Source organism: Ziziphus jujuba, chromosome 5, assembly GCF_031755915.1.
Source record: "Ziziphus jujuba cultivar Dongzao chromosome 5, ASM3175591v1".
NCBI classification, from domain to species: Eukaryota; Viridiplantae; Streptophyta; class Magnoliopsida; order Rosales; family Rhamnaceae; genus Ziziphus; species Ziziphus jujuba.
This window is the reverse complement of record NC_083383.1, coordinates 5,852,825-5,990,859: the sequence shown is the minus strand read 5'-3', so window position 1 is coordinate 5,990,859 and position 138,035 is coordinate 5,852,825. Positions and strand designations below refer to the sequence as shown.

Sequence of the window (138,035 nt, the reverse complement as noted above, 5' to 3'; positions counted from 1 at the left end):
CTCGGAAACAGAGTGCCCTGTTCCGGTGGAGCAGCAACCCATAAACGAGTACCAGAACCTCGCGACTTCCTTCCCCTTCTCATGGGCCTCTGGTGACTTCGTTGAGTACTGCTCTCGCTTGGTTGCCACCGGTGCTTCTTTTGCCCTGTTTATTGGCCTCCCCGTTGCCTGGTTCGGTGCTGTTGGGCCGGATTCTGAACCGCTGAAGCGATCCCTGTGCGCTGTTTCAAGTGGGATTCTTGTGGTTACAGTTGCCGTTCTTAGGATGTATCTGGGTTGGGCTTATGTCGGCAATCGGTTGCTTAGTGCCACCGTCGAATGTAAATTGTTTTCCTCTTTATTTTCTCTGTTATCTTTGTGTTTCTTTTCACTTTGCTTGCTTGCTGAGAAAGCTGATGAGCTGAATTAGGGAAAACAACTATTGGTTATTATGTTTTAAAATGACTGAAAATAGGATTTAATTTATTTTTCTCTGTTCTTTTCTTACAGTTTTCTCTCTCAGCAAGTAAACAGAGCTTAACTACTCAATATTGAGCGAGTAATGATAAGCGTGTTTTCCATTTTCTTTCTTGTTACAGATGAAGAGACAGGGTGGTATGATGGTCAGGTAAAGTACATTTTAAAGAAAGTTGATGGAATCCAAAACACAGAAAACATGAAACTCCAAAATTCCCAAGTGCCATGCTTTAGTCACTTATCAATTTGGGACTTCGTCTGACAATTGCTTTGTGCAGTTTTAATATTTTCAAGTGTTGTCTTCTTTTTGTTGTCCAAGTCGGTCAAATAAGTGACTTTTGGTGTCTGGATGGAAATTTTAAAAAGTTTCCTTCCAGCATATAATATGTGAAAGCAATATCTAAGGAACTATAGTGATACTTTATGTTTGAAATTGTTATCCCTTTTACTCTCCCTATGCAAGGCTAACATTGCTACAGTGATTATGGATTTAATTGCTGTGTTGGTTTTACAGTTGTAGAAATATGTATAATTATCAAATGCACTAGTTTCTTTTTTATGTTTTCAAATCAGTATCCACTGAGATATCGGTGGATGAGTTTGTTTCACCAACAGTGATTTTCAGTAGTATTCCTCACAATTTTAAGAGGTTTTTCTCAATGGACATGGAAGATCGGATCAAGCTTTTCTTCATGAGGTGCAAATTTAATGCATATTCATCATTTGGTCATCATTTTAACATCTTCTGACTTCTGCTATCTTGACATAGTTACAAGTTGAAAGTTACTTTTTCATTTTTGAGCTTTTAGTTTTGCGCTTTGTTGGTGTCCTAAGTTGAATTTTCTCGGCAGATGTGGGTTAAGACTGCTGAAGTTTTGGCACGTGATCGCCTCCTCGGATCCTTCTCCGTAAGAATTCTGTTCAACATACTCAATTTAATTTTGATTAATTGACTTTCTTGATGCCGAAGTTTTGTGATCCATAAATTCTGAATATGTAAATGTATTTAGCATGTGTCTCTGGTAACTTTTGACTTGTAGCGAACACAAATCATTGTAATTGGCCTAATCCTAGTCTATTCTTTGAAATTGTATAATCTTCAATATCATAGAATGAATTATGCACTATTAAACTTCTTGATTGTTAACCATGCTTAATTGAATTTGCTACCAAGAAACTTGCAACAGGAGGAAAACTGATAATTTTCTGCACTTTTTTATCATATGAGAAATTTATCATCTTGGGCCGTGTATAAATTTCATTTTTGATTAACTTTGGTGTTTTCTGTTTCTTCATCAGGTGAAGCCCGTGCTGAGCAGATTAAAATATACCCTCGTTAGTCTGGCAGTATCATTGTTAGTGTGCATTGTTTTTCTCGTTAATGTTGATGAAACCCAAAAGGGGTCTATTGGAAAAGATGGGGTGAGAGTTATACCTGGAGTTTACAATGATGATTCTGCCAGGTCATTTGAACCCGACGCATTTTGTGGTGAACCTGGTGCACCTTTATGAAATAAGCAAAGCTCTTCGTACAAATGCTGTCCACTCTCTATGTATAGCATACCATATTCTGTCTCTAGTTTCTGTGTATATATATATTTTTTCATATTGAAATATCTCTAGTCAGTTACTTGTCACTGTATATTGTGACCATCAAAATGGTGGTGAAGGATGATAGAATTGTTTTAGGGCTCGATTGACGCGGTGTTTAAAGTTTTATATTGTATTATTTTATCCAATACATTGTCTGCTGATGCAAATGGCTGGATATCTAATACCCTCCTCCACTCTTAATGCAGCCTATGGTGTATTAACTAATACACCCCAGATGGGTTGTATTAACTAATACAAAACTCATACACACAAGAGAAAAGCCAGAGCCATATGGATTTGGTGTGCGCAATTCCACCATCCTTGTCTCCATCTCAGGTGTTGCGACCAGCGATGGTCTATGTTGTACAAACGTTATTGTTGGATTCTGCCATCCGATCTGCTTGCATCAGTTCCGTCTCCCCCCTATCAACCCACATCACCAAACTGCCATTTTCTTTCTTCTTGAGGCCCCTAGTTCACGTGCTCTTCTTAAAGCAAGACTTGAACTCTCAGATCAAAGTGGCACTGTGCTTGGTGTTGGAGATTGATGCCTCTCCCAATCCTAAATGGCCAAACCTGCGGAGTCGTTTCCTTTACCTTTCCCTTGAATTTCTGGGTTGTTATTTATTTATTTTTTTTTTATAACAGTACACGTTATCCCAAATTCTTATATTATGTAGAAGTGCTTAACCATTTAGAACTATCTTCTTTGTCAAAATATGATTTACTAATGCTGGTTGCGTAAAATTTGGATTAGCGAAAAGAATAGATTTTTTTATTTATTTTTAATCTAGATTAGATGATCAGAAGAATGATAGATTGGGATTGTTGAGAAGAGATGGGCTTTTTTTTTAAAGCATAGGATATATAATAATAATGAGGATAAAAAATACGAATATTTTTATTTTAATAAAAATAAATATATATTTATTTCAAAAAATAAAAATATATAATATAATATATTATATATAGTATTATATTATATAATTTATTTGAATACGATCCACTTGGATCTATTCTAATATAATATGTATACCAAACGAGCCTAAGTGGTTTCACAAAAAAAAGAAAACGAAAAAAAAAAAAAATTTGTTTAGATTTGCATAAAATAAAATATAATATCAAAAATATCAAAAAAAAAAAAAAAAAAAAAGATTTGCATAAAATATGAAGCCGTGTGTTAACATTCAGCGCCTCTCTATATTTAAAATTACCAGTTTTTTCTTGGTTAAATATAAAAAATCGACAGAATGGACATAAAGAAATGATAAGCATGAGCACCTTTACAAAGTTACAGTGACGCATACATTAGAAGTAGCAGGACGTCCGCTCCACTTGGAGAAGAGACATTCATGGAGGGACCAAGAATCTCTCCCAAAATCACCCACTTCAATGAACGCCCAACCGTCAACTTTGCAGTTTAAAGCCCAAAATGAATCGGCGAACTCTGACTCGTGTAGATGATGTAGGATGTTTTCAACTCGTTTTTTGGTAGCCTCAAATGCCACCACATTCCCACACCACCCACACAGTTCCTTTCTACAGTTTAAAACATAAAAAACACTTTGGGGACTTCTAGAAACTAGAACAACGCCTGCTTTTTGGCGGGACTTACAGTTCTGCAATCTTATTTGATATAGAGTTTCTATTGCTTAGTCCTAGAAACTTCGCTGTCGCGCACAAATTTTAGCAAAATTCTGAAGTGTATTAAAAATGCGTGGACAATATTAACGAGTTCTTCTGAGAACACATTTTACATGCAAGAGCATATTCTCAGAACCTTTGTATATTGCAGTGTTTTAGTAGGAGTGAGATACGGAGGGACCTTTTATTTTTGACTACATAGATACATTTAAAATGCGTGTATCGTGCAAAGTCAATGTTAGCATTCATTATCATTTAATGGTCATAACTCGCAAAATCTACCTGTCCTTCTATATATAAAAATATATATATTAGATATAATTTATTGTAAAGAATAATTAGAGATTGATTAAATTTCTAAAAATAACTTTTTAAAAATAAAAAAAAAATTCTTATTGATGCATATTGACACCCGTGAAATTGAAAGAAAAGTCACTATCTTAAGATTTTGGAAACCATCAAAATTGAGATAATAGGAATAGTTTATCCAAATGAAGTTATTTTACATTTTGATTTAACTACCACATTACATTAGCATATTATTTTTTTTTTTCTACGAAATAAATAAATAGAGTGAAAAAATAAAAAAATAAAAAAAGAAACACCGCCAGAAAAAGATAGATATAGTTAGAGCCTGGCAGCGTGAGAAAAAGCTCTTTTGCGTTTAACTTTAACAGTCAAAAGCAACGTTTTCTTCAAGAATTGTTCCTCCTTTTTTTGTTTTCTCATGGGGTTTTGTATAAGAAACAGAAAACAGAGTTTTTTGTTTTCTAATAAATAAAAGAATAGTAGTTACTAGCACACTGAGCCAATTGACACGAGAATTAACAAAAGAAAAATAAATAAAGAAGGTTGGGAGGGCCCCACTATGGTATTAAAAATCAGAGAGGGTTCATGAACCTTGCCCACTTCTCGTCTTCTCCTTCGGTTCCTAAGCAAGAAAGTTCATAAATTTTTATTGAAAAAAAAAGTTGTTTTCTTTTTTTTCAATTTTATAAAGATTTTTTTTTCCCATTCTTTTTTCAGTCATAATAAATCAAACCGTTTTTGGTTGATTCTGCATCCAGCAATGAACAGCTACAACAATAACTCTTCTTTTTCTCTTCACGAGCCTCATTATCTTCTTCCCTGTTTTTCTCATCCTCACCAGCTTTTCTTTCAGGGGCGATTTGACACCCTACCAAATATCGATCGCTTTGAACAGGTTAGTATGTGGCTAGCTAACTAAAAAATCAATTTACTCAAAATTAATGGTTTTTAACTTGTTTTATCTGTTAATCCAATGCATTATGTGTGTGTTTAGATCTTTGCTTCAATTTCAATGTGTTGTGAAATTTCATGGAAATCCCCATCTGGGTCTTTTTTGTTTGGTTGTCGAGAAAATTATTGATCGGTAATGGATACTTTGAAATTTGAAGCACTTGCTTCTTGTCTCTATGTGTATTCAAGTCAGTTTCTCACAATGACCCAATCATTGTCTTTTTTTTTTTTTAATTTCTTTTTTTTAGCTTACTTTCTCCGGCTTTTCATCAACCAGACCAAATCATTATATTATTTTTCAGATTTCAGTTTACTTTTACTTCGTAGTATATTTTTCAGCGACCATTGTTCCTTCTCCAGGAAATAAAAAAGTTCATGTGCAAAATTTTTTCCCTTGAAGTGGAGCTGGTCATAAATTATTTTCCATTCACTATTTTCTTCGAAACAAATATGACTCAATCCTAACTTTTGTCTAAGAATGACTTATCAAATTAAAGTGATTCATTTATTTATGCACCGATTATTTTAATCTGTTGTGAATGAGAGCTACGGTTAAACTGATTTTGCTTCTTTCATAACATAGGGAATAGGTGAAGTGAAGCCATTTCATATTGTTCTCAATCTTTTTCCATTGTCTGACACACTAGGATAGTAGGTTTGATTGTCATTGGCACAACCTCAAATATTAGGGGCGTCCAATCTGAGTTCAAGTTGGCTCTAGGATGGGAACCTAGAATTTGAAGTTGTTTCAAAAAGAAATGACATGAAAAAAATGATCAATGTTGATGCTTTGATTAATGAGATGGCTAAAATATTTAGAAGAAGGCATGACCTGAAGTGAATCTATATTTGAAAAGGAATTCTTTTGATAGACCGAGGCTGTTACGATAAATTTCTCATTGCCTGTTTTAAGTGAAAATTTTAAACGGTTGACAGTGGATTCAAACAGTACTACATTGTTTATGAACACAGGACTTTTATTTCAGCTGTTGAATTTGTGCTAACTAAAAAGAAGCTATAGACTTTTGATTTTGGTGTACATGACCAATGACACACCCTTTGTGAAAGTTCCTAGATATTTATCCTAGTGACAGATACTTTTTGGTGTAGTAAATGCCATCACGCATGACACCCGTTTTCTTGTTTGATGTTATTTTGTCAATGGTTTATAAGGCTTTTATCAATGTTGTGATTCTGTCTATATCAGGAAGTATTCTTCTGTTGGATGTTCTGAAATTGCTATCTTTAATTTGTTTTTATTTATTTCTTTGATTTATTTTTGTTTTGAAATTTTCAATTAAATTGTTTCTTATTTGGACAGATTTGGTCATTATACGTCATTTGTACAGTTACTTGTAGGACTTGGTCGGCAATAACTTGACATACTAATCTCTTCAAATAGTCGACTTGGTTTTTCCTAGTGTTTTTATCCTGAAAAATGAAATTAATAGGAAAGACTCACTCCTACTCTCCTCATTTCTTCCTACCTCCCCAGTAGTATAGAATGTCAACTGTTGACTGAAGAGAGAGTCAAATTCTTATTATTATGATATGCTTAAACAATAAACGTAATTTATGAATGTTAATGTAATAGAGAAATAGTTGATATCTACTCTAAAAGGGTCAATAATAACATCATAATTTCCTGTTATCGAAGCATCGTGTTGAGATCATCTTCAGGGTGGTTTTTGTTTTAGGCTACCCACATACAGGTATTAGATTTAGACTTTTTTTCTTTTTTCCTAATTATTTGTTGGTTTATGCTAGATCTTGATGTACTATATTGAATAACTTGAATTTCAATCATATTTTAAAACAGAGGCTTAATATACTTAATAAATAATGCTATTCATTTTCACAATTCGGTGGTTTTTTTTTTATTTTTTTTTTATATGTTTTGTGCTTTTTAGCTATCATATAACAAGAAATGGTTAAACTTATTACAGATTACCATAATTTGTAGTCCATTGACCACCACATCTGATGTGGATACTTCGTTCATGAAGATACGATACAACTTAGGGTAAAGTCATGTGTCTTGGTATTGTTATCGTATACCTCCTCTTACCACTGCCCACTTCCCAGAAAAAAGCCAAAAAAAAAAAAAAAAAAAAAAAAAAAAAGGATGAAGAAGAAGAAGAAAGAGAGAAGAAAAAACTAAACTACTTTTTTCCTTCAAATACTTAACCTGGAATGTTTTTTATGTAGGAATAACAACAACATCATACCGGTCAGTTAATAACTGATTCCTTATTGTATTTGGAACAAAAATTGAATGCTTTAAGGTGTTGTTTGACACTGATTTTCTCCATTGAAAATTGAATAAAGCTGCATGCACGGAGAACTTTACAAAATGGAGCTAAAAGCAACTTATGATATTGAACGAACAAGTTCTAACCAAATAGTTCAGCATGAGTTTTGGCCCTTAGATGCAATTGATCCAAAGAAGGCGAGGTTTCCCTGTTGTTTAGTTTGGACTCCTCTGCCAGTGGTCTCTTGGTTGGCGCCTTTCATTGGACATGTTGGCATTTGCAGAGAGGATGGAACAATTTTAGATTTTTCAGGTTCTTATTTGGTGAACATTGATGATTTTGCATTTGGTGATGTTGCCAGATATCTTCAACTTGATAGAAAACAGGTATAGTGTCATGTTGTTACTGAATTGGTACATTTTACAATCTTTTTGTGTTCTATCCTCTCAGTCCACTCCCCATAAAGAAAAAATATATACATATATAGATAAATAGGATGCAAACTAGCAGGCACACCCAGAGAACATTTTCTATTTTTATGAATGCGCTTCATGGTTCTTGCTCCTCTCAAAATTTCTAGTTGCCTATTATTTTGATTTGTTTTCTTTCGAAGTCACACAACTATGCTGGAAATGAATGTTACTAATCACAATTGAAAAGAGCAGATAATAATTGATTCATTTTTAGCAGTTCTCTGGTTAATTCGGTGCCTCCTTTTTGTTAAAGAAAAACCAACGGTCTATTAGAATGATAAGTTTTTCACAATTACAGTTATATTAATTACTAGGATGAAAGAATTTATGTTAATTATTTAATAATGAATCGGTTTATTGACGTTTTTCTTTTTTCCTTTGGTGAAATTTGAAATCCTAAAACAGTGTTGCTTTCCTCCAAACCCAGCCGCACACACTTGCAAATATGGCTACAAGCACATGGAGTTTGGGACTGCAATCACATGGGATGATGCCTTGCTGTCAAGCATGCGTCACTTTGAGCACAAAACTTACAACCTTTTCACTTGCAATTGTCACTCATTTGTAGCAAACTGTCTCAACAGGCTTTGTTATGGTGGATCAATGAGTTGGAACATGATAAATGTAGCAGCGCTGATACTGGTCAAGGGGCACTGGGTTGATGGCTTATCAATCATAAGGTCATTTCTTCCCTTCGTTGTGGTACTTGCCCTTGGCATCTTTGTAGTTGGGTGGCCGTTCCTTATTGGTCTTCTATCCTTCTCTTTCCTCCTCCTGGCTTGGTTTCTAGTAGGCACTTACTCTGTCAAAAACTTGTTCGAGTGCTAGTTCTTCTTGTCAACAATGTTGAACAGCTTGACGGAGGAACCTAGAAAATGTAAAACGGTGTTCCTCTATATATGTAACTTTGTTTATATTACCTGGTAATACTTTTTCTTTTTTCCTGAAATTTTTTGATGAATATATTACCTGGTAATGCTTGTTTGTTGGTTTTCCTTGCCAGAAGCAATACTGATGTCGAAGTAATACAAGTTGTCGATCAATGATAGGAGGAACGTTTAAAATCTATCTAAATGTTGCCCCTCATTTTTAGTAAAAGTACCCGGTGGCATTGGCTTCGGAAATTGCTATCGCTCTGATTGAAAATTTTGTACTAAGTAATGATCACCAGATAGACTTAACAACCCTATAGCCAATAGCGATAGACATTCTATTTTCGTCGTTTCATTTCATTTATTTCTTGAACTTTTGGTTGTCAGTTTGGTTGGCTGGGAGTTTTTTCAAAGAAAAAAATTAGTCTTCGTGGATTTGAGAATCGAAGAATAATGAAGTCGCTATGTTTGGTAAAATATCAAGTAAAGAATATACATTTTATTTTACTTTTGTAGTCTTTTTTATGTTGTTTTCATTCATGGAACTTTTGACGACTGAAGAAACATAATGAAACATCGGATGATATTACGAATTAAGCCGACAAGATGTCTTTTCCGACAAGGAGATCAATTGACTCCATTGAACTCAGAATGGTAAAGGAATATTAGATAAAACAGAAACTGTAAACATCACCATAATTGGCATTAGCATTGGCAACCTGATTGGGTGTGTATGTGCCAAGGCGAAGGTCAGATACACACTAATCTTATTGAATCTAATGTCCGAAGTTTGCATAAAAACTATGAATCTGTCTTTATATATATATATATATATATCTTCATGCTCCGTACTTAGGGGCCTTCCAAAGCTTGAAGGCAATCTCGTGCAGAAACCTATCTGCTGGTATTACAAGATTCCCTCCATGCTGCCCAGTGAAGTGGACAAATCTCTATCAGTTTGTTAAAAAAGTATGAAATGATTTCAAATCCCACAAACTCAAATACTACCTGCATGAAATCTTCAAAAGAAAATGCCTCTGCCATATCCTTGCGGGTCACAGCATGTTGCCACTGAGCAATCAACATAGGGAAATGGTGCCTGTTTGTCACCAATTAGCTTCAGCAATAAGGATTTTTGGACTAGTAAAAGAAAAAGAAACCAAATAAGTATATACTCACCTAACATCTTTTCGTTGATTCTCGCCTTTCATTGTATAACTTTGACGAGGAAATAGTGGTGCAAGTTTGGAGCTTTTCCCATTCTTGTTAATTAAAACTGACAAGTTGGAATTATTATCATCTTCCAAGACACTTCCATAGCTCATCACAACAGATAAGTGCAGACGAGAACTTATTTCAGATCCAGGTTGAGCTTCATGCAATACACCTCCAACCAAAGAATTGAAATACTCCATGTCATTGGAAATAGTCTCTCCTTTCTCATCATTTACCTTTTCACCAGCCCCAACATGCACAAACACTAAATCAAACTGGCTCATATCCAGTGCCTTCCCTTCATGAAATCCAAGCAACTTCAGCAACTCGGATGCCACAAAAGTTTCTAGTGGTTCAGCGCGGGGCTGATTGATTCTGTTCAACTCATTGTACTGTAACACGGAGAAACCGAATTTTACACCAAAAGATTTCAAAGTCGAATTATTTGTGATTATGGCGGCTTTCATTCCCATGAACCTGAAGTTCATTAAAGAAGAATGTTAGCTGAAATTGTAGAAACACAGAATAACATGTACAGCTCATAATGACGAAAAAATCCAAACGAACACCAAATGAATAATACCTTTCTGATATGGTTGGAATCATGGACTTGTTCTGAAATTCATCTTTAGTGGAATTGGCATCCTGACAAACCAGCAACAAAAACTATTTTATCATATGAATCTACGCAGCTTACTTGGGAAATCAATGAGGAAGTGGAACTCACCGAATTTAGATAAGCTTCACATACATCTAGCAGTATTGCAAACTCCCTCACAAGTCTCTCATCCTCCCTTTCTGCAATCTAAGTTCAAGTAAATCCCAAAACTGTATCCACCAACTGAAATTGAAATTAATTGAAACTTCTCACACTGACCAAAACCCAAAATCAATTGAAACTAATAAAAATAAGACCCATAAACCTGTTCCACGAGACACGAGAAATGTAAATGATGCACAAAGTCAGAATTCATAAACATAATACCTCAAACCCAATAGATCTATGAATGCCTAAGAAGGAAAAAAAAAAAAAAAAAAAAAAAAAAAAAAAACCACCTTCCTCCTATATTTAGAAGCATTGAAGAAAGCGCCCAATTGTCAAAACAAAAAGATGGATTAAAAAATGAATTTTTGGTTATTTATTTGCTGTATAATTGAAAAGGATTTGATGGGATTCCAGAATGAAAAACGAGAGATTGCAGGATAATTACCAATTCAGATAAAGAGCGCAGAATATAAAAATTACAGCTTAAGCTTCAAAGTAGAATTACACAAAAATGGCTTTTATGTAACAATTATTGTATACAAGAGAGAGAGAGAGAGAGAGAGAGAGAGAGAGAGAGATGAAAACCTGAGGCAGGAGAATTTGGGAGGCTCAAGAAGCCACACGAAGCTTTGGATGCGAGAGAATGGAGATGGGTGTGTGAGGGATCGATGAAACGGGCCAACCCATCTCCGTACAACACCAAAGCTCGGCTTGGTTTGTCTGCCATGGCTGTATCTGTTATATGGATTTCCTTTGAAATTGAGCGAGAGAGAGAGAGAGAGAGAGAGTTGAGAGTGAGCTAAAGCGTCTGGGTTAAATGTGCGAACAGCGTCCGCGTACCTACGCGTCAAGGTGGACAGATGCCTTCCCAAAAGTGAAATTCGGGAATAAAAACATAATCTATGTAAAAATTAAAAAATTAGAAAAATGCGAAAAAACTGAAAAAGATGTTTTAACCACAACTTAGAAAATAAAATCCGCCATTTTTTTTGTTGCTTTTAAAATCTTTGCCCGTCGCATTTCATGTTGTATCATTTTAACTGTGTTTAAACTTTAATAATGACTAGAATATGGATGATGCATTAAGCTTTCAATTTACTAAAATATATATATATATATATATATATTTTTTTTTTTTTTGAAACAGAGACCATCACTTTTAAGAAAGGGAAATGGGAAAAACAAGGATCATATTCCAAAAGGTATAGGTGATAATGACTTTCATATTAATAATTTTTTTTGGTATTTACTTTCATATTAATAAAAAAAAAATAAAAAAATAAAAAAAAAAGAACTAAAAAGCTAGATGAAAATAAATAGATAAATTGGAAGACTCCCAATCAAGGCGCTTTGAGGTGAGAGTGGGTTTTATGAGGCCGTTAAATATCATTTGGGCGAAGCCAAAACACATAAACAAAATTATAAGACAAGAAGAGTGGTTAAACAACGGAATTTTTTTTTTTTCTTTTCTTTTGTTTTTTTTTTTTTTTTTTTCAGCTTAGTGTCGAAAATTAAAACAAAATATGCGTAATAGGTAAAAGTAAAATAAACTTACGAGAAAACGAAAATGCATTGGTATCTATCGTAATCTCAAGCTAAATTGTACATACTTTCTAGCAAGGGTCCAAATTACATCAAAAACAAACTTGGCTCTAAGCGACCATGATGCAGCCATCCCGGCAACAGGTTTCCAGCCACTTAAATCTGTAACAAGTCAAAATCATACGGAAAGTAAAATTCCAACAAACTGTGCTGAATTAAAACTTTAAAAGCAGCTCTGTACATAACTGAATGTGAACAAAATGCTTTCAAATTCTCTTCTCAGTCTTCAACCTCATTGTTAAAATCGAAACTTGGGAAGATAGTGGAGACGTCCCTAGAGAAACATTGAAAATGTTAATAATGCATTTGGAAACCCTGAACAACAAATAGGAACATAAAAAGACTACGATGCAGAGCTCCAAAAACAAAGGAACAAGTAACCTACTTCAAATAAGGAAGAGTCATGTTCTTCAAGAGGCTTGGATGCCGAATGGCAAAAGCCTTCCATTCTTCTTTACTGATTCTACCATCCTCGTCCAAATCAGCATCAGCAAATGTCTGCAAAACATGCGCAGATCCTATGAGTTGATAAATTCTGAGGACACCGAATATATAAAATTATAATTTTAGGCACATACTTACCTTATCAATGATAGCCTGAAGAAGTTCGTCTGATAATTTGATGTCTAATTCCGTCATTATGGCAATTACCATTTGTTTGACCTGAAATCAAACAGCAGTCACTTGGCCAAAAGACTACCAAAGCAGCCAATTTTATTGACTGTAAGTCTAAGGAGAGCATTCACTTGGTATATTTGCAAAACAATTTACTCACTTCTTCTTGTTCGATATATCCTGTTTGTTTCATATCGTACAGCCTAAATGCAACTGCAAGAAATAACAAAAATAAAAACCCAAATGGGATTAATATCCATTCGCTGCGTTCAATAATATGAAACAAATTACTGCCTCTTGAACACTTACAATCAATTTTTTCTTCTAATGGGGCATAGGGATGGAAGACACTGAGTGCATGTACAAATTCGTCAAACTCAATAACACCATTTCTTCTTTCATCAAAAAGATCAAAAACCTACAGGTTCAAATACAATAGTTAGTACACATAAGGTAATTCAAAGATCCTACATACTGCTAGGTATGTAACATTCTGGATAGATATGAAAAGCTCAGATAACACAACCATCGTAAGGATCTCTAAAACTTGTCTACAAGTCTGGATATTCTATTTGCCTCTGTAATTATGCAAGTACATAGGTATTACATATCAAATTCGACCAACCGACCACAAGATAGAATGATCTAGTGACAGAATTCTCCAAACCTATTCAGCAATTTAAAGTCCAAATTACGAGATAAGATCGGTTCAATTTGCATGATGGAGTTGTTTTGATGCATTTACCCGATCCAGAAAAATATTCTCGGCATATGGAGTTTGGAACAGTGCTAACCGAAGCTCTTCCTACAAGATGGCAAACATTAAAACGATTATAACCAAACAACGGTCAAACAAAATAAAGCATTCTTCTTTTTTTTTTTTTTTAATTAACAACTGATTATTATACACCGCTCTATTGTTTCAAATATAAAAACGATGATAAGACATTTACAAGCTCAGAGAACATGTTTTGACTCACCAATCATAGTTTAGCATGCACACCATTTAACATTACAAATTTATCATTTAATGAAACATCATATAATATGAACCAAACAAAAGTCAATTATTTCATTGATTTATATCCACTCGGTTGCAAGCACAGGGAAATTACTGTCAGTATTTACGAACAGCAACAGCTTATAAATGAATTCATTTTCTGTTCTCTGGGTTATTGCACGTGAACAAACATAAACACCAAAAGTATAGCATACTAAAAAAGCAACAAGAGTAACCCAAAGCTGTTATCAAAAGTTATTTTGACATACCTTGTGAATTGAACCATCGTCAGTAATTAAGCTACTCAACTTCTTAAACAGGTCAAACAATGCCTCCACTTCATTAACACTAACTGCATCATTATTATCAACATAAACTCGCAATTAGATCCCGTTTGTGCACTTAGAACACATAATTATATTAGCAAAACAGTACGCCAAAAAATTTAAGATTGCTCTTATTCCAGAGAAGGCAGCAAATTTCCAAATACGTTTTTTTTTTATTTATGATTGGTCTTTCTCAGGAGCCGAATTTTCTCGTCGGCTAATAATTAAGATAAAATTATTACCGAAAAGGAAAAAACAAATTAAAAAGAAGATACATCTTGACTCATCGGCGAGGCGAGAGAGATCCGCGTAGTTGAGTCGGCGTTCCGCTTTCCTTGGGCGGGGACGGTGGCTGAAGCAATCGGTCACTGCCAATATCAATGCCTCGATTATGGCTATAAATGGTACAAACGCCGCGCAGATTCTTTCTCCCACCGTCCAAGAGTTTGATCTCTGCTAGGCCCAAATTCACAATATCATTAATATAACATAACAAAACTTACATACATAAACATACAAAAAAGAATAGCTATAAGAGTAAAAAATACAAATGGACAGAGAGATTTTCATGGTTGCATTGAATTACCAGAAAGTCCATTGTTGTGCCAGAGAACTCATCCGAGCGAAATTTATTTTGTATATAGTCTGTCCAATTACACTGTACTCCCTTGAAAACATCTTTGCAGTCGCATCCGCAAACAGTTAGTAAACGAGAAATTTCTTCGCCGTCCTCTCTTGCCTGTTCTATTGATGATTTACAGAAGAATCTACGTAGTGACTGGGCAAGGAAAAGTTAGAGACATGAAAAGCTCACTTACCTGTCAGTGCTCATACACAAACACAACCTTGTACACCCAGATGGTGAATGCCATTAGCAGATGTAGATAGCCATGACGTACGTAGATAGCCATTCCTTCATTCTTTTTTACTTTTTTTGTTTTTGTTTTTGTTTTTTTTTTTTTTTTTGAACCGTTCTTTCTTTTTTCCTGCATAGTATTTTTTTGTATTTACATGAAAATTCTTTCCAACAAATTTGAACGAAACAAATAATTATTAAAATTTTAAAATTTTTTTTCCAATTAGAATATTTTTAAATCATAGAAAGATGTATTTATTTTATAAAAAAAATTTACTTAATTTATTCTAACCCTTGTATTCAAACTTTGTTAATTTATTCAAATCCCTGGAATTCAAACATTTATTTTTATGAGCACAAATAAAAATGATCAATTATTAAAAAATTATAAAAATATTTAAAAATATTATATTTTTAAATATATTTAAAATATTTATATTTAAAAATATTTGATTAAATATTTATAAATATATTTAATATGTTTTGTTATCTATTTTTAAATATATATAAAATATTCATATTTAAAAATATTTAATCAATAAAATATATTTACATTTAATTATATATTTAAAGTATTTAATGTTGTATTTTTTAATATAAATATATTAAATTAATAAACCTTTTTAATAATAATTTATAATAAAATTGTATAAATTCTTTTATACCGAAGTTAAAACTGACCCAAAAAAAAATATAAAAAAAATAGCTGACTTGATTTGGACGGCTGCTGAAATGGTAGTGCATTGACACGTGATGATGCAAAATTTATGATGTTTCTCTGCCGTCTAAATATGGCATGCGCGACGGATAAGGTTTGCGATTATGTGTTGATCTTGTACCATAATAAGGTTGCGTGTAAAGCTCATCGACCTCGATTAAAAGTCGCCACTGATAATGCCACTGGTCCCACCCTTATTTTATAAATGCTATATTACAAATAATCCATACTTCTTTATTTTCTATGTTGGAATTGTTGCTTTTATGAACATAAGTAAGGATGTTAAAACTACCTGCTTAGTCTAGTCTATGAATGCTATGTTTGTAATTATTGATTTTGAAGTGACTGGCTAACTGTGCGACTGGTTTACCAATCAAAAGCTTATGTACAAAAAATACAAAAAATACCGGTCAAAAGCTTATGTACTGTACGTTTGCCGATCAATACCTTAATCAGTTAATGTATGTTTCCTTTTATATTCTAAAAGAAAGATTACAAATTTTGAGCAAATGACATGACGGGAAGAATTATCCAATAACAAATCAAATGTCTTTACATCTTACAACGAGGGCGTAATGTTGATTTAACCATTCAATATCCAAATTTTCAACTGCAACCATCAACTCCCCGCATTTTTCATTTGATCAATTTATTTTTATCAAAACAAATATTTATACGGTTTTTATATAAACGATTATCAAATATATTTTCGTGCCCGCTTATTTATTTTACCAATTTAAAACTTAAAAAAGGTGCGTTACCAAATAACGTGCACAGACCAGGGCCGCGAAGGGCAGAGTCATTTCTTTGGTTCGGAAATGGATAAAGATCGCCCAGCTAATAGCCCACCATTTTTGGTGGATGTCCATATTCCAATGCTTTTATTTCATTTCCAGTACCATCTAAACGGCCAGAACATTAAAATCTACCCAAATTAAAATTTGATAAAGAAAATGTGCCAATATACATACATCACCAACATATTTGATAAATATTTATTTTCATGGAAATGATATATGAAAGATTTATAAAGAAAACTTATAAAATCATTCGTAATTGTTAAATTTTAAAAATTATACCGATGTAATAATAATGATAATGTCATTATTATCCTTTAAAATTCTTCTAAATTGCTTATCATATGAAAACAATTCATATTCTTTTTGTTTATTTTTATCTTTCATTCGAGAATCAATATTCATGCTCATGAGTCACGAGCAACAATGTCTCCTTAGTGATGCCTCGTCAATACTTTTTCTTTCCTTTATGATATTACCTATCAATAGTTCACCGAGTGTATACTCCAAAATGGTGGAGCTTTGGAACGTTCTATTGGCTTCTTTTGAATTCTTTTTACACCGTCAGTTTTGATAACCGCATTTGAATCATGAAGCCAAAACACATAAACAAAACTGAAGGTGAACAAAATGCTTTCAAATTCTCTTCTCAGTCTTCAACCTCAGTGTTAAAAACGAAACTTGGGAAGATTGTGGAGACATCCCTAGAGAAACATTGAAAATGTTAATAATGCATTAAGAAACCCCGAGCAACAAATGGGAACAAAAAAAGACTACGATGCAGAGCTCCAAAAACAAAGGAACAAGTAACCTACTTCAAATAAGGAAGAGTCATGTTCTTCAAGAGGCTTGGATGCCGAATGGCAAAAGCCTTCCATTCTTCTTTACTGATTCTACCATCCTTGTCCGAATCAGCATCAGCAAATGTCTGCAAAACACGCTCAGATCCTATGAGTTGATAGATTCTGAGGACAATGAATAAATAAAATTATAATTTTAGGCAGACACTTACCTTATCAATGATAGCCTCAAGAAGTTCGTCTGACAATTTCATGTCTGATTCCATCATTATGGCAATTACCATTTGTTTGACCTGAAATCAAACAGCAGTCACTTAGCCAAAAGACTACCAAGCGGCCAATTTTTTTTACTGTAATTCTAAGCAGAGCATTCACTTGATATAATTGCAAAACAATTTTCTCACTTCTTCTCGTTCGATATATCCAGTTTGTCTCAGATCATACAGCCTAAATGCAACTGCAAGAAATAACAAAAATAAAAACCCAAATGGGATTAATATCCATTTGCTGCATTTAATAATATGCAATAAAATACTGCCTCTTGAACACTTACAATCAATTTTTTCTTCTAATGGGGCATAGGGATGGAAGACACTGAGTGCATGTACAAATTCATCAAACTCAATAACACCATTTCTTCTTTCATCAAAAAGATCAAAAACCTGCAGGTTCAAATACAATAGTTGGTACACATAAGGTAATTCGAAGATCCTACATACTGCTAGGTGTGTAAGATTACGGATAGAAAGGAAAAGCTCACATAACACAACCATTATAAGGATCTCTGAAAACTGGAAATTCTATTTGCCTCTGTAACTATGCAAGTACATAGGTATTCCACATCAAATTCGTCCAACCGACCACAAAATAAAAATGTTCTAGTGACAGAATTCACCAAACTTATTCAGCAATTCAAAGTCCAAATTACGAGATAAGATCGGCTCAATTTGCATGATGCAGTCACTGGTCAAAGTAGCACAGCATGCAAACAATTACATCTCATGAACTTTAAAAGACTATCACAAGATTGAAGTAGTTTCGGTGCATTTACCCGATCAAGAAAAAGATTCTCGCCATATGGAGTTTGGAACAGTGCTAATTGAAGCTCTTCCTACAAGATGGCAAACATAAAACGATTACAACCAAACAACGGTCAAACAAAATAAAACATTCTTCATTTTTTTATGAACAACTGATTATTATACAATGTTCTATTGTTTCAAATATAAAAACGATGATAAGACATTTACAAGCTCAGAGAACATGTTTTGATTCACCAATCATAGTTTAGCATGCACGCCATTTAACATTACAAATTTGTCATTTAACGAAACACCATATAATATGAATCAAACAAAAGTCAATTATTTCATTGATTGATATCCACTAGCTTGCAAGCACAGGGAAATTACTGTCAGTATTCAAGAAAAACAGGAACAGCTTATAGATGAATTCATTTTCTGTTCTCTGGGTTATTGCAAGTGAACAAACATAAACATCAAACGTATACGAAACTAACAAAGCAACAATAGTAACCCAAGCTACTATAAAAAATTATTTGACATACCTTGTGAATTGAACCATCGTCAATAATTGAGCTACTCAACTTCTTAAACAGTTCAAACAATGCCTCCACTTCATTGACAGTAACTGCATCATCATTATCGACATAAACTCGTAATTAAATCCCGTTTGTGCACTTAGAACACATAATTAAAATAGCAAAACCGTACGCCAAAAAATTTAAAGATTGCTCTTATTCCTGAGAAGGCAGCAAATTTCCAAATACTTTTTTTTTTTTTAAATTAAATTTTTGGTTGGTCTTTCTCAGCAGCCCAATTTTCTCATTAGCTAATAATTAAGATAAAATTACCGAAAAGGAAAAAACAAATTTATTAAAAAAATATATATATTACATCTTGACTCATCGGCGAGGCGCGAGAGATCCGCGTAGTCGAATCGGCGTTGTGCTTTCCAGGGTCGCGGCCGGTGGCTGAAGCAATCGGTCACTGCGAATATCAATGCCTCGATTATGGCTATAAATGGTACAAACGCCGCGCAGATTCGCTCTCCCACCGTCCAAGAGCTCGATCTCTGTTAGGCCCAAATTCAGCCCCCAAATCACATTATTCAGTTAGATTTATCATTAAAATACTATAACAAACTTACATACATAAACTTAAACATTACAAAAATAAATAAATAAAATAAAACTATAATAGAATTGTAAAAAATACAAATGGACAGAGAGATTTTCATGGTTGCATTGAATTACCGAAAAATCCATTGTTGTATCAGAGAACTCATCCGAGCAAAATTTATTTTTATACATAATCAGTAGTCTTAAACCTTATCCAGTTACATTGTACTCCCTTAAAAACATCTTCGCAGTCGCATCCGCAAAGCTTAGTAAACGCGAAATTTCTTCGCCGTCCTTCCTTTCCTGTTCTATGAATGATTTAGGCAACAGAAAAACTTAGGTAATGATTGCGCATGGACAAGTTAGGGCCATGAAAAGCACCTCTTGCCTGTCAGTGCTCATACACAAACACAACCTTGTAGACCCAAATGGCGAATCTCATTGGCAGACGTAGATAGCCATTCCTTTCTTTCTTTCTTTCTTTCTTTCTGATGAGTACTCTCTTGTGTTTCTATGAGGCCAAATGTAAATTTTATTATTTCGCCAAATAATTTCAAGAATTTCAATCAAAAAATAGCTGACCTGGATTGTGGATGGATGCTGACAATGGCGGTACATTGACACGTGATGATGAACATTTACAGTGTTTCTCTCCCGTCAAAATATGACATGTGGCGACAGAAGCGTTTGGTGGTTGCGTTTATCTGTTGATTTGCACCATAAATAAGGTTCCGTGTAAAGCTTATATACTTTGGATTAATAATCCCTACTGACAAAGGTACTGGACCCACCCCTATTTTATAAATGCTATAATTGTAAATATAGAATTTGAAATGATTGGCTAACGTCTTTTGGGTCGTTAGGGGTTGTTTGGTAAAATGAAAAAGGTAAATTGATTTTTAGAATTCAAATTTCTGAAAATGAAATTTTTTTAAATTTTTTTATAATATTTGATTAATTATAAATAAAAATATTATTTATAAATAATTAAATAAATTTATATATTAAAATTAAATAACAAAATTATAGGATCTATTTTTTTTATTAGTGTTTTAAATTATGAAATTTATTTTTTATTAAAATCTACAAATTTATTCTTTTAAAAATTATTCAAATAGAAAAAAATTTTATTTTTCTAAAAAATTTTAAATTTATATTAATTTTATTACTATCCAAATAATCCATTAGTGTTTCTTTAGTAATTTTATATATTTATTTTGAGTAATCCCATGTATGTTTGTTAGATTTTCTTTTTTTTTTTTTTTTTGGGGGGGGGGGACAAAAACGTTTGATTTAAAATTGAGAATCGCTAATCGCCATTTCCATGAATGGCACGATTGATGTTTAAAATAATATTTTTTACATAATCAAAAAAATACAAAATACATTATTTGACGTAAGAAATGTGCCTCTGCTTCCGTCAATGATTCCCATTCCTTTAATAATAAACAAATAAATTATTGAAGCAATTATAGGAATATAAAACTATAAAGCTCATGATTATAATAATACAAATGCAATTGTTTTAAAGAATATATAAATATACAATTAGAGAATTTAAAATTTTCTATTATCCTCTTATGACTTTGCTTAATCCTACTTTGTACGGGATAATTTAGACCACAAAAAACTATAAAATGTGGGTTTGCCAATAGCTTAGTCTAGGGATAATTTAAACCACAAAAAGCTTATTTAATGTGGGTTTGCCAATGGCTTTGTGTAACAATAATTTAGACCACTACTGGCCTATATACTGTGGGTTTGCCAACAGCTTAATCAGTAAATGTAGGTTTCCTTTTATATTCTAAAAGAAAGGTCACAATCTTTGAGCAAATGATACGACGAACTGAACAATGCAATGACAAATTAAATGTAAAGAATTGTTAATTACATCTTACAATGAGGGCGTAATGTTGATTTAACATTCAATATTCAAATTTTCAACTGCACCCATGAACTCCCTAACATTTTTTCATTTGATGAATTTATCTTTATCAAAACAAATATTTATATGATTTATATATATATATATATATTGACAGATTATATGAGGTGTCAAATGCCGTGCAAAGACCAGGGCCGCAAAGGGCGGCGTCCTATATTTGGTTCAGAAATGGATAAAGATGGCCAGCGCACCATTTCTCCATTTTTTGGGGCATCCGTATTTCAATGCCTTTATTTTTTAGTGATAATTCCTTATTTCCAATACCATTCAAACGGCAAGAGAATTAAAAACTATTAAATTTAAAATGTGATAACGAAAATGTGCCAATATACATACATCACCAACATATTTGATCAATATTTATATTTGTAAAAATAATATACAACAAATTTATGAAAAGCGGTAATTAAAAAATTATAAATAGTGATTATGAAACCATTCATAATTATTAAATTATAAAAATTATATATATTTTTCTAAGTTGTTTATCATATGAAAACAATTTTAAAAATCAAAACAGTCCATTCTCTTTTTGTTTATTCTCATCTTTCAGTCGAGAATCAATATGCCTGCGCATGAGTCGTGAGCAACAATGTCTCCTTGGTGACACCTCGTCAATACTTTTTCTTTCCTTTTTGATATTAGCTATCGATACTCGACGGAGTATATACTCCAAAATGGCAAAGCCTTGTAACGTTCTATTTGCTATAAATTTATAATGAATAAAACTTATTTTAAAAATATTATATTTTTGACAGAAAGTTGTAATTTACATTGTTTTATCTGTATCAATATGTTTTTTTTTTTTTTTGAAACAATGTACTTTCTTAAAATAATGTATCTTGTTTTGAAATATTATATCCTATTTTGAAACAATATATCTTTTTTTAAAATAATATATTTGTCTGAATTATTATGTTCTTTTTTAATATTATTTTGAAATCTATAAATATCATATGAGACCTTGTGAAGTCTATAAATACCATATGAGACTATTGTTGAAGATATAGAAAAATTATTAACAAATATATGAGTAGAGAGAATTGAAATTTTGTCTTGTTCGTGGTTTTTTAAATTTGAAATACTACTATTTAGAAAAGAGTTCATTGTATTCTGAAAGACAATTGCTGTAAACTATAAGCACAGTAATAGAGCGAATATTGCCTTAAAAAAAGAGAGTTCAACTCTTGTCCTAATCGTTATATAAAGATCAATTTTATTTAGAATTATAATACAAATATAATACCGTTAATTTTTTTTCTTTATCTCACTATAATTATTTATATATTATTTTATATATTTAATATACATATAGATATTTATATATATACACACTTTGTTTTTAGTTTTCTTAATTTACTAACACTATATACTTGTTTTGAATTCTTTTTACAACGTCAGTTATGATAACCACATTTGAATCATGATGCCGTTTCCAACCGTTTCCGATTTCAAGTTCCATTCGTTGATTACCGCGTCCCAAAACTCTAAGACGGTTAGCGCCAAAAATCATTCTTTTTTTTGAGAGCCGTCCGATTATTTTCACCCAAAAAAAAGAAAAAGAAAAAAAAAAGAGACGTTCGATTAATAAAATTCCCCACCTCAACGTCCCTAGGACGCTTAGTACCGTTTGGTATAATTCATCCACTCGTCTGTTCCATACTGAGTTGACTCACTTCGAGTTTAAAGCACCAGAAAACTTTGTGCCGAGCTAGAGAGCACCGACTAATCTAAATAATAATATTAAAAGCCACTGACCAACAGTTCCACGGCCCATGAGCTGCCGAGTCATACCGAGTTCGACCGATTTCACTCGGAATCTCTATACAGCGACCCTTGTCTGTGTCATCAGCTTTGCCACTTTCCAAGTCTCTCAGTCTCTGTACCGCCATATTCTCCGCAATTCAAGAAATCGCCATCGAATCATGTCCTCCTCTTCCGCTTCTTCTTCATCCAAAAACGACGCCGAATCGCTTCGTTGCAACCGTATTCTCTCTAGCAAGCTCTACCTGGACGTTCCCACCTCCAAGGTAAAACCTATGTATAAACTTGGTATTTTACAAATTTTCATGATGCTGATAAATTTGTATCAATCAGGTGCCGTTGATTTACTCGCCCACTTATGATATCTCTTTCCTTGGGGTAGAGAAGCTGTAAGAATTCAGTAATTCACAAATTTACAGTGTTCCCTTTTTTCCTTTGTCGTTCTTCGACATTAGCACTTTATTAGATTAGTGTTCCTTTTTAGTTCTTTTGCTTTCTCGATTTCGCACTGATGATACAAAATGTTTAGGCACCCATTTGATTCTTCAAAATGGGGTCGGATATGTGGGTTCCTAATCGCGGCTCGGGTTTTGGACAAAAAATGTATCGTAGAGCCTTTGGAAGCTTCAAAGAATGATCTCCTTGTGGTAAAAACTATAATCCGTCTTTTTTAAGAATGTCAGATAAGGAGTGTGTGCATATACTTATTTGTAACTTTGAACAGGTTCATACTGAACAATACTTGAATAGTTTAAAGAACAGTACAAAAGTTGCTGAAATTATTGAGGTAAAGTTTTCATTTTCTTCTTGCAAATACAGCCTGGAGATTTTGGTGATTTGTATTTTCCGCTTTTCCGCAAGACAGCTCTTTTATCTCTGTGTATCTTAGAATTTTATTATTGATCTTCCTAGTTACGGCCATTATGTCAGCTTCACTTGCTTCCATTGTTCAACTCTGCGTTCTTATGCTTGTGAATCATTTGAGTTAATTATAGGCTGAAAAGGGGAAAAGGGATAGTTGACTGGTTTTATGGTGGTAGATCAGATAGTAAATTTGGTTTTGTGGGACAGGAGGTTATGTGCTTTACATGGTTGACCAATTTGAACTTGTACTACATAGGTACCTCCTGTGGCACTATTTCCAAATTGTCTTCTTCAGCAAAAAGTTCTTTACCCATTCCGTAACCAGGTGAAGTCGTCATTCATATTTCAATCTTATATTTCTTTAGTTTGTAGCTATTTTTCTCCACCCTCCTTGAAAGGGTAAAAGGAACCTTTATTGTCACATTTAATGCAGGTGGGAGGAACTATTTTGGCTGCAAAGCTTGCAAAAGAGCGAGGATGGGCCATCAATGTTGGTGGAGGATTTCATCATTGTTCTGGGGGAAAAGGAGGTGGATTTTGTGCCTATGCAGACATTTCTCTTTGCATACATTTTGCCTTTGTTCGACTAAATATATCGAGGTACTAAATCTTTAAACGTAGAAGAGTACATGCAGCCTTGCAGTTTTCAGTTAGTTTTTTCAAATTTCAATGATAATATAGATTACCTTTTAACATACGAGTTTATGGTACTTTTCCCTGCCAATTTTGCAGGGTCATGATTATTGATCTGGATGCACATCAAGGAAATGGCCATGAGATGGATTTTGCCCGTGACAGTATGGTTACTTTACCTCCTTTGGGTGGCTTAATTGTCTTTCTGTTGGAATTAAAATTTTTTTGTCTCATTCTCTGTTCCGACAGGTCGAGTCTATATTCTGGATATGTTCAACCCTGAAATATATCCATTTGTAAGTTGCCTACTCTATAAATCTTGCCAAAGGGTTTTAAAAAATGTTTATATTACTGCAGTGAAGCTGCTTAAGATCCAATGTTCCTTTTACTATTGGCTCCCATTAAACTGATGATCTAGTCTCTCAGGCTTGGATTGTGTCATAGACTTGAGAACAATGTTTGTTTTCATCCCCTTTTTAGTCAAATTAATCTTTCCTGTGGTAGGAAGTGGTTGAGGGAGACGTTATGCCTTATGAAAAAGGGTTCCTTATAAGTTATCTGTCCTTGCTTTCTGTGATTTATTTGTAGGTGTCATCATATGTTCTTTCTTTCTTTCCCCTCATGGGCCTATATATGTATATATAAATTCCTTGTTCAAGAAGTTATATTGTGGTAAAAATCTAATCATTTCTTCTGATCACACTTTTCTTCTCCCTTCCTAATTTTTAATAGGATTATGAGGCAAGAAGATATATTGATCAGAAGGTTGAAGTAGTGGTGAGCTATCATTATCTCACTCCCAGGTCAGATTGTAATTTTTTGTACTCATGCACAATACTGATATTTGCTTCTCCTGAATTTGTACAGAGTGGCACTACCACGAATGTGTACTTAAAGAAATTAGAGGAAGCACTTGAGGTACACTTTTCCTAATTTTGTCTTTGACAAGCTTTATGATTTTATCCATATTAATTTATCTTCATGATAAAACTGTTGGTCAATTTTGTATGAACCATATATGCTCTTTCCTTGTGTATTTGCTTTCAAAGTTTATTAACTAGGTCAAGTTATAACTGTTCATTATCAACTAAGCAATAAATTACATAAGAAGTACACCCGGCTCAGTTAATAACTTTTTGGACATCTATATGGTTAGGTCGCCATAGGTACATTTGATCCTGAGTTGATAGTCTACAATGCTGGAACTGATATTCTAGATGGAGATTCACTTGGAAGATTGAAGGTATCTTGTCCTAGGATCTATTATATTATTTTAAGCTCGTTATTTGTATCTAAATGAAAGGTGTAATTACCATGAAAACATATATATATATATATATAGATATATCCAGTTTTCTTCATCAATTCTTTTGTATATTGCATTTGTAACATAATTCTGCAGATTAGTCCTGATGGGATAACAACTAGAGATGAGAAAGTTTTCAGTTTTGCTCGTGAGAGGAACATTCCCATCGTTATGCTTACATCAGGTGCGCAATCTCTATTTCACTAGAGTACAACACAGTATAAACTAGCTTTTCTTCAAATGAGGGTTTGTCTTTCCACGTTTTAGGATAATTTATTACTTGTACTAGACTAGTAGAACACGGGATAGTGTGAATGACCATGTTTTTGGCCTCAACCTCCTGGAGGCATTCTGATAAACATGTTTTACTTGCTGATTTCATCTAATTTGAAGAATAATAATAATGTCATTATTCTCTTATACTTCATGTATTTTAATACTGGTGTTTTTCTCAGGTGGCTATATGAAGTCGAGTGCGAGAGTTATAGCCGATTCGATAGTCAATCTCTCTAAGAAACGCCTTATAGATACGACAAAACCATGAATGTGGCATGAAGTTCTATGTGTGGAATACCGTCAGGTGGTCTGCAACTTGATGACGTGGGATTTTGGATTAGTTTGTGTGTGGTTGTAATTAAAATGAGATGTGTATGAGTTCATGATCGTTTTCCTTTTTTGGTCACGGAATGCAGTATATATGCTCATCACACGCTGTGTAGTACATAAGCAAAGCAGTAGTGATGAATGAGATAAGTCGGATCCCCACGTTTTTATGTAAATAGTCAATTAAACTGTGATTATAATTGTACAATTTTTTTGCATTTAATTTACACGTTAAATTAAAAATATATATTAAAAGGATAAAAAAGGTGCAAATAAATTAAAACGTGAGGTGGAGAATCTACATTTGTTTGAAAAAAAGGGAAGTACAGTGGGTGTAGAAGTAGCTTTCCAAATATTTTTTGACCATCTCACGTATGTTTGTATGCAAAAAAGCATGGAACCAAACTTTTTTTTACACATTTAAATCAAGAATGGTGCTTTGTTGGTTTGTCATGAACCAATTGCATCAATGAAATGTAGTTTCACTATTAGTTATCAGTATTGCTGTTTCCGCAAACTTTTAATGCTCTCAGCTTAATGGAGATTTTTTACCTATTATAATATCGACATTTCCTTTTATCTACGTTGCAGGCAGGAAAGCAAAAATCGACGAGACGGTGGAAATGTCAGTGACAGTTTCCATTGTCGACACCGTCCGACACCGACAGGGGGGGGGGGGAGAAGTTTCTTGCACGTGTGTCGTCGATCTATCACCGAAATCGATGGAAGTCGACGGAATCGTCCATTGTTGGTGAAGATTTCGGATTTTGGGTGGATAAGGTGGAAAGATCGGCCGATTATCGACGGAAAAAGGTGGAAATTTATGGGATATATCAGCTGGACTAGTCCATACCTTTACTAATCGAAGATAATTATATTTACATATGAAATGAGATGAGAATAATGATTGGGAATGAAGAATTCATTCGGTTCGGGGGGAATAAAGGGAAATTGATGCAGCAAACAAAGAATCAATCCAATTAACCAAACAGCAGAAGAAAAATACAGAAAAAATAAAGAAAACTAAAAAGTTAGAAGAGCAGAGCAGAGAGAGAGAAATACGTACGGGGTAAATCCCAGGGCTCCCATTTGCAGACGTCGACTTCGGGGATAACCTAGACGTTGGAATGACGAGCCTTAGGTAGTGGTTGATGAGCTCTTCGTCGGTGGGCCTGAATCTAAAACCTAGAGGCAGCGATTCCAGCGACGCTACTCCCATATCTCCCCTTCACGCACGTAGTCAATCGACTGATTTTCACTCGCTCGATTCCTTTTCCTCCATTTGTAAAACTGTAATTTGTGTATAGTTCTCGAATTGGAGAGGGTAGCCGAGAGAAGGTAAAGGCACATAGACTCGTCAAAGTCAAATTGTTGGGGACAGAAATCCACGTGTATGAATTGAATTGACCTTTATGAAGCCTGGTGCTACTTCTTCAATTCCACCACCCTTTAGCTAATTTTTTCTCTTTTTGTTTATGATCTTTCCTTTTTGAATACCATTAACCATCTGTCAATTTGCTAGCAAGGCAAATAAATTTTTTTTTTTTTTAACTCCATGTGTTATGAGTCTTGGGTATGTGTGTTTGTGTTGATTTGTGTGTGTGTTTGGTTGGTGGTAACCGGCCGAGAGAAGAATTGAAGGGGGAAGAGATGGGGGATACACAGGGAGAAGAGAAGAGAAGAGAAGAGAAAGAGGAGAGAAGAGATCGGCCGAGAATGGAGAAGTTTGAAGAGATGGCCAGCCGAGAAGAGAGAAGAGGGGAAAGAGAGGGCCGGCCCGAGGGGGGGAAGAGATTGGGGGTTTCACAAAGAGAAGAGAGGAGAAGAGAAGAGAAGAGAGAGGCCGAAATTGGGAAATTGGGTTTTTTTTTTTTTTGGTTGTTATTGGCTTAAAAAAAAAAATTGAATGAGAGGGTGAGAGCCAAAATTGAAGAAATAAAACATGAATGAATGTGCTGAAATGATTGATTGTTTGATTTTTTTTTTTTTCAAAATATTAATCAAGTAGGATACTGAAAGTATAGGAAAAAAATTTGAAATGCAAAAAATAATAAGTTTACAGGCTACAACTGTGAATTCACATGCTTTGAGCCTCTGACTGAAAAAGTAAAAGTGACGGAAAGAAAAAATCATCAAAAAATTGCAGAAACAAATAATACAATGAGAGAATTGCAGAAAGAAATAATAAAATAAAGTTATTATAGGCAAGTTGGTGCTGTCGTTTTTGTTTTTTTTTAAAAGTACATTCACGAGACAACTATAATTTTGAAGAGGTAAGGAAATGAATGTAGTATAAAAATGCATGTATAGTACTTTAGCCATATTCTGATATTTTGAATCCGTCTGTTTTAGCATAAATCATAAAGAGAATAAACATAAAGCTTTAGAAAAATGAAATTGAGTGCATGCGAAGTTTTCACTGAAGTAATTAGTTTTTAATCTTCTTTTATTTCTTTATTAAACATTTATATTCATAAAAGAAAGAACTTTTGGAAGATTCATGTTAGAAAAAAAATCTCAATTCACAATTTCTAGATCCTCAAAAATAAGCATTTCAATAATAAATATTGTTAAAATTGTGTTTATTATTTAACAATTTCTAATTATTATTGTTATTATTCTTATTATTTATATTATTATTAATATTGTTATTATTATTATAATTAATATTATTATTATTGTTATTTTTTTCTAATTATTATTGTTATTATATTTATTATCGTTATTAGTATTAATGTTGTTATTATTATTATTATTAATATTGTTATTATGGTTATTATTTTTCTTCTTATTATTGTTATTATTATTATTATCATGTTGTCATTATTTATATTATTATTAATATTGTGATTATTTATATTATTTTTAATATTGTTATTATTGTTATTATTATCATGATTGTTATTAATATTGTTATTATTGTTGATGTTATTATTTTTATTAATGTAGTCATTATTATTTCTATTATTAATATTGTAATTATTGTTGTTTATTATTATTGTTAATATTATTATTATTGTTATTTTTCTTCTAATTATTATTGTTATTATATTTATTATCGTTATTAGTATTAATGTTGTTATTAATATTGTTATTATGGTTATTATTCTTCCTCTTACTATTGTTATTATTATTATTATCATGTTGTCATTATTTATATTATTATTAATATTGCTATTATTATCATGATTATTATTAATGTTGTTATTATTGTTGATGTTATTATTTTTATTAATGTAGTTATTATTATTTATATTATTATTAATGTTGTTATTATTGTTGTTTATTATTATTATTGTTATTTTTCTTCTAATTATTAATCTTATTATATTTATTATCGTTATTAGTATTAATGTTGTTATTATTGTTATTATGGTTATTATTTTTCTTCTTACTACTGTTATTATTATTATTATCATGTTGTCATTATTTATATTATTATTAATATTGTTATTATTATCATGATTATTATTAATGTTGTTATTATTGTTGTTTATTATTATTATTATTGTTATTTTTCTTCTAATAATTATTATTATTATATTTATTATCGTTATTAGTATTAATGTTGTTATTATTGTTATTAATATTGTTATTATGATTATTATTCTTCTTCTTCTTATTGTTGTTATTATTATTATTATTATCAAGTTGTTATTATTTATATTATTATTAATATTGTTATTATTATCAAGATTATTATTAATGTTGTTATTATTGTTGATGTTATTATTTTTATTAATGTAGTTATTATTATTTCTATTATTAATATTATTATTAATGTTGTTATTATTGTTGTTTATTGTTATTATTAATATTATTATTATTGTTATTTTTCTTCTAATTATTATTATTATTATATTTATTATCGTTATTAGTATTAATGTTGTTATTATTGTTATTAATATTGTTATTATGATTATTATTATTCTTCTTCTTATTGTTATTATTATTATTATTATCAAGTTGTTATTATTTATATTATTATTAATATTGTTGTTATTATCATGATTATTATTAATGTTGTTATTATTGTTGATGTTATTATTTTTATTAATGTAGTTATTATTATTTCTATTATTAATATTATTATTATTGTTGTTGTTCATTATTATTAATATTATTATTATTGTTATTTTTCTTCTAATTATTATTATTATTATATTTATTATCGTTATTAGTATTAATGTTGTTATTATTGTTATTAATATTGTTATTATGGTTATTATTATTATTCTTATTATTGTTATTATTATTATTTTTATCAAGTTGTTATTATTTATATTATTATTAATATTGTTATTATTATCATGATTGTTATTAATGCTGTTATTATTGTTGATGTTATTATTTTTATTAATGTAGTTATTATTATTTCTATTATTAATATTATTATTAATGTTGTTATTATTGTTGTTTATTATTATTATTATTAATATTATTATTATTGTAATTCTTCTTCTAATTATTATTGTTATTATACTTGTTATCGTTATTATTATTAATGTTGTTATTATTATTGTTTATTAATATTGTTATTATTGTTATTCTTATTATTATTGAAATTATTATTACTTTTATTATTTTTTTACTTGTTATTATTATTATTATTTTTCTTATTCTTATTGTTGTTCTTAATATTATTATTAACTTAATAATTATGTATGATTATTAAAAGGAAAAATGGAAAGTAGTAGCGGAAAAGCAGATCCAGCTTGGTCACATTGTATTCCAATTGAAGGTAACAAGTATGGTACAATTTGCAAATATTGTAACCATAAAATGCAAAGTGGTGGAATAATAAGATTAAAGTATCATTTAGCACATTTTGATCCAGTAATTTCAAAAAGTGTCCCAATGTACTTCCAGAAGTAAAGAAAGAGATTTACCATTATTTGAGGAAGAAAGAACATGCAAAATTGAAAAAAAAGACAATGGAGGAAGACATTCGTAATGAATTACGGGGTGACTTAGCTCCATCTTGGAGTAATTATGATGATGGTGACGATGATGATGATGATAATGATGATATATGTATATATCCAACAGACATGCATCCTGATGGAAAGACTCATATAAAGCTGCAATCCGTGCATCTAAACAAGATAGATGGGAAGAAGAACAAGGAAGGAACTTTGTTAACCCTAGATGTCAGGACCCGTCCAGAGTTCCTTCCCCGGAACCCTAGACAGCCCTGATCCCAGGGAAACCCTACCGGACCCTCCAACGGAAAATCCGACAGAGCCTCCCCTAAGGGATTTAATTACCACAAACTACCTGCACTGAAAACACACTTCTAAAAACATCCCCTTATTCCTCCCACACACTACAAGTTGATTCCACAAATTGCAGCACTTCAAAAGAAAACAACAGCAGCAACCCAGTGCATAAATAACAACCACACGTCCAATACAGTATACAGAGCATTATACAGAAATATGTGAAATTTATAAAATGACAGATAAGAAGCAATACAAGACAGAGAGGAAAAAGGGAAGAAAAACTTCTTGAACCTTCGGCAAACGAACTGAGACGTTGGGCTCGCCCCGGACAATCAACGTCTCCAACCTGGACCTAGGGGAACGGAATTTAAGAGTGTGAGATGCTAATCATCTCAGTGAGTGACCCTATCTACTAAACAATATAATACCACAGTAATACAGTAGATAGATAATAATTAATTGGAAAATAATAATTTCTCTCAAAACCCTTACTAGTCACTCCGTTGGAAAAGTTCCCCTTTTAAAACATTTTCACAAAACCCTTGTACGTACTTCCCAAAAACCAAGAAACCAAACAAATTAATAAACAACAAATAAACAAATAAATAAATAAATAAATAAATACCCCAAATATAAATATTCTGTAATAAATTATAATAAATAATTTTTTGAACACCTTTGGGGTTTTAAACTTTATTTGTAATTTACACCGACAATTACACCTGACGCACCACACCATATACCGGTGATGCCCTCCGATACTCAGCGTCCGGAGCACCGACTGGCGGGGGGTTAAAGAGAGAAACCTGCAGCGGTCACTTCGGCGTCCCGACAGTATCAACTGCTAAAAACCATCACCCGGCCAAGGAGGGGGGCGGCTGACGGCTGTGTGCAACAATAACCTTGCCTGCCCACGGTCCAATGGCAACTCACGGGTGAAGTAAAAACCGCACGCTAAACCATATAATAACCGCGTGCTAAACCACGTGTCCATACACCATACACCAGAACACCAATACTGTATGAGTGCGTCTAAAAATAAACAATAATAACCAACCGTACTGTTTTTCCAAAAACCACCGTGGGAAGTATACCAAATTTTCACAAAACACCATCCCACATATTTTTATTTAAACAATCCGGTACGAAACAGCGATAACAACAAACCACAATTTTCTCAAAGTACGAGATGCAACCATAAAAATACCGCGGCATAATTTTATAAAATTTAACCAAATATTTTCATAAAATATTAACCCAATTATGCCGGGAAAATTAATACTAAAACCACGTACAATTAATACCGGAACATACTTTGCTCATGCATAATAAATAAATTAAACCACAATAAAATCACAATTAAATCACACCACATGAGCATAATTTAAATACCAATTTAAACATAATTAATTGCCCAAAAATGATATAAAATCCAGACACAATCAATTACTGAAAATACTTGCTCATGTGTAATAAATACCATTTAATCACGATAAAATAATAATCGGGAATTTCTAATGACCCCAAAATTTCATTTAGCACCAATGGATAAATATATATATATAAAATAATATTTTTCCCGATTGTATTTAAAATACACCACATGAGCACAAATTACAGATATCAATTTAATACCACATCAATACAATTAATTACCCCAAAAATATTTTTAAAGGTGGGTCACTCACCTGGAGCACGCAATTAAACCATGATCCACTACAGGATCAATTCTACGACTCACCGGTGCTCCTAGAACAAAATTCACAGACAGTCAAATAAATTAATATTTTAATCGGATAAATAATACCCGGTACCCGGGGGTCAAAACACAAACTTTAACCAAAATAGGCGAATGATATACCGAATCGAAGCTCGTGGAACGAGGATCACAAATCCGGTCTCCATCAACCCCAATTCCGCCGGAGGTGGCCGGAATTTGGTCGGGAAGCTTCGGCCGGTTTTGATCTTGAGGGATCTTTCAAACGGTGGGGATTTTGGGCAATCTAACCCCGGAAATGGACTCAGAGGGGTCGAAAATAGTGGGATAGAGGTATGGGACGGGCTGGGTTGGTCGGAAACGGCGAGAATCGCCGGAAAAATTTCACCTCGCCGCCGTGACTTCGCCGGCCCGATCTGGGCGCGTCCGGCGGAGGCTGGCCGGGAAATTTGGTGGCCGAGGTCGCGAGGTGGCGGGCTTCCTTGGTGGCCGGGGCGTGTAGCATTCTGGGGATTGAAATCCGGTGAAACGTCGGTCAAACAGGGATAGGCAGAGAGTCAAAGGAGAGAGAAAGGGAGAAAAAGCTTGCTGCGTGTTTTTGGTCTCTCGGGCTCGGGGAAGAAGAAAGGAAAGGGAAAGGAAAAAAAAAGAAAAGAAAAAGAAAAAAGAAAGAAATGGTGTTTTCCCACGTGGGGAAAAAGAAAAGAAAAAGAAAAAGAAAAAGGAAAAGAAAAAGAAAAAGGAAAAGGAAAAATAAAAATAATTAAATAAAAAATATTATTATTTAAAATAATAATAAAAATAATTTGATTTTTCACATGGTTGACATGTGGCATTTCACCATGGTGACACATGGCCACTTTCATCGAGTCACACGTGGCACATCGTTATACGTGTAAAAATAATATTAAAATAATACAATATTTGAAAAACTTTACAGGTCCCTAACTTTCAAACCACATGTCCAAATCGGACGTGCCGCTAGTCTACGGACTCGTATCGACGAGCACTACACAACCATGCATGAGTCAAAGCTCAACCTTGCATGAATAAAAAGTCAACTCCGGCACCCCTTTGACAGTTTGGACCTCAACTTGTTTTGCTCAAAACTTTCAAACCGTAGCTCCGTTTTCAACGTGCTACCAGTCTACGAACTCGTGCCAACGTGTACTTCGTAACGGTACCTCAGTCAACCTAGAATTTCAACCGGATCAAAAAGTCAACTTTTGACCTCTTGGGTCAACGGTCAACAGTCAACCTCGGTCAACGTGCAAAAATTCCGACATGGTTCGGGACAGGGTGTTACACTAGAGGTCAAGGATCAGGATCTTCTCGAGAGGGTGGTAGTCAACCATATGCTCAATTTCGTCGTGCAACAAGTGTGAGGGAGCCCATTCGTAGACAACAATCTCAACAATTTTCTCCAGTTGCACTTGCACCTTCGTTGTATAAGTCATCCGGTGCAAAACAAAAAAATATAAAAGATATGTTGACAAAAGGTGGTATGAAAAACACATTGGGAAAACTAGTAGCAAAGTTCTTTATTTATGATAATGTCTCACCTGCAAAGGCAAAATCGCACCATTTCAAAAACATGATTGTTGGTGCTCAACAATCAGGTATGGGAGTTCAAATTCCATCTCCATATGAAATTAAGGAAAAATATCTAGACATGGAATATAAAGAAATGCAACAACATATTGAAAAGTTTAAAGAAAGCTGGAAGATATATGGTTGTACAATTATGTGCGATGGATGGACAGGACCAACTAAGCTGTCCATATTGAATTTTATGGTCTATTGCAAAGGGTCATCAATGTTTCTTAAGTCAGTTGATGCCTCAGATAAAATAAAAAATTATAAGTATATATACAAACTTTTGGAGAATGTTATCAATGAAGTGGGCAAGAACAATGTTGTGCAGGTAGTCACGGATAACGGTTCTGCATTCGTAAAGGCTGGTAAGAAATTGATGATACAGTACAACTTGTATTGGACACCATGTGCTGCGCATTGTATTGATCTTATATTTGAGGATATTGGAAAGCATGAAAGTATTGCAAGGATCATTCAGCGTGAAAGAATGATAACCAATTATATTTATAATCATAATTGGTTACTTTCTTTAATGCGAGATATATGCAAAGGAGACATCGTTCGACCAGGAGCAAAAAGGTTTGCAACAAACTATATTGCTTTAAATAGTCTCCTTAAAAAGAAAGCTTCTTTAAAACAAGTCTTTACAAGCGATGCATGGGCTGAGCATCAATTGAGTCGAACAAAAGCAGGTAAAGAAGTGGAGAAACTTATCCTTGATAATCATTTTTAAGATTCTGTTACTCACGTTGTTAATTTGTATGGGCCATTATATAATATTTTGCGAATTGTTGATGCTGAGTTCATATCTACGATGCCAATATTGTATGATTGTTTTCAAAAAATGAGATATGCAATCAATAACCAAAGAGAAATTCAGTGGGTGATGGGCATCATAAATGCTCGATGGGACATTACACTTTCTCATCCTCTCCGTATGGCTGGTAATTTTATATCAATTACTTATTATTAATTAATATTTTGTCTTATAATTTATATATTAGATTTAATTATTATTATTATTTTGTAGCATACTTTCTGAATCCACGGTTCTAGTATAAAGAAGAAATTGACACTGATTCAGATCTTGTACAAGCTGTTCATGATGTCTTTGCAGCATTATATCCAAATTCGAATCGTATATCTCAATTTGGAAATGAAGTAAGATTTGGTTTATTATTATTTTTTAACTAACATAGTAATAACATTTTTTTATAATTTTTTTCATTTTTAAATATAGATAATATGCTTTAGAGATGCACAAAAAGGGTTTGGTGATCGTGCAGCAATTACCGCCCGGGCAGAAATGATACCTGGTATGTGCATTTCAATTACTTGTTATAAGAAAATGTGCTTAATATAAAATTTTTTATTAATAATTAAAATTTTTTTAAAATTTAATATATTTTGATTTATAATGTTGAAATATACAGCTGAATGGTGGACAATGTATGGTAATAGCATTCCAACACTCAGAAAATTGGCAATGCGTATTTTGTCACAAACTGTATCATCATCCGCATGCGAGCGTAATTGAAGCACCTTAGCTTTAATACACACAAAACAACTAAATAGACTCTCATATGAAAAACTTCAGAAATTGGTTTTTTGCTACTATAATATGAAATTGCGGATACGTGATATGGAATTAACAAATCAACCGTAATTAGATTCTGATTATTTAGATCTTCTTGAAATTGGAGCTGACCCTGGTGAAGATGAAGATAATTCTATTATTCAATGGGTTAAGAATTCACACTTAGATGATGATGAAGGCAATCCAGATCCTCGATTCGCAATGCATGCTTCATAATTAGGGATACATGTTGAGAATGTTATTGCTGAAAAAGTTATGAGCAGTGATAGTGGAGGAAATTATTCGTTTGAAGTAGTGACAAGGCTTCAACTAGACGATTTAGTCCTCGTGTATAAACATTTTGTGGTGGTTATTCTCAACGAAATGAATATGAGGATGAAGATGATGATGATGTTGTTGATCTTGATGATGATGATGATGATGATGATGACGACGACGACGATGACGGTGTCACGGTGGCGGTGGTGGTGGTGGTGGCAATAGAGGAGGAAGATATAATATAGGTGGAGGTGAGAGTGGAACATACTATCGAGAACCAAGCCAACAACCATTAAGCCCATTTACTGGTGAAGATCAATATACACATGCAACACAGGATTTTGATCATGGAGCTCGAATGGCAGGCACTGGTTCAAGAAGGCATTATAGCACTTCGATGATGAATCAACATGATGAAGATTATCTTTCTAACTCTTTGGATGCAATGAGTTTAAATACACAAGTTAATTCTCAATTTGGAAATTCTGAGATTCCAATTGTGTATCCAATTGGTCAAATGAGCTCACATAATCCTCACAGAGATTACAATGTTGATATCTTCAATCATTCCACGTTTCAAAATGAATGTTACACTCCTCATTGGATAAATCCACACTATCCTCCACTTGGACAATTGGTTGGGATTGCTAGAGAAAGATATACTTGGCACATCTACAATTACATGGAAAATTTCTCTAATATGATGAGTTGGAATGCCTATTGTTATACACGTGAAACAGCAAGATATGATCATCAATTTGAAAAACTAAGGAATTCTTTTTGGTATTAATAATGTATTAGGGATTATATTTGAGAATTTCTTATATCTTACTATTATCTGTTAAATTTTTTATATTTTGGTGTGAATTAACTTTATATTTTATTCACTTATAAATAATTTGTTATATTTATAGAATATTTTATGATTATTGTATTCTAATTATTGTATTCTTATATAATTTTATTATATTAATTATCTTATATATAAAAAATTGTATTTTAAATTAAAAATTTACAGTTTCCGTAACTTTACCGATATTTCCATCGATATTGACATTTCTATCGATGTTTCCGTAAAATCATACCCTCGACATTTCCATCGACATCGATATTTTCTTCACTGGTTGCAGGTTATTTTCTTTTATCTAACCTTTTTTTAATGTTAATTATTTTTAAAACTGCAAATAAATAAATAATATTTGCTGTTCATTATTCCAGCATTATGGGCATCACAGTGAGATGCTGGTGAATGTTGGTATTGCAAATTTTAATGTAGCCTAATCTTCCATAGAAAACAAAGAAAATGTTACCATCAAAACAAAAAGAAAAAAAAAAAAAAAAAGGGAAAAGAAAGAAAATGTCAGAACCAATTACATCAACCAAATGGAATTTCAAGTTATCAAGGTTGCTGTAACCGCACACTTTTGATGCTCTCTCAGTTTGATAGAGATTTTTTACCTATTAAAATTTAAACATTTCCTTTTATTTATGTTGATGGTATGAGTCTGATTTTTTTTTTTTTAACATTATAAATTATCCTAAATTTCTGCATTTCTATAATTCAAATTCATTGATAAAAATATTCAATCACCGTAACTATCATCTCCTTATGATTTTTTCTTTTATCTAACTTCTTTTAATGGGTGGGGGAACCCTTTTTTTAATGGTAATTTTCTATGAAACTGCAAATAAATAAATAATATTCGCTGGTCCTTTTCCCAGAGCTTTATGGGCATGGCAATGAGATTTTGGAAGTGTCGTTTAGCTTTTTTTTTTTTAATTTTATTATTATTTTTTAATGAAAGTGTCGTTTACCATATTTTTGCCATCGTTTTTTTTTTTGGTGATTATATTTTTGTCATCGTTTTCTATTGGAAAATGAGGGAATGAATATTTTAGAAAAGGAACAATAGCAATTTGCAAATGCAATGGCATCACTAGCGAGGGACCCGCCATTCTTATTAAACACAAAAAAATATATACAATTAATTCCAACCAATTAATCCCTGTCTGCCTCACCACATCACATGACACGGGTGCCTCCTTAACTAACCCAACTTCCTTATTTTGCCCTTTGCCAGAAAAAAAGTCATAGTAATCCATTATGAATCATTCTTCCCAAAAAAAGAAAAAAAAAATTCCATCATGAATCATATAAATCACCTACTCCATTACTTCAATTAATTACCTTATATATATATATATATATTTACCCTCTTTTTTTTTCTCTTGTATTTCTTCTATGGAATACTAAAATAACCTCTTATAATATATGACCAAGTTGGCCAGCTAAAATAAAACCAAGCTCCCATTGTACATGGGCAAAGTGAAAGGTTTTCTATTTTTATTTTTAATTTTTTAATTTTTGGGTGAGGATAATAATAATTTTAATCATCGTATGACGCTTCCAGTAGAATTCTCAGCAAAAAGAAATTGGCAAGGAAATAGAAGGAATCACCAACCGACATCTAACACAAGTCAAACGGAAAGAAGTCTACGACTCCCACTGCAATTCAACAGCGTGCCACTAGCCTTTAGCCGCTATATACATACATATATATGTATGAATTAAATCCAGGTGAACATCTAACGTAAAATTCTTCATCTGTTTTACACCGGCAGCTAACGTTCACCGCCAGTCTATAACATCAACCATCAATATTTGACAAAATTTCCCGTATTTGTTTATTAATCTCAATGACCTCAACTTAACCCCCCTCTTCAACACTGGTTATTCCCTTTCTTTTCTCTGTCAGTACAACACGCGGCTTTCTCACCCTCTCATTTCATTCTCTTTCCCTCTCTCTCTCTCTTTCTCCCTCTCTACCAATCGTGAACCTCCGCCAACCGACGCTTTCTTTCTCTGTGTTTCCAAGTTGCGTCCCAGCGCGATTCCTGCTAAGTGCTCTCTCCCTCTCTCTCTCTCTCTCTGCAATGTTGAGAAGATTGTCTTCCTCGGAGCTCAGCCTCTTGTTCATCTTGGCTCCAACTCTGTTTCTGTTTTGCTTGGATTGGCTTCCTTCGCTCTCACTTGCTCAACCGCTCAACGACTCAGATCGGCTCCTTCTGTCCAACGCCTCCGAATCGAATGTGTCCACCTATAAGCCCAAAGAAGGCAGCTTCGCCGACATGATTGATAAAGCTTTAGAGAATGAGTTCAAGGACAATGAACAGAACGAAGGTTCGTAGATCCGAGCTCTTATTTTTTTCCTTTTACCTTGCTTCGCGGTTTAATTAGGGTTTTAGGTTGCCGATGCGTTTTCTTGCCGAGAAATTAGAGTTACCAGGATAATCGTAAAAGATCTCATATTGTTGGCAAATTGGCAATTAACGCTTTCTTTGCTTCCCATGCCTATGAAGCAATCAAGAAGCAATTCATTTTATCCTGTTTTCTCAGTAATTCTTACATGAATGAGAATTTTCCGGAGAGTTTTCTTTTGCATGATTTTAGCCCAGGCCTCACTCTGCTTCTGATCGGTCAAATTTGTGATATTGTTTACTTTTTTTAATTAATGCATTTTGCTTCTTTTTCTTTTCCCAGATTTCTAGGAAGCGTTTTACTTTTTTTTTTTTTTTTTTCTGTTTTAAATAATCACTAAAAATATATTCAATAATTATCGAGCAGTGCGATTTTTCTAACTTATAATCTGTAATCTGTCATTATTTGTTTTATCATGCTTCAGCTGCTGATGCCGGAAGTTTTAACAACAGCGTTGCTGGACAGCAGGTTAGTGATACAAATATTCTCTAAGTAGTCTTCAATGAAGTTTTGGATGGCACTTTTTAACCCTAAAATATATAAACTAAATTGGCCGCCAGAAGTTGAACTTCAGATATTTTGCTCTGTTTAGTTTTGTTCATGTTTACTAAAAGGATTTTGATTTAACAAACCTATTATGATTATTCCTTTCTTCAATTTCAGTTTGTTGTAGTTACAATCTGATCTTGTAATGCTAGATTAATAGCGGATCCTTCATTTTTAATTCATTAAGAACCTGTTTTTTAGTTTTGGAACCTATGCTAAATGTAGCTGTTTTACTTTTTGATGCTGATCAGGCAGTTTTGGAAACCGTTGCCAGAGTTAAGTCAAAGAAAAATGAGACAAAAGAGGAAAAGTATATGCTTCTATCCTCAAACCAATATATTCATCATGTAGCTTCTGATTACTCTTATTTGGCTGTTGGCCGTTAGAATAACGATGAGTATTTTGCTTTATCATGAGACTTTTAATAATCATCTAAAAAATTTGCTTATCCATCTATCCTTTGTGGATTAACTAGGTCGTTTCAACTGCATAACGTTTTCAATCTGGATAATGATAATGGAGCAGAAGATACTCCCACATTGATAGACAGAAAGGTAAGATTAATTCTTTGAAAATGTTTTCCTGTGGGGTTTAATTTGTCATGTTTATAATTTATAAAGCATAATCCTTTTTATCTTTTTATATTCTCTCCAGGACAATGTCTTTATTATATCAAATTTTAAATCAAAATATCCAGTGTTGCAGCTAGACTTAAGGTAAACTTAATAGTTTTCAAAGCATCAGCAATTTATTATTTCCCACTTAACTAGGAAGCTTATCTGGACTCTTTTACATGTTTCTTTATAGATTGATATCAGATTTGGTAGTTGTCATTGTATCTGCAACCTGTGGTGGAATAGCCTTCGCTTGTGCTGGACAGCCGGTCTGGTTATCTTCTAGCTAAGATTCGTTGACGAAACAATGCAGCTTTGGTCATGTCTTTCTGATTATTTGACATTGTTGTTGCACATGATAAAATGTTGCAGGTTATTACTGGATATTTGCTGGCAGGCTCAGTAATTGGACCTGGAGGATTCAGCTTTGTCAGTGAAATGGTGCAAGTATGTTTGTTCCTGCAATTTTTATTTTTTATCAAGGATTCTCCTATTATTTCCTCATAAAAGTAACATTTTCTAGTGTGTTTAGTGATGGTCTGTGTTTGTTTTTTCCTGCTATTGTTGCAAGTTTATACTCTATTTTAGTGTTAGGTTGTACTCTGTTTTAGTGTGAGGGTTGTGTGTCAAAAGTTAAGGTTTCATTGCTATTACCATCTTCTTTCTCCAGGTAATCTCACATGCCATTTTTATTTCCACACTGATTTATTTGTAGGTTGAAACAGTGGCTCAGTTCGGTGTAATTTTTCTTCTTTTTGCTTTGGGCTTGGAGTTCTCCACAACTAAGGTTGGCTTATGTTCTCACCCCCACATCATCTTTTCTCTATCTGTTTTGCAGTTTTGAAGTGCTTATAACTATATTTAAATTCGTGAGTCAAACTTCATCCCTCTATGATTCTAGCTTCGAGTTGTTCGAGCAGTTGCTGTTCTAGGAGGCTTGCTCCAAATTTTCCTGTTTATGTGCCTCAGTGGTATTACAGCATCGGTATGTATACTTTACTTTTACTGAATTTCCATGTGCCTTTGCTAGTCCACTTTTTCATGTCAAAGTGAGCTTCCTAAAGTTGTTTCTATTTAGTACTGCATTTGGAGATGAACAATTATAGTGATATGGTTAGATACAAGTAAAACAGGGTATGAGAACGTGATTAAAGCCAGCAAATGTATGCATTTACATTTTCTTTCTGTGTTTTGACAATGTTGACCATGTAATAGCAGCATATTGTTGCCATTCTACTTCAGTTGCAGGTAATAAGAGCAACAATAATTATTTCATGTACTTTGTTTTAGCATTTTAGTTCTTTATGGCTCTAGTATTTGGCCCGTAAGATTAAGCTGGATGTCTCTTTTCTACTTAGCATTCTGAATATACAAATGTCCTTCCTAGAAATTTTCTTCAGGCAATGATTCCTTTATTTAAGCAGTCTATATTGTACGGTGTTTCTTATTCTCAATGTTCTGCAGTTCTGATTGGATGCTGTTTGCAGTTATGTGGTGGTAAAGCTTCCGAGGGGGTATTTGTTGGCACATTCCTTTCGATGTCTTCAACAGCAGTGGTAAAACTTTACGCAATCTTGTTGCATGCATGTGTATTAACAAATGTAGACAATCTTCCATTAACATGGATATATAGTTTTCTTGTTGATAAGTTGCATTCTTGTGGTTTTAAGGTATTGAAGTTTTTGATGGAAAAAAACTCTACCAATGCCCTTCACGGTCAAGTCACTATAGGCACCCTTATTTTGCAGGTCTGTAACATTTATTCTTATTCTGGACGTCAATTTATTTGATTGGTTTATTTATGGTATCTTCTTGAAATAATCATTATTATTTTGACATGTTATCTGTATCACTGGAATTATAAATTTGAATAAATAGTTTCATTGATACTTTCATAAAAACTATCTTAAGAGGTTGTTAGCATTCCAGGATTGTGCTGTGGGTCTGCTGTTTGCTTTGCTTCCAGTTCTTGGTGGGACTTCCGGTGTTCTTCAAGGGTTGATGTCTATGACCAAATTGTAAGATTTTGATGCATAAATTGTAATCTTATGGTAGTGTTGATTACATATTTGGCTATTTTTCAGTATTATGTTGTACTTGTGTTCTTTCTTGAGTAATGAGAAGCTATTCACCCACTTAACAGGACCATGGTATTGATCGCGTTTCTGGCTGTTTTGTCAATTTTATCTCGGACCTGTGTTCCCTGGTTACTGAAATTGATGATAAGCTTATCATCACAGGTATAATGTTTCTCTACTCTGATACATATGCAAAAACAGAATCAACTGAAAATTGCTGAATGTGTTGAAGATATATTGTTTACCTTCACCTCACATATAACATATTCTCGTGTGTGCAGACCAATGAACTCTATCAATTGGCGTCAGTTGCTTTCTGCTTGCTTGTAGCCTGGGTTCGTTTATCTTGCTATTTTATCTTTCTGGAGTTCATTCTTCATGTTGACAAGTTTCTAGTTATTTATCATCTTTTAATATGCAAAGTAACTATATTGTGCGCCATTCCTAAATCTGATAAATTACCTTCCTCTTTTGCTTAGGACTGTTCAACAGCAATAGAGAAATGAAGTCTTTTTTTCCCCTCATGAATCCTGATATAATAATAAAAAAAAATATATATATATTTATGTTCCTCGTAGCTGATAACCTGATATAGCAATAAGTTGGAATGCTTTTCTTTAGCAATATTTGAATTGTGAATTTGTGCTTCAATCTGTGTTCTTTGGGGTAGTCATTTTGATGGTGAGATTGGAATTAGGAGATAAATAAATAAAGGGAACTACGAACATGATCGAGTTGCATTGCATGGCTAGAGACATTCATGTTTCGTGTGGTCATGTAAATTGTAACTCCTAAGAATGAAAGTTCTTTTAGAATTATGGAAATGTGCCAGTGGGATGTATGACATGACATTTACATTGTGAATTCCCTGTTATATCTATTAATGTCTGGCGAAAGATTCTTTTAATTTTCCCATCTTTTTCATCTAGAAGTCTTCATAAGTGATATTAATTAATCATCATATAATATAATGCTATGAATGGATCCTTATAATATGATGGTATGGGTTTCATATTATAATTTGAGCTTGTGACTTGTTTTTCCTTGGATTGTATGTCTCATATGCTATTATTGTGTAATTGTTTGTATAATTGCAGTGTAGTGATAAGCTGGGACTAAGTCTAGAACTGGGTTCTTTTGCTGCTGGGGTGATGATAGCTACAACTGATCTTGCTCAACATACACTAGAACAAGTAAGGCTATAGACTCATATGCGATTATGTCTTATAGAAGTGGTTAGCCAATAATTTTGTTATTCAACCGAGGTATTTTATTTTTATGCATGGAGCTTTCCATGTTTGTGTTTATTCTAATACCTACAATTATGAAGTACAATTGCATAAATGGCTGGTTCATTTATTCATGTATATATGAGATATCTTCTGCAATATATTTATTTTTCGTGCTTTTCCTTTTGAGAGTTGGAGGGTGAGGGTGCAGGGTAGGATGCTATTGGCACTTGGCAGGGCAAGTATTGTTATGTTCTTTTACTTGCCAAAACTTAATTGGCTGGCTTACTAGAAGTTTCTATTCTTAGTAGGAAGTGAATGTAAAACTGAATTTGGACTAGGAAGACTTGTAAATAGTTATGATATTAAGTATGGTTTGTGGTAAATAGCTGCTGATTGTTTTGAAGCTCCAGAAGTTTGCATTTGAGTGCCACACTGAAGTTTTTATTTCCTGCAGATTGAACCAATTCGCAATTTTTTTGCGGCTCTTTTCCTTGCCAGCATTGGGATGCTGATCCATGTCCAATTTCTGTGGAACCATGTTGATGTATTACTTGCATCTGTTATATTAGTTATAACCATTAAAACAATCATCGTCACTGCTGTTGTTAAGGGATTTGGTTACAACAACAAAACTTCACTTCTCGTAAGATTTGAAATGACATCTTCTTAAATTGCTTTCTTTCAAGGGATTCAGTTATTGATATTTCTTGGATTGATGTGCATATGTAGGTGGGCTTGTCGCTCGCACAGATAGGGGAATTTGCTTTTGTTCTTCTCAGTCGAGCTTCCAATCTTAAATTGGTTGAGGTTAGTTCAAAATTTGAAGGTTTAAACTGGTCCTCATTCTCAAAAAGTAAAACTCCCTTTCTAAAAAACTTCTGGTATCATACTTGACTGATACCTCATGATTCTGATCGTAGCAATCTTTCTAGATTTTTTTTTTTTTTTAAATAATTTTAAATTTCTAGCAAGGAAAGTTGGAATTATAAGCATCTCCTTAAGGGTATAACTTTGACCATTTTCAGGGGAAATTATATCTTCTACTTCTGGGGACCACAGCACTAAGTCTGGTATGAAATTATTTTCCTCAAGTGACATCACGTCCAGTTCAAGTCAGTACTTCTTATGGGAAGTACCTAGTTTTCTTTTTGTGAGTGTAATTTAATGAGTGGCGGTGAAAACATAAAGGACAAACACAACATTGACATGGCAATTATCTTTTTCTTTTCGCTTTTATTGCTTTTACCCTTTGGGGATATCCAATCAGGTGCTCCATGAGTCCAATGCTAGGGCTTAAAGAAGATGCTTTAGTATTTTTCTGTACGGTTATTATTACATTTCAAGTTGGAGGTGGCCATGTGCCACCGTGTGTCCAAAGTTTGTGCCCTGCATGCTGTGCTGATGTCGAAAACATGGATAGAAAAAATGTATAATGAGTTTCTTGCCTTGTCTGGGCATTGCCAGACATGTCAAGGTTAGCTAGATTAAACTTTGAGTTCATCGCCATGTCCACATGTCCATGGCTGTTAAATCTTGTTTCATGGTCGTATTCTCTGGGTTAAGAAAAGTAATAATAAATGAGTACTAGAGAAGTGGGCGGTTGTGTATCGTTAATAGTCTATTGTAAATATCTGATGGTGTCAGCTAAGGTGATTTTGATATTTTAATAATTTTGTGACGCATCTTTGTGCAGGTAACAACACCACTAGTTTTTAAGCTAATTCCTGCTGTAGTGCATCTGGGTGTGCTACTACGGTGGTTCCCTATTGACAGTTCTATTGAGGTAATTACACACTTTGTTAAATGTTAATCTAATTCTTTACCTGGTTTCCCTGTTTGATTGTCGCAAAGATTAATCCATTTTGAAGTTTGGTTTCTGATTTTGTTTGTCAAACTTCAGGTTGGATTTAAAGGTGATAAGGATAACCTCCGAACTGAAAGTGGAAAGCAGCAGCGTGTTATTGTGATGGTCCAAGGACCGCATGATTCGTGAGAGAAAACATCTATTTTAACCTGATATTTTTATATACCACAACTAGCTATCAGAAAGTTGCAAGTTGTGCGGAGTGCCTCTATTTCCCAGGGGCTATTCTGTTTCCTGTCAACAAATCAAGCCAGTTTCTGCAATGCAAGAATTCTGCGAGGATTATCTAACTGCTGAAAGAACTAACAGATAGGCTCTTACCATAAAATATTCATTTTTGCCACTTTACAATTCTAAATTCTTTTAAATGTAATATAGTTACAATCATGTAATTTACCAGAACATTTGATGTGATACTTATTATATGACTTATTATATGGCTCCTCATTTTTCCTCTTTTCTTTTCTTTTTTTTTTTTTTTTTTTTCCTATTTTGGGAAAAGATATTATATGGCTTCGTACAGAATTTTAAATGTATTAAGTCATGTCCGTTTTCATCATAAAACTTCATGTTCTGTTCTACTGTCACGTCATGTCCGTTTTCATCATAAAACTTCATGTTCTGTTCTACTGTCACGTTTAATCGTATAAAATGGTTTTCTATCTGGAATTAGACTGTAATTATTATGGTGTTTAGCTGTCTACTGTCTTTCCCTGTAGTCTTGCCTTGATGTTCGACTTTTATCAACTCCCAATATAATTTGTTTTCTACCGGTTGCTGGTGGACACAATATTGAACCAATTTACCACAAATTGTTAAAATTATACTTGGATGATTCGACAATGTGGTCAATAATTAATATAAGCAATCCAAAAAATTAAAAAAAAATCAATGTACAAGCAACAGAAATTGAATATCTTGTCACATAGAAGGCATGCATTTTCGCCCAGTTGCTAAGCATCTTGATCTAAATATCAGAAGTTTCAAAATTTATTGATCTGTATGACCACTTCGCAAAATTCCAAAGAGTTATTCTTCTGGAATGTCAACTTAGAATTATAGATAAGAATGTTTCCAGTTATTGAAATACATATAATTATAAACACCCTCACGATCATTTGAGGCGTGGACCCCGCATTGGATCCTACATTCTACTTTTTTAATTTTTATTTTTTGGTAATATGGATCCACATTTTAGGTAAAGAAGGGTGTATGTACCACCTGATGTACAAACGTTTCTTATTAGTTTTTAGTCAAACATCAAATCATCGTCATTGTAACAATGTAATTTACAATTTTGTTCATCTAAATTTCTTTTGTATTGGTCGATGTGATATCTAAAGATTTAGAATTATTAATCAAATGAAATTTTGTTTCCAAAAAAAAAAAAAAAATTAAATGAAAATTTTTAACTGATCAAAAAAAAAAAAAAAAAAAGATAATGAAAAGGTAATTAGACTTTTCAACTACTGAAAATTGAGGGCCTAAATCCACTTTACTTTCCAGAACACAAAGTGTATTGACATTTCTCCTTCGGTAAATTGTCGGGTTATGTTATTTCTGTAATTTGAGCCCAATATTTTACTATTTAAGGGAAAGGATGTAAAATGCGTGGTTTGATAAATATTGTTATGGAGTACAAATTTTCCAAATTTTAATGTAACAACTGCCAAAATAATTGCACGGCGTCGCCAGAGAGGGTCGATGGGATTTGACAATTCATGAGGAGTTTGAATGCGCAAATAATTTGACAGCCGGCCAACGAGTGGGAGGTAGGCCATTTATATTTAATTTGAAATGAAAAAAATGTGGATAATGACTTATGAGACACATTAATGGATACTGTGGGAGAGATTCGCGGATAAAATTTATCGTCCGACTCCGACATCATATTAATGGTCACAGACCTCATACAGACTTACAGCTATTTTGGAAGTAAATTTTAAACAAGACATTCGTTGGTAGTTCAAATGTCACTGTTTCTTAAAAGTGTTTTTACAAACGGACAAATTTTTTGGAATGTGGCGCAGAGTTTTCTCGGACAGGTATAATCCACTTCTTTTTCATGCTCATATATATAATATTAATAATAATAATATTTCTCATCCTCTCATGATATAGTATATATCAATGAAAATAAATTCATCATTTAATAATTATTATTATTATAATAAATGAAAGATGTGGATTCACATTATAAATTGTAGATAGATTATCCTATTTAAGAAAAAATATATATACATATATACTTTATTGTTATTATATATTATCTTTTAGTGGAAAATTTTTGTTACATTTTGTTTAGAATGTGACATTATCCCTCGTCGTTTCTGAATTTTGATAAAGCTTTAGATAATGCTATTGAAATACTCATCCGTGCCCTTAAAATTGAATATGTTTCTTGTCTTTCAAATGTAAAATGATGAAAATGAGTCTTAAAAATACAAAAGATAAAGCCGACATTGAAATCAAAATGGAAAGATGTAGAGAGAGAGAGAGAGAGAGAGAGAGAGATGAGGTCCCCGCTTGAATGTGATATAATAACAGCATATTTAAAGGGTAGCAGTAAATAATGGGCTTAATTTGTGTACTACTCTTCAGAAAAATTCAAGAAAAGGGTTTCCAGATCTGGATGGTTTTTTGTGGGAATTGGTATCTAACTTAGCTCGGCGTGACTCTTTCGAATTTCGATCACACATTTCTCTATTTCCCTGACACGCTATTCTGGAATCTTCAACTTAATTTTTTATTCGACCTCGTTTTACACCTTAATTAGTAGTTGGCATTTAGGTCTTAACCAATCCATCATTAAAACGATGAGTCGTACAAGAAACGTCACTTGCTCAAACAGTAAACACCTCATGATGGATGATGTGGATATATTATATGACACATTAAGTACTCCATATGAGTCCCAGATAATTAATATTATATTATTACTATTATTATTGTTTGTTTGGCTGCATTAATTTTTAATTATCTTCTTTGAGTGGAATGTTGAAAGCCAGTGGCCATTTTGGCCCTCTGATACTTTTAACTTTTTTTCTTTTTTTCTTTATTTTACTAGCTAGGATAATATTATTTTATGTGATAATCAACCATTCCTTCTGAAATGATGAAACTAGAAACTAATTAAGGGGGCATATAGATTTAATATATGGGTTTAGAGTTATAGGCTTTTAAGTGACCAGCTTCGAATATTTTAGCTTAGATTATATATTATTGAATAAGAAAATAAAGTGGATATATGTATATAAATGTTGGGTCAAAATGATCCCATCTCAACCAAACGTAACCTTGGGGAGTCAAAGTTTGAGAAGCTACCAAGTTTCTGATATTCTGGACATCAAAGTAATTGAACAAACTTTTTGTGGATTAATTAATTAATGAGATAAGTTTATCAGGAAAAAAATTAATTAGATAGTTATTTAGAATAAACAAAGTTTAGAAAAAGCAAGTCTTAGGCTGCTAGCATGTAGACTTTAATATTGTGGGCTTCAATGGTAATTGACAAAGTATCAGGTTTTGATGCATATATGATCCATATTTGAACGCCTTCTTTCTTTTCCTCTTTTAGCTAAATATTTTAAGTACGTACGAACAAGTCAATAGCTAATACAAGTATATCAAGAAGCGTAAAATCCTTCAACATATCATTAGATTAGTACTCTATTTTGTCATCCACTGAATCTTCCTGATTCTATTATTAACATTCAAAATCCATTTTGTGCCTAAATATGCATTAAAAAAAAACTTATGAAAATATATATACGTCATGATTCCATTAATGTACCAGCAGTTTAAATTTCAAACGCTTATAGGTCGAATCAGAAGCCCCTTAGAACATGGTTTACTTGGTTCATCCAGCGCCATTGGAGCTGCAAGTTTGAGTTCTAAATCAGGAGCTGCTGCATTTGGAAGAGAAGGTTGTGTAGTTGAAGAGGCAGCCATACAATCAAACGGATCATCAAACTGATGAGCTGCCATTGGAATATTGGGACGACTAATTAATGGCCACACAGCATTATTATTTCCAAATATTTTGTCTGCAGTGTCCATTTTAGTGGCGCTGGAATCAAGCAGTAGACCAGAAATTGTGGACTTCGCTGATGAAAACCCAAATGGATCAGCTGATTCAGTAGTAGCCGTCGAGATCTGATGATTCATATTATTCGTTTGAAGAGAAAGTCGGTCTCTTCCAACCTGTCCATTAGAAAATTTAAACAAGTTATGCACTAAAAGAAATTCAAAGTAATGGAAGAACACATATAGATATACACAACATTTCTATCCATGGCCTGTATATCGGCAAGTTTTTAATTTGATGTTGTACACCTATCTTTTAAGAATAGATAAATATTTACAAGCTATATAAATCTATAGATGTATGCATTACATAAAAAGTATATTAAATTTTGATACGGTAAACACCTATATATAGACATTTAAAAAATTTAGACGCTTATTATTAAAAAGACATATAAATTTTTAAACATTTATATTATAATAGATAGGAAATAGACATACACTATAACAAATCTATCTGTATAATATAAGATATTAAAAGTCCAGATCCTCCTTTAAATATTTAAAAGGAGCATTGTTGCACCTATGCACTATGTATGACTTTCATGAGCTTACATGTTCATTAAGGGATTGAAGGAGAATCTGAACTCTAAGGATTTTGGATAAGAGAATTTTTGTGTGTATATATAAACATGGTATATTTATATATATATATATATATATATTACATCAAAAAGGCTGGGGCGGCGTTTTCTTTTGTTGATGGAGTTGTGTCGCAGAAAGTATTTTTGTGCATGGCTGGCAACTTGAGTAGGAGTTCTGGTAGTGACGAAGTTCCTAGAGATGCCCCTCCAGTCACCTTTACCAAGCTTCTCCAGCCCAACCAGAAAGATCCGGTGCTCCTCCTCAGTCCACGGCACACCTGACCCCATTTTTAATTAATTATTACCCCACCCACCCAAACGTACGCACATATATCAAAGCATCATCAACAACAAAGAAAAAGAAAATTAATAACCAAGACAAATCCACATAAATAACTTCTTGACATTTTCTTTTGCCAGAGACTAAATTAATTGCTACTTTATTCAACAATTAGTTTCTGCAAGTAAATAGATTCCTCGAGTACTACTATTGAAACGCCCTGTAATTTGCATAGATATAAAGATTTGTAATGTCCTCATCATTGATGGATTCGCCTCCCTCCCCACTCCAAGGATTATTTTGAATGGGGATGAGATTTTTATAACAAAATATTAATCTTAACTGCAAAATAAATTAAAAGCATACCTGCATATATACGTACAATAGTACTTTTACGGTGGGAAGTGTGCGTATATATATATATAAGATGAATTTATTGGGAAGATAAAATGTTACTAAAATAAAAAAGATTACTACTTCCAGGATTTAACTCTAATTAGGTCAGCGTACTATCTATTAATTCAAAGAGATCTATCTATCTTATTCATAATCATAAATATAGATCTATCTTCAATCTTATTCATAAGATATAGATCTGTCTTCTATATATCTTTAGGTAATTTTCAAAGGAAATTGACATAGGAAACCAAAAATAAATAAATAAATACAAGAATGCAAAATTGAGACTCACCCTTTTTTCTTTCTTGAGCTCTTGCTATGAGTCCATCGGAGAGATATCCATTAGACAATTTATCAGAATTCTCATCCCTTGTAATATTGCGCGAATTAGATGAAGAAGAAGAGGGTGTTTGTGATGAAGAGGAAGAAGATGATAAGTGGTCCATGCTAAAGCTTTTCTTCATAGCAAGAGAAGTAGATGATGATGACGATGATGAAGAAGAAGAAGAAAATAGGTCAAGTTGAACACCGAAAAGCCTAAGCCCACCACTAATAACACCTCTTCTGTGGGAGGTGCAAGTCCTTGAATTGTGACCCATTTTCCCACAATGCGAGCATTTCCTGCCCATTTCGCTCAAAAAAACAAAAAAATCAAACAAATCTTTGGCATAAAAAGAGAAAGAAATTAAAAGGATGAGAAAGAGAGAAATAAAATTAAAAAAAAAAAAAAAAACTTTAAGGCTAAAAACAGAAAGGAGGATGAGAGAGTGAGAAAGAGAAATCACTAATGACTGATGTGCTTTGTGGTATATATAATATATAATCAGATAAAATTATAAAAATCTCTCTCTCTCTCTCTCTCTCTCTCTCTTACTTATAAAGAGGATGAAAAATAAAAGGTCATCCTACAAATGGCATCTTTGTACTTATGCATGTGGGGGACCTCTCTGGTAATTTATTCTTTCTTCATGCATACACACACATATATATGTATATATAAATACGTACAAATATTAATATACACACACATATATATATATATTTATATATTATATGGTACGTACAAGTTGTAAGAGAGATTTATAATTTCGGCCACGTACGTACTCTACAAATTTTAACCGATCGACACATAAATTAACAATTATGGTAGTATTTGAAATTGAACAGTAGTAGTTATGTCTTTATAATTAATTAGAAGCCCCTTTAGTGGTTATAATAGGAAATGCCATAATTAAACTGCACCTGTTAGTATGTAATTGAAAGTAATGTAGAGACGAGAGATGGAAAGCCAAAGTCAGTATAACTATAAAAAATAGAAGGTATAAGCACGTTTAGTTTATGGTGCTTATTATTAAAGAAATAAATATGAAAGAGACGAGTTGTTGAGCGAGAGGCTGCTAAAATTTCCCCAATGTTTTCTATGTGTGGGTATAGCTGTATTAAATAACTAATGCTGGTTTGTAGGCCATTTTTTATTTTAATTCTATTTATAAATAGATAACAATGTACTTTAAACTTAAATCTGTAAAATTTGAAATTTTAATATCATATTAGATTATTATTAATTTCAAAAATTTTAATTGTTAGAAAGTAAATTTAATATGTATATCTATGAGCTAACAAATTGAAAAATATATAATAAAATTATTTACATACACATCAAACAAAAGAGCAAAATTTTTTACTAAATAGCTTAAGTGGTATTTTTATTTTTAATTATTGATATGTATAAAAAAAGGCCATTTTTCCATATAGAATTTTAATATTAAATATACTGTATGTCAAATGCTAAAAAAAATGAGTTGATATATTTAATTATATATCTGCTATATAAAAAGATGATGATGTTGATCAACCAACATCATTTTAGGTGGAAAAACTTTGCAAAAGCATAGCATTGCTTGTAAGATTAGAGCTTAGAGACAATGCTTCCATATTTCGTGTAATTTAGCAATCAATGCTTTTTGTTTGTCTGATATCTAAAGGAGGTTGGGGAGTAGGACCCAGTGGTCCTCCATACATGGGAAAAGGGCCACCAATTTTCATCATAATTCATAAAGCGGAGCCTGGTGTGCTAAAATCAAAATTTAACTTCACGAATTCCATTAGCGTATATAAAACCATGTATTATGTATTATGTAGGTCGATGTGGCTCATCTAAATTAGTGACTACGTTGTCTCCAACTTCCAAGACCGCACAGTCCCACGACCTCTATATATCCTCCTGTTTCTTCTTCATAATTATTTATTCGGTTCAGTAAATAAAAATTAAAATGTAAAAAAAAGAAAAAAAAAGAAAAAAAAAAAAAAGAGAACAAAACAAAACAAAAATAAACTCTTAATTAACAAAATGTTCGACTGAATCAATAATATTACATCTTCCCAAATCAAAGCATTGAATTTGCAGCGACCGACACAATAACTTCTTTTTGGTTTTTGTTTTTCTCGCTGTTGTCTTTCAAAAACTAAGATCTTGTTGTATCTCCTTCTACTTTATTTTGTCTTACTAACTGGCACCACATTGGTACCACTCTCTGAATATTTGGCCAAAATTTCGTATTTTTTGCATACTCCATTTTCCAATGACCATATATTATTCAGGTTGGGGTTCTCTTTCATTTTTTCTTTTTTTTTCTTTACCTTTTTGATAGAATTACCCAAAAAAAAAAAATCGTTAATTTCCATTTGGCAGGATCCTTATTGGAAGTCTGTTTTTCAAAGAAACATACACAAATTAGATCACTTGGGAGTTGGGTACATTATATATTTGTTTAACTTCCTTTTGTAAAAGCCTAAAGCTAAATACTTTACATTTAGCAAAAACAAAGCCAAATGCTTTGCTCTATTTACAATTTTTTTAATCGATTAACATGCAATATTTATAATATTACAGCATTTCTGAGTGGTATTCTGAGTTTTATTAGAGTGACCTGACCTCTCAAACCCACTTAAAAAGTCAAATTAAGTAAACACGAGTTTTTATCTTGGCTAATAGGCTATCTATATAAAGGATATAATATTCATTAATATTCCATAATAAATTATGTATAGATTAATTAACAGTTTAGAAATGCATGCTTTCTTTTAGGCATTCACCAAAAGGAGCTGCATATGATGCCGTAAAATATTTTAGCATACCTAAATGCATGTAGAACACAACTGGCTGAAAATTAAATGATTAAATAATTAAGAAGCCCAATAAACTTATCTTCTTAATTTATAACTCAATCAACAATTGAAGGTAGGTTTTAAATATTTATATATATATATATATATATATATGAGTGCTATGGTGATACCCATAAACATCTTTATCTCCATATTTAATTTATATCCTTTCACTGATAAAATAAGATCCATTATTTTCTTATGTATAGTTAAAGCTCAGAATTCGAATATATATAAAATTCCAGACATATCCAATCATAGGTATGCTTAGTGAGAAGCATCAATCATGAAAAATAATAATAATAAAAGAAGATTGTCTTAAAATATATATGAAGAGAATTTTTATTATTATAATGATGATTGGATGAACTACAACTACGTTTCTAACTAGGAGGTAGCTAATTCCACACGCTACATTATGGTCAAGCTTGCCCATGCATTATGTACATGTGTTTTTTTTTTTTTTTTTGGTCTATTTTTGAAGCTTTATTGTCGACTTTTATTAATGAGAAGCCCTCAATAACCTCCCTCTCTCTATCTATTTTTTTTTTTAACTTCTTTTTTTTTTAAAAAAAATACCTTTTTCATAGAAAAAATATATATTCTTAAAAAAATATTCTATATGTAAATATGGCATGTTGTCTATTACAATATCCAATCATAAATTGCAAAATTATCGCTCAATAAATATATGCACCACATCGGTCACCTAATAGAATATTCGTGTGTATACTTGTTCACTTCCATAAATGCTTTGATAATTCCGTGGGTGAATTCTATAAACATTGTGTTCTTGTAAAAGATGGAGAGGTTGATTTGATGTTCGTACGTCAAGCTTCCCATCACATCTAAGAAACAACAGGAAAGAGAAGACTAATTATAATATTATATTTCTATCTTCTTATGTGTGCAATCATTTTATGTTTCTTTTGTCTTGATCATTTTTTTTGGGTAAATTCGTTTGTCTTAATCATTATTATAGATAAAAACGAAGACTCGCACAATTAGATCCAAAGAAAAACATGCTGTGAAATTAATTTTCCTATAATTAAATATATACAGAGAGAGAGAGAGAGAGATCTTTTGGAAAATCTTAAAAACGCTAATTATGATGTTGCAATTTAGGTATTTAATTTTAAAATTCATGTATTGAATCTTTTTTTTTTTTTTATGTGATGCACATTGAACATTTTATAAATTTAATATTTATAGTTTTTAACTCCTAATATAGCTATAGAGTATGAATTGTAATTTCTATATAAACTGAATTAGATGTTTATATTATACCGAGTTATATAGAACATTTTAAATATAATTTTTTATTGATTAATATTGAAGAATTTAGTGATAATTGAATTGTACACCAATTCAAAAATAGACAGTTTAGTGTAGTAGATTTTAAAATCCAAATATCTAAATTGTAATATACTAAAACTAAAAATACTAAAATATAATTAATTCTTTTTCAAACACGAATCAAGACGCTGGAAGGATAATAAAACAAGAATTTTATTTCTCGTCTCTCAATGAAATAACATGTTAAAATATTGGAAAAGTGGTATCAATGGTAGTGGATCACAAATTTAGTAAATATTTAACCACTTTTTCTAATAAATAGCTGATAAAAGTAATTTATTCACCAGCACCCACACGTAGATGGATATGAATACTATCGTTTTTAGTCCTCTTTGGATAGAGTTGGTAAAATAATATAAAGATGGAATTGAAAACCCTCTCTCCCACTAGTTTTCCTGGTCGTAGGGTTATTCCTATGGTTGGGTGGTCCACTTGCTCTCAAAATCCTATATAATCATGACCTATAAATTATATGTAAAGTCATTTTCCAACCTAAAACAAAGAAATAAATGTAAAGCAAAACCAAAGCCACTTCAAAATCAATCACTTTGGAATTTACAATTTAATGAAATATTCAATAGTCTTGCAGAGCTTTGAATTTAGCAAGTATACATGGTTAATTTTGTGTAGAAGTTGAGTTTGACACAAATAGAAACTTTGCTTTTTACCTGTTCATATAAAGCGAAGTCATTGAATCTTTATATTAATTATTTTGGGTTTGATACATCGATCATGCGAAAGGCCTTCTTTCGAGTAGTTAAAAAATAACAAAAAATAAAAGTATGGAAAATTGCATCCTCCAAGTTGCCCACAATTAACAGCGTTCAACTACCAGGATTGATTGCTCAAGACAACATGCAACCACAAAATAAATTTAAGATTATTGAAAAATTTTGGATTAAACAATTTAAGGTTGCAATCAACTCTATTTAAAAAAAATAAAATAAAATAAAATAAAAGAAGAAGAAGTGATCAACTCATAAGTTTCCATTAGCGCATCCTAAAAAAATAAAAAATAAAAAATAATACTAACTATTTTTTGTAAGCTTAGACTGCTTAGTAAATAGTAGAAGGTGAAGTTACATCTAAATTTAGTACCTTTGGCTAATTCCTTGTCTAATATTCTAGTTGTACCGAAAAAAAATATTCGCATTGGATGGTCGTTTGGTGGGATGTCTATTTTACGCCTATGAAGCTAGTTTTGGATTAATTATGCATCCGATCGACCATTCATCGATCAGATCTGAAAATTATTGCTACTAATTGACCCATCACACAGCTAAAAGTTTTATGTATTAATTCTTTCAAACAAATAATTCTTTCTTTTTAAAAAAAAAAAATTGGAAGTTATTATGATGAAAATTTTGAAAATTGACATGATTAATTCTTTAAAAAGGTATTCTTAAATTGATGAAAAGAATCTTACCAAATTATTAGTTAATTTCAAGACCTGTTTAATTAATAAAAAATAATGCAGCATTAATGCTAGCCGATGAATCGAGTAGACTATCCCGTTAATTTTTGTTTTGTTTTATTTTACTTTTATGATTTTCCCTAACTTCTACATCAATATTTGACTTCCATGTATACAATTATACTTAATGGTACTAAATATAATTCATAGAAAATCTAACGCAGCCTGTTTTTAATAAAGAAAGGATGGTTAGGCATGGTTGAAAACTCAATTAGGCTGCAAATTCATTCCCAACCCTAATCATGAAAAATTGTCAAAAAAGGGACCACAAGGTGTCATATTCAAGGCAAAGATATAATTACAACAAACATACATATAGAGCTATATAATACACAATTAGAATGATGGAATGCATATGCAAGTTCCTTTTCACCTTACTTCGCATATCATATTGTATTGTATTATAATATCGCATATAATTAATAATCATATAACACAATATTTTTGTGTTATGGCTTAGCTGAACTAAAAAACATAAAGTTACGTTCATCCTAGTCCACTTCCGAATTCTTAACCAATCTAGAGCTAGCTAGCTAGCTAGGTGGTGTTGGGCTGTCTCTTCTTGACTTTGTTATCCCCATAACCATTTTTATGAAGCAAGTAAACAAAATGAATTTCTTTATTTTTATCATTTTTGGGTGTTTACAAAATAATGCAATTTTCTTTTATCATTTTTGGGTGGTTACATAAATAAAATGCAATTTTAGGAGTATTATGGCAGATAAAAACTAAAAGCATGGTCTTAGAGAGGTTTTGGAATCCAAATAATGTCAAGAAAATAAACAACAATACTTCGTTTGAAAACAATTTAGTTATAAAAACTATTATTTTCGTGAATATGATTTAAAAATCTCTTTTTTTTTTTTTAAATCATTATAACAATTTGTAATTTAAAAAGGATGTAGCGTTTCAATCCCACAACATTGTAAATGCTACACTTATAAATTATCATAAAAATAAAATAAGACAAATATATACAGATGAAAAGAAATCATGTTAAGTGCAGATACTGAAATCTTACTCTCTGATTTATCAAAATTATATATATATATATATATGTATGTGTGTGTGTGTTTGTGTTACTCTCTGATTTATCAAAATTATATATATATATATATATATATATGTATGTGTGTGTGTGTGTGTGTGTGTGTGAAAATTTACTATAGTGGGTGCTCGCTGCATATTGTGAAACTGAAAAAGTGGTATCGAACCTTTGATGTGTATATATATATATATATATATGTATAATTTTGCGAGATTTAGCATCTATCCCCATTATCATCTGAGGCCTAAAAGCAATATGCTGCAGAACATAGGAGTCATGCAAAATACAACATATATTATTTAAATGTTAAACATCCATAGCACGATGAGACAAAATCAATTTTTATATAATGGGCTAGCTTATCTTCAAAGGGCCGAGATACAAAATCAACTATCACTTAAAGGTAGCCCAATTAAGATAAGCTTGAACAGCCCATATCCCATAGCCCAATCACATCCAACCTAGGCTTGATGCAAATTTGACTTCCAAGTTCCGAGTTGGTGTTCAAAAATTGATAGAAAATTTCAAAGTTCTGACTTAGACTTCTACTAAAATTATCTATACTAAGGATGTGAGAAAATTGTAATTAAAAATTAATTCTGAACTTGACTGTAATCGCACAAATCTTGTTTCTTTTTGTGTTAGTTTTTCCATTTTGTTTTGTTTTTTAATAGCTCGATACCGTGTTTCTTTCCCTTGTACCTGCCCAAGGCAAAAAACACAATAATCTCCGTAATCATGTTAGATAATGTGGCAAACAAAATAATAATAATAATAATAATAATGATGATAAAACCAGGTTAGATAATGGTGACAAAAATCATTACCAAATTTTAAAAATTTGCTAGGTCAGTTGTTCCAGATGGGTCGAACCCATTAAATGGGGAGAAGACAAAAGTTATTGTACAGCTCCAGGAGCCATGACCAAAGCTATTGATTTTGTTTTTGGTATTGTTATTATTATTGTTGTTGTTTTTAATTTTTTGGGGCTAAGAAATCAATCACAAGTGGTAAAATTCGCTATAATATTCATGAAATAGGTTTGCGGTTTAAGAAGGACAAAAGAAGCAAGTCCCACAAGCTTTTTAATTGCTGAATGGGTTGGTTTGTTATTGCCAGGCTGCAAACATCCAAACTCCATACCAATTTGGTTAGCTTTCTTCTTGTCTATTTCTGCCTCACTAACTGACTACACCACTCTGCTTCAAAACGCATACCACCACTGACGTCTCAGCATTCCTCAACATTACACATTTTTATATCTTATTTGCAAAATAATATTTCGATCCGACCTATCTAACTTTTATTTATTTATTTATTTATTTTTAGACCAATTGATGAAACAAAATTATAAAAATATTCATAAGAGACAGCCTACATTAAAATTGAAATAGAACAAGTCTCAATATATAAATTCAATTGAAATTCGAAACAAATTCAAAGTCATATGCCATAAATTTCCGCATACAGACATGTATTGCAAAGCTGTATGTTATCTGTTGAGCTGAACTTTGTGTCAGAGAGACCAAACCAAAGTCCCGGATAAGCATCCTCTTCATTATTCTTATTCAATTCAGTGACGGAACTACACTTAGGCCTGAGAGGGCCATGCCTTCCATTTTCTTTTAATTTTCCTTTTAAAGTTTCTTATATAATCTATTTTAAAATCTTCCAATCAAAATATCTGTTATTTTTGTTAAAAATAGAAAGGCTTAGTTTATATATTAAATATATAATAAACTCAACTAGTAATTTTATGTATTTATTCAATAATAAAGTGATAAACTAAACTTTAGCATTAGATTGACTGATTTATATATTTGTTTTTTAAAATTTTAGCTTTATATATACACGTGATTACACATTTTTATTGATGTTGCCAAAAATATATATATTCACCTAATAATTAGTCTGAAAATTAAATTTACTTATAAACAGTTTTGATAACAAACTTGTCTAGAAAAAAAAAAAATTTGCACCTATTTTTAATATCATATTTTGATAATTAATATTTTATTAAAAAAAAATATTTTGTCTATTTTATTATAATAAACTGTTATTTATTTTATATTTTAAATTATTATATATTATAAAAGAAAAATACATAAATCTATATATTTATTATCCAAGGATCCTAATTCCGTCACTAATTCAGTTTACACCTAAAAACACATGACAAAAAAATAAATAATAATACTAAACAAGAAACGCAATTTGCAGATATTTTGATAACATGAACCACCCCAAGGGATTGCAAGCTCATCCCACCCCCTAAAGAAACTTTTATTATTATTATTATTATTTGTTTTAACAAATAAAAAAGCATATAGTTATTTGAAGGTGGAGAAAGTAAAAGTAAAAATAAAATAAATATATACAGTACAGGTGAGAGTTGGGGGGGAATCCTGAAAGCGGAGTTCAGATCACGCGGGAGTTTGTTAGAGTTGTCACATGATCCACGAATCTCCAGCTCCCCTTTTCAACGATTGTGACAACTCCCCCCATTTACTCCTGCCCTTTCCCGTTTTTACCCCTTCTGCCCTTTCCCTTTTCCTTTTTTTACATTTCCAATCCCTCCTCTTTCATTTCATTTTCATAAATCCCAATCCAAAATTATTTATTATTATTGCCTCCAAACTCTCTCATACAATACAAACGCACAAATCTTTTATTTAATTATAATTAATTCAAATTAGTCTACTTGAATTAACCCGATTTCCCCTGCAACAACATTAATGATAAAACGACAACGGTCAACTCCAACTCGATCCCGCTTAGAATATTTATTAGTCTTGACTTAAATGTTAAATTTTTGATTGATTAATTAATTCGAGAAGCACTAGCCAACATAAATGAAGAATGAAATTACACATCGTAACGACAGAACCTTTCCCGAAATAGCTAATCGCATGGTCCACGCATTAATTCTCTAAATTTGAATCTTAATACACTTTCAAGTAAAAAACAAATCAAAGGGCATCTCTGTCCGAAAACAAAAAAGACAAAAAAAAAAAAAAAAAAAAAGACGCTGAAAAAACATATATAAATATGCAACTTTCTCTGTTTTCACGATTGATTGCTTCTGTATTTTCTATCCCCACAAGCATCGCATAGCAGCCATATAAATATATATAAATATATATATATACACAAGCACACACCTCCATTCATTCTTGTTCTCCATCTTCTTTCATCAAAAATTAATTTGGTATCAACTGCACGTGTGTAGGCTGAGCCGAACACACGAGGGGGTTAGGTCCGGCCACACTAGCCATGGAAACTACTATTACTTCGTCGCCACCTCCAGCTGGTCTAACCCCAGAAGAGTATGCGGAGCTGGAGTCGCTCATTCGGACCCACCACAAGTTCGAGAATTTGCCCAATACATGCACGTCTTTAATAACGCAGAGAATCGACACCCCGGTTGATGCCGTTTGGGGTTACATAAGGAGCTTCGACAACCCTCAGAAGTACAAGCACTTCATCAAGAACTGCACCATGACCGGTGACGGTGGTGTTGGAAGCATAAGAGAGGTCACAGTCGTTTCGGGTCTGCCGGCGGCGACTAGCACCGAGAGGTTAGAGATTTTGGACGATGAGAAGCACATACTGAGTTTCAGGGTCGTGGGAGGCGAGCACAGGCTGCACAATTATCGGTCTGTTACATCGGTGAATGAGTTTAACAAGGAAGGCAACGTGTATACGATCGTATTGGAGTCGTATATCGTTGATATACCGGAGGGGAATAGTGGGGAGGATACTAAGAGTTTCATAGATACTGTTATAAAATTGAACCTTCAGAAGCTTGCGGAGATGGCTGTGGCTCCTCTGCATTGACATGACACATGATTGATTTTGGTGCTGCTGCTGGGTGCATTGAATTCCTGTTTGGAAACTTTTCATTGTTTCTTGCAAGTTCGATTTGACAGTTGGGATTGGTTTTTTTTTTTTTTTTTTTTTTCTTCTTTTTGGGTTGTATATTTTGGTTTGGTTGGATTGGTGGTTTTTAATTAGTTATATGAATTAATGTTTCATGGGCTTATTATATTAAAAATGTTTTATCCCTTTCTTTCTTGATTAATAAGACTGATATAAAAATGAGAGGATTAATGCTGGACCTGGTTTCAAAATAATTTTGCGTATTATATTTATATATGTTTATTTTATTTTTATATATGATCGGAAAGTCAAATATTGTGCTCCTTATTTGGATTTATGCACTGATTATAAGGAACAGAGAGACCCTTAAAAGTCTCCATCCAGCTTGATATAGATTGTTTCAACTGGCTTATTTATGTTTTTCAATTTAATTTAATAAAACGTGTCATAATCCCCCACATGAATTGTACACATAAAAGTTCAAATTCCTAATCCATGCATATGAAGAAAAAATAAAGAAAACTAAACCGTTTTCGTGTACTCCAAATATGAAAATATGTAGTTAGCGTGGACAGGTATATATTTATATAATATATGTAGGGCAATATATAAAAATAAAGAAGAATGAGAGATCTTGTGGGGTTGTGTTACAATGGGCGGCGGGTTGAAAAAGAGTACTATTACTAATAGCTAGGCAGCAGTGAGAGGACAATAGGTGTGTGATTTGGTGCAACATCTTTTCGTGTGGCCTAAATGTCAACCCTGGATTCAACGGCAAGGACTGCACCAAAAAGATGCACACACAATTTTTTTAAACGACTTGTGAGCAAATCCCTCAAGTTGCATCATGTGACCATAAAGCCTCCTAAAAACAACTTTCTTTAATTTCACCACCTCATACACTTTCATGCACTAATTAATAATTAAATCAATCTCTCTTTTTCTTCCTCTTCTTCTTTTTTATTTTAATTTTTTATTATGCATATAAGTGGATGAAAATGAAAAATTTTCTATGTAGAAAGGAAAAGTGAAAGGTGAAAACGAAAATGAAAATGAAATATGGTCTTCTCTTGTGGGAAAAAGGTGGCAAGGGCAGTCTGAACGAAAATGGAACTCGATTAAGGTTTGAGAAGTGGAAATAACTGTTGAGCCTGGGCTGCCGCTTAACTTGGGCTATTGAATAAGACCCATTGAATTGGAACAGTTGGACTACACCATCTGGATCTATAATATCACTGCGACACTGAATCCCGTCAAAGGGGTAAGAGGTTATTGTTTTTATTTTATTATTATTATTATTGTTTTCTTCGCTGAAAATAGGGATGGCAAATTTGCCTTTATCATACGATTCCAGGTAGGACCTGACCTGGCCCTACCTGACGACAAATGAAGGCTTAGGCCCATCTGAGTAGGAACTGGGTACTGGCAATTGACAGATGGAGCATGGCCCAATTCACGTTCACGTTTCCTGACCCGATGACCTCTAGGGATGGCCATGGCGCAGATGATGCAATTGGACTATTCGGGGCCATAACCAGCCGACTTTGTGGTAAGTTTTTTATTTATATTTTTTGGGTTTTACTATTTATAACATAAACTCGTATAATATTTTTTATATTGATTTGACAGCTGAATTGACGTATCATATGTTCCAGCTTGCACAATGTTTACTTCACTGTGAACATTGCCTATTAAACATTACTGTAATTCCTCGAGTCAATCTTAGAAGAAAAATTAGAGCAGAAAAGCTTCTAAAATCTGGTTTGCTGATTCGAGAATGGTAAGCATTTATTTTTTGTACCAAAGTTATGATCTTTGGCCAATGGGAGGATTCATGTTTTCACCAGCTTAAGAAAATGGGCAGTTGGGGATTAACTGCCGGGTCTGAAAGAAGAAGATCATGGTGATAATGATGAAAAGTCTAGTATAAGCATGTCCATACCCTAGGAGGTCATAGGATAGAGCCATACAAAGAAACAAGTACAGTAATAGCAGTAAAGCTTTGTACATGCTGTAATAAATTCGTCAAAGATTTGGCCACAAGATTTTTTTTTCCGTCAGCTCTGGGGTTTGCTTGCATCATCAATTTTGCTCCTCTGTTTTGCTGTCTATCTCAAAAAGTAAGACCTGCCAAAAAACAGTGATTCTTTTTTCTTTTCTGTTTTCGCATTTCTTCATATGCCTCTAATGCGTTTAGTTGTTGGATTCTAAAGCAGAAAAAAAACAAAGGAAAAAAAAAAAAAAAGATGGTCACTTTCTTACTCAATTCACTCTTCTTTCTCATCAAAGCTAGCTAGCTTCCCGTCTAAAATAGATAAAAAGCAAAGGCCTTTCTCTGCAAAATGGTGCTGAGAGGACCTGCCAGCAACAGAAGTTTGAACAGAGAGAATCCAGATATTTTGATTGTGATGATTGCAGAGGAGCAGATAATGAGAGGTGGTGAGGAGGAAAAAGGAAGATCAGAGAGGAGAGAGAAAGATAGGGGGAGGGGAAGGGATGGGCCCTCTAAAGCCTGCAACAGAAATAAGTGGCACTGCGCCAAAAGAGTAATGTGTTTCCTCCCCCTCTCTTCCTTTCTCTCTCTATCTCCTTGTTTTTACTCTTTGTGTGGTTCTTCATCCTCTCTCTATCTTAATTAATGGGTCCAATTCATTCAGCTCCATTGCTCTGCTGCAGAAACTTTTCTTTTTTCTTTTTTTTCTCTTTTTTTTCTTTTGGGTTTCTGGTGGCTTTTTGTCACTCTCATTCTTTCTTTTAATGGATTCTAAGCTCTTGTGTGTCCTTTACTTTCAAGACCCATTATGTTTCTTGTAGCTCAATAAGAGAGAGAGATCATGAATCTTTTTGTATGGGGTCTGATGCTCTTAAATTCAGTTTCTTGGCTTTTGAGCTGTTGAAATAAAAATAAAATACAAAAAAATCCCTACTTTTCTGTTCATGCAAAGGAAAATAACCCACCTTTTTCCATTAAGCTCTTTATGTGTTGTAGTTTGAGAAAGGTGGGGGATAATGCAGGATAACTTGTTGGCTTTTTCTCCTCGTTCTTTTTGTTAAAAGGAAGATTTAAAAAAAAAAAAGAAAGAAAAAAGGGAAAAAAGAAAATCTTTACTACTGTTTTCTGGCTTTTCATTACATTACTCTTCTAAGGACTACAAAGAAGTTCTCCTTGTATCTTATTAACTTTTTCACTATGCTCCCCTGTTTTGCCTTCTTTGTTTAAGCGTAAACATAATACAGTGTCACTCCATATAAACACCACCACGTTATCTTTTGAATCTTTGCAAGTCTTTAAGGTCTGATTTGAAGCAATCCTATGAATCTGCATTAAACTTCTTTAACTCGATATTATACTTTTGTGATCTTTTAGACAGTTTTGGTGGAACAAACTGCATCCTCGGTTTGTTGGTGGGTGATATCTCCTCTGCAAGTGGATAGAACGTGAGATGTTTTCGCATTTCTAGAATTTGTTTTTTTTGAACAATTTTTTTGCTATGTTTTCACTATTGTTCTTACTTCCAAAACAAATATTCTTTTTCTCTAGCTGCATGATTTGACTGGGCTGCTAATCCATTCTGTGTAAGTGTTATGCTGCTGTGGCCTTGTTACAACTCTTGCATTCTTTCAGTACTACACCTAGTAGTATACTATCCTAACCAGCCTTAAATTGCTCTTTTGGCATTGATTTCATGACGAAGTTGGATTAATTGAACATACAAGATTAATAAAAATGTTTAGGAGTCTTATTATACCATCTTATGTTCATCTGAGAACTAGGACTGAGGATCAATTTCTATTGCTCTAAATTCTTCCCTTTGATCTGGAAATTCTTTAGCGAGTAAAGTATTATAAATGTATACATGATTTCCAACCTGGGCTCACTGTTGAAGTGCCTCTGCAGTCATGAAAAGCGATCAAACTTTTATGGTTTCCATAGGTTAACATCATTTTTGAATTTGTGCAGGTAAATAGCAGTTGATAGCTAGAATATGAAAACAGAGATGAGTTCATCTGTACTGAAATAGGTAGTAGGCTTGAGAAGTTGTTGCTCATGTCCGATGCGGTCTGATTCTTCGTTACTATGAAATGATGGAGAATCAAATGTTCAATGTTACAATGGATGCGATGAGCCGAGATTCTGTTGTCATAGACGAGAATTCAGAGCATGCAACTATGAACTCACTTGTTCAATCCTGTTCATTTGACCTTAATGATCAAAACCGCATGATAGTTCCACTTCATTCAACAATTCAAGAACCAATCAATGGAGATGTCAGAAATCGCACAGAGATTATCATTCCAAATGCATTTTATACATGTCACAGAAGGAACACTGATAGAGATGCCTCACTTGGTTGCTCAAGTGCCACTGCCAACTCTGAATTTCAAGAGCATCCTATTTCTACTGCTTCGGTTGCTAACTTTCTGGCTGAAAGGAATGGTCTTCCAGAAAATCTCAACAACTTAGCAATTTTGGTGCCTCCAATCTATTCTTCAGAAGTTTTAGCAGAATACATTTCTAATGGCTGGTCCAGTAGTTTGAATCATCGGTTGGCACCTTCCATGAACTGTGGGTACGATGATGTGCTTGGTAATATTGGCGGTCAGTGGGATATCCAGAAGTATCCTGCTACTTCAGATTTTGGTGGGAAAAATTCTGTAAGAACAGAGTTTCAACCATATTCTTCCGTAGGAAACATGGAACCATGTGGATTGATATCAGCAGACAGTGCCAGTGTGGCTGCTGATCATTCTTATAGTTCCTCAAAATTTAGTAACGAGCTCTCTCTAACTCTTGCTACATCCAAGCCTTCTGTCATTAGTGGGATACATATTCCAGGTCAATGCTCAGAAATGACTTGCTCTGGGGTGGCTCGCAATTCTTTGAATGAGACAAGGTTTGCCTCTGAACAAACTTCTTGCAACAGTGAGGATCTTTCTCTGAGTTTTGGTTCTTATAGACCCCCTCAATTCTCGAAAGTTATATTGGGATCACGATATCTCTGCGTGATTCAGGAAATACTTGCTCAGATTGCAAGCTATTCTCTGGAGAATCTTGACTTCCAGACAACCTATCCAACTGCTGGTGCACCGGATGGAGTTAACATACCATTCTGTTCGAATAGCTGTTCTGAAAGAGGGAGTGGTTTTGAAGCAGCGATGGAACCTGCTTTGCAAAGACGGGCAGTTGAAAGAAAGAAAGCCAAGCTTCTGGCCTTGCTGCAAATGGTATGTTGATTGGTAAATATCACTTAAAAACTTTATCATTTGTGGTGGGATTTTGAAATTAGATGAAGTAGATGGATCTTCTAAGTTAGATTTGAAATTTTATTTTCTGTTCTGGAATCCTGTTAAAAAAAAAAAAAAAAAATGTTGTTGAAACATTTGAAGTTTATCTCTTTTCTTTTAGGGTAGCTTATTAGCTTGATGGATGGTCGCAGTTTTATTGGCTCAAAATTTTACTGTTACTTAACCATTTAATCTGTTCTTACTCTTTTTTTGTCCACTGGTATGTAAAAAAACATAGGATGGTTATTATTTTTTATTCTCTGTGAACTCAGGTTGATGACCGATACAACCAATGCCTGGATGAGATTCATACAGTTATATCAGCATTTCATGCTGCTACCGAATTGGATCCTCAAATACATGCTCGTTTTGCTCTTCAAACAATCTCTGTATTGTATAAAAACCTGAGAGAAAGGATTAGCAATCAATTCCTTGCTATGGGAGCACATTTGAACCCTGCATGCTTCAGAGAGAATGAAAGATCTTTTGAGACTTCATTCATTCAGAAGCAATGGGCTCTTCAGCAGCTGAAAAAGAAAGATCATCAGTTATGGAGACCCCAGAGAGGCTTGCCAGAAAGATCTGTCTCAGTTTTAAGGGCATGGATGTTTCAGAACTTCCTCCATCCGTGAGTTTTCTCACTTATCTAATACATTAGCAATTAGCCATTTTCACTGATCTCAAATGAATAAATACAGTGAGTCTGGTGCTTTAGATGCTAATAGAGATGGTGCTGAGGATCAATCTCAATTCTCATTCTGATACAAATGGATTTCAGGTATCCTAAAGATGCAGAGAAGCATTTGCTCGCGGTAAAAAGTGGATTGACGAGAAACCAGGTTCCACTTTCATTCTGTTCCCTTTTTCTAATAGTATTTGGGAGTAATTCTTTTTGAACACATAAAAAACTAATTTTTCTTGTTACAGGTATCCAATTGGTTCATAAATGCTCGTGTTCGGCTATGGAAACCAATGATCGAGGAAATGTACTCAGAGATGAACAGAAGAAAGACGAATCGAAATGACCAGAACACAGACAGAAGCCACTCAAGTGCCAACAATCAAAGATACAATTCGAATTGAAAAGGTAGATTAGCACAAATCAAATGGGGAACAACAAACATCCACAACATGTTAGCAATTGTATATATATTAAAAAAACAAAAAAAAACAAAAAAATTATTTTATTGAGTGCATTATTGTAATTATATTCTTCCTGGCATGTACGTGTCATTAGGCAGGATCTACAATCTGAGAATGTTACATGGAATTATTTTCTGTATTTTCCAGAATTCCCTTCCTTTTTCTTTTCATTTCTTTTTTAATCCCCCTTCGCCCACTTATTATTTTTTAGATAATAGAGATATCAATCGTGGTGTCCAAAATTTAGTTAAAGTTTGTGGGTGGTGTAGTGTTGCGGTGGAACATTTGCTTTCAGATTAGGCTTGCAAGTCTATCCACTGGTTGGTTTCATGTCACAGCAAAACCAAAGTGTTACTGCTTGATTACTGTATCAAACAGAGTCGACATTAGGAATAAAATAGACACAAAGACCACTACTTATTTAGTCCCTATACACTGGTTGGTTTCATGTCACAGCAAAACCAAAGTGTTACTGCTTGATTACTGTATCAAACAGAGTCGACATAAGGAATAAAATAGACACAAAGACCCCTACTTATTTAGTCCCTACACGCCAAAAATTTGTTATTCAATTTATTTGTGGCAAAATTACATCCTAGTTCTATCTCGGTCATAAAAGCTTTCTAGTTGCATTATAAATTAATGGGACATCTGACAGTAAAATAGTCTTGTATGACAAATTTTGACTTTGTTGCTGGAGTTTTGTGGCCAAAAAAATGATTTATATATATATATATATATATATATACATATATATATTGTATTTTGGCAGTAGTGAAATCACCCATGAACTATCAACTGGGAGTGGGAGGCTAACTTTTTTTTTTTATTTTTTTATTTTTGGCTTCCATTACTGTAAGTGGAAATGAGATAGACATGCATGCACATTGCACAAAGCCTAATTATTAATTGTTATTAGTCTCCTACAGGCTTGCAGGATAGTGATGTTCTTCGAAACCCATTATTAAATTACGTTGGGTTGTTTGATTCGTCACTTTATAAATGGCTGCAGTACTGCACTATAACATAAACAACAAAAATCTTGGCATATAATATTTGTTTAGAATCAAAAGCATTGTATGAAATTGATATGCGACTACGTAACGGCACTTCAATTAAGCCCTTAAAAGAAAACCAAACCAAACCAACAATTTTGCCTTCTTTTTTTTTTTTTTTTGCTGTGACGCTTTTATTTTATATGATTTGTCTAAGTTGGTTTTGGCCGTTGGATCTTACTAATATCACTATTCCTTGATGAGGATGGGAAAAGAGAAATCCGGACCGTCAAAGAGAGTGGCACAGGCGGGGCTTTTTTTTTTTTTTTCAAAAAAAAAAAATTACAAATTACCCTAAACCTAAACTAAGCATTTGAATCGGAATAGACAACTATCCCATTGCAATACGTAATTGAAAGTTACTTTCATTAATCATTATCTATTTCGATTGGGAAAAATGGAAAATATTCTTTCTTAATGATTGGTCTTTGGATATTGGTCATTTGTTTATGTGTGCTGCGGACGTTCCCACCACTACCATGACATCCCCTTTTTAGTAAGTGCTTGCTATGCTGTAATCAAATTAATTAATTTGCAGGCCCAAACCCTCTGTCTCAACTCTGTATATATATATATATATATATTTATTTAAGCAAAAAAAAAAAAAAAAAAAACTCTGTGTATATATATATATATATTATGCATTAGATATAGATATGTTCACTCCCAAAATAGTTATTCACTCGCGTTTCTGGTGAGAAAACCAAATACATACCTGCGATTCTTCATCAAAATGGAGGGAGCAGTGGTTGTTTTCGACTTTGACGATACGATAATCGACGGTGATAGTGATAAATGGGTTGTGGACGAGTTGGATCTCAACCACCTCTTCGCTCAGCTCCTCCCTACCTTGCCCTTAAACTTCCTCATGGTGGTTGCTTTTTCCTTTCATTTTCATTTTCATTTTCATGGGTCTTTTTATTTATTTATTTATTTATTTATTTTGTTTTTATTGCCGAGAATTTTCATGAGTCATCATGACGACCTTTTTGACGTATATACATATATGTGCTGCATTAGTGGCATCCTTTTTCTAGCCAAATAAAAGTATCAAAATAAATAAATGTTATTATGTTTTTATCAACAATGCGCATAAAATGTTAATCGTGTTTTTGTTTTAAGTTTTAAATATTGAAGATAGGAGGATTGGAACTTAGATCATGCTTTAACCATTGAGCTGTCTTTCTGTTAAGTTAGACAACGTGTTTAGAAAGAAATTGAGAAATTAATCAATGTCGTATAAGATACAGATAAAGTCTGGGACCAAAAATATAAATTCATTCATCAATATGGTTAATTTCTAAGCCTACCTAGATGTTTACTGCCAAAAAGTCTTTCTTTTGTTTTTTGGGTAATATACTGCCAAAAAGTTTTCTAAGATCTTTATTGAGTAATAAGTAGATTGTTTGATAACCTATTTATTTAAATTATATTAATTTTTCAATTTATAAAATAATAATATATCTTATTAAAGATTTTAAAAAATACTATTTGTTATCATTTATGATCATAATTATTAAGATTTATATAGTATATGACAATTTAATTAGCTTAATAAAAGAATTTATTTTTCCATATTAGTTTTTTAGTATGAAAAATCAAATCATGATTAAATACATCCAACAATCAGGTTTAAATAAAAATTAATTATTTTATAAATTTATGGTTCCTGAATATAGAAATCATATTTTTGTATGTAAATTTATATTATACCATTAATTAATTTTTACATTTTAACTTTTGATGAACTTTTGAAATCAACAAAAGGCTAATAAAAGAAAACATACGGTAAAAGCATTAAGTCATGCGATTAATATTTATCATATGAATAATAGATCCTCTGATGCCACTAACATTACCTTTTTCTTTGTTTTTTTCAATTGTGATTAGAATACATATGTACTACCATACGGAGCATGAGTTTTGAACCATGTATATACATTTTTTCAGGATAGAATGATGATGGAGTTACACGTTCGGGGAAAGACAATCGAAGAGATTGCAGACTGTTTGAAACAGGTTCCAATTGATCCCAGCATTGTATCAGCGATTAAATCCGCCCACGCTTCTGGGTAATTTTACTAAATCATACAACAATATTATTTGCAGATATCAATAACTATTGTTTTTATATAAATATTTCGAATTAAAAAATTTTTGAGCTTAATTACACAGGTGTGACCTGAGAATATTAAGTGATGCAAACATGTTTTTCATCGAAACAATCTTAAAACATCATGGACTGCTGAATTATTTTCACGAAATCATCTCCAACCCAAGCTCTGTTGATGGAGAAGGAAAGCTTAGAATATTACCGTATCATGATTTTACTTCATCCTCACATTCCTGCGATATTTGCCCCCCCAACATGTGCAAGGTTAATCTTTAATCTTATTTATTTATTTATGTTGTTCCTTTACTTCTATATTTTATATTTTAATTTCAAGTCCTTATAATAAAAAAGTTTTCTTCTCGTTCCTTCTAATATTATTGATCAACTCTACTCTGTGATTCCCTTTACTTAAAAAAGGTTTCTCAACATAGCTTTTTCTATTTAGGGCCTTGTGATGGAAAGGATCCGGGCATCAGTTTCAGCCGAGGGAATTAAGAAGAAGCTCATCTATGTTGGGGATGGTACACCAGACTTCTGTGCAGGTTTGAAGCTTGAAGAAGGAGACTATCTGATACCCAGAAAGAATTTCCCCATTTGGGAGGTAATCTGCACGAAACCAATGCTTATTAAGGCGAAGATTTATGAATGGAGCAATTGGGAGGAGCTTGCTTCTGTATTGATCAAAACGACAACCAAAACATCGTTCATTGAAGACAAGTGCAGTACCAGACCTGACAACTTGGTTCCGCTCGACTGTAAGATCCAAGACAGTTCCATGTCTGCTGCCCATCCCAATGCTCTCCGAGTTCCTCACCAGCCGAGGAACAGTTCCAAATTTATCTAAGTTGATCAAGAGTATAATTTTCTACAAGTGTTTCTTGTGAATTTTGTCAGTTTCTTTAAACTGACAAAATTCAATAACATAAAAAAATAATAATAATAAAATAAAATAAAATTTGAGCAATTTCTATCTACCCATCAAGATTCTTAGTCGTCCTAAAGAAGAAAAAAAAAATGATAGTAAAATATATATATATATATATATGTATAGTGAAGTCTTTTAAAATATACTGTTTAAAACATAAGATAGCACAGGTTCACCATATTCGTATTATTATTATTATTATTATTATTCTTTGTTTGTCATTGTTATACAATTATTTCGAGAATTTACAGACAAGATGGATATCCTCAATCAAGCTTTATGGTTACAAATGAAAGAATGACGATATTCTGCTTTCTTTCTAATTTTTATTCCCCTCCCCCCCCCCCCCCCCCCCCCCCTTCCCCGGTATCTCTCTTTCTTTCCCTATCTACAGACTCCCCATCGCTTATCATCCCCAACCAATTCAAAGAAGAAATTACACCGCTTTCCATAAATAGATTACACAACGATTTACCAACCCTCTTACGATTTAGACTTCTAGAGAAATCCGAGTTTTTATTGGTTTCAGCTTCAAACCCATACTTTCTGGTGAAAGGAGCTCTGGCGCAATGCATGAAGGACTCAAGGGACTTCTTGGGCTGACACTTGATTGAGATGGCCTGTACAAGCCATATCCCATGAGAAAGTACTCCAGAGGCATCAACATGGCATGAGGTTGCTCCTCTGTCACCATAGACCCGCATGCCTGAACCTGAAGGTCTCCCAAAAGCTCAGCACATAAGCTTTTTAATCCCAATATTTATGCAATCCTAAAAACTGAAAAGGATAGGAGTCGAGACCGAAGTTACATACCTCAACCAAGGCACTATACCGTCTGTCTAGTTTTGAGGTCATGTAGAGAGCCTCAGCATGAAATGGAGAAGAATCCCCAACAAAAATTAGGGAACGACACTGTAGCTTTCTCAATCCATCTGTAATGTCAGGTCTCCTGATAGACATCAAAATTGAGTTCATACCAGGTATAGCAAAACATCATAAAGCTCCAAAATATGAAGCTCATGTACAAGGACAGCACGTTAACCCACATACTCTACCAACGCTAGCAAGACACGAAAGGTGCAAAGTAATAACTAAATTTACCCATTAATTGCTTCGAGAAATCGCCAAATATTTGAACTCTGCCTTTCGTCAAGGGACTGATAAAACAACACATAATTTTAAAACAAGTGCTCAGATATTGACCATCAGAAATAAAGGCATAATGCAAATAAGAAGGAAAACTTTTAAAGAAGAAATAAAAGGAAAAAGATAAGAGGACTAACCCTTCTGCATGCCTGAACTATATCAGATTCTGGTACTTGAGCACTGCCACGAACTTCCTGCCACCGAGATATAAAACTCAAACACAATTCTAATCCAGTTCTAAGAAAATAAAAGAAATGGAGATCAACATCAAAATTGGCCTACCTTACTGAAGTATCGCTTGAGTAATAACTCCTTCACCACTCCACACATGCCGTAAAAGTAAAGTAAATTTGATATCACCTGACATAGCCATAAATTTTATGTAAGACAAAGATTTATCTGATCCCCAACAAAAGTTTAGAAGATACAGAAAACCAACCTTATTATACAACCATTCTGTCCAAGAGGGTGCTTTACATAAAGGAGAAACAAGTATCAAACCCAAGACATGTTGTCTATATTTCATCTGTTGCCAATAGTTATACAGGGTTAAAAAGTACATAACATCCAATAGAATAATTTTATAGGCATTTGGGAAAAACTATGCACTTACAGCAAATAAGGTAAGGATGTAAGCTCCAGCTGTAACACCCATGCACATCACTGCACCAAGTCTATCAACAGAGAGAAAAATCAGGTGACGTCACTATATATTCATCCTAAGTACATAGATAGTGACCATGCAGTAACAAAATTAACAGCCATGAAGCTCAATATTATTGTGCACTAGGTGTTTCTAATTACATCGTAATCAGAGAATTAACCAGAAGCATTTCCAAACAACAGAAAATAAAAAGCAACCATTTGGGGCAAGAAAAATTTTCTAAGTCAATCCAATTAACCGAATAACAGAAGAGAATCTGCCAAGCAAAAGAAGAATATGCAATTACCTAAAAAAGTTAAGAACATCAGCAATCTGATCCACTAAGTCCTCAACAGAAAGCATAGGATAATCATTGCTAATTGTTTCAGCTCCCAACTGCAATAGCACTTGAAGAAAGTACGGGATAAGATACAGTGTGAATAATAGAACATAATAAGCAATACAGAAATCAAAATCAAGAACCAATTATATGAAGTCAAGTGATTGAGTAGCAAACCTCATGTCCAGGAGGACTAATATGATATATGCAAAAGTTATGGAGCAGCAAGGAACATGCTTCTGGACAAAAGAGTAATCCTTGAAAGCAGGACACATCTGACAAAATTACACATGAAAAGACAAAAGCTAATTAGGAGTCAATAGTAATACTAACAAAAAGAAACACTTCTAGAAAGTGAATATTTCTTTTGACGTTTCAATATTTTCCCAATGCAAACAGAACTTATAGAAGTAAGATTAGAACTGAGCAAGGGGAAAAAGCCACTGATTTCTAGATTTATTTACTTACGGTTTAAAGCTAAATCGGGATAGGTAATAAGAGCGGGCTTGTCCTGATCTCCAAACACAGCAACAGACACATATCCATGACAAGTTTTTACATGATGCTCCTGCAGGCAAATTACAATAAGAATGAGCTAACCTAAACAGAAATTCAAGAAAGTAAAATGAGGAATATTAGGTAAAGAAAATGCAACAGCATGATCAGAAAAATAACAAATCCTGGAACACCTTGATCCAAAAAGGAACAAAATCTTTCGTGTCAAAATATAATAACACTGATATGCCCTTCATAACCAAGTTGATACCATTTCCAAAAAGGAAAAACAATATATATATATATATATATATTTATTTATTTGTGCAGCGATGTTTGTTTTTCATAGGAAAATTAACCCATACGGTCGTACGGCATACTAACACTCGTCATTCTCCAAAAAGAAACTGCTAATTAAGCTTCCCGACAGATTAAAAAGTTAACTAGGCGCTTCCCTAATAAATTAAGGGTGATTACACAATCATTAATAGGTTAAAAGGAAATAAATGTTGAAAAATCAACAAGTAAAATTATAAAATTTAAGCAAATTCATCAAACTCAAACTTGTTATCGAATTGCAAATGATAAAAACCAAACCAAGCGCCATTATACACAATCAACAGAGAAAACAAGCCAAATACAACCTGCATTAAAAGAAGAAGTTGAAATTTCCCAATAGTCATTCCTAACGCAGATACGAAAATCATTCAATATTCATCCAACAACACGGTTAGAGATGCCGGAACCTCAAAATCGAAGAGTAAGGCCAAAGGAAAGTTAGGTAGGAATCAGCATAACCAATGCAATACTGTCAGGAAGAAAAGGCAACTTTAAAATGCTAACGAAATGCGTCATTTAAAATACGACGGGAAGTCCATTTCATTACTTTCATAGGTTTGGAATATTTCCAGCCACCAACTTTCCATTCCATTTTCCCGGCAACCAAACAAAAGCACGATATATTTAAAAAAAAAAAAAAAAACAAAACAAAACAAAAACCACACCAACAAGAGAAATGCATGAAATGCAGATACCTTTCCACCAATAGGAACTCCCTCCATATCCACCGACACCGAATCACTTGAATCCGCCATTCAACTTTCTCTATCTCTCAGCATATAAAGAGGTCCTCCGTCTTCTCTCTCTCTCTCTCTTTATGTCCCTCAATTTGTTGAGGCAATGGTATCGTTCTCCATGGCTTTTATATAATCAAAATCTCTCTCTCTCTCTCTATCTCTGTCTCCCCCTCCTTCTCCCTCCTTAAATTTGCATAACTCGTGGAGGACTCGCACGAGTGGCACCGAGTCACCGACGCTCGATCCCAAATGGGTCACGAGCGGTCCGTATGAACGCTACGGAGTCTAACCTTAGACTCTGGTTTAATTAACCACAGTTAGGCGAGGCCGACAATTCTTGCATTTTACTATATTGGCCTTTTTTGACATTTGACGATGACGTGTTTGTTTTTTTCTTTTTTGGGGTTCCCATGGATTTTATTATTCTTTTTTTTTCTTTTTTTCTTTTTTTAATTCTAAAAGCCCTTTTATTAATCTTTATTTGTCTTAAAAAAATATAAACAAGGTAATAAAGTTATAGCTTATCGTTCGTGGAGATATTATTCTTCTAAATACGAGTTAGGTTATGTCCTAGGTGGGTGTGTTTGTGTAAACAGGTAAAAACAGAAATCTTATTCATGTATTTTTAGATCGAGGCCTGAACGTAGAAAGCCATAGAATTTAAAACGTAGATATTCTTATTATAGGCTGAATATCTTTTCTTTTTCTTTTTGTTTCTTTTTTTTTTTTCTTTTTAGAATAATAATGATAATCGAATGAAATAAGACAATTATTATAATAACTTTTTACGCCGCTTATTTCTGTTATAACTGTCAAAACTATCGAATCAAAATTGTTAATATTGGTATGGGTATTGAAATGAGAATAAAAGTTTATCGTCTTGTGTTATTTTGTTGTTGTCCTTTTGGTCCAATGTGCTACTCGTGTTATAATTTTATGCTTTCAACAATCTATAATTGGAACTAACCAACCCAGAAAAAAAAAAAAAAAAGGAAAAAGAATACATTTATTTGGCATATTGTTATTATGGTAATTTATTATTAATTAATTCTTTTACATCCTTGATTGATATCATTGGAGGGACCTAGGGTATTTATTTGAATGGGATTTGGAGCAATCAGGTGTTTTTTTTTTGTTTTTTTGTTTATTAATAAATCATACATCTGTTTATAAAGAAAGTAATAAACTATTTTTTTATAACTTTTAATATTTTAAAATTATTCCAACTCAAAACCCTACCGCATAAAAGTGTAGATATTACCATTAAATTGTTTCTCCAGTATACAAATCATAATATAAATATTTGTTTTGTGTGTGTATATATATATATACACACAGTTTGCAAATTGTCTTTGAAAACGTGAAAACTTATATATTCAACACAATACTCTAAAAACTATAATATATTATTATATTTGAATTTCTTTTGTAATTATTTATTGAACTATACCAAAAATACGCTAACCTTTTTAAAAAATGGCCAATGAAATGCGTCTTTATTTGGTTATAAATATACGCTATAATTTCAGAAAATCGTTTTCGAAATTTAAACAAAAAACACAATTTAATTACTATTTGCAAAAGTATAAGAAAGTATGAGGCACGAAAGCAGCAAGAAATAACGGAATTGACCAATATCTAATAATACCATGATACATTTATACTTCTTATTTTTCTTGTTTTTTGCTAAGAGATACATTTATACTTCTTATTATGTTCGTTACTGGGAAATTTATTTTTATTATTATATATATTTTTGTATTTAGCTCTCTGACAATGTGGGAAAATGGAGAAAAACTTCAACACACCCAGAGTACTAGAGTACTGAAGAAAGTATGCATAAAGTATGCAAGTTTATTAAATGATGAATTTGTAAGATGCAGAGTTGGGTTTCAACCACTGGATTGTGTAGTTGAGACATCATGCCAAAGAATGCCAAAGGCTAAAGAGACTAGAGAGAGGGAGATTGATGTGGTCCATTTCCAAATTTAAAATTTTTCATGCATTTGTGCAAATGCAATCACTTTCCATTTAAATTTGGTATCTGTCATTACCATTCACCAGACAGTAGCTCCAAACCTTCATTTTCCCATTTTTTTTCCCACGCCTTTCAGCTTCCGCTTCCTTCCACTGAATATGAATTTATATATATATATATATATATATATAAATAATAAAATATAAACAAAAAATGAGTTTTCAACAGTAATTGCCAACACAAGCAGATCCTTTATTTTACCAAAATGAATCATCACGATTTTCATTTTATTATTCTTAATTATTTTTTTGTTTCACCTTATAATTTTCTTTTCTTTTCTTTTATCCCCTTCACATATGTGTATATATATATATATAAATTTTCCAAGATAACGAGGGTATACCATATTATAGAAATGGAAGGTATTCAATATATAATCGGTATAATTTACTTGTGGAATAATGAAGTCCCCTAATCGTGTTCTAAATATGCTAATCACGCCCTTGTATTTGCATATGTGGCCAAAAGACAAAATTTATGTATAAGTCAACCGGGTTTACCATGATCTATTCTCTCATCAACCCCAATATAAAATTTGAAATTCTCAAATAATTTATGGCGATTAAATTCCCATCAGCTCCCACCATCTGTAACATAGGCACGTTGAATGTCATTTTTCCTACCAGCCAAAAACATTAAAAGGCCTTTGTCAATCAAAACCCTCCAACGGCCGTCTGTATATGACATTTACCAACTTAATCATCTCTTTGTCCCTAAACCTCCTTTTAGATTAATTAATTGCATATATATTTGGAATTTCTCATGAAGTCACACCTGTACATTTCTCTCGTTTGAAGTTCCAGTTCTTGGAATCTTTGACCACCATAAAGCTTCCATCATCACCCACCAACCTTATATTCTAATTCATACAAATAATCCATTTTTTGGCTTTGCCATATTATTAATCAAGCCCTTATACTCTGCCATTTGATGATTTGAGATTAATCTCGATAATTATGTCAGACGGTCATAACTAATTTCCAAAAAAGAAAAACTATTATTCCTAAAACGCCCTCATGCACTGCCCCCACAATTTAGGCCAATAATATATATATATATATATATATGAAATTTCTTTTTTTTTGTTTTTTTTCGAAAAAAGGAATATGGGAAAGTTAAGCGAAGTAATAATTTATACTTTAAGAGAAAGTAATAAATATATTTGTAGAGTTTTAATGATGGAAGAAAAGATAAGGTACTACTTAATTAGATCTAGTACGTAATAAATGTAGATGGAGTATTAATTATTAGATACCTCATTTTGAATGAAGTCCACGTGAGCTTGTCATTGGTACTTTGACTTTAATTTCAATATCTTACACTTTTCCTCAAGATTTGGTCGTACTTTTGAATGATACCAGTACAGTCACCGACACAACCTGGAGAATGCCCGTAGCTTAAAACCGATCAGCTTGGCTGGCCTAATTCATGTTCTCTTTCCTCGTTATGTATTTTAAAAATCTATATATATATATATATATATTTGGCTTGAATTAACGTACCAATTTAGTTGGAAAATAAATGTAGATTTCGTTCTTTATGATTTTCTTTTTTCTTGATAACTTGGATGGGATTTTTAGCATTGAGCCTGATCGAAACAACAATATGAGATTATTACCTATCGTTATGTTTATTTGGAGCATCCAAAAAAAAAAAAAACATTTTTTAGAGTTATTAATGGACAAACAGATAATTAATAAAGTTGTTTTTTTTTTTTTAAGTATATATATTAATATATATATATATATATATTTTTGTCCTCCAGTAAATACATCTACACACTAAGAGAAAACCCAAAAAAGTGTCGGTGATGTGCTTGTTATCACAAGACTCTGGCTGAGGATGCGACTAAAGCGTAGGCGTAGCTTTACATGGTAAAACATTGCAAAGAACAAAGTACGAATTTCATTTCAAAAAGCGAAAAAGGTTATTATTTACTCACTCCAAAGAACGAAACAAGAATCCTCCCTTAGCAAAAGAAGAAAAGAAAAAAGAATCCTCAAAAGTATTAAAGCCCGGCAGCAATTAAATACATGGAATTTTTATTGCTAAAAAAAAAATTACATGGAATTTTTCCCTGTTTTTTGTTTTTTTTATTATTATTAATTTTTTTTCCTTACAAGCTAAATATATGTAATAAGGGACACGGAATAGACATGTAATATATAAGTTATAAGGTTGGTGAGGTTTCATGATCTGTGGTGTAAGGTTCTCGTGCCCTCACATCAAAGTTATGACCTCTGACCATCTCCCTTTCTTGGACGAGCGCCACGTGGAATTGGTTCCCTTTTCTTCATCCCTTACTTTTTCTATCATTGCCCTGTCTTCGTGAAGCTGCTTCATGAATTTCGTGATTTTATATGCCATCAAATCTAACAATTTTACAGAGCCAAAAAAAATCTAACAATTTTACCGCCACTAATGAATGTCTTTGAACTTCCACTTCCATTCATTTTAACACGTGATCAATTAACATGGGTCGGGAGTTAAATCAAACCCTTTTCTTTCTTCTTTTTTCTATTCTTTCATCTTTTTTTGGGTTTTTCTCTTCACTGCGTACCAATGCTTGAAACCAACATTTAAACCATTTTTTTTTTTTAATATATATGTCAAAAAGGATCATGATACTCTAAGCTAAATTTGATTAAACCAAATTAGTTTAGAGTAAATATTATCAAATCCAATGTCAATTTTGACGCTTAGCTAAGTTGATATTAACACTTACGAAAAATGTATATTTTTTCCACGGATAACAGGAAGCTATTAAGCTGGCTATTTTTGTCGTTTAGATCCAGGGGTCTTAGTCCAACGGATCCGAAGACCATGGGCTATTAGTCTGGAAAACGAAAGTAGAATTCAAACCCATCTCCATCCCAAGCGTTTCGCTTAAGAATGGACCTTGGATTGCATGTGCGTAGAGCATTGATCACAAATCAGCATAGCAGCTAAACTGTTGATACCACAACTTTAAATATAGGTCATAAAAATGAATTAAAAAGCCTAAATTCTGCAATATCCACAGTCTACCAACTAATAGAAGAAACAATCTATTGGATGCATGCATGGACTTTCTCTGTCCAAACAGACAAAATATATTGAGTACAATATTATGATAAGAACTTATTAAGACGGGCCAAGCAGAGAAGCCACTATGCAATCCCAAAATCGACTTCTCAATAATGGCCATCCGATCAAAAGGAAATGACTCGCACCTTGGTAGTAGAACAATATAACCAAAACTTGTACATATCAGCAAAGCACATGGAACTACTTGTACAGTGCTAATGTAAAATTTTATGCACATCTCTACGTGGTTTAAAGTTAGCATCCTTCCATGATGATGATGGAAATGTTCGCGAGCCCTACTAGGCTCAACTGTCTTTTGTAGATACAGAATTAGAGGCCAGACACAAGAAGAAGAATGTTTTCTTCTAGACGCAAAAATAAGTGTGTAGCATACATGTGATTTGCGAGTCCGAAATTGGTTGATCCAACTGAGATTGCACGCCACTGTGGCATGTCTTCAATATTTCCAAGAGAAATTGGATTTTCCACCTCACTCAAAATACTCCCACAACCATCATTACAAAGGCAGAAACTTCTCTATCCTTGACTTCTCATATCCAGTACTTGACAAACTTGGCCTGCATTATTTCTTCATTACACATTACCCCATCTTTGCGTTTTCTTGACCCATCAATAGTCATTGTGTTTAACATATCATCTGCATCCATATCTGCGGCATCCATAGTATCAGCCATTTCAAGATCACAATCATCCAGATACTCGCTATCTGGTTTAACTATTGGATGCACATGCTCTGTACTTGACCTGCTAATGATTTCTTTGGCTCGAAGCTTGGAAATCTCACAATCAAATATTCTTAACCCTTGATCTTCGGTATCCAGTATCCACTCTGAGGATGAAATCGCTTTGTGAATAAAAGTAATAGAAAAATTATGAAAAACAATTTATCTCAAAACATGAAGGAATCACACTTGGGCAGCTCATCTACAGTTAAAAACATAGAGATACCAGAGCAACTCACTGATAAAAGGCACAGGATTTGAAACATCTGAACTGAAAATTTTCCCCTCCATGCCAGTCTGATTGGTGATCCACTCAAGCAATTGAGAGGATAGGAAAGATTCAGAGAAAATGTTGATATAAGAAATGACTTTAGCCTGGTCATCATATTTCCTGTAGTCAACCACATTAATTATCAGATTAGCAGAGAAAAAAATAACAAAAAATCTACTCTTGGATCACATCCAAGACCATCATTTCTCATACCTAGCAAACCATATGGCATTTTCAGCAACAAGTAACCATTTGACAGCAAGATCTTTTAAAAGATCACCAGGCAGTGCTCGAATAACCGTATTAAATTTGAGGAATGAATAGTCCACCGCCATGACAACATCATGTAGAACTTTTCGCAAAATAAATTCATCTCCAGAATTCTGCAGCATGACAGAAACTGAAGTGAGCTAAATTATTCACACAGATACTGTTCGATATCTCACATTTACTGATCAATAAAGTGGCAATTTTTTCGAAACATGACTCTGCCACTATAAGAGAGAAACCTCTTGCCTACAATCTCAATTCAAGATAACAATAGCAGTTTTTGGACCAACCATACACAGGGTTTGTATCAGAAATCCAACGTACATGACATATATGATTTGTAGTATTTGTAAAGCTACTACCAGCTTACACATATATGCAATGTTACAAGAGGATACATGCCCGTATATATCTCTCTAGGCCACCAACCCAACACTCCTAATGAGTCCTGAAATTTAATTTTTAATTTTAAGAACAAATCCTCAAGCTTAGAGAATCTGGAAGGTCTATTTCAACCTAAGATCATCACTTTTTAATGTTCAAAATACAATTCAATAAATTAACGTTAAAATGCAAACAAAACTGACCAGCAGGTGGGTGACAGGCAACGCTGGCTCCAACAACATGCTAAAGAGAATATCTGATATATAACAGCAACAAATTATTAAAAAAAAATAAATAAATAAATAAATGAGAATAAGATTTAAAAAAACATATAAGAGCACAAACAAAAAGCAGTACTTCGAAAGAATCGGAAACACCTATAATGACTCAGACAGAGGCTCTACATTTACAAAGTATCAGTTTTCCAACTACTCGAGCAGAGCAGCAAAAAAAGAAGATAAAAGAACGGAAATTAGTATCTAACTTCGGATTAGCATAAACCGTTCTCACCGAAAAAGTAAAAACTCTGAAACCCGTTCATCGTCTGAAAAGCCAAGTTATGGACATCCTTCTCCAGCTCTACTCTCGAATTGCCGAGCCCAAACTTCAAGCACAGCCTCAACAAAAGCGCTTCGCACATAACAACCCCAGCAATATAGCTCATGCCACATCCCATCTTCACCATTCCCTTTCGAACCTCATCGCTAGCAATCGGAAAGAATGCTTCCAACTCATCCCCAACCCCAAGCCTATCCACCATCCACACGCGTATGGTGTCCAAGAAACAAGAATTCAAACCGCCATCGTCTTCACCACCCTTCCCACCACATCCACAGAAAATGCTACTATAACTAACGACCTTTTCCAGTACACTTTCAATCTCTCCCTCCAAATGTCGCTTTTCATACGCCAAATTGTGCAATTCGTACACAACCGGAGCGAGCAGAGCGATTCTTTTAAGCGCGCTGGTAGTACAGTACCAATCGCCGAACGAAACGAGCTGCTTGAACAAGTCCTTAGCCACCAAGACTCTTTCCAGAGGATCCTGGACCGTAAACTTTGCGGCTTGGAATGTGATCGCCGAGTAAAACCAGACGTTTACGAGTGGGGGATCGTGGAAGTTATAGAGCAATCGGGTTGAGATTGAACTGAAATCGGAGAAATCGGTTGCGCCACGGCGATAAGCGGCGATGAACTGGTTGATGGAATCTCGGACCATGGTTGTGCAGGTGTCTTGCGGGTTTCGGTTCTTGGAGGGCTCCGACTGAGTTTGGTTCATTTTGCAGAGAAATAAACCGAGAAACGGAGCGTCAGATTATGTAAATTGTGCGCCAAAATGGAAAAAAATTTCGGGACTCAGGAGTGACGGTTGGAAATTCGGTAATGAAAGCGAAACCCTAGTTTTTCGGTTAGTTTATGAAGTGGAAAAAAAGGGGAGGGAATTCTGTTGCATTTTGAATTTGGTTATTTTGGACTAAACAAATAATTAACTATTTCTCCTTCGTACGATCACGGGTTAAGTCATTTGCTCTTTTCCTTGCAAAAAAAACACAAAAAGGTACATTGCCCTTTTGACGATGCCGTTTCGTCGTTGTAGATTTTGTTTCCTGATATGCTACGAGCTTCTGCTTTCCATTTCTTTAATATTCTGTTACGAATAATAAATAACATATGTTATAGTATAATTTATCAAAAACATATGTTATACTGTAAAACTCATTCAAAAATCATTGCTAGTGCTTGCAGATAACTTAAAATGTCCCAAAAATCATATATTGGCTCAAACAATAATATGGATCATGTAACGGTATAAACAACATACAAAAATTTGAAGGACATAATAAACTATATGTAGAAGAGAATTACATTCTCGGCACTTGAATAAAAATAACACCCTAAGGACAATTTGTTGTTGTTATCAAATACTATATAAGATACGAGTTTTATACGGTATATGTACAGTGTTTAACAGTCTCTTTGCAAAGCTGCTGAGAATTTGTATGTAATGCAATATGTACACTTTTTTGATGAATGTAATGCAATATGTACACCGGCACCAGAGTATCAACATCATTGTTATGTTTTTGAACTTCGAGTTCCATGATTTGCAATTAGTTTTCGATGATTGAATTACTTCTATTCAGCTTTCAATGACGACAATAATACAAAGATCAATGCAAAATCTTTCCCCACATGAGAGGTCATAACTTTTTTTGGCAAAAATAATTTCTTTAATTCAATAGTATTGTGTTTCTATGTTATGTAATTATTATATTACGTAAAACACGTTAGTCAAAGTGATCCCAAATCAAATAGTGTAAGTATTTTTTAAAAAAAAAAAAAAAAGATAGCATACGAAAGATTATAAATGATATATATCTCATTATATACTATGCACACAAATTTCTTTATATATATATATATATTTTTTTTTTATCAAAAAAATAAATTTTATATATTTTTACGTGGGAACAGACTGAAAAATTCAAAGAAATAAGAGTAATTGACAACCAAAATAGCGATAGCAAACTTATGGCATCCCATCCTCAAATTTTGGATTCCATTACGCTGGTAAATAATATTTCTCAATTTTACATACTAAATTCAAATACAATGTCGTTTTTATCAATTGAAGATGCCGGACAATAAATTAAAAGCAATTTTATGAAATCGGAGAGAAGCATCATCCAAGCACTTCACTAAATCATGTATGTGTGTTTTTTCGCAAGAACCATCTATTTGGAATTGCTAATTTTACAAGAATAAAGCTCAAAATGAAAATAGTAACCAATCCAAATTAATGCTGTGTTTGAAAGGAGACGCATACCGATCTTCGTTTGTTTCATCCCTATAGTCCAATAAACGACGTTTAATTATTATTATTATTATTATTTTTTATTTTTTTAAAAAAGCTTAGCCCATTGAAAACCACGCCGATGTCTATTAAACTTCATCCATAAAATTGACAATTATAAATTAAAAAAGAAAATCCATATAAAAATTTTCAACTTAAAAAATATATAAATATTTAGTACTGCTAGGAATAATTTCTGTATTACGCTTATAGCTATGATATATTGAATTTTATATCCTAAAGAAATGATAGGATAAAGACTAAAAAGGCCTCTGTAATTGTTTTAGTTTAGATATACACGACAAAATCTGCTAAAAAGCTACGCCCTGCTGTCTGTTTTTCCTCTTTTATTCACGGTGAGAGAAAAATCGAAAAAAGTAAGAGAGGAATCACAGAGATTAGAGCAACAAAAATAGTAGAGAGGGGGAGTGTGGAAATTCTCCATCGCTGCTCTGCTTGGTTTCGTAGCCGAGATTGGCGTCGAATGGATGACGAGGAACTGAGACACTGTATTCAATTGGCGACGGAGATCTTTACCAATCCGTGAGATTCATCGTAATCCGAATCTCAGATCGACTGCTTCTGCATTGATTTGTGTTTTTTCTTCTTTTGCTCCGTTTCTCGAATTCTTTTTTCAATAATAATAATAATAATAAACAATAAATGAACGGCGGCGGGGAGGGGGTATCGGCTTCGGCGGCGCCGCTGGAGTGGAAATTCTCGCAGGTGTTCGGAGAACGTACGGCCGGCGAAGAAGTTCAGGAAGGTAACTTTTTTTGATTTCCGATTCTTAATAATTAGGGATTCGTTATTATTGTTATTATTATTTCTATTATGTTTCTCGATTTTTTCTTTTCTATTGGATTGCTGTTTTCATCCACTATTTCAGGGGTTGTGAGGTATATTTTGGAATTGAATTACGTAAAAAATATAACACGGCAATCCAGAGTGAGGTTTGAGTTTGAGCTTAAAATTTAGTTATTCCCCAACAGGGATCATTTCTTGTTTTTTGATGGTGTGAAACAATGTAAACTATGTTTATGCTCTTCTTCTTCTCTTTTTATTTTTTATTTTATTTTTTATTTTTTATTATTTTATTTTTTCCTTCTGGACATTTGTGGATTGGCGGGGTCTTTTCATATGTCATTGATTTGGTTGCACAAAGTTGGGGTCAGTCGCTTCCTAGGTTGAGATTAAGCAGTGAGTTCAAGGAATCCGAGGACTTCTTAGGCTTATTATGGAGGTTTGACGGCATTAATCAAGATAGTGATTTAAATTATAGTTTTGCAAATTGGATGTTGAAGTTGTAAAGTCGAGGCTATCAGCTAAGCAGGTTCATGAAAGCAAAATAATAATGACCAAGTAGATGTGTAAAGATTTTGTTTAGTTCAGAGTAGATAAATTATCAATCATTGTATTTGGAAGCTACGTTTGCAGTTAAATATGGTAATGGCTATGTGAGTGTCACCTAAATCAAGACAACCATATATGCGAAGCATGGTCTAAGCTTCTGCTGCCTGTTGGAAGCATTACATTGTCATATGATGCATTTCACATAAATGAAGAATTATTGAAAGGCCTAAATAGTCAAATTCGATGCAATTAGCATGTCTTTGGCTGATCAGAGCCGATCATGTTGATGTGGAGTTGTTGAAAATATATATTGATCGGGCAACAGCAAAGATTTAAGTTAACTAGGTTTTTTGTACTGGTAGTGGTATGCATGTGTGTGTGTGTGTATGCATGAATGTGCTTACATATGCATGCATTGGATCAATGGGGTTTTTTTCTAGATAATGTTGTTCGGCTGACCATGTTTTAGCAGATATCTAAGCTTACTCATACATTATGAATTTCTTCCATCTTTGGAACATCCACACTAATAACCACCATTAATGTAGGAATGGAGTTTAGAGCTTTCATTTCAAGGAACTGGGAAACTATTGTAGTTGTAGTTTGTACCCAATCTGTGCTGCTAGCTTTAAGTACTATTTAATAATTGTTATCCGCTTCCCTCTTTCAAAATGCATACATATTTATGTATCAACCCATACATAACTAGGTTTGCCTGCTGATTTTTCTTGTTGCAGTTGATATCATATCTGCTATTGAATTTGATAGAACTGGAGATCATCTTGCAACTGGAGATCGTGGAGGTCGAGTGGTTTTGTTTGAAAGAACTGATAATAAAGAAGTAAGTTTGAGTACTTTTTGTGCAGTTAATTTTCTTTTCTTCATACATAAGTTTGTATATGTATTATCTTTATTGTGTTGTAACAATTTTGTAATACTGTTCCATGACATAAGCATGGTGGACATCGGAGAGATCTAGAGAGGACAGATTATTCGATCGGTAGGCATCCTGAGTTCCGTTACAAAACTGAGTTCCAGAGTCATGAACCTGAGGTATTACTTTTGATGTTGCATAGGATCATTTTCTGTTTGCTAATACTTATTTTCCTGACTTCTTCAACCTGAAATTAATAATTTTGCAAATTTCCTGCTTGTTTACTCTCAGTTTGACTATCTTAAAAGCCTGGAGATTGAGGAGAAAATTAACAAGATTAGATGGTGCCAAACAGCTAATGGTGCTCTGTTTCTTCTCTCAACCAATGACAAAACAATCAAATTTTGGAAGGTAGAGAAGGCCTCTTCTGAACTTTTCGAGTTAAAATGCATAACGCAACATTTTTATCAATTTATGATTTATATCTGACCTCAAACAAATATTTTATTTTCTGTGTACTTCTATAGAATTGCTCTTTGGAAGAAGACAACCCTATCTAATTAATTACAATTGGAAACAAGTGGATGTTGATTTGAAATAAAGTTGACTATCTATATTTTGTAAAAATTTTTTATTACTACTCAATGAGCAAATTATTTTATTTGAAAGAATAAAGATTGGAATTTTATAAACCCTGTGATATTTCTGTTACTATTGCTTTAATTTTTTGCAGGTCCAAGAGAAGAAGGTTAAGAAAGTTTGTGATATGAATGTGGATCCTTCAAAAGCTGTGGGAAACGGTCCTGTTGTTGGTTGTACATCGACGAGCTCCAGACCATATCTTGCAAATGGAGGATGTAAAGAAAGACCTATCAGTTATCTGAGCAATGATGTTTCATTCCCACCCGGGGGTTTCTCATCCCTGCATTTGCCTGTGGTAGTTGTATTTATGCTATTTTATTTCTTCTGCAGCATAAGGTTTTTGTTTCTACAAATAATTAGTGCAGAAGCTATTAGGTTTGACATGATTGAATATTGGAATGATTTTATATGATTCATTTCTAACACTTTTTGCATATGTTGCATCCAGGTGACCAGCCATGAGACAAGTCTTACGGCTAGATGTAGAAGAGTATATGCCCATGCTCATGACTATCATATCAATTCCATTTCGAATAACAGGTGCATCTTTTTTAATGAGTTTGTACCTCTACTTCTGTCTTTATTATGTTTCTCCCTTACTTATTCATCGCGTGTCTCTTTTTAATTTGGATGTTCAGTCTTACCTGTTTCATGTTGCATTAGCTTGTCCGGTCAATGGAGGTGGTGAATGTTGCATCTGTTTGATTGTCCAATTGTGTAGCATGTGATATCAAAGAGAAGTAAAATTTAAGACACTATTTATCGAAAAGAAAAACAGAAGCCTTAACTTTGTGTCTTTTCTTTTCTTATACATGGTATACATTGTCGTATTGTTGCCAGGTTGTTATCTCTGAAATTTATGGTTGTCTTCTATCTCATTCATGACCATTCACTGATCTTAATATGTCTTTCTTTTTTTCTTTTCTTTTTTTTTTTTTTTGTTGTAGTGATGGTGAAACTTTTATATCAGCTGATGACCTCCGAATTAATCTTTGGAACCTTGAGATTAGCAATCAAAGTTTTAATATTGTTGATGTGAAGCCTGCAAATATGGAAGATCTAACTGGTAGGACAAAAGCACTGTGAATGAGACTTGTGCTTTTCTTCGTTTGAGTGCCTGAATTTTGGTTGTTGTTCAAAGATTTGATATCTGAATTGAATTCTCGTTAGAGGGATAAATTAGTTTCATATGTGTGCAGAGGTGATAACTTCAGCGGAATTTCACCCTACTCAATGTAACATGTTAGCATATAGTAGCTCCAAGGGTTCAATTCGTCTCATTGATATGCGTCAATCAGCTTTGTGTGATACCCATAGCAAACTGTAAGTTTTGTCTCTTCTCTCTCTAACTTTGGTATTTTCATTTGCACCTCAGGATTTTGGAACTGTGAATGCTGCTGATGCTTTTTGGTACTGCATAGTACTTTATTTTTTATTATTATGTTTTAAATGATGCAGATTTGAGGAACAGGAAGTGGTTGGTTCTAAGTCCTTTTTTACTGAGATAATAGCCTCAATTTCAGATATTAAGTTTGCGAAGGATGGAAGGCATATTCTTAGTCGTGATTACATGACTCTTAAGGTCTGTATTTTCGGATAATGTATTTTATAACATCTTTAGATATTTATTTGTATTTGCATCAGAACTACCTATGATGCCATATGGTGGAAAAGGAGCTTATGGCTTTATATTAGCATTTTAATTTTGAGTACTTTCCATTATTTCTTCCCTCGATAGGCGCCACTTCTATGTAAGTGATGTACTTAGAAACTTAAACTTTGAAAGTTGTAATGCCCCTAAAATTCTCCATGGATTCTTGCCTCATTTTATTTTTTCCTTCCCAGCTGTGGGACATTAATATGGATTCTGGCCCAGTCGCAACTTTTCAGGTTCATGAATATTTAAGACCCAAGGTAAAACATATTTTAGAAAGTTGATTTTTAGTCTGGAGTACTTGATGAGTCTTAGATTTATATATACCATAAAGTGCAATTGATCTTAGTTGTTTATGTTGACCAGCTGTGTGATCTATACGAAAATGATTCTATCTTCGATAAATTTGAGTGCTGTCTAAGTGGAGATGGACTCCATGTGGCAACAGGTTCCTACAGGTCTGTTTTTCACACAAAACACACACACACACACACACAAACACACACACACACACACACACACACACAGAGGGACATATCATGATGTTTTGATATTTCAATTAAATAGACAAAGCTTGCATATTGTTTATGCAAGAATGTGTAATGTGAACCATTTTCTGTGATTACAGCAATCTGTTTCGTGTGTTTGGTTGTTCTGAAGGCAGTACAGAAGCAACAACTTTAGAAGCCAGCAAAACCCCCATGAGGTATATTCTGGAAATGTATATAAGACTAGTCCAGTTGTATATGATGATGGTGACAGTTCAAATGTATATCGGAAAACTCTTGTTGGCTGTTTCGTCTTAATTTGGTATAAGCTCATTTTTGTTATGCTTCCAGGAGACAAGTCCAAAACCCATCAAGGCCTTCTAGACCTATGGGCTCCCTTCCTCGTGTTTTAAGGCGAGGTATGCCTTATCTTACATATGATATTTGCTTGTCCAGTGTCTCAAGTTTAAAAGATACGGTGGGTGGTGGCCTGCATATTGTCAATTACTAGACTTCTGCTTGCTAATCGGTTAGGTTCATAAGTAAATTTAGTTATGCCTCTGTGATAATTGACTTGGTTATAAGGTTTGATTTATATAAGTTGAGTTGCCATACAACTTATATGGAAGGGACTTATTTGCTATCGAGAAGTAACCTTTCTGCAGCTTTTTTCATCGTGTCAGATTATTCCTATTCTTTTTGTCCATTAACTATTTTCTTTTCCCTGTTTTCATTTCCTTCCACGATAAAAAAGGTGTGGATACCTCTGGAGCTGACGCAAATGGAAATGCTTTTGATTTTACGACAAAGTTGCTACATCTTGCATGGCATCCAACTGATAACTCACTTGCCTGTGCTGCATCAAACAGCCTTTATATGTATTATGCGTAAAGATAGTTTTGGGGAAGTAGCACTTTTGCTGGGCGAAGTTTTTTCGAGTAGGCTTGTATGCCTTCTTCCCCTACCATTGTTGTGGAAGCTGCATCATCTACCAGAATCTTTGCTATCCATAAGACTAACCATCCAAGATCAGGATAACATTTTGCTTTCAAATTTTTGAGGAAGAAACTAAGCCTCTTTCTTTCAGTCAGGATCAAGTGAAATGGAGCTATGCTCGGCTGCTGATGAAAAGAAGGCTGTGTGTAATATTGTCAGCCGACAAAATGGTGTCCTAACATGGAGCTGGGAGAAGTTGCTTCTTGTGGGTGCATCAATTCTTATTGATACCTTGGCCTTCAACCTTGTATTATTTGAACTTAGTAGTAAGGCATGTGAAATTTTATCATGTTGTTCTTTTTCAGTCTAACCATTCTTTCCACTCTTCCAGAATTTGCTGATTTGTTATGATCTTTGCCGAGTTTATGGTACCTTTGGACATGGCCGGCTGAAGAGCAAGGCCACCAAGGCCTCTGCCTATGGCCCCATAAAAAAGGAGGGTTCCAACAGTTTAAATATTGTACTCTTTTATATTTATATTTATTTTTAAAATTTTATTTATTATATTAAATAAGTTTTTTTTTTCCTTTTTTTTCTTTTTTTAATTTGGATTGGACGAATTCATACTCTAACATTGTTATACGAGGATTTTTGTTTTTTGTTTTTTGTTTTTTTTTTTTTTTTTTTTTTTTTTTTTTGGGTTGCTTGACTGTGTTGTGGGATTATGAGATATGGTTTTCGAAAAAATAATATTAATTTTATTTTTATGAGAAATACAGTTTTTTGCCAAAAAAAATATTATTAGTGGAACTTTAATTCATAAAGTATGATATGCGGTTCGAACAAAAAGAGAAAAAAAGAAAAAAGGTTTCTACTTTTTGGCAACGGAGACGTGTATTTGAACTCTGGTTAATGGTGACAAAAGGTGCCACGTTGAGAATAAAGGAATTAAAAGAGGCATACTCCTAACGCAAAATGAAGGGATCTAGCACACCACAGCCCGGCCAGTAGATGCTGGGTTCGAGTCTTGTGGGGGAAGGGGATGCCTGGGGGCCTAGCCAAAAAAAAAATGAAGGGATCTACCCAAGCTAAGAAAAGAAAAAAAATGAAGGGATCTACATTTTAAGTGAAACTCTTATTTCGTACAACGAGAAGATTAAAAAATTGAGAAGGACGACTCCAGTTAATATCGATAGAGACATTTATTTTAGGCCTGTTTTTTTAATTGGAAAATTTAAATACATACTTAATTCCTTTTATTTATTTATTTATTTCAAATAGTAATGATTTGTTATTGCTAATTGATCATGACCGTAGGTTACGAAGGACCCAGACCCCCAGATGCAAAAAACGGTAGAAAAATAGGAAGCTAAAGCCAACCTAAAAACCTCTCCGGTTCTTGTACCGTTTAATCACCGTTGTTGAGTGTGTCTCTGTGAAAGGTAGCGCCGGGTGACATGGCTCTCCTAACCCGAACCTCGTCGAGGCTCCCACTGCAGCTCTCGGCGGCTCAGCGGGCCCTCTCTCTCCACACCACCGTTCCTTCTCTCTCCTCCTCAGCAAGTGGCAGCACCGGCACTCCCACCACCTATGCACGGCCCCCTCCTCCCTCTTCCTCGCCACCGCCGCCGGGGATTTCCAAGGCGGCGGAGTACGTGATCTCTAAGGTCGACGATCTGATGAACTGGGCCCGTAAGGGCTCCATCTGGCCCATGACGTTCGGTCTGGCCTGCTGTGCCGTCGAGATGATGCACACCGGTGCCGCCCGTTACGACCTCGACCGATTCGGAATCATCTTCAGGCCCAGCCCAAGGCAGTCCGACTGCATGATCGTCGCCGGTACTCTTACCAACAAGATGGCCCCGGCTCTTCGCAAGTACTTTTTCTCCCCATTTCCTCTCCCTCTCTCTCTTTCAGCGACTTAGGGTCTTCAGGTCGTTGATTGCTTAGGGTTTTGTAATTTTGTTCTTCAATTACTTTGCATTTTACTTTAGCAGGAAATGGGTTTTCTTGTTAATTAGGATCTGATTGAAGGAAAATACATTATTCCTGATCAAGAGCTCCGGTGCTTATTTTGTCTAAGAAGAATTTCATTACCAGTAATTCATATTCGTAGGACATAATATTTAGTGTGTAATGTCAAATTCGAGATTAGAATGTAAATTTCCTCTCGGACAATTTTTGTCTGACGGTTGGGATAATAGTTGATTTATTATCCCTAGTCTCTGCCGCTGTAGAAAGCATTTCACTTTATGTGGTATGATGAATCAACAATTGTGATATATAAGCTTGTTCTAGCTGCCCTTTAATCGTGCTCTACTTAGGCTTTACCTACAGGTTGTTTCGCCATGATATGCCTAAAAAGCTAAGCTTTGAGTTTCCTAGCTTTTTTTATGCTGTCAAAGAGTTCAAACTACAAGATGATATCAAGCCGTTCTTGATTTCTTAGCTAACTTCTTCATGCATAGCTGTACTTCTTTTATCACTTTACAACCTTATTGTCCTTAAATTTACACTGTGTAATCAATTTTGGGTACATGGAAAAAGTGCAGACCTGGTCTGTGCTTGGCTTATTGGTATGTGGGTCTAATCAATGAGTTGTTGGAGTAAACAAATATTTGCAAAGCATTTGGGACTTCGGACTACAGTTGCAGGAGTGAAATAGAAGATTGACTTCTTTAGATTGAAATGCTATATGCATTGTTGCTTTGTTACTTATATTTTTTATAAGCATATCTAATTTTTTTCTCCATTCTCTAGTAATGATCACCCTTGCTGTTGTGTGCTATGCTTGATTCAAATGTAACTCGTTTATGTACATGTGTGGTGCATAGTTTTGTTTATAATGAAATTGGTTTCCAATTAGATCCTTTAACATTTATTTTTTAAGGTTAGAGGTTCTTTAACATACTTGCGTATGGATTTTGATGGTCACAGCTTTCTCCTTTTCACCTCTGCAGTTGGCTTAGCTAACAATTGTACATAATTTCTTTTGATTTATCTGAGTTGCCTATGGAGTAATAAGCAACTTATACTTACCTCATACTGATCTATTGTGCAGGGTCTACGACCAAATGCCTGAACCTAGATGGGTTATCTCTATGGGAAGCTGTGCAAATGGTGGTGGATACTACCATTACTCGTATTCAGTTGTCCGTGGCTGTGACAGGATTGTACCTGTTGACATTTATGTTCCAGGTTGCCCTCCCACTGCTGAGGCCCTACTGTATGGACTTCTTCAGCTGCAGAAGAAGATTAACAGGCGTAAGGATTTCCTCCACTGGTGGACCAAATAAAGGCCTTCCATTTGTATTGCAAATATTTGGCTAAAGTGTTATGAACTAATAAATCAACCTAGGGTGGTTTCCCCTGGCTAAGCACTGTGTAAAGCAAGATTTTATTGTGTCCATGTTATAAGTTTAGATCTCAGGATGCCTGATGGTGTGTTTTACTCATGTTTCCTGTTGTCCTCTGGAGCTTATACAGTAGCTTAAAACTTTGTTCCTTTGCTCTTTTCTAGTAAGGTGAATGTACTTTTGAAAGGTTGTTTATCTATTTTCTTAATTGGTAAATGATGATTACGGATTTTGTCTTACAAGAGTGTTTCCTATTAATTGGGTTTGGTTATATGTACTTCTCTAGTTGTTAATGTCTGCTCCCATCAATATTCCTTCTGCTGCGTGAAGTTCATGCAAAACACCCCTTCTGAGCTACTTTCAATAATCAATATTTCAAATGATTTCAAGTTGTCCAAGCAGGTGGTCAACACTCCAGTCTAGCCAGATTAAACAATTCTAATGTCTCCGAAATTATTTTTCACTAAAATTCCAGTCATATGGCAAACGTATGATAGGAAATAAGTGCTGCTTTCAAGAATGGAAGAACAATTTTGTCCCACTAATTTTAAGCGGAGTTCACAATCTAAATTAGTATTGTCTGTTTTTCAATTGTAAATTGAACCATACCATTGCAATTGCCTTAACAGAAATGCATCTAATCGTACTTGTTAAAAGAGTTGATGTTTAATTAACTTAATTTGTCATGATGTTTAATTAAGTTTAATTTGTCAAGTGAAGCCGGTTCACTTGAATTGTCCCTTGCACCCGCACATGGACGTGGGTTTGCAGCACCTTACCTTTTCCTTTTAGAATAAAAATTATTGCAATGATTAAAAAAAATAAATAAATAAAGGGTCCTATTTTAAGTTCTTTTGCATGGTTTACGCTAAAATAAATGTGCAATCATTTTTTACATATTTATAAAGATATATATATATATATAAATCACTTTTGTTGCTTACTATGTGCTTTAAAATTCAAACAACGGTAATGCAATTAGGAAAATTAAGTATACATGCAAAAAATATAGCGAGCTACTAGCATGTTACATCATTCCTAATATTCTAAACCTTCAATTTCATGCAATACGATTCACAAATTAATTTTGAAATATGTAAACAAAAAACAGTTTAATTTGTTTGACTTCCAAACATTCAAGAATGTAAATATATATATATATATATATAATTTAAACTGAACAGCGTCAATTTTCCAAAAGCAAACACGATCCAAACTAAAGCAACGAAAATTGGTTAATTCAAATAAAATCCACTTTCTAACATGGGCCAGCACCTATTATGGACGTTTGTTCCTGTACGTATATATATATATATATATATTATATTTTATTCTTTTATTGCAATCGGACGTGAAAGCGTATCTCATAATAAAAGATTAAAAAAATCCAACTATATAAAATGCCAGCCAGCCCGTGGCACTCACGGTTTTCTAACCTTACCCACGCCCAGTCCCTCTCTTTTGTCTGCTAGGGTTTGCGTGTTTGTGTGACAAAACAGCGATGGCCGACGAAGCTCAATACTCCTCTGGTACCGACTCAGCTAGCAATAAACGCAAGTACGAGGAACAAACCACCCCGCCTCCGCCGCGGAGGGCCACCGGGTTCTCTGCCCCTATCTCCTCATCGCCCGACTCTGCGCCTGCCTCGTACAACAGCGTTCCACCGCCCGTCGATGAGATCCAGCTGGCCAAGCAGCGAGCCCAGGAGATCGCCGCTCGCTTGTTCAACAACGCCAGTGTTGGAGCCGGTGCCGGAGCCGGTGCCGCTGGAGCACTCGACGCCAAGCGCCCTAGGGTTGAAAATGGCAGTGGCTTTGATTCCAACGATAAGGGTTTTAGCTCTGTCCCAAGCGGTTCGCCTTCTCTCTCTCTCCGTCTCTATTAAGGCTTCTGCCTGATGTTTGTTCTTATTTTTGTTTTTGATTATTTCTTGCCTTCAATATATAGTATGTTCCTGTTCGCGTTGTATTCAGTTTTACGGTTTTATTCTTAGTTATGCTCTTATGGGTTATGGCAGCGATGCACTTTATCTTCCTGGGATGTTTTTATCAGGGTTTCCTTGAATCATGTGGTGTTTAGATTCTTTAAATGTTCCTGATCGAATCTTACATTTTACTGGTGGTTGTTTGATTTCTGTCCTTGTAATTGGACGTGTTAACTAGTTGAATATCAGTGCAAACCTGACCCTTTGTAATCATCTCTGTGAAAACAATACAGACGGGAAGCCGTTCATTTCAAACTCAAACCCATCATCGATACCTGTCTCATATGGATTCCAGGGTACAAGCAAAAGAATTGATATTCCAAATGGCAGGGTTGGTGTTATTATAGGTAAAGGTGGTGAGACTATCAAGTATCTTCAACTTCAATCTGGTGCCAAGATTCAAGTTACCCGGGATATGGATGCGGACCTCAACTCTCCTACTAGGATGGTTGAACTCATGGGTACTCCGGAGCAAATTTCCAAGGCAGAACAGTTGATAAATGATGTCCTTGCCGGGGTATTTTTTCGCTTTATTGATCTAATTGCTAATTTTCCTATTTAAATGTGCTTATTTCCTTCAGCTACTTGAAGTTCTGATACGTGCAACTTAGTTTGTAATTCAGTTGAACAAGTGAAAACATCATTATTAGGCATGGGTTGAATCTAAAATTCTTCTGCATGCAATGTACCATTTTGATTGTGGTTTTTTCATTTTTTTTATTTTTATTTTTTAGTTTTGTACTGTAGTGTTTCTCATCCAGCTTTTAAAATTTGAATGTCTGGTAGATACAATTACTTTTCTTTAACTTTCAGGTGCATTAAGATTTATTAAAATTGGTACCTTTAGTACTTGTAAATGCAAAAATGCATTTCTCATCTGTTATGTCTCTCACTCGTATTATATTTGTTGTCCTGCATTGTTTGACCAGGCTGAATCAGGGGGTCAAGGTATAGTTTCTCGAAGGTTAACTGGGCAAGCTGGATCTGAACAATTTGTGATGAAAATTCCAAATAATAAGGTAAAAAGACCAGAAAGCTTTTGTACTTTCTGACTTGTATGTGGTTTGTTTTAGGATGACCTGCAATTTATACCTGATATTTCAGGTTGGTCTTGTCATCGGTAAAGGAGGAGAAACTATTAAAAATATGCAAGGTAGAACTGGAGCTCGTATTCAGGTTTGTTTTAAATTTGATAAACCATCTGAATCTCATTTGTTTAAACTGCTTAGTAATGTATGAATTTGAAAAGCATTTTCCATATCTGTACTCCTTTTAGGCTGGCAATTTGTAATCTCCTTGTATTATTATGTGTTTCGGTGATGAAAAAACTCTGATTTTATATTTAATCTAGGTGATTCCTTTGCATCTGCCCCCTGGTGATACATCAATTGAAAGAACGTTGCAAATAGATGGGACCAGTGAGCAAATTGATAATGCTAAACAGTTGGTTAATGAAGTCATTAGCGAGGTATGTGTGATTTATGTTGTGAATGTGGCATCAAGTAACTCATTGTTCATGTTGTGCATATTTTTCAATTCTACATCTAGTAAGAAAACAGCTTGCTTAATTTTTTCAAAGTACTTTTCAAAATTTCTGTTCCCTTCTTATTGGGGGTAAGGAACTTAAGTTTTGAGTTCAAATATTATTTGTTTGCACTAATAATTGCACACCTCTTCCTGCACCAAGTAGATTTGTTACTCAGATTGTTAATGTTGTTATGGCTATATTTGTTTGGTTTTGATAAGAACATTGGTTTCCTTATTGGCTTGTTTATAGTGTGCTGTTTTTATCTCTATAGTAATGATGAGAATACTGGGCCTTTACTTTAATATTATCAATTATTCCTTCATTCTGCTCAAGAAACTCCATACTAGTCTTCATATTAAGATTTTGCACTTTATATTGCCTGTTTGCTTTGCCGCAGGGTATAAGGGTTTTGAATTTGGTAAAGTATTGGTCATATTTGTTTTGGATTTTTCTCTTCTTAGAACTTATTCTCATCATGGAAATCTTTCCATGTTTCCAAGTATTATCATCTTATTAAATCACATGCTTGTCAAGATTCTACCATTTGCACTTTCTTCGCTGAATTCTGTTTTTATTTTTTTGGACATTGTTTGGTTGTGTTTGCAAGTGGCAGGTCTTATTATATTGTTTTAGACTAGTTAATGTGCTCAATACTCTAGAGATATGTTTCGTAAGCTGTTTGGTATCTGGTTATATGGTTATTGTAAAAGGACTTGTTAATTTCCTTCCCTTTTTGATGTGGAGTTATCCATATACAACATTTGCTTTTGATCTTATTGGCATGCACAGCTTAGTAAATGATGACAGTTTATACCAAACACTGGAAGAGGACCTGTGTGTGCAATTTTTACTCCTGGCGATTGGATCATATACTAGCTTATAGTTTCTACTTAGGAACTGACAGCATTGTAATTTTCATCCTCAGTATCCATTTGGATCTCTTATAGGTTAAGCTCTAACTTTATATACAGAATGTGAAACTGCATGGTCTTTTGACTTGCTATCAACATGGATTTTTTTATATATTTGCGATAAGTTTGTTCCCTGCATATAGTGGATATATGAAGAATTGTACAGAGGTGAACTTTACCTTTAACCGCCAAGGTTTTGTTAGTGGTTTTTACTATCTTTGAGTTTGTTTTAAGACATATGCAAGCTTATTGGACATTAAGTATCCAAGGCAGGTCTATTTTCACTTATTTAGGTTACAGGTTACTCATATATGGGCTGCCAGGATTATTTTGGGTATTTAAGCTCATTTGAAAGAATCCTGAATTCCAAATTTTTATATATATATATAAGTCCAACATTACAAATCGTTAATAGTTTGGTGAGCGATTGATAATTCGGAATTTGGCTTGTTGATCCATCAAATTATTTCTGTATCTTGTGACTGATATTCTTATTGGGAACTATTGTAGGGTTAGTTTGTATTGGACCATTGGTGACACCAACATGGAATCCTTTGTGTTGGTGTTCCCTCAGCATCGCTCTGGTATGGTTCTAAATCCCATTTTCTAGTATTTAGTGATGATATTGTGGAGAAAAGCTGCAGGCTTCATCTGATGGGAATTCAAGGTTAATTATAGTGACAACTTTTAGATCTTAAATAATCTTTTTCGTTTTGTTTTAATAATTCCTCCATCTCATTCTTGTTTTAAGATGATATTTATTTAAGGAAATTTATACTTTCGGTTTTCATTTTTTATTATTTTACCTTATTTATCCCTAATCATCTAGTGCTTCGTTCATTTTGTTGAAGCACAGATCCTTTGATCTTCTTCTCTCTGTTAAGATTTTTAATCAACTCAAAATCTTGTTGATATGTCTGTCCCTGACAGTGACGTTCTATATTTGGATTAATGGGAAGCGCACATTGTTAGTTATGACTCTTTTGTTACTTTCATTTTTGGGCACTGACTAGTTTCTTGTTACGTTGCTGGATTTTATTTTTCAAAAACTGTTCTAATGTAAGAGAATATCGTATCAATCTCCTATGTTCTCTTATTGTTTGTATTGCTAGTGCATGCTATATTGTCTTTGTTAGCCTTCTTATTTTTTGCACCAAATGGTCGTTGAGTTGAAGGTTCTTTCTTTTGGGATATATTCTATTATTATATTGTCTCTATTTTCCAAGAATGTGAAGTGTGCATATTCTGTTAATTTTAGTTAAGTTCATGTGGGTTGTGCAAAAGTTGATGCAGATAATTATTGCTCAATCTTTAAGATGGTCTTAAGATTTGTATCCATTACGTAGGTAGACATCTGGTAGTTATCCTGTATCAATGCCAATATATTTCTCAAGTATAAGCTAAGACTCTAAAACTATGTTTTAAATTGTATTTGACTGCTTATTGAAGGTCTTGGTTGTTTATCCTATTGCTTGGTAATGTATCTCAGTATCTGTTAAATGGGATATTTGTGGTATGAGTGCTCTTCTCACCTAGAAATAATGAAAATTTTTAATGCCTTTAGTTCGTTTTACTATGCTAAAATTAGATTTTGGGATAGATAATAAATGGTGTGCACTTCAGTATCTTTTATGTAAAAGTTTTTGTAGTATGTTGTTTTTGTATCCATTCGCTTCGAATAAGGAGAGGGTGAGCTTCTGCTGGAGTAACTCCATTAATTCAACAACCAGTACGGTATGTAGGCATTTATACCCTCTAATACAAGTATGGAATCCCTTAATCACTGTATGGATGTATTTTGTCTTTCTCACATGTATTTTGTTGATTTTTAGAGCTTTTGTAATTGCTTTTATGTTTGTTTTATGCATTCTGTGTTTTCAATATATCTCCATGTCCTGGCTTCATGGGAAGTTCGCCTTCGTTATTGTGGAAACAATTTTCTTGCAGAATCGTGTTAGAAATCCTTCAATGGCTGGAGTATATCCTCAGCAAGGTTACCAAGCACGTCCTCCTACAAGCTGGGCCCCACCTGGGGCTCCTCAAATGCAACAACCTGGTTATGGCTATGGGCAACCTGGCTCATATTCTGGTCCATCACCCCAATATAATATGTCCCAGCCTTCTTATCCTGGTTATCCTCAACCCTCATCTGGTGGATATCCCTCTAATTGGGATCAATCAACTATGCCACCAACTCACCAGAGTACTCAGGGAAGTGGTTATGATTACTATGGTCAACAACCGCCTCCACACCAACAGCAAAACCCTGGTGGTCCTGCAGCTCCCTCAGATAATACCGGTTACAATTACAGTCAGCCGCCAGCTTCTGGCTATCAGCAAGGACAAGGTTACGTGCAAGATGGTTATGGTGGTTATCATGCAGCTTCTCAGTCTGGGTATGGTCAGCCACCAACCTATGATCAGCAGCAGGGTTATTCTGCACCACCCAGCTATGGTAACGTAACCAACCCAACACAAGATGTACACAGTTCCTCCTATGGATCGCAGGGGGATTCCACGCAAGTACCTCCCGTCCAACCATCTTCAGTGGGCCAGCAAGGATATGGTTCCAGTCAACAGCCTAGCCCAAACCCAGCAGGTTATCCACCTCAAGGAGCTAATCAGGCAGGTTATGGGAGTCAACCACCTGCTCAGCCTGGTTATGGGAGCCAACCACCTGCTCAGCCTGGTTATGGCCCTGGATATGGAGCACCTCAAACTCAGAAAGCATCTGCCAATCCCCCGGTTTATGGGCAGGCCACACAATCACCTAGTACCCCGGGAGGATATGGTCAGCCTGCTGCGCAGCCAGGTTATACCCATTCACAGCCGCCACCAGCTAACTATGCTCAACCAGATTCTGGTCCACAACGTGGTCCACCATCTAGCTACAGTGCTGGAGTTTCTCAACCAGGATATGGGCCTCCGCCTTATGGTGCACCTCCAGGCAGTCAGGGTAGTTATGGACAGGTACCGCCTTATAATGCCTCTTATGGGAGTGGTTACTCTCAACCTCCTCCATATTCTGGTGATGGAAATGCTAGTGGAAACACTCGAGGGGGTTATGATGCAGCACCGACTTCACAAAATGCTCAACAGGGTGGCGTGGCCAAATCATCCCCTCAAAGTTAGATATGTTTTCAATTTGGATATTCTCATTTTGGCACTTGTGGAATGGATCGGTGTAATGCTGTGTATTACTGTTAGGTTCTTAGTGGTTTGAGACATTAGCCTCACTGGTATTTGTTATGTTTTTCAAGCATTTAAGGTTTTGTATGGATGATTGTGATCAGAATATATTGGATTTTAAAATTTCTGGTTCTTATTTAGATTTGTTTTTCTAAGTAGATTACTGGCTTCATGTATGGTGCTCTTTCTTAATTCCATTTTTTTATTTTTAAATTTTATTTTATTTATTTGTTTATTTGGGAAATACTTTCAGAGAGCTTCGAATTTTTTTATCTATGTAAATTATCCTTCGTACGTCCTATTTTCTTTGAATCTAAATTTGTCTATTTCACCCGCACAACTTTGATAAACATACAGCTTAGAATTATTCACCAAAACAAACAAATGAGATTAGAATTGAAATTAAGATTGAATCCAAATAAAAACTTCCATCTAATTAATCATCCATTCTGTATGCATTTGTCTTGAGTGTTATAAAGAAAACCCGGTAAAGCTCCAACTCAACTAATGTATCAAAATTAATATTGCAGCAGCTTAAATATGTAGTTCTCCCTCAAATGAGATGATTCCTGAAAGCTGTAATCATTTTTGGGGATAAAAACAAAAGAAATGCTAGGATGGAACCAAAGAACAACTTAATAGCATATCTGACAGGGTCATGATCAATCTCTTGAGAGGTACTCGTTGCAGTTGTCAAGGCTCTTGCTGATGGTAGAGCTTCTACTACTGCTTCTGCCAGATCCGTTATGAAGGAAGAGGTACAATTAAGAGCAGGAACACGACCCCAATTCTGAATGCCAGATTCAAGAGCCAACTCCTTGTACTCCATATCTATTTCTTCAAGTGTCTCAATGTGCTCACTGACAAAGCTGGATGTGAAGTGGATGTAAATTAGTTTCTTACATACTCCTCTATTATCTTATAAGAGCTAACATTAAGACTAAAACCTAAACACGGCATCAATATCATAATAATGCGCCCTCCAAAGTATCCGGTGAACTAAAATCAACTACCCATATGCTGCTTTAGCTTCTAAGGATGTACCTGATTGGAACGGCTAGGAGACTTTTCACACCTTTCTGACCAAGCTCAACGATAACTTCATCAGTGTAGGGCTTCAACCATTGTACAGGACCAACTCGACTCTGATGCCCACCCAACCAGGAAAAGTAAAAAGGAAGTCAACACCAAGAACAAAATATCTGAATTGATTGTCACGCCACTAAATGGCAACCAAAGCTTATTCTATGAACACCAAAAGAAAGTGAGAGGATACAACAAAAAGCCACATTTTGGTAGCTAGAAAGAAAAATTGAATGTAATATCCATTTCAAATAATAAAGCATTAGTAATAAAACCATGTTTATCACACTAAAATATATGACCAAAAACTTCCAAAAACCATAGTCAAATATTAGCATGTGTTAAAATGACAAGGAGATGGATTTGGAAATCCCATGTCTACCTTCAAAAGCCAAAAGTGTAATATTAACATGTGTTAAGACAATAGTTTTTTCTTTTAAAAATAATTTGATTCCTTTCTGAATCTTTTGTAAGGTAGACGAAAGGTTCTTTTTTCTTTTTATTATTATTAATTTTTAAACTCACTTTTAGAATTTTAAAGAAGTATTTAAAAAAAAGAAAAGAAAGAAAGAAAGAAAGAAAGAAAGAAAAAAGGTGACAAGGAGATGGATTTAGAAGTCGTGTGTCTAGAAGGATTCTAAATGCAGATAAAATGAGACCCGTTCTTGGGTAAATGACAAATTCACAGACAAATAATTTGGTAGTAACCTTAAAATTCCACTTTCATATTCTTGGATCCATATTATCAGATAAAATTTCATACCACACCTGGTAAGCAAGAGTATGTTCATTATAGACTCCTCTAGCTTTCAACTCTTGCATAATTAAGTAGATGCACTCCTCCATTTGATCTTTGTATGGATCTCCTGCTTCTTCAACATAGCTGACTGGAACACCATGTGCACTGAAGAATATACGAACCTAAAATATAATACAAATTTTAGAAATACGTTGCTTCAGCAGTATAGTTTTGGATAATTAGGCCAACTGGTTTCTAAAACATACATTCAAGTTGCATCATGAGAATTTTTTCAAGTAAGTCATTCAAATAATCATACCCACCTCTGCAGGCTCAGTAAAACTCTCTAGCTCCTTCATTATCAAGTCAGCCACAGATTTAATATAACCTTCTCTTTGATACCATGATTTTATAATTGAAACAGGCAGCCTTGACAGATAGGCATCTTCCCTGACAGGTAAGTCTTATTCAGATGGGATGATCGAGGCAAACAAGAATGCATTATCTCATGCTTCAAATAATTACAAAATCAGAAACATAATAACCTGAATTCACTCTGAAGCACACGTATGCTAGATCCAGTTGTAGAGATGGAGAACTGTGGATAAAGAGGCAGCACAACAAGCCTTGTTATCCTATCCTTCTTAATCTGTCATAGGTAAGAGAAAAGTCACACCCATTTGACCCAATCAGTTAGCAGATAACACCTTGATTACAAACTGAAGTGTAATACACATAAAGCTAGCATGACCAAAGTTAAGAAGCCAAACAAAAAGGTAGAACATTACAGAGAAGCTAATACTAAAGCTTAATTTCAATAAAGAGATCAAGGACTAACTTGCTGAATTGCTTCCTCTGTGAATGGATACCAGTACCTCATTCCAATATAGACATTTGCATGCAAATTCTTAGCTTCCAAAGCCATTTTAAGTGCATGTGCCTGGAGCAAGTACCATAAACCAAAAAAATATAAGTAATTTACCATTCAAACAAAATGACATCATAAAATACCAGCACATAATACACCCACCTCCAAAGGAAAAAAATGGTAATTAAAATTATTTAAAAAAAAAAAAAAACTCAATAGTGTTCTATAAACTAGGAATAGATTTTGTCAAAAAAGAGAAATATGAGATGAAGTCAAAACTAAGTAAGAGAAATGCAAGATATATACCTGCTCATCTGTGATCTTACGCAAAGGTGAACCACCTCCTATAGCAGCATATCCTTCTTTACTTTTAGGAGCACGAAGCACAGAGATTAATTTAGCTAATGGACGTCGGATAAACTGAAACAAACTTGGTAGACGGATAATATCCTGTCACCAACATTCAAAACATATTAGCATGGCCCCAACAAATGTTCTACCATGTTGACAAAGATAAGACAAGACACTGAAAATGACTAACATACCGGATCGGCAAACAGGTTATACAAGAAAGGTTGAACGTCGTTTAGCGTTTCTGGTCCTCCCAGATTTAAAAGCAGCACTCCAATCTTTTCTTCTGTTGCATGTGAATGAGATTCTACCAGCGTTCCATCATATTCACAAACTCCCACAGAAGAAAATGTTTTCCCAACAGGGTTTCTCTTGTCAATGGGTTGATGCGATTCTCCAAAAGTTGCCTGCCTATTATCCCTGGAGCTAGAACACAGCATTGCCAGTGGTTGAGTTGTTGAATTATGCTGGGAATTCTTAGATGAATGGCATGAGACAGAGGTTCTGAATCGGGTGCAAGAGTGTGACCTGCCAATAAAGGGCTCAGTGAAAAAAAATCTTTCTATAGTAATGAAATACCGAAAACCTTTGGCTATGTCTTCAAAGGAAACAAGACTGATGTAACATACAGAAAAGTTTCTCTTTTCTATCTAACAACTTCGTCCAGCTGTCTAAAGTAGCCGGTAATCTTACACCATAAACAACACCCAGATATGGAAGCCTAAGCAACAATCTTCAAATAACGCTACCGCATTGTAAATCCAAGAAAATCTTTCAAAAAGCAAACAATTTCCCGTTGATTTCAATTTGATCATCAAAAGGGGATCATTCAAAAATTATATATATATATATGTGTATATATATTATAACCAGCAATCCTGGATTTACTAGATGGACCATTTGACGATTAAAAAGAAAACTGTGATCGATGATTGCTTATTAAAAAAAAGCGCTTACAATGAAAATTTGGCATCTGAATTGTAAAAATTCGGACCATAAAGCTTGGTCTTGGGAAGAACACTGGAGCAGGAGGTCACATCCATGGCGTGAAAGTGGTGCAAATATTAGTCAGAAACCCTGAAAAAAACCATAACGTTATTGGATCACTTCAAATTGTAGAAAGAAAATAAAAAATAAAATAAAATAAAAGGTGCTAGAGAGAGAACGCAGATGGGAAGCGAATTTTCCCCAGAATTTGGGAAAAAGAGTTTTTAAGGGGTTAAACTTATTGGTTGAAGGCACAATAGCAGAGAATTTGGAGTTTTTAATTAAAATAACAAAAAGAGAAGAAACCAATTTAATTGAAAAGGTTCAAAAAGAATGCGTAAATTTTAAAGAAAGAAATAAAATAAAAATACAAAAATGAATTCATACTGGGTGATTGTGCGTCGCGGAGACGGGTTGTGGGAATTTGACCCGCGGGGGGGAGGGGGGGGGGGGGGGGGGGGGGGGAGAGAGAGAGAGAGAGAGAGAGAGATATGGGAAAGAATATGGAATTTTTTTTTTATTTTTTTATTTTTTGGTTTGGTGAATCAAAGAATATGGGAGTTTTGTTTTTATAAAGAGAAAGGAAGAACAAGTCCAGAGGAGTCCGTTGTGGGTGTTTGACTTGAGCGTAGCAGACCTGACCAAACAACTCACCGACTCACCCACCCTCTTTCCCCACACGCACCACACCCACAAATCTTCCTCTTTTGTCAGCTGCTAACCCTTTTACTCTTTTGCTGACGTGGCATTTCTCTTCGGAAAGGGAAATTGGACCAGGTGCGCACGATAGCAGCAACCACCACCGCCATCTTAACCAACGAGGAGAGCAGCAGAAATTTCAGCACTTTAATCCTATATTTATATGCGATGCGAACCCACAAGATAGAGCGGAAATCAAAACCAAAAAATCAACATCTTTAAAATTTATATATATAAGCAAAGGATTTGTTTGGTTTTTCCACAAAAACTGACTGACATTTTGAGATTTTAGTTGTTGAATGAAAATTCAGTGCCGGAAGGCGAAGAATCCAGAATCGGAAATTGGAGACGGTCAACGATTAGCTTCGAATCGGTTTTTGCATCGCCTGCGTGTAAACAAAGTAAACCCGCCATTTTCCTTTTGTTTTTTTTTTTTTTAGTTCGTCGTTTAGTATTAGTTAATGTTCCACGTCACGATTGGATATTTTAGTCCAAAATCACTCCAACAGTACCGAATCGGTCCCTTTTGGTAATTTCAGTCACCCGCGGTTTAGGGTTTTAGGAAAGCAAAGCCAGGCACTTATAAATGGGTTCTTTAAGATGCGCCTAGATTGTGTGGCTAGTCTGGGTGCCTCTTCTTTCCCCCAGATCTTCAATCATCCATCATCATCTCCCTCATCGCTCAGCCTACCACAATGTCCATACCCTAAAGCTGCAACCTTTCGTCAAAGTATACCCATCTGCTAAAATAAAGCTCTCTTTTTTTTTCTTTTTTTCTTTTTTTTGTTTTGGGGTTAAAGCTGGTACTGTCTTCGGCATTTGATTTAGGATTTTGGTTTAAAACTAATACGATAATCAGACTGTTGGTTTGGTTTGGCATTGTTCATTTTGAAATATACATAATCACGCGGCTCCATAATCGAGTCAACAGCAGGCGCCCGTTGGTGGTGACCCGACTGCCGCTTGGAGCCCATATTGAGTTTTAACTGGTAGAAGATCCATGAAATTCAGCCTTTCGTTGTTTCATGGCACAATTACCCAGTAACATTCTCACTATCTAAATCATCTTCCTTTCTTTATGTTTCTGAATTTCTATTTCTAAATGAATAGGATAAGGCGAATTGGCACTTAAGTCAGACACGGGTGTTTGTTGATGAATCCCCATAACAAGCAACCTTTTGCATGGTGCCTAAAAAGAAGCTACTGATCACGATTGGAGGGAACTGCTACTTCTGCATAGTTCTTTTCAAATTTTAAGCAGCTAAATTTATCGATGAATGAATTAGCTTTCTTTGGAATTAACAAAGAGTTGGTGGTTTGGGCTTTCATTTTTGAAAATCCTTGTGTTGGGAATGCGTATCTAGTTTAGTTAAGGCAAAATGCTCTGATGTACATGTTTGCAGGTTTCTTTTGCAGTTATGATCCTTTTGAATCTTTTGTTCTGAGCTCCGCTGCCCCTTGGTCGAACAGCTTCCATCATGTGATATTTCTATAGCTTTTTGGAGTTTAATTAGCGTGGTTGATTATAATGAATAGATGGGTGCTATTTGCATGCGAAAATCTTATTTCACTCATGGAACTTGTTTGTGATCTTTACTAGGCGTTAGAAAACATATACAACTATTCCCCATACACCATTAGGCTTTCTAGAAAGCTTTATAAACTACCTTAGCTGAGTTTCCTTTCTTTTTTTTATTTTTTTATTTTTATTTTTATTTTTATTTTTATTGTGGAGATGTCTCTGGAATTGGTTTTGAATCTGAAGCTTTATGAAGTTCATAGTGCCTTCTACTTGGGAGAGCAAGGTAAAAAAGAATTCATGTTGTTTGTGTCAATGAGTGACCTACAATAATAATGCCAATCAAGCAGAAAAATAGAAGCATTCACTTCTTGAAAAAGGCTCTATAATTGAGTCAACAGCAGGCGCCCTTTGGTGGTGACCCGTCTGCCGCTTAGAGCCAATATTGAGTTACTGGTGGAAGGTCCATGAAATTCATCTCTGTTGTTTCATGACACAATTATCCAGTAACATTCTCAAAAGTCTGGATCATGTAGCAAATGCTAATCTTTTGGTTATGATTTCCTGTTTCTAATGCTTTAGTTGCAACTATGTATTTGAGTGACGAAGTGTAGATTGGTATTGGCATTGAAGGCAGACACGGGTGTTTGTTTATAAATCCCATAACAATCAACCTTTTGCATGGCGCCTAAAAACAGTTACTTACACGATTGAATGGAACTGATTCTTTCGCATAGTTTCCCTCAAATTTGAAGTAGCTAAATTTAATTGAAAATTGACATTGTTTAAATTATTAAAATCGTTATTGTTTAATTTAATTCAATTCTTTGAGAGCTGAGACGGGAAAGTGATCATATAGGCTCATAAAGAGTCAACAGCTATAACCATTTCCATGGTGCCTTGTCTGCCGCTTGGTGCCCATATTAGCTGGCCAGATGATGATATATTAATAGCTTAAAAATGCTTTTCGTTTCAAGCTGCTATATATTTTTGGCAACATTTCTATCATGATTTCTCACCTTATGTAATATATACGTTTTGTTGAAATTGTAACACCGCGCGCTCCTAATTTTTTATCTAAGTATGTTCACCACGAAATTATGGTTCAGGAGTTTGTGAATGTCTTTGATATATAGATGATGATATACAGTAGAAAACTCACAGCATGATTATTAAACTCGTATTTCTGCAGTTTATTTGATAAAACATTTTCAATCAAATTAACGGAATCTAAATTGTTTTATGGGACTCTTTCGCCATCCTGTATGGAAAGTGAAAAAGTACTAAATTATAAAAATTGTTAAGATGAGAGATAATAAATTAATAAATTTTTTCCTCGCTTCTTTAAGAAAATTGCGGGTGATCATTGTCTTTGGAAAACCATCGAAGCATTCTCGCTGATGTTGGCGTGTAAAACGATGTTCATCAGCGGAACAAACATGTGTTTGTGGGGTGGATGAACTGGAAAAGAATCAAATTTGTTAAGAAGGAAAAAGGAGCATGGAAAAGAATCAAATTTGTTCTTTTCAGCCAAAAAGAAAAAACGAAGAGAGTTCATATTAAAGGCATTCTCTAACCATTCCTTTTCCAAAGTGGAGGATTCCCTGATGAGAAATAGTTGTGCTTCAAACTTGGTCTTGAATTGTTTAATTCATTTGACAACTATGATTTCTAGCAAATTTTCTTTTATGTTTTTGGTTTTTTGGGTGAAGAAATTTTCTTTTATGTTGTTCAAGGATTAAAGTTTAGTGTTTAGATTCCTGTATAAAACCAGCTTTGTTTTTTTTGTTTATCCAAGAAAAGCAGACGTGTGAAGATGTTGAGGGAAATAATATGAATGTGAAAAAGCCATCAAATTATTTGGGATGTCAAAAATGTGCTAGTATATTTTATTTATTATTCTACTAATGAATTATTCCTGTTTGTTTTTTGGGACCACGATTCTATCATATGGCTGTCCACAATTAAGTAAAATAAATTATTAAAATCAAGATTATTATAATTATTATCGAAAAAAAATATTATAATAAAATCTTTACTTTAATTTGTGAACAAAGTAAATTACGTTTTCCAACCAATTTTTGTTTTTACTTTAATATGTAATTTTCAGTTTTAATAATGATTTTTTTTTATTTTTTTATTCCTTATCAATTAAACCCAAAAAAAAAAAACAAAGAAAAATTGTTAATACCCCAAAATGCCCCTGTTTTTCTAAGTTAGGAAACCCGAAAAATGAAAATGTTTTTAGGGAACAAAACGCCTTTTCAGCTCGGGAAGCAAGGGCGTAGAGAAGAAGAGAATATCGAAGCGGTGGAGGGAGTCCAAAACGCAGAACCCCGTGAAGCAAAGTTGGCTTAAGCTTCTTAGAGTACCAAAATTTTGGTTTGCATCGCTTCAATTCGATTTTGGTGGTCTCTAGCCAAAACTTTTTCTGTTTTAATTGAGTCAGAAATGGCTTGCTTACATGACCATAGTTGCGAAGATCACGATTGTTCCTCCGATTGGTCTCTCTACAAACACATAGACCTCTCCAAGGTATACGTAATACAATAATCGCTTCAGCCTTTTTTGAGTTTCTTATCCACGTTTTGTACTTATTGTACTGTTATCCGTTTTACAATCACTCCACCTATGCTTTTGCATTTTAACCATCAAGCTGAAATTATCACGCCCGTTGTTGAAAAATTGCTCCCAATGTGTAATTTTGGTAAGAATGGAAATTACCCTTTTGCTTAATGTTGGAAAACTAGACCCTAAAATTCTTTAATCTATGCGTTTTGTTGTGTTTGTAAAATTGGGGTAGGAAGCTTTCGTTTCTTGATAGTCGAGTTTTTACCGTGTGGCTGCTTTTTTTCTTCTTTTATTTGGGGGGCAATATTTATGGGCTTATGTTCGCTGAGGATTTGAACCTCCTCCTTTTGGTTGTCGTTTAGGTATCTGCTTTAAACGAAGCTGTTCCAGGAAGTGCTAAGTCAGTTTTCAAGGCTTGGGAGCAAAGGCTGAATTCTTCAGGGGTAATCAGCTCTTGCATTTATTATTATTGTTGTTGTTGTTGTTAATATTACTTTCAATTCCTGTAACTCTAATCGTTATGTTTATGCTTCTAATCGGAATTTAAAGTTTGAGTTCTAAATAGAACGTACAAAATGGTTTTAGTGACTGGTTTCAGATGTAATGATTTGCATAGATTCTTTAATAATTGCAAAGCACTGTATTATAATCTTAACGTCCCAGAAATTATCTTATACTTCCTATTCTTCTTTGACATGCTCAATGTTTACATTTTCTTACTTATGTCCAGCAAAATTTTCAATTAAGATTCTATTTTCAAGATATTTTCTTTATATTTGTAATTCAAAGTACTTTGTTGGTTGCATTTATATATTCTCGCTAAATCCTCTTTTCTGAACAGGAACACTTGGAAAGCAATGAGGGTGATCCTGAATTACTTGTTTTTGTTCCGTAAGTGGTAACTTCTGTTATTGTTCCGTAAGTGGTAACTTCTTTTGTCATCGGAAAGAAAAAGATCTTTAGAATATGAGTTCGCATAAATGCTTTCTGTAAAAAAGATATTAATCTGTTGAGCTTCTTTCTTGTTATTTTACTTTTCTTGTATTTCTTGTTTCTGATGTTTTATCCTTGGGAAAATATGAGTAATTTTTTGTTTATTTTGATCCCTGTCAGAACTTTTAACAATCTTCCTTGATTTCTATACGGAAACAACCAAATGCCTTCTTGATTTTGCTACATGTAATCAGGGCTTTTCTTTGCCTGCTGAATGGCACCTGTATTCACTTTGTTTCTATTTAATGGTGATAGATTTACATCAGATGTTAAGATCAAGGGCATATCAATTGTTGGCGGATCTGATGGAACAAGTCCTTCCAAGCTGAGAGTGTAAGTTGAATCTTTTGATCTTTTCCATGCTATGCAATCATTTTATTTTATATTGGTTCAATACTGAAGTAGAATTATGAGGCAAGAAGACTGCTTTAGCAATTCTTTTGACTTAGCAGAAAAGATAATTGTAATGCACATATTTTATTATAATATAACACCACTCCCCCTCTCCTGTTTTCCCTGTCCATCCACTAGCCTTTATGGTAAATCAGAAAACAAAGTGGTAAATTTTGCTATCGTTTTTTAAAATTATATAATTGGAAAGGAGAGAAAGAGATATAGAAAATAAATTGATTTGTGTTTTAGTATATAATATATGTGTGTGTGCATGCGCATGCGCACATGTATGGCATGCTCACTCATTCTGTGTGATATGTAATAGATAATAATGTTGAAATGATCATATGAAGGAAACCAATTCTCCTTTTTGGTTTTTCGCACCTGACTACCTGTTATTATTTTATGAGAAAAGTTTGTGAGATTTTGTTCTTTTAATTAGGTTCATCAATCGAGATGGCATTGACTTTTCGGATGCTCAAGGTATGCAAGCCATTCAGGTATGCTGGATCTTATCTTGTTCTGGAGTCAGTTGAATGATTTCAACATTTGAACTTATTTTAACATTTATTTACATTCCAAGGAGTGGGAGTTGGTTGAGAATTTTCAAGGAGTGTTGGAGTACCAAACAAGGTAATTGATGGGGCTTCCATCTTCTTCTTTTTGCTTTTTTTATTTATTTATTTATTTATTTTTTTTTGGGGGGGGGGGGGACAACGAAGAAGTAGTTGACTAGTTGTACATATTCTTGATAGCCATTTCTTCTACAATATAGTTATGTTTAACAAACACTTACATTTATTAATATGACTAGATATTCCAAATTCCAAAGTGTAGCAAATATCACATTGCACTTTCCTGAGAATTTTGGTGGTGATACAACTCAGATACACTACATTGGCTTTAAGGGTGAAGCTACACAGGTAATTAATACCAAAAAAACAGGTTTATTGTTTTATCTTAGCACTGCAAAACATTTTGGTTATTTATTTGTTTATTTGTAATATTACATGATTTTTTTCTGTTCGTTGTTAACAGTTGAAGAGGGATGTTGTTGCAACGATTGTATATGAACTCATGCCAAATCCTTCTGATCACAAGTAAGTGTTGATTACTTTTGCAAAATGGTAATAATGGTCTTTGCTGAACAGATTAAATGTAGCTTCCATTTCAATAATATATGGATCTTCTTTTTGTGCTCTTATTTACAGAAAGTTCAGGAACACTGATTATGGTGAATGCATGCTTGCTTAAATTCTGCTGTTTGATGTCGGTGGTCGATATGCATAGAACTTGAATAACCTTTTTTGTTTTTTTCAGTTGCGTGATATCCTTTAAACTGTGGATAAGAATTCATTATAGAAATGCATGCTCTATTAAGTAACTCGTTTTTTTCATGTCATGTAAATGTCAAGTGCATTTTAAAACTCTATGCTGATGCCTAAAAATGTTTGCATACATATGGTATGTAATTGTATGTACATATTTGCCTAAGGATTTGTTTTGCTCTTTGCAGGACAAAAGCTGAAGGTGGTGGAGGCCTTTCTCATGTGGAATGAGAAATTTGTGCTCCTTGTGTTTCTTGAGGTGGTTGTGGAGTTGAATTACTTTTGTACATGGATAATATATTATCGATAAAGGCTTACTAAATAATGGCACCGCTCTTGTATTTTCTTTATCTTAATGGGTGGATAACTGTATTTGGAGATGATCGAGGAAAAAAAAATAATTTAAAAAAAAAAAAAAATCTATGCTGTTGACAACTTAAGTGTCTTAACGAATATCACTGGAATTGAACTTTTCTTTAATTTGTTTTAGATTTGTTTGCTGAGTTAGTTGTACCTTTTCCGTGCTTTTTAGCTTCTTTGATCTAATCAGGTGTTTTAAAATGAGGCTGGAAGTTTAATTCAGAACAAAAAAATTTCATGGACTTACTGTTTTGAAGACAGTTTAGGCTATGATGATATTTGAATTAAGGATGAAAACATTGATTAACGTTTGAATCCAAATTCTTATTGAGTGTTTATAAAAACCAATAAAAATCTATATTAGTTGTGTAAAATAAAATTTTAGTGCTTGATATGTATATATATTTATATATATATTATTTTTGTCGAAATCTGGATTATTTTATCGACCTTCGAGAGGTTTTATATGAACACATATAAACGGAAAGAGTAAGTGTATGTTAAAATTATAGAATGAAAAATTTATCTTAAAATTTTTCAACTGATCGAGGACGCAAATAAAAAAATAATTATTGAGTTAAAGAAAGAAATGGTATATTTTCCCACGAGGCGAAATGAAAAGACACCTTTTAATTTTACTGTTAGCGATTGATTGTAAGATCTGTTTTTGTGTGTGTGTGTGTGTGTCCGCTTGAAACGACGGCGTATGATGACATTTCAGACTGACAATCTCTTCATTGGAGAAGTGTACTGTCGTGGGAGAGACAAAGAGAGAGAGAGAGAGAGAGAGATGGAGGGAATGGAGGGAGATAGGTCAGGAGGGAGCAGGTACACGCTAAGACCATCACGGATAAGCAACGAGGACATACTGTTTTGCATAGATGTAGATCCAGAATCCCTTGTCGAAATGAAAATCTCCGGCCCAAATGGCCGACCTCTCACCCGCTTGGACTCCATCAAACAGTCCATCCTTCTCTTCATCAACGCCAAGCTCACCATCAACCCCGAACACCGTTTTGCCTTTGCCACTCTCGATAAATCCGCTTCCTGGGTACTCTCTCTCTTTTTTTTTTTTTTTTTTTTTTCCTTTCTTTCTTTTTAAATTTTCTCTTTGCTTGCCCCCGAAAACCGTAACCTAATATTAAATCATTACTAAATTTCTGGGTCGTAAAGTTCTTGCTTGTTTTAGTTTACGCAATTGAATTAGGAATAAACTTTGGTTGTCTACTTCGATCATATGTATTATGTACATCGTTGCCTTTTGCTATTTGGGCATACTAGCTTCCTTCCTTGGTAGATTTTTATTTCCCCGTTAATTATTATATTTATTTGGCTACTGAAGATAATATAATCTGAAGCTTTTGGTTGTTTTTTTTAAACTACGAAGGGGAAGGTCCACTTGACCCATAGTCTCTCTCGATAACTATGTTGGCCATTTTAAGGCAAGTGCATTGATATTATTCTTTATATATTGTAGATTTGCTCTTCTTTTTCTTTTTCTTTTTTTTTTCTTTTTTTTTTTTTTTTTTGTGATAAAAGTAGATTTGCTCTTGTTGTTGTTAGTATTGGATATAAATGGATATTTCTTTTGCTGTGGCGTTTTTGTATAACCATAAGATCAAAACTGCTGCTTTTTTAATAGAAAATCAATCATTTAGTTCTACTAACAGTTTGGAAAATAGATGAAGCGGTTGAATGTGGGTGATTAGTTTGTTAGTGGATTTTCCTAAACTTGGAAAGCACTAATCTTTTCAACACCCTTGATCAGTACCTTGTTTATGCACTATCTAGTCATATAAAATGGCAGCAAGGATCGTGGTTATCAAGTCAAAGTTTCCCCTCCTCCATGCGCGGGATCTTCGATATGCCCCTATACCAAAACTTGGCTTCTGAGTCTGTGGATTATAGAACTTTTCAAGATAAATTCTTGCTGATGAAGGACCTCCATCATAGGATGATGGAACTTATTGAAGATTCCTATACCTAATCTCCCTTGATTTAAGACAACAATTCCTAAAGTACATCCGGTAACATATTAAGAATTGGAGATAACTCCTTGCTCAAGGTTTCTAGAGCCTATACATTTCAACTATCGTTGAAAATGACTCTACATCAGTAGAGGACACGCAAGATGCAATCTTTTCTTTGTTGATCTGAATGCCTTTCTTTCCCTAAAAATATCCTTGATGATGGAATATGTTATGATTGAAGACAACTTATTTTGCGTAAACAACCAATTTTTCTTCCGTTCTAGAACTAAAGACTATATGACTAACAGAGAACCCTGTGTGCTCTTTTTGGCATTTTAAAGCTTCGAAAAGAGTTCAGCAGTGAAGTTGAGTCTGCAATTGCAGCATTTCGAGGGCTCTCAACTACTTCATCTGGTGGCCATGCAGATCTTACTGCTCTCTTCCGTGTAGCAGCTCATGAGGCAAAGAAGTCCCGTGCTCAGAATCGGATTTTCAGAGTGGTAAGTAGTGGAGGTTGCCTATTGAACAAATTTATAGCCTAATACAAAATGACAATAATTTCCTTTTTTGTTTCATGAAATTGTTATCTTTTCACCTGACATGTTTGTCTTTAGATTCTTTTCTACTGTAGATCATCCATACGACCACAACATCAATGGCCTGTAAACCAGAAGCTCTTCACTCTTGATGTTGTTTATCTCCATGACAAGCCTGCACCTGACAACTGCCCCCAGGTGGTGTATGATGCGCTTGTAGATGCACTAGAACATGTTAGTGAATACGAGGGCTATATCTTGGAGAGTGGTCAAGGGCTAGCACGTGTTCTGTTTCGTTTTACGTATATACTGCTATCACACCCCCAGCAGCGCTGTGCACAAGACCATTTGGACATACCCAAGTCTCTTACTAAAAAGGCAACTTCATCAGACTCAATGCCTGAAGATAGTATTACTGTATCCAGCCAATGAGAATAGCCGGAGTCGATATAGCAAACTGTGTGTTATTTATGATCTTTTCACTTTAATGTATGTGCAGTTCAGTTTTTAACTTAAAAGAAATGGATGCAAACCTGTGCTTGTATAAAAATTTGGATCCTTGGCATTTTCCAATGAGGAATTCCATTTTCACATGATTTTGAATACATATATGTTGTTAGATGTGAATCCTCTGGTGTTCCGGGAATAAGGATCGTTAAGGGCAATATCATTCCATTCCATTCCATTCCATAAGTTTTGACCGATTAAACTGCGTTGAACCTGTTATCTTGCATGCAGGGCTTTTCCGAAATTGCCAAGTTTAATTTGTATGATTTTGTAAATTACATTTTGTATAACTGGATATTTCTTTTGCTGTGGCGTTTTTGTATAACCATAAGATCAAAACTGCTGCTTTTTTAATAGAAAATCAATCATTTAGTTCTACTAACAGTTTGGAAAATAGATGAAGCGGTTGAATGTGGGTGATTAGTTTGTTAGTGGATTTTCCTAAACTTGGAAAGCACTAATCTTTTCAACACCCTTGATCAGTACCTTGTTTATGCACTATCTAGTCATATAAAATGGCAGCAAGGATCGTGGTTATCAAGTCAAAGTTTCCCCTCCTCCATGCGCGGGATCTTCGATATGCCCCTATATCAAAACTTGGCTTCTGAGTCTGTGGATTATAGAACTTTCCAAGATAAATTCTTGCTGATTAAGGACCTCCATCATAGGATGATGGAACTTATTGAAGATTCCTATACCTAATCTCCCTTGATTTAAGACAACAATTCCTAAAGTACATCCGGTAACATATTAAGAAATTGCCAAGTTTAATTTGTATGATTTTGTAAATTACATTTTCCAATAGGTACAAAACCCCCTAACCCCACCATCGTAAAATAAAATAATTAAATTTAATAAAATGCCTACATAAATAAATAATATTAGATACCACATATACATGATACATTTGTCAATAATTGTTCGACTTGCGCAAAGTTTTAAAATGTAATTCACAACTCGTTTACTTTACATATTTTTTTTTTTAAATAAATCTTTTGAAAATGACCAGGCATAAATTGTTTATATAAATTGAAGGGGACGGCGAGAAATATGTGGGCGATATTATTCTTTTTTTCTTAATGTGGTTTAAAAGAAATGTTTGAACTTTGTTAACATCTAAATTAAAAGGTAAAAGACAACTTATACCAAACTTATTAGCATTTTCTTTTGCTGAGAAGCTTTCGTAAACCTTACTAATTTTAATACATAATTGTTTAAGCGTCATCTCATAATAAAATAAAATATTTGAATGGTAGATATTACACGATAAGAGCAGTTTTTTTGAATATCATTTTTAAAACCATACTCTGTGCCCTTTCGTGAGAAGCTAGGGTTTTTTTTCCTCCTTCCAAATTAATTCATGTCCCTTTTTTTATTCATGTCCTTCACATACTGATTAATTCCCCAATCAAGTCTTTTAATTGTCTTGAGCTTTTTGTTCCTTTTCCAGTTTTTGTACCAAATACACGAAAAAGGTCTTCAATCCAAACAGATTGGGAATTTTCTGAAAAATATAATTGGTCAATGATATTTAATACCAACCGAAAAGTCAACTTTGATGGATAAAGCCTTAGCGGCCATTTGTCGCTGATGATCGTCAGGATTATAAGAATAGGTACAGATAAGAGGGTGAGGAACACCTTATCATCCATCCAATTAGACTCGTATCCACACCGCCATGACGTATTACTTATAAGCATTATTACATTTTATAATAGCAATTTTATATATGGTAATCTTTTTTATTTACTTATAAAATATTCCTTACGAAATGTTGACCAACTTATTTGCTGCTTTTGATGAATTTGTCTCAACCCGTTGAGGGACCATAACGAAGAAGAATTGCCATTGCCAAGAATCCAGCCTCTTCTCCCAGTAAAGTTGTAAAGTTGCATCAAAACTTGGCCGAAGGGTCAACTCTCTTTCCCATTTTCAATCTTTCTTTGTTCTCCCGCCCGAATGACAAGCTAAAAGCAGCTTGTAATGTCACGTACCTACAAGATTGATATGGAAACCATCATTGAATATCGAAATTATAAAGTATTCGGATTATAAATACCAATCCTCAATAATTTTGTAAAGCTCAAATTTACTGGCCGGTATAATTATTTGGTTAGTGTTCCTATGTTAGTGGGCGTAAAAGGACCAATCTGCATTGCAATGTTAAGCACTTTAAGATACAATTAGTCAAAAGTGTAGAATTGTTTATATATTAAAAAAAAACAGTTTGATATGTCCTTTAAGTGAATCATCGGGTAGCCAAAAGATTAGGGGCAACTGACAAATAAAAAAATGGAATTATTGAAGTAAGCAAGGAGCCAGAGGAAACCACTTTATATATTATTATTTTGCCAACATGCTTGTGGTGGGGTTCCTTATATTCATGATCACATTTCAAGAGACTTTGGACTATAAATAAAGGTTGGTGCAAATAAGAAAATACCCATTTGGACCAGTTGCAATGGGAATCTGCATATCCCTTGCATCTTCTCAGATTCACAAGGTTGAGGATAGCCACGAGAATGCAATATTCTTTCAACAGAACAAAAATGATTCTAATGGAACTCAGAGACTTAGTTCTGTTTATTCAAAAGAAGGAAGCAAAGGTCTAAACCAAGATGCTGCAATTCTATACCAGGTATGTTGATGGATTTACAACAAAATTGTCAGGATTTTTCTTCACCAGAAATTTTTTTTTAAAAAAAAATAAAAAATTGAATCTCTCTCTTTTTCTTTTTTCTTTTTTCTTAAGGGCTATGGAATGGAAGATGGAGCTTTTTGTGGAGTGTTTGATGGGCATGGAAAGAATGGTCACATAGTGAGTGAGATGGTGAGAAACCGACTTCCATTGCTCTTGCTAAACCAAAATAATGCTGGCTCTAAGATTCATGGTGTATTAGAAGAAGAATATGAATTCCAAAATCCCATTAAGAATATTATTGGAAGGGAAAGTGAAGCAGCAGGGGTACCAATCCCTGACAACTTTCGAAATTGGAGAGAAGAAATTACAAGCGCTTTCAAAGTGATGGACAAGGAAATTAAGCTTCAAGAGAATCTGGATTGTGCTTGCAGTGGAACCACGGCTGTTGTTGTCATAAGACAGGTAATAACAGATTATATAACCAACCCCCAATTAAATTGTTATTACTATTTTTGTTTCTCTCATTTTAATGGAAAAAATATATGAAACAGGTTGAAGATATTGCCATAGCTAATCTTGGTGATTCAAGAGCGGTGTTAGGGACATCAACAGAGAATGGAATCACAGCAATTCAACTAACCACTGATTTAAAGCCTGGATTGCCAGGTAAATAAGGAGCAACTTTTTCTCAAAAATTCCAGCAACCTTTAATTCAAACACCAAAGTTGGTATCCAATAACATTTTTGATAATATATATTACAGGAGAAGCCGATAGAATAGGGACATGTAATGGTCGAGTACTTGCATTAAAGCACGAACCACACATACAGAGAGTGTGGCTGCCTCATGAGGACATTCCAGGCCTAGCCATGTCTCGAGCTTTTGGAGACTTTCTACTCAAAGATCATGGTATAATTGCCATTCCTGAAATCTCCTATCACCGTCTAACTTCCAAAGACCAATTTATCGTTCTTGCAACTGATGGGGTAAGACCAGGCCAAACCTTTATATGTTTTTGAATGCAAAAAAAAATATATATATATATATATATATTTCAGATGTAAGTTTTTTTCAATTATTACTATTTGAATTTATAATGGAAAATTTGTGAAAATTATGCAGGTCTGGGATGTGCTGAGTAACAATGAAGTAGCATCAATTGTGTGGGAAGCGAATAGTGAGGAGGCAGCTGCAAGATTGGTTGTTGAAGCTGCTACAGCCAAATGGAGAAAGAAGTTTCCTGCTTCTAAGATCGATGACTGTACCGTTGTTTGTCTCTTTCTGCAAAAGAATAAAAAGCATTAGAATTTTTTGAAAGTTTGCTTTTGCCCCTGTAAAAATTAAAAGCCTTGAGCTGCTATTGTTTAGTCTTTCGATACTGTTTTGTTTGCTTGTTTTAACTTTTAATAAATGAGCAACCTCCAATCCGATTACATGTAAACACAAATTCCAATTTATTATAAGTGAAAGGGACTTGCTTATTTGCATCTATTATTACTTCTTAATTAAAGACATCTTGATCAACCATCATCTTTAAACGAGTAAAGTTTAAAAGAACAAAGAATCAAAAGGAAAATATAAATATATTGGTCAAAAATAGGCAGGGTATATACTCACCCTACCCTTGAGTTTTCTACAACTTATAGTAGTGTATTAGCTTCCATTCCATGTAACAGCTGATTTAATTTCTAACTAAAAAATTAGGATCTAAAATTGTTTTTAAAAATTCAAATTACATTTACATTTAATTTTCAATGTCAATATTTTTTGTAATTATTTCAGTTGTATATTCTGTCTCTATTATTTTCTTTTATATGAAGGAGATTTCTTTTTTAATGATCCTCCAGTACTCACCTTCTTTCATGTCAAGCATTTTAATATATCCTCGTTTTCTTCAAAGCTATCCTATCCTCTTCGTTCAAGACATCTCAATGTGTCTTCTACTCCTTCCATATTGCATCAGAAAGCAAGTTCACTAGGAAATCCGTAAGTGCTATTAACCAAAAAGCAAAAGAAACCGGAAAAATAGACCAAGTCTAAAATAAAATTGTCCTCAATATGAGAGGGACAACAAAATAACTTACTTATGTAGAAAATCAAATACATGGATAAAAGAATGAATCTAAATTATTAAAATTCTAACTATTTCCAATACACACACCTTAGACTATAAATTTGCAGGAAAAGAAAATCAAACAATGCAGATGACTAGTATACTAATTGCACCGTTCCAAAACCAAATGCAAATTTGTGGACGAGGCGACCAAAAGAGACGACGGCCTATTTATATAGTACTGTACTGAAAATGCGAGGCCCATCAAGACTACTCTGCCTCATCGAGAAGTCCAAGCCATGGAAGTAACTTTCCTTCCATTCATTAAATGACATATGGAAAACTCTACCCGAGGCATATGCCTGTTATAGTAGCTCATTTATAGTGAGTAGCAAAACAATATGTATAATCTGATTCCCACGGAGATCTGTGCCTAATGGGGTGGGAAATCCCCAATTAAATGGGAAATGAGACGAAGACCGGGATAATCTTTCTTTCCCCGGATCGAGGACAAGGCCGGAACGGAGATTGTGCTTCCACTACGTTTATGTATACATATTTAAATATATAATTTTTTTTCTATTATTCGAATTTATATATATATACTTTTTTATGATATTAATTTATAAACATTATATTTATATAATATATTTTTTTTATGTGAAATATATCAAAATTAAATTTTAATTTATTATTATTATTATTTTTATATGCAAATGGGAAGCCCACCATGCCCTGCTTCAAATGAAACGGAGAATGAAGCGGAATTGAATCCTTAAGTCCATTTCCATTAGATGAAGGAGATTAGCTTTTATTCTTTTCCTGATAGGAACAAATGGTTCTTTTCTTGCTGTTGAACATTTTCTAAGAAGTTTAAACATAATTGAGGCCCGAATTTAATAATTTATGTTTAGTACTCTTAAAACAATTCACTCAATCAAAAATATATATTCTTCAAGCAATCATTTGAGGCTCATTCAAAATAAATGTACTTTTTTAAAATAAAAACAAAAAACTATTAAAAGCATGTATGTATCAACCAAAAAAAAATATATACTTTTAAAAGTACGCTGATTCTAAATGAAATACATGGTTCGAAGCTTTACCCTTATTTATATCTTTAAAAACAAGCAAAAATTGTTATTTGGACGATCATAAAGACACTCCACTAATTACTTGGTGGGAATTTTAACTTAACGAATTTTCCATTTACCCCTCAATGACGAATGTTATTTATTTATTTTTTGAGGAAGAACAATCAAAATGTATTTTTGTTTTAAATTTTTGCATTTTTTCCTTTTTTTAATTTCTATTAGTTTGAATGATATAGGTCGAACCATATAAAATAAGTTGGTCAATCTTTTAAAATTCGTTTATTTATTACTTTTGCTTTACTATGTAAGCTAGCTCATATCTCAAATCTATAGTATTTAAAGAAAAAAAAAATCCAATGGACTTCAACATCATCATTATTATTATTACTATTTTGCCAGTCGATTTCGTTACTATTTATAATTTTGCATAATGTTTTTATCTTTATTGGATATAGAGCATGGTTGAGTTTTCAACTAAACATTGTATTTTGTTTGATTGACATTTATTTTAGACAAATAAAAGAAACATACTGCTTTTTGATACAAAACATTTCGAGGCATTAATTTTACTTTCACTATTTTATTCTATTGTTTAAACTGTGGATCTAAATAAATATTAACTGTATGAAAATTATAATCCCATTACATTTTCCCAGCCAAATAAACAAGTACTGACAGGTTCATTAAATCTAATCTCATATCTATAAAATTTTATTCATCCACTCTAAATGAATCGAAAAGATACAGTAAAACTTCTTTATAGCCATCTAATCATAAAAAATTTTAGTCTCAACTTTAATAATTTATAAATAAAAATAAAATCTACATTGTAATAAGTTATGGTTCTAAATTTTACATTTTAATAAGTTATAATTTTTTTAGATTTTGTTTTTGGTAAATATATAATATTTTTTTAGATTCCGTATCAAAGAACTTTGCTCTTCATACAATAATTATATATATATATATATATATTGCAATAAATGTACTGTACTTTATATTTAAGATTTAATGAGACATAAAATATTTATGTAAAGTTATTTCATATAATGATTTATTCTTTAAAATTATTATGAAATCTATAAAATTGGTAGTATATAATAACTCCTCAGCATGAATACATTTTTATTGAAGTAAAAATATTTTTAATCTATAACTCTATGAAACTATTATCTCTTCGTAGTTATAAAATTAGTTTTGTTCTACCAATATTATTATAAAAATGTTTTACTTTATATATTTATATATATTTGGTAATACATGCATTTTTCCTGAACATGTTTTCACATTTTAGTTCGTAAATTTTTTTCTTGACATTTTGATTCTTGAACTTAAATTTTACTTGTGCAAATGATTCTTAAACTGATATTTTTCAGTACTTTAAAGACAAAATTTCAAAAGAATTCAATTTCTAGAATTAAAATGCCAAAAAATAAAATGTTCAGATATTAAAGTCTCAAAACATATTTAGTTTTAAGAAAAAATGCATCAATTACCCTAAAAAAACAGATAGTCTATAAGATATTGAAAGTGAAATATTTCAGTTGGATGATAATAATGATACGATGTTTCAGTATGAGGCTGAAAGCCATATAACAACAAGGACCGCTAATCTATGCTGATGGATATTGTTTTAGTAAATAAATAACCTATAAATAAGCGTACAAAATACGAAATGAAAATTATTAATAAGCAACCAACGATACATATATTAGATATAATTCTAAGCTAAATGATAAAGAATAAAAACCAAAAATGTCTTTTTTTTTGGTACACAAAAAACAAAAATGTCCATATATTAGAAAAGAGAAAGTTTTAATTGATATCCACTGTGTAATCATAAATAAATTTATATACTTTTTTTTTTTAAAGAAAATTAACTTTATATATGGTTAGAGTATTTAGAAATAAAACATTAGCAATCGAAAATTCTTTACCAATTTTAGGCGTGATATGCTACCGTTAGCCCCGGATAAAAAAATAAATTCACATTACTTGGTAATCTAATAATTTTGATTAACTATTTGACCTGAAGATATAAACAACCAGAATATAAAAAATAATAATAACAATTTTATTAAAATTCAATTGAATAAATATACTTTTAGATATTAAATAATTAATTACGATATCTGTAAGGATAAAAATTGATTTATAATATATATATATATATATATATATATTCCCTCAATCATACCGTAACTCGTGACTTTTTCCATTCAAAAGCTATTGTTCTTGTCCAGGCGCGGAAGGGTAGGTGGGCACATCCAATTAGAAGCCATAACTTAACGAAGTGAACTATAGTGGGACCCAATCGGTTGTATTAAATTTTAAATCACAAATCAATCGGCTTTTCCATTTGCCGTTGCGTGCAAGCGGTGGAGTTTTATGTACATTATCGGGCCCACTTCATGAACGTCGAATAAAGCGGGACCTACAGTATCCGGTCGTATATACGCACAGATTCATCTTCCAAGTTGCAAAAATGTTCGCTTTTCTTTTATTTCTCTGTCCACGGATTTGCCATGCAATGAATGGAGTGGAATTTTTTTTCTTTTTTTTTGGTAATAAATGGAAAATCATCTTCTTATGTGTGTTGAGGAAGCATATCCTTAAGAAAATAAGAAAATTATTGCAAAACAAATAGAATATCCATATCCATCTCTGTTGTTATAAGTAAAACAACTAAAATTAAAATTATAAATTCATAAATTTTTTTGTTGATTTCATAAGTTTTTTTTTCGATGTTTTAGGATCTCCAACTTTTTCAAGAAAAATAATTAAAATCATGGTTATTATTATTGTTTAATTTTTATTTAATTATTATTTAACTTGACATGTTGTTCTTATTCCAATAAAATAAATACTATAGGACATGATATTTTATGAGTAATTGATAGAGATATCAAATAAATATATCAAATGTGTATTAATATTTTATTGATTAATGTATTATTATAATTTAGTTATATGTAAGAAAACATTTAAAAGTATAAACCAATCAAATATTAATATTTACAGATTGTTGAATTTATTTTTCCATGAATCATAGTAGATTTTTTTCTTATTTAAGGGAGGTGAGATAAAAATCAGCATGATTCGTGATTTTTTATTTTTATAATTTTGGGTAGAATCTAGATAGAATTTAATTGATTTGTAACAATTACGTAGTTAAATACATTTAATCCTGAAATGTTACACATTTTTTATTTTACCATTTAAATTAAAACAAGCTTCATATATTCTTAAACTATTATTTTTATGATATTTTTTAGTTTATTATGTATTTTCGACAAATAACTTTGATGAAATTAATCATGCATAACTTATCTAATAATTTTGCAAACTTCTTCGGATTAACGTGATTAGAGAATTATGGGTCAAAGGGCAATCTAATATTTTTTATAATTTCACAGACAAACTGCAAATTATGTGATAGTTTGTGATGATAAAAATGCTAATTAGAGAATTCATAATAAAATTGCATATCCTAATTAGATATTTTCAATTATGTATTTTATTTTTTATATTAAAAATCTAATAGTAGAAAAATAAACCTTTTATGATAACAAATTAAATAGCAAATATTTGATTTAAATCTTTAAAATTTATATTAATTTCAATTTAATTTTTTAATTTTTTAAGTTTATAATTGCTATTTAAAAAAATAAAATAACAAAAATGTAAAAACTATTTAAAATCTAAAAAATTAAATCATAAATATTAAATTGTATTTACATCAAAATTATGGAAATGAAATTAAACCATGAAGGAGCATGTGGGGGGCACGGTGTTCAACGATGACAATGACACCGTCATTTTTCTACTTGAATATAGGACCAGTTTGATAAGAGAAAAAAAAATCGAGGACCACAGTGGTTAAGATATAAGTGCTGCTTTTCTTCTCTCTTTTTTTTTTTTTTTTTTTTTTTTAAGCCCAAAAAAAAAAAAGTGCTGCTTTTCCAAAGTCGGATCATGCTGACGTGTATGATGATTATTGAATCACGGCCCACTAAATAAATGCTACTTACTGGGCCCCGCCGAAAGAAAAATCGGTGATCAATTATTATTTATTTTGGGGGTAGAAGGTCCGTCTGATCACCAACCATCCCCCAATAAGTATCTGCTCTCCTCCTCTTGTTGTTATTTCCATATCTCTGGGGAAGCTTCGCCAATCAGAATTCTTCAAATACCACCGGAAACCACCATGATTCGGTTCCTAACCGCCATCCACTTTTTCTGGTTCCTTTCACTTTCCGGCCTGGTAGCCGGTAGCCGGGACGTCCCCGGAGACCATCTGCGTTTACCGTCGGAAGCTTCAAAATTCTTCCGAAGAGGTGGTGGGGCCGATGATCAGGTTGATGACAACGAGGGAACGAGATGGGCGGTCCTTATTGCTGGCTCTAATGGCTACTGGAATTACAGACATCAGGTCCTCACTCTTCTCAATTATTTCGTTCAGAAGCTTCGTATTTGTTTTAATTTGACTTTATTTATTTTTTAATATATTACATAAGGAATCTAATTTAATTTATATTCAGATGATCTTATAGTATGCTCCTTTCTTATTTTCTTCTCTTTACATCCATTTGGTCTTTCTTCTGAAAAGTAGGCAATTACTTTGAAACTAAGTAATTTTCTTATCTTTACATCCATTTGGTGTTTCTTCTGAAAAGGCAGACAATTACTTTGAAACTAAGTAAGAATTCAGGTCTCCGGAATTGTTGAGCTTAGTTTTTGTCTTTTTGATGTGAATTTCGAAGCGTATGTTTTAAGCATGGATGATTAAAAGTTATTATTATTAATTGTTTTGTTATTTTATTATGTTCTTTTACATTTCGGAGTCTTTATGGGGCTCTGTATGGTTCAAATTTATTACCTTTACTTCCTTGGAATTTTTCTGTTGTTGATGAGAAGAAAGAATTATGGGAATTTCACATATGGTCCTTTGGAGATCTAGCTTATAGGACAATCGGAATCTAAAGTGGAAGGTGATTTTAAGATGTCTTTTATAAACAAACTTGCTAAAGTTACTCTGAGCTTTTTTATGACTTAACGTAAAACCACCGTGATGCCTTACGTTTTTGAGCTATGATCGTATTTATTTGTTTGTTCTTGTACTGTTAGTTGCAGTGTGGTGGTGGTTCTTTTTGCTGAAAGGAATTCATAGACATAGAGGGAGAATAAATATTATAATAATAACTCCAAATCATGTGCGAGCTAAGGAGTCTAATTGAGTCTGGTCTGGAAGGGCATTTGATTTTTCTATTGAATTTACTTATTATTTCTCTGCTTTCAAGTATTGAAGCCTCTGAAAGAATTTTATTCATGGTATTGACATTGGCCCTTTTGTAATTTTTCGCTTTTTCAGTCTGATGTTTGTCATGCCTATCAACTCTTGAGGAAAGGTGGTTTGAAGGATGAAAACATTATCGTCTTCATGTATGATGATATAGCTTTCAATGAAGAGAACCCTAGGCCTGGAGTTATCATTAACAGCCCACATGGCGATGATGTTTATAAAGGAGTTCCAAAGGTATGCTGATTAATCCACTTATGAGACTCTAAAACTGTTGTTTTGCCTTTGACATGATGGTGCTTGATGGGGCCAGGATTATACCGGAGAAGATGTTACAGTTGAGAACTTTTATGCTGCTATCCTTGGAAATAGATCTGCCCTTACAGGTGGTAGTGGGAAGGTTTTGGATAGTGGTCCCAATGATCATATTTTCATCTACTATACTGATCATGGTGGTCCGGGAGTTCTTGGTTAGTAGTTGTTTAGATGCAACTTCCTTGTAAATGATTGCTACTTTACAATTACATTAGAAATCAGAACTTCTCATGGTGACACTGGTACTATCTTGTTTTATTATTTTCGTTTTCCCAGGGATGCCTACTGGGCCTTACATCTACGCTAATGATCTGATAGAGGTCTTAAAGAAGAAACACGCATCAGGGACCTATAAAAGCTTGGTAAGATACTAGTTGAACCGTCTTTCAGTAGATGCTGCATGCATCAATTTACGTAATTTTGATGCTTTGGTTTTTTAGGTCTAAGTTCATATATCTGCAGGTATTTTATCTTGAAGCATGTGAATCTGGAAGTATCTTTGAGGGTCTTCTTCCTGAAAACTTGAATATCTATGCAACCACAGCATCAAATGCAGAAGAAAGCAGTTGGGGAACTTATTGCCCTGGAGAGAATCCGAGTCCTCCACCAGAATTTGAAACCTGTTTGGGTGACTTGTATAGTGTTGCATGGATGGAGGATAGGTATGGCCAACATTTTGTTTCCATTGTGATGGAGGAATGATCAGGTTCATTTTGTTTATACTTGGAATAATAAGAGCATAACTTATAAATGGACTTGGGTTGAGGCGATTTGTGCCTTAACATTGCTCCCAAATAATGGAGAATATAATATTATTGGATAGATAATTGATTGCTAAGTTGGAAATGTCTACTTTGTTTGAGCTGATTCTGGTATATCTCTTTTTATCTGGCAATATTCTAATTAATATCGTGCAAGTTCCTTTTTTCTAGTGGGATGTTAATAATTCTTTCATGTACTAAAGGACTGTTTAAGAATATATGCATAATATTATTCAGATCTGTCTGAGTTTTAACAGTCTTATCTTTTGGACAGTGACATACACAATTTGCGCACAGAAACTTTGCATCAGCAGTATGAATTGGTAAGAGCTTGTTTCCAGCTTTTCTACCAGAAGCAATTTTTTAAGGAAAGGAAAGTCAATTGAGTTTCCTTCTTAATTGCTTTGGGTTTTTATAGATGCCTATCAGCACAGGCTTTCAGATTGATTGAATAAATTTTAGATTGTATTGAAAAAACCTCTCTTTTATATATGCTTACTCTAGTCGATGGTATTAATTTCTTTTGCTTGCGTTCCCAGGTTAAGAGGAGAACGTCCAATGACAACAATGTTTATGGCTCCCATGTCATGCAATATGGTGATATAGGACTTAGCAAAAGCAACCTCTTTGTGTATTTGGGTACGAATCCTGAAAATGATAACTTCACTTTTGTGGACGATAACTCACTGAGGCCACCTACAAAAGCTGTCAACCAACGTGATGCTGATATTGTCCATTTCTGGGATAAGGTTATCTTCTACTCTTTTGTGAAAGTTGAATTATTATTTTCCTTATCCCGTAAATCTTATTTAGCCATCTCCGGATTTGCAAACTTTGCATTTCCTCTCAAAATTGGTTTTATTAAAGTGAGAACATAATGATTAACTTACTTTGAAGTTTGAAAAGAATATCAGCAAGGATACTGCAAAACTAATTTTTTGCATAACCTTGATGCTGACATGTCATGGGCTGTAGAGGTTTTGGAATGGTCCCCTTGACCTTGATCAATAGTTTTCCTGCAGCACGAAAAGAAAAATTACAGTGGCTCAAACAGGTTCTCAAAATTGTAGTGCTGAAGTTTATGAGATGAAACTGTTACAAATTTACTCTTTTATATAGCAAGATGTAATCAAATTAAGTAATTTTATATAGCAAGATGTAATCAAACGTGTCTGGAGGTATTGGCGATGCAAAAATCTGAGGCACTGATTGTATTGATAAAAGGTTAAAAAAAAAAAAATTCTATCTTGATATATGTTCTAATTTTCTGAATGTATAGAGATATGGTCATGATGTTTTTAAATAGGCACTCCATTTCTGATGTAATGCTTTCAGCCCAAATTTTATCCCTCTTTTGACTCCTCTTTTTTTAATATTTTTTTGCAGTTCCGCAAGGCCCCTGAAGGTTCACAGAGGAAGGTAGACGCTCAGAAGGAGGTTGTTGAAGTAATGTCGCATAGAATGCACATAGATAATAGTGTGAAACTTATTGGGAAACTCTTGTTCGGAATTGAGAAAGGTCCATATGTGCTTAACACCGTTCGTCCTGCTGGGCTACCACTTGTAGAAGATTGGGATTGCCTTAAGACAGTGGTATTGTTCCCAATATTCAACTTCTCCTCCGCTGCTATTAAAACTTTTTGGTACTCTGTGAATATGAGATGAGCTCTATTCCTCTGTAGCATGTTCGGTAGTTTGATCTGAGTAAATGGTTGGCCTGATTAACTGTCTTGTGCAGGTGAGAACTTTCGAGACACACTGTGGATCCCTTTCCCAATACGGGATGAAACACATGCGATCCTTTGCAAACATATGCAATGCTGGAATTAGGAAGGAGCAGATGGCTGAGGCATCGGCGCAAGCTTGCACTAGTGTTCCTTATGGGCGTTGGAGCTCTCTGCGCAAGGGCTTCAGTGCATGATTGAAGCAGCACAGGGGACTATGAAGGGGGCAGCTTTATATATATATATATATATATATATTTATATATATCTACATTTCTGATTGCTCAATAGTAACCCCGGCATCGGTGCAAAACTTGCACCAGCGTTTGGGGCGCTCTGCACACGGTGTTCAGCGCATGATGAAAGCGCACAGGGGAATATGAAGGTGCAATAGGCGTATTTATGGTCAGCTATATATGCAAATGTCTTTATATTTCTGATTGCTCATTGTAAATATAACCCAAGCTTTTATTAGACTGCCCTGTAAAAAAAAACATCTTGGAACCGTAATCATCTATTCAAAGTTTGTGTTTATGAAGTTATTGGCATAGCGAGTGGAAAACAAAGCTGGAAGCTTTTGCAAGAACCAGCCCAACGTCGAACTTCCACGAGTTGGGCTGATATTTCTTTCTTTTTTAAAAAATAAAGAAATCTATTAGTTTAAAGCTACATCTAGCAATTATTAACACAAATCAGATACAGGAGATTGTTAATTTGATTCGTTCGTTGGTTTGACCATAAATATTCTGAAACACGTCCCTGGTGGTGTTAGGTTAACGACGTCGGAAGTCCAGGCTCCAGCCGAATGATAAGCACAACAACAATTTTAACGGCTGAGCTGGCTGTTATTCATCATTTTCGATTGCTCTTAAAAGCACAATAATAAAAGTATGTTAATAGAAACAATAAACAGGCTTTTTTTGTTTTGGGGGGGGGAATAATAATAATAATAATTGGAACTTGCCATCGACAGGGCATATGTTGGGTGGTGTGCTTCGTTTTGAATTTTAATGCCATATCTTTTGTTCTTTAATAAAAAAATAAAAAACAAAACGTAAAGTCTTTTTTAAAATATTCAAAATAATAAATAAAGCCAAATCGCGACAAAACCTGCAAGCATCAGAGTGGGGGCGCCTAGAGTGTTGGTGTGCGTCTGCATACACTCAACAAATTCTCAAAAACCCAAAATTATTTTGCTCAAAACCAGGCAGAAAAAAGTTCTGGACGACTGTCTTTATTTCTTTGCGTTTTTGTAGATTCTCTTCCGACTCACGAGTTATCACGATTCGTGACCCTCTCTTGCCTGTTTGGAGCACGATGGCCATCATTCTACCACGTCATCATTTCACGCGAACCAGGGTGAGGTGCGGGCGGGACTTCTGGCATGGGCCCACTATCCAATCTATCTTTTGTGAATTCCGGGCGTTTTATGCAACTAGAAACCGCCTTTTTCATAAATTAAAATTTTTGTGTTTTTGTCTTTTTTCGCAAGTGCATGAATCTGAGCTATATCCAAAATCAGTAGCTTTTAGTTTCCATAAAATCGTGGGTCAGCATAAACAAATTCTTCTTTTGTAAAATTTTCTTTATGTGTTTATAAGAATTATAAAATAGGTTTTCACAAAAAAAAAAAAATATATATATATATATATATTAATATAAAACAGGTGTTTTAAGAACGAAACATTAAGTAAGACACCTATTTTATATTCATATATATGTTCAAACCTACTTTTATAAAATAGGTGTCTTTGATAATTGTTTTTTTTTTTTAATTGATATGTAAATTTTCTTTTTAAGTTATTTAAATGAATTTCAGTTTTCATAAATTTAAACCAATTTGTATTTCTCTAGAAAACCCAAAACATAAAACAAAAAAGAAGTTATTGCTGCATATTTATGGATAATTACCAAAAATATACAAAAATAAAGTCTACAGTAAAATCGATCCAAAAAATAATAAAGTCTTACTTTATTATTATTTTTCTCTTTTTTTGGGGTAAATATTAAGTAAATAAAATGACATTCTTTTTTATGCAACGTTTGAATTATTTAGAATGCTCAATTTACTATCATAATTGGTTCATTGGAAAAAAAAAAAAAGCAAATAAACTAAAATTATATCAATAAAACGCAAGCGGATTGCCGATCATATATTTCTTGTCTTGTGTCTCAATGACAAAAACAAGGTTCGGATAATTATATATGTCTTTTTAACCAAAAAAACACGTGGAAAATACTATTTTAGAACATTGCTAAGTATGTTCACCTAATTTATTTTAGGTAAAATTATTTAATTCGGCGTTGAAATATTTAATATACTATGTTTTATTGTTCTTTCTACCTTAGTAATATAACATTTTAATTTAGCTTTTACATGCCAGTTAAATTAGTTATTATTTCTGTTTTTTGTAACTTTTACAGTTTACTTGGACCGGATTATTTTTTTCTTGGTAAGATTTTATACCATAAGAAAAGTCTATAATTTATTTATTGAACATTTATCAAAACAAGTGGTTGTAGGTTTTTCAGATTAATTACACTTTAATATTTTCTAATTTAGAAAAGTTGCATTTATGGGTTTTAAATAGAATGTTTTTAATTTTGATATTTAAATTTCAATTTATACCATTTTGATCTCATTATATTTATTGGCTAACACAATATTAATGATTTCATCATATTTAATCAATATTAAAATACAATTTGTTATAATTTAGATATTTTAGTTTTAATTTATTATAGGCCAAAAATTGCATTTTGTTATATCTAAACTACAATCGATGTTAACAAAAAATTTAATATGACTAAAGTACAATAAATTAAAATTTAAAAGTTTAAATTGAAACATTTTTAATTTTAAAGACAAAAATGCAATTTCATAAATTAGAGAACATTAAAGTGTATTCAACCATAGTTTCCCATTATATGCTTGATCTATTACCATGTTTTGAATGTTTGTTCTGATTAGATAGAATTGATACAGAAAAGTAACGGCCCTTCCCTTTCTGTTTAATAACAACTGGGGCTTGAAATGAGCATAAAAAATAAACTAGAGAGTATTTATATTCATGAGTAATCCTAGATAGTGTGAACCTTGGTTAGTATACCACTTAATCTAATTAGAGAAACATACATATATGCATACATATTGGATATACACATGCACCATTTTGCTAAATGGATGACGTTGCCCACCTTTTTGGTGGAGGGTGATCATTTGATTATATGTGATTATATATAATTGTGTAGATCATTTGGTAATAAATGACTGTCGTTCACCATTTGACGAGAGATACCATTTATAGTAGCAATTCTTACACCATTTGATGAGAGATACCGTTTATAGTAGCAATTCTTACGTATACATATGCATATATAAGTACACATTTATAATATAATAAAGATTTTATAATAAAGTTAATCCATATGACAAGTTATTATTTAAACAATTCTATCGTTCAAATAATTATTTTGATTTTTTTTAAGATAAAACCTAAACAAGGAAGTAATAACCTATTAAATTTGCATAGGACTTAGTAATAATTATTAGGACTAATTATATTGAGCACCTTCGAAGTTTTTTTTAATTACAATCGGGTACTTTTTATGTTTCCATAATTATATTGCGTACCTTTGAAGTTTTTTCCTTAATTATAACCGGATATCTTCATATTTCCATAATTACATAATAATTATTAGGATTAATTACATTGAGCACCTTCGAAGTTTTTTTTAATTACAATCAGGTACTTTTTATGTTTCTATAATTATATTGCATACCTTTGAAGTTTTTTCCTTAATTATAACCGGATATCTTCATGTTTCCATAATTACATACACCTCTTTTCTGATAAAATTTCATCCATAAAAATGTACTTTCTTTCTTATGTGGCAGTTAAAATTTTATTTATTGTCCTTTGTATATAATAATTAAACGTAAATTTTGATTTATTTGAAAAATAAAATTTTTTTAATTTAAAAAGGTTGAAACTCAACGGATAGTAATTACAAGAATAACTATCAATTTTTAACGGCACCCTTTGAAATGTTTATAACATAATTTTTATGTTTTCTAATTTTTTTTTTTAAAATTTATTTTCAAAACTTCTTTTTGAAAATAAATGGCCAAATTATTTGGCCATTCCTGTTAGGCCAAATTTGGGTCGTTCTTTAGAGTTGTTCATGGAAAAATTTTAGGAAGTTAGCCAAATATGAAAAGATAAGATTGACATGTATTTTGTAATAAATGGATGTGGGATTTTAGGACTAAGTTCCTTAATTATACATATATATATATAAAGTTTTTTTTTTTGTATGTAACTGTTAAAAGTTACGTAGGCTATTTATAACTATAGAATTTTAAAGATATTTTTTGTATTTTACGATATTTAATATAATATATAATCAGTTCTACTAAGAAAAAAATAAATTAAGAAAAACGAGATTAAGGAAAAAAAAACAGCTATAAACTCGAATTACTAGGAAATGTATAATTTATAAAAATATATAATATCACAAGGATGACCTAGTTATTTTTGTACTTATTATCTGTTGGCCTTCAACTTTTTTAAATTAAAAAAATTTTATTTTTCAAATCAATTAAAATTCACATTTAATTAATATATATAAAGGACAATTAATAAAATTTTAACTGTCACGTAATAGAGATAATACATTTATATATATAAAGTTTTTTCAGAAGGAAGACGGATGTAATTATGGAAACATGACGGTCCTGGTTGTAATTAAGAAAAAAATCTCAAAGGTGTGTAATGTAATTATGGAAACATAAATGTATCCGGTTGTAATTAAAAATATTTTCGAGGATGTACAATATAATTATGGAAACATTGAAGATATCTGGTTGAAATTAAAAGAAACCTCGAAGGTGTCCAGTATAATTAATCTTAATTATTATAAAAAAGCTAAATTGTTTTTCTTTTTTTTTTTTTAATTTGATTGCTAATTTATTTTTATTACATTGGTGGTCAACATAAATGATATAACTTACCATCCAAATTCATAAGATGGTGAATTCATAATATATTCCATTTCTTTTAAATTAGGAATTATTGTAATTTTCTAAACAAAAAATATCTTTACAATAAAATTTTCATGACATCTATACTGTATCAAAATTATACCAATATATACACAGACTTAAAAATATATGTTAATATACTGACTATAAAACTGAAAAATGAGTTTATTGTATAAGATGAAAAAGAAAAATGAGAAATATTATTGAATATGAGATTACAAAATGGGTTTATTACTTTAACACCTTATATTTAACTAGTTTTACGAAAAAAGAAAATGTTATGTATTTCAAAAAAAATTTATGAAAATAGCATAATGTATTTTATTTTTGTCACACTGCCATCGATTTTGTACATAATGTTTAGAAATATACACATATAAATTGAGTGAATGAGAATGCATAAATATCAATTATATTAATATGAAAACATGATAATTTACAGGCGAAATTTTAAAAAATACATGTAACACGATGGGTGGATTGTTAAAATACAGAAGCATATCCGAAAAGCTAGTAAAATTGATAGGGTATTTTTCTTACTTTTCCCCCAAAAAGGATAAATTGACTTGATTATTATCATCTTGTTTACGGCAAATTCTTTCTTTTATGACAATTTGTGGTACTGCATTTAATATCTTGAGATATAAATTTGAAAAAAATAAAATAAAATAAACCCACC

The 138,035-nt window shown here is 33.3% G+C and overlaps 21 protein-coding genes across 33 annotated transcripts in view; 14 read left to right on the top strand and 7 right to left on the bottom strand.

The window, feature by feature from the left end:
* Window positions 1-2,752, top strand: part of LOC107420101 (protein CONSERVED IN THE GREEN LINEAGE AND DIATOMS 27, chloroplastic) — a 3,102-nt gene extending 350 nt beyond the window's left edge. Inside the window, exons 1-5 of one of the 2 annotated variants that reach the window (XM_048476267.2) lie at window positions 1-320; window positions 579-607; window positions 1,308-1,364; window positions 1,756-2,009; window positions 2,256-2,752. The exon at window positions 1-320 is cut by the window's left edge and continues 350 nt beyond it. In XM_048476267.2, the coding sequence (XP_048332224.2) occupies window positions 1-320; window positions 579-607; window positions 1,308-1,364; window positions 1,756-1,968 (619 nt within the window). In that variant the 3' untranslated portion in view covers window positions 1,969-2,009; window positions 2,256-2,752. Of the gene's footprint in view, window positions 321-578; window positions 608-1,307; window positions 1,365-1,755; window positions 2,196-2,255 lie in introns of those variants that run through there. The other variant, XM_016028967.4, reaches the window with a different exon arrangement.
* Window positions 2,753-4,755: 2,003 nt separating this feature from the next.
* LOC107420102 (protein REVERSION-TO-ETHYLENE SENSITIVITY1) lies at window positions 4,756-9,068 on the top strand. 5 transcript variants are annotated; one of them, XM_060817017.1, is made up of 4 exons: window positions 4,758-4,897; window positions 6,900-7,591; window positions 8,084-8,555; window positions 8,685-9,068. In XM_060817017.1, the coding sequence occupies exons 2-3, from the start codon at window positions 7,286-7,288 to the stop codon at window positions 8,504-8,506; spliced, it is 729 nt and encodes a 242-aa protein (XP_060673000.1). In that variant the 5' UTR covers window positions 4,758-4,897; window positions 6,900-7,285; the 3' UTR covers window positions 8,507-8,555; window positions 8,685-9,068. The 5 variants fall into 5 exon arrangements, with proteins under 5 accessions (XP_015884459.3, XP_060673000.1, XP_060672998.1 ...); XM_060817015.1 differs by having other exon boundaries at window positions 8,682-9,068; XM_016028970.4 differs by lacking the exon at window positions 8,685-9,068 and having other exon boundaries at window positions 6,900-6,976; window positions 7,162-7,591; window positions 8,084-8,605.
* A 122-nt stretch (window positions 9,069-9,190) lies between these two features.
* LOC107420100 (uncharacterized) lies at window positions 9,191-11,271 on the bottom strand. The gene is made up of 6 exons (XM_016028966.4): window positions 11,117-11,271; window positions 10,493-10,563; window positions 10,349-10,410; window positions 9,730-10,242; window positions 9,559-9,649; window positions 9,191-9,476 (listed from the first exon to the last, which is right to left on the bottom strand). The coding sequence occupies exons 1-6, from the start codon at window positions 11,256-11,258 to the stop codon at window positions 9,390-9,392; spliced, it is 966 nt and encodes a 321-aa protein (XP_015884452.3). The 5' UTR covers window positions 11,259-11,271; the 3' UTR covers window positions 9,191-9,389.
* Window positions 11,272-11,278: 7 nt separating this feature from the next.
* Window positions 11,279-15,045, bottom strand: LOC107420139 (calcineurin B-like protein 10). 4 transcript variants are annotated; one of them, XR_009638875.1, is made up of 11 exons: window positions 14,661-15,028; window positions 14,350-14,527; window positions 14,018-14,100; window positions 13,494-13,553; window positions 13,058-13,166; window positions 12,909-12,961; window positions 12,716-12,796; window positions 12,519-12,631; window positions 12,365-12,407; window positions 12,142-12,235; window positions 11,279-11,395 (listed from the first exon to the last, which is right to left on the bottom strand). XR_009638875.1 is itself a non-coding variant. In XM_060817013.1 (10 exons), exons 2-10 carry the CDS (start codon window positions 14,670-14,672, stop codon window positions 12,353-12,355), a joined length of 744 nt encoding a protein of 247 aa, XP_060672996.1. In that variant the 5' UTR covers window positions 14,673-14,813; window positions 14,893-15,045; the 3' UTR covers window positions 12,083-12,352. The 4 variants fall into 4 exon arrangements, 3 of the variants coding, with proteins under 3 accessions (XP_060672996.1, XP_060672997.1, XP_024930211.3); XM_060817013.1 differs by lacking the exon at window positions 11,279-11,395 and having other exon boundaries at window positions 12,083-12,407; window positions 14,661-14,813; window positions 14,893-15,045; XM_060817014.1 differs by lacking the exon at window positions 11,279-11,395 and having other exon boundaries at window positions 12,083-12,235.
* A 1,649-nt stretch (window positions 15,046-16,694) lies between these two features.
* Window positions 16,695-19,933, bottom strand: LOC107420138 (calcineurin B-like protein 10). The gene is made up of 9 exons (XM_025074442.3): window positions 19,521-19,933; window positions 19,162-19,339; window positions 18,813-18,895; window positions 18,297-18,356; window positions 17,799-17,907; window positions 17,650-17,702; window positions 17,458-17,538; window positions 17,261-17,373; window positions 16,695-17,149 (listed from the first exon to the last, which is right to left on the bottom strand). Exons 1-9 carry the CDS (start codon window positions 19,575-19,577, stop codon window positions 17,095-17,097), a joined length of 789 nt encoding a protein of 262 aa, XP_024930210.1. The 5' UTR covers window positions 19,578-19,933; the 3' UTR covers window positions 16,695-17,094.
* Window positions 19,934-22,735: 2,802 nt separating this feature from the next.
* Window positions 22,736-26,708, top strand: LOC107420137 (histone deacetylase 2). Its single transcript, XM_016029024.4, has 13 exons — window positions 22,736-23,360; window positions 23,428-23,483; window positions 23,624-23,741; window positions 23,819-23,881; window positions 24,215-24,283; window positions 24,392-24,558; window positions 24,691-24,755; window positions 24,841-24,887; window positions 25,324-25,368; window positions 25,459-25,509; window positions 25,748-25,834; window positions 25,994-26,081; window positions 26,353-26,708. The coding sequence occupies exons 1-13, from the start codon at window positions 23,106-23,108 to the stop codon at window positions 26,439-26,441; spliced, it is 1,200 nt and encodes a 399-aa protein (XP_015884510.3). The 5' UTR covers window positions 22,736-23,105; the 3' UTR covers window positions 26,442-26,708.
* A 12,535-nt stretch (window positions 26,709-39,243) lies between these two features.
* LOC107420162 (K(+) efflux antiporter 6) lies at window positions 39,244-46,939 on the top strand. Its single transcript, XM_016029054.4, has 20 exons — window positions 39,244-40,071; window positions 40,574-40,617; window positions 40,947-41,005; window positions 41,171-41,249; window positions 41,350-41,411; window positions 41,503-41,578; window positions 41,682-41,756; window positions 42,025-42,096; window positions 42,211-42,294; window positions 42,797-42,865; window positions 42,980-43,057; window positions 43,239-43,327; window positions 43,453-43,549; window positions 43,669-43,722; window positions 44,485-44,580; window positions 45,074-45,262; window positions 45,349-45,426; window positions 45,645-45,689; window positions 46,313-46,402; window positions 46,520-46,939. The coding sequence occupies exons 1-20, from the start codon at window positions 39,825-39,827 to the stop codon at window positions 46,610-46,612; spliced, it is 1,776 nt and encodes a 591-aa protein (XP_015884540.1). The 5' UTR covers window positions 39,244-39,824; the 3' UTR covers window positions 46,613-46,939.
* Window positions 46,940-50,109: 3,170 nt separating this feature from the next.
* Window positions 50,110-52,640, bottom strand: LOC107420077 (transcription factor KUA1). The gene is made up of 3 exons (XM_016028942.4): window positions 52,125-52,640; window positions 51,238-51,431; window positions 50,110-50,686 (listed from the first exon to the last, which is right to left on the bottom strand). Exons 1-3 carry the CDS (start codon window positions 52,459-52,461, stop codon window positions 50,291-50,293), a joined length of 927 nt encoding a protein of 308 aa, XP_015884428.3. The 5' UTR covers window positions 52,462-52,640; the 3' UTR covers window positions 50,110-50,290.
* Window positions 52,641-61,949: 9,309 nt separating this feature from the next.
* On the top strand, window positions 61,950-62,995 carry LOC107420095 (abscisic acid receptor PYL2). Its single transcript, XM_016028961.4, has one exon. The coding sequence runs from the start codon at window positions 62,152-62,154 to the stop codon at window positions 62,713-62,715; it is 564 nt and encodes a 187-aa protein (XP_015884447.3). The 5' UTR covers window positions 61,950-62,151; the 3' UTR covers window positions 62,716-62,995.
* Window positions 62,996-64,210: 1,215 nt separating this feature from the next.
* Window positions 64,211-69,360, top strand: LOC107420090 (homeobox protein ATH1). 4 transcript variants are annotated; one of them, XM_025074466.3, is made up of 7 exons: window positions 64,211-64,306; window positions 64,387-64,877; window positions 65,047-66,195; window positions 66,719-67,983; window positions 68,316-68,671; window positions 68,822-68,882; window positions 68,971-69,360. In XM_025074466.3, exons 4-7 carry the CDS (start codon window positions 66,841-66,843, stop codon window positions 69,124-69,126), a joined length of 1,716 nt encoding a protein of 571 aa, XP_024930234.1. In that variant the 5' UTR covers window positions 64,211-64,306; window positions 64,387-64,877; window positions 65,047-66,195; window positions 66,719-66,840; the 3' UTR covers window positions 69,127-69,360. The 4 variants fall into 4 exon arrangements, with proteins under 4 accessions (XP_024930234.1, XP_024930235.1, XP_015884442.1 ...); XM_025074467.3 differs by having other exon boundaries at window positions 64,387-65,303; window positions 66,125-66,195; XM_016028956.4 differs by having other exon boundaries at window positions 64,387-65,303.
* A 1,471-nt stretch (window positions 69,361-70,831) lies between these two features.
* LOC107420085 (thiamine phosphate phosphatase-like protein) lies at window positions 70,832-73,324 on the top strand. The gene is made up of 4 exons (XM_016028951.4): window positions 70,832-71,112; window positions 72,192-72,313; window positions 72,417-72,618; window positions 72,800-73,324. The coding sequence occupies exons 1-4, from the start codon at window positions 70,975-70,977 to the stop codon at window positions 73,196-73,198; spliced, it is 861 nt and encodes a 286-aa protein (XP_015884437.3). The 5' UTR covers window positions 70,832-70,974; the 3' UTR covers window positions 73,199-73,324.
* A 126-nt stretch (window positions 73,325-73,450) lies between these two features.
* Window positions 73,451-77,243, bottom strand: LOC107420081 (protein NDL2). Its single transcript, XM_016028946.4, has 11 exons — window positions 76,938-77,243; window positions 75,877-75,976; window positions 75,586-75,683; window positions 75,376-75,464; window positions 75,039-75,099; window positions 74,865-74,951; window positions 74,708-74,785; window positions 74,563-74,619; window positions 74,381-74,436; window positions 74,093-74,228; window positions 73,451-73,991 (listed from the first exon to the last, which is right to left on the bottom strand). The coding sequence occupies exons 1-11, from the start codon at window positions 76,995-76,997 to the stop codon at window positions 73,770-73,772; spliced, it is 1,044 nt and encodes a 347-aa protein (XP_015884432.1). The 5' UTR covers window positions 76,998-77,243; the 3' UTR covers window positions 73,451-73,769.
* Window positions 77,244-81,956: 4,713 nt separating this feature from the next.
* LOC107420035 (uncharacterized) lies at window positions 81,957-85,345 on the bottom strand. Its single transcript, XM_048475235.2, has 5 exons — window positions 84,262-85,345; window positions 83,955-84,007; window positions 83,311-83,480; window positions 83,066-83,217; window positions 81,957-82,933 (listed from the first exon to the last, which is right to left on the bottom strand). Exons 1-5 carry the CDS (start codon window positions 85,028-85,030, stop codon window positions 82,635-82,637), a joined length of 1,443 nt encoding a protein of 480 aa, XP_048331192.1. The 5' UTR covers window positions 85,031-85,345; the 3' UTR covers window positions 81,957-82,634.
* A 1,491-nt stretch (window positions 85,346-86,836) lies between these two features.
* LOC107420151 (serine/threonine protein phosphatase 2A 55 kDa regulatory subunit B beta isoform) lies at window positions 86,837-93,137 on the top strand. Of its 2 annotated transcripts, none has more exons than XM_016029041.4 (14): window positions 86,837-87,371; window positions 88,696-88,799; window positions 88,913-89,011; window positions 89,124-89,243; window positions 89,566-89,769; window positions 89,923-90,014; window positions 90,422-90,540; window positions 90,674-90,797; window positions 90,933-91,056; window positions 91,320-91,388; window positions 91,495-91,586; window positions 91,757-91,834; window positions 91,968-92,035; window positions 92,371-93,137. In XM_016029041.4, the coding sequence occupies exons 1-14, from the start codon at window positions 87,269-87,271 to the stop codon at window positions 92,505-92,507; spliced, it is 1,533 nt and encodes a 510-aa protein (XP_015884527.1). In that variant the 5' UTR covers window positions 86,837-87,268; the 3' UTR covers window positions 92,508-93,137. The 2 variants fall into 2 exon arrangements, with proteins under 2 accessions (XP_015884527.1, XP_015884526.1); XM_016029040.4 differs by having other exon boundaries at window positions 86,838-87,371; window positions 89,566-89,772.
* A 721-nt stretch (window positions 93,138-93,858) lies between these two features.
* LOC107420169 (NADH dehydrogenase [ubiquinone] iron-sulfur protein 7, mitochondrial) lies at window positions 93,859-96,150 on the top strand. Its single transcript, XM_016029065.4, has 2 exons — window positions 93,859-94,428; window positions 95,614-96,150. Exons 1-2 carry the CDS (start codon window positions 94,010-94,012, stop codon window positions 95,846-95,848), a joined length of 654 nt encoding a protein of 217 aa, XP_015884551.1. The 5' UTR covers window positions 93,859-94,009; the 3' UTR covers window positions 95,849-96,150.
* Window positions 96,151-97,273: 1,123 nt separating this feature from the next.
* LOC107420113 (uncharacterized) lies at window positions 97,274-103,660 on the top strand. Its single transcript, XM_016028985.4, has 6 exons — window positions 97,274-97,761; window positions 98,126-98,409; window positions 98,822-98,911; window positions 98,997-99,068; window positions 99,244-99,360; window positions 102,279-103,660. The coding sequence occupies exons 1-6, from the start codon at window positions 97,410-97,412 to the stop codon at window positions 103,461-103,463; spliced, it is 2,100 nt and encodes a 699-aa protein (XP_015884471.1). The 5' UTR covers window positions 97,274-97,409; the 3' UTR covers window positions 103,464-103,660.
* Window positions 103,661-103,928: 268 nt separating this feature from the next.
* Window positions 103,929-108,664, bottom strand: LOC107420114 (ferrochelatase-2, chloroplastic). Its single transcript, XM_048476437.2, has 11 exons — window positions 108,525-108,664; window positions 107,936-108,400; window positions 107,519-107,638; window positions 106,756-107,089; window positions 106,517-106,660; window positions 106,181-106,282; window positions 105,888-105,991; window positions 105,666-105,792; window positions 105,372-105,524; window positions 104,565-104,665; window positions 103,929-104,389 (listed from the first exon to the last, which is right to left on the bottom strand). Exons 3-11 carry the CDS (start codon window positions 107,602-107,604, stop codon window positions 104,074-104,076), a joined length of 1,467 nt encoding a protein of 488 aa, XP_048332394.1. The 5' UTR covers window positions 107,605-107,638; window positions 107,936-108,400; window positions 108,525-108,664; the 3' UTR covers window positions 103,929-104,073.
* A 3,336-nt stretch (window positions 108,665-112,000) lies between these two features.
* Window positions 112,001-115,554, top strand: LOC107420062 (uncharacterized). Its single transcript, XM_016028927.4, has 9 exons — window positions 112,001-112,301; window positions 112,700-112,780; window positions 113,179-113,228; window positions 113,586-113,663; window positions 114,166-114,223; window positions 114,307-114,356; window positions 114,538-114,646; window positions 114,762-114,823; window positions 115,240-115,554. The coding sequence occupies exons 1-9, from the start codon at window positions 112,218-112,220 to the stop codon at window positions 115,280-115,282; spliced, it is 615 nt and encodes a 204-aa protein (XP_015884413.1). The 5' UTR covers window positions 112,001-112,217; the 3' UTR covers window positions 115,283-115,554.
* Window positions 115,555-116,122: 568 nt separating this feature from the next.
* Window positions 116,123-118,522, top strand: LOC107420052 (uncharacterized). The gene is made up of 3 exons (XM_016028909.4): window positions 116,123-116,462; window positions 117,723-117,881; window positions 117,996-118,522. Exons 1-3 carry the CDS (start codon window positions 116,202-116,204, stop codon window positions 118,347-118,349), a joined length of 774 nt encoding a protein of 257 aa, XP_015884395.3. The 5' UTR covers window positions 116,123-116,201; the 3' UTR covers window positions 118,350-118,522.
* Window positions 118,523-120,799: 2,277 nt separating this feature from the next.
* LOC107420098 (probable protein phosphatase 2C 72) lies at window positions 120,800-122,560 on the top strand. The gene is made up of 5 exons (XM_016028963.4): window positions 120,800-121,062; window positions 121,177-121,527; window positions 121,617-121,731; window positions 121,829-122,052; window positions 122,189-122,560. Exons 1-5 carry the CDS (start codon window positions 120,886-120,888, stop codon window positions 122,369-122,371), a joined length of 1,050 nt encoding a protein of 349 aa, XP_015884449.1. The 5' UTR covers window positions 120,800-120,885; the 3' UTR covers window positions 122,372-122,560.
* Window positions 122,561-128,151: 5,591 nt separating this feature from the next.
* Window positions 128,152-132,850, top strand: LOC107420135 (vacuolar-processing enzyme). Its single transcript, XM_016029023.3, has 9 exons — window positions 128,152-128,645; window positions 129,585-129,749; window positions 129,826-129,982; window positions 130,104-130,189; window positions 130,290-130,489; window positions 130,863-130,911; window positions 131,128-131,337; window positions 131,975-132,181; window positions 132,327-132,850. Exons 1-9 carry the CDS (start codon window positions 128,421-128,423, stop codon window positions 132,507-132,509), a joined length of 1,482 nt encoding a protein of 493 aa, XP_015884509.3. The 5' UTR covers window positions 128,152-128,420; the 3' UTR covers window positions 132,510-132,850.
* Window positions 132,851-138,035: the final 5,185 nt, after the last annotated feature.

Coding starts and splice junctions, on each gene's coding strand:
- LOC107420098 (XM_016028963.4), top strand. CDS start 120,886: ATGGGAATCTGCATATCCCTTGCATCTTCTCAGATTCACAAGGTTGAG. Junction 121,063..121,176: donor ATGCTGCAATTCTATACCAG/GTATGTTGATGG, acceptor TTTTTTCTTAAG/GGCTATGGAATGGAAGATGG. Junction 121,732..121,828: donor TTTAAAGCCTGGATTGCCAG/GTAAATAAGGAG, acceptor TATATATTACAG/GAGAAGCCGATAGAATAGGG.
- LOC107420100 (XM_016028966.4), bottom strand. CDS start 11,258: ATGGCAGACAAACCAAGCCGAGCTTTGGTGTTGTACGGAGATGGGTTG. Junction 10,411..10,492: donor GTGAAGCTTATCTAAATTCG/GTGAGTTCCACT, acceptor CTGGTTTGTCAG/GATGCCAATTCCACTAAAGA. Junction 10,243..10,348: donor ATTCCAACCATATCAGAAAG/GTATTATTCATT, acceptor AATGAACTTCAG/GTTCATGGGAATGAAAGCCG.
- LOC107420095 (XM_016028961.4), top strand. CDS start 62,152: ATGGAAACTACTATTACTTCGTCGCCACCTCCAGCTGGTCTAACCCCA.
- LOC107420052 (XM_016028909.4), top strand. CDS start 116,202: ATGGAGGGAATGGAGGGAGATAGGTCAGGAGGGAGCAGGTACACGCTA. Junction 116,463..117,722: donor TCGATAAATCCGCTTCCTGG/GTACTCTCTCTC, acceptor GGCATTTTAAAG/CTTCGAAAAGAGTTCAGCAG. Junction 117,882..117,995: donor AGAATCGGATTTTCAGAGTG/GTAAGTAGTGGA, acceptor GTTTGTCTTTAG/ATTCTTTTCTACTGTAGATC.
- LOC107420113 (XM_016028985.4), top strand. CDS start 97,410: ATGGCCGACGAAGCTCAATACTCCTCTGGTACCGACTCAGCTAGCAAT. Junction 98,912..98,996: donor TGAAAATTCCAAATAATAAG/GTAAAAAGACCA, acceptor CTGATATTTCAG/GTTGGTCTTGTCATCGGTAA. Junction 99,069..99,243: donor GAACTGGAGCTCGTATTCAG/GTTTGTTTTAAA, acceptor TATTTAATCTAG/GTGATTCCTTTGCATCTGCC.
- LOC107420077 (XM_016028942.4), bottom strand. CDS start 52,461: ATGGGCAGGAAATGCTCGCATTGTGGGAAAATGGGTCACAATTCAAGG. Junction 51,432..52,124: donor AGCTCAAGAAAGAAAAAAGG/GTGAGTCTCAAT, acceptor AAATGGGGTCAG/GTGTGCCGTGGACTGAGGAG. Junction 50,687..51,237: donor GCCGCCCCAGCCTTTTTGAT/GTAATATATATA, acceptor TCTAATGGACAG/GTTGGAAGAGACCGACTTTC.
- LOC107420114 (XM_048476437.2), bottom strand. CDS start 107,604: ATGGATGTGACCTCCTGCTCCAGTGTTCTTCCCAAGACCAAGCTTTAT. Junction 106,283..106,516: donor GTAAGATCACAGATGAGCAG/GTATATATCTTG, acceptor TACTTGCTCCAG/GCACATGCACTTAAAATGGC. Junction 105,992..106,180: donor CAGAGGAAGCAATTCAGCAA/GTTAGTCCTTGA, acceptor TACCTATGACAG/ATTAAGAAGGATAGGATAAC.
- LOC107420162 (XM_016029054.4), top strand. CDS start 39,825: ATGTTGAGAAGATTGTCTTCCTCGGAGCTCAGCCTCTTGTTCATCTTG. Junction 43,550..43,668: donor TGATAAGCTTATCATCACAG/GTATAATGTTTC, acceptor TCGTGTGTGCAG/ACCAATGAACTCTATCAATT. Junction 45,263..45,348: donor ACAACAAAACTTCACTTCTC/GTAAGATTTGAA, acceptor GTGCATATGTAG/GTGGGCTTGTCGCTCGCACA.
- LOC107420169 (XM_016029065.4), top strand. CDS start 94,010: ATGGCTCTCCTAACCCGAACCTCGTCGAGGCTCCCACTGCAGCTCTCG. Junction 94,429..95,613: donor ATGGCCCCGGCTCTTCGCAA/GTACTTTTTCTC, acceptor TCTATTGTGCAG/GGTCTACGACCAAATGCCTG.
- LOC107420035 (XM_048475235.2), bottom strand. CDS start 85,030: ATGAACCAAACTCAGTCGGAGCCCTCCAAGAACCGAAACCCGCAAGAC. Junction 84,008..84,261: donor TCAGAGTTTTTACTTTTTCG/GTGAGAACGGTT, acceptor GTTATATATCAG/ATATTCTCTTTAGCATGTTG. Junction 83,481..83,954: donor TGCCTGTCACCCACCTGCTG/GTCAGTTTTGTT, acceptor GTCATGCTGCAG/AATTCTGGAGATGAATTTAT.
- LOC107420138 (XM_025074442.3), bottom strand. CDS start 19,577: ATGTATAAAAATAAATTTTGCTCGGATGAGTTCTCTGATACAACAATG. Junction 18,357..18,812: donor ACGATGGTTCAATTCACAAG/GTATGTCAAATA, acceptor GCCATCTTGTAG/GAAGAGCTTCAATTAGCACT. Junction 17,374..17,457: donor TTGAGGCTATCATTGATAAG/GTAAGTGTCTGC, acceptor CGTGTTTTGCAG/ACATTTGCTGATGCTGATTC.
- LOC107420062 (XM_016028927.4), top strand. CDS start 112,218: ATGGCTTGCTTACATGACCATAGTTGCGAAGATCACGATTGTTCCTCC. Junction 112,302..112,699: donor AACACATAGACCTCTCCAAG/GTATACGTAATA, acceptor GTTGTCGTTTAG/GTATCTGCTTTAAACGAAGC. Junction 112,781..113,178: donor AAAGGCTGAATTCTTCAGGG/GTAATCAGCTCT, acceptor TTTTCTGAACAG/GAACACTTGGAAAGCAATGA.
- LOC107420102 (XM_060817017.1), top strand. CDS start 7,286: ATGCACGGAGAACTTTACAAAATGGAGCTAAAAGCAACTTATGATATT. Junction 7,592..8,083: donor TTCAACTTGATAGAAAACAG/GTATAGTGTCAT, acceptor ATCCTAAAACAG/TGTTGCTTTCCTCCAAACCC.
- LOC107420090 (XM_025074466.3), top strand. CDS start 66,841: ATGATGGAGAATCAAATGTTCAATGTTACAATGGATGCGATGAGCCGA. Junction 68,672..68,821: donor TTTCAGAACTTCCTCCATCC/GTGAGTTTTCTC, acceptor AATGGATTTCAG/GTATCCTAAAGATGCAGAGA. Junction 68,883..68,970: donor GTGGATTGACGAGAAACCAG/GTTCCACTTTCA, acceptor TTCTTGTTACAG/GTATCCAATTGGTTCATAAA.
- LOC107420135 (XM_016029023.3), top strand. CDS start 128,421: ATGATTCGGTTCCTAACCGCCATCCACTTTTTCTGGTTCCTTTCACTT. Junction 130,190..130,289: donor CAGGGACCTATAAAAGCTTG/GTAAGATACTAG, acceptor ATATATCTGCAG/GTATTTTATCTTGAAGCATG. Junction 132,182..132,326: donor GGGATTGCCTTAAGACAGTG/GTATTGTTCCCA, acceptor TGTCTTGTGCAG/GTGAGAACTTTCGAGACACA.
- LOC107420085 (XM_016028951.4), top strand. CDS start 70,975: ATGGAGGGAGCAGTGGTTGTTTTCGACTTTGACGATACGATAATCGAC. Junction 71,113..72,191: donor TGCCCTTAAACTTCCTCATG/GTGGTTGCTTTT, acceptor ACATTTTTTCAG/GATAGAATGATGATGGAGTT. Junction 72,619..72,799: donor GCCCCCCCAACATGTGCAAG/GTTAATCTTTAA, acceptor TTTTCTATTTAG/GGCCTTGTGATGGAAAGGAT.
- LOC107420151 (XM_016029040.4), top strand. CDS start 87,269: ATGAACGGCGGCGGGGAGGGGGTATCGGCTTCGGCGGCGCCGCTGGAG. Junction 90,541..90,673: donor AAATATGGAAGATCTAACTG/GTAGGACAAAAG, acceptor ATATGTGTGCAG/AGGTGATAACTTCAGCGGAA. Junction 91,587..91,756: donor GTGGCAACAGGTTCCTACAG/GTCTGTTTTTCA, acceptor CTGTGATTACAG/CAATCTGTTTCGTGTGTTTG.
- LOC107420081 (XM_016028946.4), bottom strand. CDS start 76,997: ATGGCGGATTCAAGTGATTCGGTGTCGGTGGATATGGAGGGAGTTCCT. Junction 75,684..75,876: donor TCCCGATTTAGCTTTAAACC/GTAAGTAAATAA, acceptor TAATTTTGTCAG/ATGTGTCCTGCTTTCAAGGA. Junction 74,437..74,562: donor TAGTTCAGGCATGCAGAAGG/GTTAGTCCTCTT, acceptor TTGTTTTATCAG/TCCCTTGACGAAAGGCAGAG.
- LOC107420139 (XM_060817013.1), bottom strand. Junction 12,797..12,908: donor GATATATCGAACAAGAAGAA/GTGAGTAAATTG, acceptor GTTTGATTTCAG/GTCAAACAAATGGTAATTGC. Junction 12,408..12,518: donor ATGACTCTTCCTTATTTGAA/GTAGGTTACTTG, acceptor ATGTTTCTCTAG/GGACGTCTCCACTATCTTCC.
- LOC107420137 (XM_016029024.4), top strand. CDS start 23,106: ATGAGCTGCCGAGTCATACCGAGTTCGACCGATTTCACTCGGAATCTC. Junction 23,882..24,214: donor AAGTTGCTGAAATTATTGAG/GTAAAGTTTTCA, acceptor TGTACTACATAG/GTACCTCCTGTGGCACTATT. Junction 24,756..24,840: donor GATGGATTTTGCCCGTGACA/GTATGGTTACTT, acceptor CTGTTCCGACAG/GTCGAGTCTATATTCTGGAT.